At 38.0% G+C, this 144,179-nt stretch overlaps 2 protein-coding genes across 3 annotated transcripts in view; both read left to right on the top strand.

The window, feature by feature from the left end:
- The window catches only part of LOC103038449 (aromatase), a 25,975-nt gene extending 8,622 nt beyond the window's left edge, over positions 1 to 17,353 (top strand). The window contains exons 2-9 of the mRNA XM_022687021.2: positions 604 to 754; positions 1,804 to 1,958; positions 3,311 to 3,487; positions 5,323 to 5,437; positions 6,378 to 6,489; positions 8,971 to 9,133; positions 12,416 to 12,657; positions 16,466 to 17,353. Of these exons, the coding sequence (XP_022542742.2) occupies positions 604 to 754; positions 1,804 to 1,958; positions 3,311 to 3,487; positions 5,323 to 5,437; positions 6,378 to 6,489; positions 8,971 to 9,133; positions 12,416 to 12,657; positions 16,466 to 16,735 (1,385 nt within the window). The 3' untranslated portion in view covers positions 16,736 to 17,353. The remainder of the gene's footprint in view (positions 1 to 603; positions 755 to 1,803; positions 1,959 to 3,310; positions 3,488 to 5,322; positions 5,438 to 6,377; positions 6,490 to 8,970; positions 9,134 to 12,415; positions 12,658 to 16,465) is intronic.
- Positions 17,354 to 39,386: 22,033 nt separating this feature from the next.
- On the top strand, positions 39,387 to 133,512 carry tnfaip8l3 (tumor necrosis factor, alpha-induced protein 8-like 3). Of its 2 annotated transcripts, none has more exons than XM_022687000.2 (2): positions 39,387 to 39,510; positions 128,146 to 133,512. In XM_022687000.2, the coding sequence occupies exon 2, from the start codon at positions 128,208 to 128,210 to the stop codon at positions 128,706 to 128,708; it is 501 nt and encodes a 166-aa protein (XP_022542721.1). In that variant the 5' UTR covers positions 39,387 to 39,510; positions 128,146 to 128,207; the 3' UTR covers positions 128,709 to 133,512. The 2 variants fall into 2 exon arrangements, with proteins under 2 accessions (XP_022542721.1, XP_022542720.1); XM_022686999.2 differs by lacking the exon at positions 39,387 to 39,510 and adding an exon at positions 50,452 to 50,836.
- Positions 133,513 to 144,179: the final 10,667 nt, after the last annotated feature.

Raw genomic sequence — 144,179 nt, 5'->3', positions numbered from 1 at the left:
TAATTTGTACATTTGTAAATGATTTATTCACTAATTATTAGGCTTTGTTCTGTGTAAGTGTTATTAGTGCTTAATTCTGGGTCTATTATATGGAAATGATTAATAATGACTGTATTAGTTCTTACAGTGCATACTAAAAATGATACATTACATCTACCAGAAAATAAAACTGCTCGAATTCAATAGAGAATACATGTGTAAAAATATGTTTTCTGTTATTTTATTAGAGCAATTGCATTTTAACATTTAACTTCTGTACATGGGAAGTCAAAAACACAGTTCTTAGTCTTAGTGGTACACTTCTTGGTGTATTAGTGACTTATTATGCTCTTATGCACTATTTGTCAAGCAACAGGTCATTGTCCTTTCTACATATGTGTTATAATCCATTTATAACCTAATAAGTAACCATTAATAAACCAATTGTAAACCATTTATAAACCCTTTATAAAGGTAGTCTTATTTTAAAGTGGTACCAATAAGGTCTTACCGCTGCAGAATGTTATCTATTCTCACTCGTAGTGTTTTGACTGGTTGTTAAGTAACTTGTGTTTCAGCAAAACATTGTTTTGGTGTGTGTGTGTGTGTGTGTGTGTGTGTTAGGTCCTTCTTTCTGTCTGGGGGTGGGTCCTCTGCTCACATACGGTCGGTTTATCTGGACTGGGCTTGGCACAGCCAGCAACTACTACAATCAGAAATATGGAGACATAGTGAGAGTGTGGATCAGCGGACAGGAGACCGTCATCCTCAGCAGGTAGGAAACACTCACTCAATCATCACACATTTATACAACATATTTAATACCTAGATATATATATATGATGGGAAGTTTGGGGTGAGGTGAGGTTAATGATGATCACCCAAGAACCGGATCTTCTGAAAGCTCCTGTCACTGAATGCAATCAAATTCTGAAATACTTGTTTTATTATTATTGATTTCTGAAGAAACACTTAATGAGTAAGTGTGCTCATAGTCTTTTGTCCATTTAGTTTATTGTTTCTTTATCTTTATGTTTATAAACCATGAGTAAGGATTTGCCCCTCTGTAGTAGCAGTAGTAGTAGTATTAGTAGTGTCAGTAGTAGTAGTAGGAGTAATAGTAGTTATAGTAATAGTAGCAGTAGTGATGTAGTAGAGGCAATAGTAGTGGCAGTAGTAGTGATATAGTAGTGATGTAGTAAAGACAGTATTAGTGATATAGAAGTGGCAGTAGTAGTGATATAGTAGTGGCAGTATTAGTGATATAGTAGTGGCAGTAGTAGTGGCAGTAGTAGTGATGTAGTAGTGGCAGTAGTGGTGATATAGCAGTGATGTAGTAGTGGCAGTAGTAGTGATATAGTAGTGGCAGTAGTAGTGATATAGTAGTGGCAGTATTAGTGATATAGTAGTGGCAGTATTAGTGATATAGTAGTGGCAGTAGTAGTGATGTAGTAAAGAGAGTAGTAGTGATATAGTAGTGATGTAGTAGTGGCAGTAGTGGTGATATAGCAGTGATGTAGTAATGGCAGTAGTAGTGATGTAGTAGTGGCAGTATTAGTGATATAGTAGTGGCAGTATTAGTGATATAGTAGTGGCAGTAGTAGTGGCAGTAGTGGTGATATAGCAGTGATGTAGTAATGGCAGTAGTAGTGATATAGTAGTGATATAGTAGTGATGTAGTAGTGGCAGTATTAGTGATATAGTAGTGGCAGTATTAGTGATATAGTAGTGGCAGTAGTAGTGATGTGGCAGTGGCAGTAGTAGTAGTGATATAGTAGTGATGTAATAGTGGACGTAGTATGATTGGTGTTGGATGTGTTTCAGGCCGTCAGCGGTGTACCACGTTCTGAAGAGCTCTCAGTATAACTCCCGTTTTGGCAGTACTCCTGGTCTGCAGTGTCTGGGGATGCATGAGCAGGGGATCATCTTTAACTCCAACGTCGCTGCCTGGAAGATCGTCCGCTCTTTCTTCGCCAAAGGTAAGAAACACCTCACCAACTTTATTTACAGTGATGGTGAGGAAAAACAGATTTACTACAACATAGAAAAGCCATTTTACTTACAGTATAGAACTATTAATAAACTACAGAATACGTTTTCCATAGGGACTACTTTTTGCTTTAAAATGTGTGTATCCCTCCACCGTTTTAATAGTATGTGATTAAAAATGTATCACTTTAATTATTCAATTGAATGGCCAAAATATGGTAAAAAAATAGGAAAAACTTTAGGCACTTTTCAGATTTTCTATTTTATTTTTTTATTTTCAGACACATAAAATTAACTATTTATATGGATGGATTGTTTTGGCAGCTCTACATTTTGCTATAATGTGTTTACAATCATCATATAAAATTATAAACTGCTCCCTATCGCTGGTTAGATTTTATTGTGATCTGAAGCTGTAATGGTCTTTTCTTTCTCCAAAGGACTGGAAACTTTATAAAAATAAAAACTACCACTTTTTTTCATTTATTTTGCAGTAGAGAAGCTGTTTCTGCATGTTCTAGTCCTGATGGAAAGAGAATTGTGCGCTGTTTCTTTAAAAGTGCTCCCCCGTCTTTAGAAAAATCTCTTGTTCTCTCTGAGTCTCGAGTAACAAGCCCCACCCCTCCTTTCAGCTCACAGAACTTGGCACCTGATTGGCTGAGAGGGCTCATTTACATATCATCGTGTCCAGTAGGCTTTGCCCTCTCAGAAGATATGGCGGAAGCTTTAACATTTATATATATTTTTTAATTTATTTTATGCACTGGTTGGATATAAACGAGGATTACTGGCGACTGGATTGATGGATTTTCATAAGTTCATAAGGTGTGGGGTAGGAGCTGGAGGGGGTTGGGTGTGTGTCACGAGTGTCCTCAGATAACCCCGCAGAACGAAAAACGCAAATATGAAAATTATGAGTCATAATTTTTATAAACAAGGCATATTTCGCCCTAAATGTTTATTTTCTGAAAGGAGATACAGCTAATTCGGCTAGATAACTAAAAAACAGAGATTCTAAGCTTTAAAATATCATATTGGGTGTCTATATTAAACCTATAATTATTCATAAACATAGCCAGATATTAAATATCATATTTTTCTGGCCCGCTGGCTAATTTCTTGAGCTAAAGTCACATCATCATAATGTATTGTAGGAGGGGGCACTCTAGCAGTCGTGCAATCACTTTTGCCGCTTCTTTTGTCACTTTTTATAGGGCACTGTTTCAACCATTGGGGCATGAGTCTTAAAATGATGGAAATATTTTACTTTCTTTATTATGTTTTGTGGACCTGACCTGTGTGTGTAAATAAATGTGTGTGTGTGTGTGTGTGTGTGTGTTAGCGCTGACTGGTCCAGGGCTGCAGAGGACGATGGAGATTTGCATCGCCTCCACAAACTCACACCTGGACGACCTGCCTCATCACACAGACGCACAGGGGCAGGTAGACGTCCTGAATTTTCTGCGCTGCATCGTGGTGGACATCTCCAACAGACTGTTCCTGGATGTTCCTTTTGATGGTCAGCAGCACCCTCACACACATTCAGTACATTCAGCACATGCTACGTTTTGTACGGTGGCCGAGAAAGCCCAGCGCAGTGCAAATTGAAAAGCGCTGCAAAAGCACAAAACACATCCATCAAAATTACAACACAGGCGCAGCAAATAGAAAAACGCGCTGCAAATACAACCACAACACAACGGAAGTGAGTCACAACACAACGGAATTTTCCCGGGGGACCTTAAAAGATGCTGTACCAGCTGTATACAAAGGACAATAAGTGGCAAACAAGCTTCTGAAAAGTAAGTTATGTTTATTAAAAGTTCTGCTTCACAAAACGCCTTGTTTGCCACTTATTGTCCTTTGTACACATAGTGAAGTCCGAGACGTTACTGAAGACGCAGTTTAGCTGGTACAGTATCTTTTAAGGTCCCCCGGGAAAATTCCGTTGTGTTGTGACTCACTTCCGTTGTGTTGTGGTTCTATTTGCAGCGTGTTTTTCTATTTGCAGCGCGTTTTTCTAGTTGCAGCGCGTTTTTCTATTTGCTGCGCCTGTGTTGTAATTTTGATGGATGTGTTTTGTGCTTTTGCAGCGCTTTTCAATTTGCACTGCGTTGGGCTTTCTCGGCCACCGTAGTTTTGCCCTGTTTAATTAATTAATCTTAATTATCACATCCATCCATTTTTGCTACACTGTAACCAAATGCTGTATGTTTAGTGCAAAAAAATATATATAAAGTAAATAACAGTTAACATCTGTTTATTTATACATTTTATAACTTTTGAGGGGAAAAAAAACAGGTGATTAATTTAAAAAAGGTTTCCCAAAAATGTACTACTTTATTGTGAGACTAGGCACCATGCAGAAACACATACTAGTACATCTCAAATATATATATATATATATATAGAATATCATTGAAATGTTACTTTGTTTCAGTAATTTATTTGAAAATTTGGAACTCATTTATTATTTACAGTCATGTGAAAAAATAGGAAACCGAAAGCCTGTATATTTCTTAACATATTTGGACATTGTATATTTAAGATCAAAAACCCAAAAATCTGTGTCTCCGAAAGTTAGAATATTATATAAGACCAATTAGGGCTTTTGTCAGTGTGGGCAGTGTACCAAGTTCTGCTGGAAAATGAAATCTGCATCCCCATAAAAAGTTGTTTTCAGTAGAGTGAAGCATGAAGTGCTGTAAGATTTTGTGGGAAAACAAAACTGTACTGACTTTAGACTTGATAATAAAACACAGTGGATCAACACCAGCAGATGATCAGCATGTCTCTCCAAACCATCACTGATTGGTGGAAACTTCACACTAGACCTCGAGCAGTTTGGACTGTGTGTCTCTCCACTCTTCCTCCAGACGCTGCTCCCCTGATTTACAAATGAAATGTGAAATTTACTGATGATCAGTGATGGTTTGGAGAGACATGTATTTTTCACTTAAAAACATCCAGTAGAAGGAAAAAAGGACAAAATACAGACCCTTTATTTGGCTTTGTACATTTGTTTTGTCTATTATCTTTGAGCTTTTATACTGGATATTGCCAATGCTCTTCTTTTCTCATTTATTGGATTTGTCATGTTTCTCTACCTTCCGGTTTTACTATTGTCTTTTTTGTCCTCTTCTTTCGCTTCCTCAATAAAGTATATAAAAAAGTAGATAACATATTTGAAAAAAAAAAAACATATATAGTACAACAACTCTTAATATGTGCTAAATAAATTAGAGTATATACTGTGTATGTCATATACTGCTTTTTTCCGTATAGGGGAGCCCACATCTTCATAGAAACCCTACTGTCTCCATGAAATAATGTGTGTTTCTTTATCTCTTACAGAGCAGCAGTTGTTGTCCAAGATTCACAAGTACTTTGACACTTGGCAGACCGTTCTAATCAAACCAGATATTTACTTCAAACTGAAGTGGCTGCACGAGAAACACAAAGCTGCTGCGTGAGTGACCTTCACCTCTCACGCCTCCTTATCACTGAAGAGCTGCAATCTAAACAGTGTTAAAATATTCAAAATATACTGTTATATACCCATACAATCCTGATGTGGAAACTGAGCTTATTTACATTACATTTTTACATATTATATTATTGTTAATAAAGCTTTATAACTTGGCATATAACAGTTAACCTCTATTATCTATATAAAATAAGATAAGATAAGATAATCCTTTATTAATTCCACAATGGGGAAAATTACAATTTTACAGCAGTACAGAGGAAAGGACAGAGAAACAGGTCAGGAAACTACCTGATTACTACCTGAAAGATACTTAAAAAATTATATATAATAAAGAAAAAAAAAAAAATATATATATATATATATATATATATATATATATATATATATATATATATATATACATCTAGTGCATAGAGATATGATTATGGTAGGGTGTGACCAGTATTATTGCACAAAGAGTAACAGTGAATAAATATCAAATAAATAGTAGATAAAAAAAGGTGAGAACAATATTGCACATTAAACATATTGCACAAATGGTGATAAGGGGATCACAGTACATAGTACCGAGTAGTGAGATGAATATTGCACACGGTAAGCATAACAGCTATAATGAGTAGTATGTAAGTTTGTATGAAGTTCTGAGATAGTAATAGCTGAATAGCTGAGATAGCAAACTATCCCAGTTTAGCCCATAGTGTGATCTTTTAAATGACATGATCTTCTGAATCTACTTGAAATGAGCCGAGACACAATTAAACCTGATCCGAAAGATTAAATCTGCATAGACAGTTCATTTGGTTTGGCTGTTATATAATCGAGTTTTGCTCTTTTTCATAAGGGTCTTTTGGTGTTTTAAATATTCTGTGTATGTAATAAAGTATAAAATGTGTGTGTGTGTGTGTGTGTGTGTGTGCAGTCAAGAACTGCAGGATGCCATTGAGGAGCTGATAGAGAAGAAACGGACTCAATTATCTCAGGCTGACAAACTAGACCACCTTAACTTTACTGCCGAGCTCATATTTGCACAGGTAAACTCTCTCACACACACACACACACACACACACACACGCAAACAAATTCACACGTATTTTATACTTTAATTGTTTCTATATACAATACACTAGTGCAACACAGAGTGACCTACTGGGGTTGAACAATGAAACTGAAACACCTGGTTTTAGAGCACAATAATTTATTGTGGTGACGGACAGTTCTGGTGGAAACAGGAGAGTTGAGGTGCACATTGAATTCTGCTGTGATTTGATCAGACGTGGTTTTATGTTTTTTGGATACAATCCGGGTTAGCACCCGAACATCCCTTTCAGACAGCTTCCTCTTACAGCGTCCACAGTTAATCCTGTTGGATGTGGTTGGTCCTTCTTGGTGGTATGCTGACATTACCCTGGATACCGTGGCTCTTGATGCATCACAAAGACTTGCTGTCTTGGTCACAGATGTGACCACAGTTGGTGCACGTCCAGCAAGACGTGCACCAACTGTGCACAAAACTGTGCTCTTACCCTGCTAATTGAACCTTCACACTCTGCTCTTACTGGTGCAATGTGCAATTAATGAAGATTGGCCACCAGGCTGCTCCAGTTTAGCCATGAAACCTCCCACACTAAAATGACAGGTGCTTCAGTTTCATTGTCCAACCCCTGTATATTAAGTGTTTATTTATTTTATTGTGGATGATTTTGGCTTACAGCCAACAAAAACCCAAAAATCATTGTCTCTGAAAATTAGGAAATTCTATAAGACCAATCTGTATTTTTGTGCCAAGTCCTGCTGAAAAATGAAAGAGAGACATGTCATCTGCTGGTGTTGATCCACTGTGTTTTATTATCAAGTCTAAAGTCAGTGCAGTTTTTTCCTGGAAAATCTTACAGCACTTCATGCTTCCCTCTGCTACTGACAACTTTTATAGGAATGCAGATTTCATTTTCCAGCAGGACTTGGCACACTGGCCACACTGATACCAAAAGTACCAACTGGTCTTATATAATATTCTAATTTTCTGAGACACTGATTTTGGGGTTTTCATTGGCTGTAAGCCATAATAATTTTTTTGAACTGAATAGCTGACATAAAGTACCTTTTTAATGATATTATTTAGATGCACTAGTACAGTATGACATCAACAGGAAACAAAATATTTAACAACCCAAATGTCACAGCATTTCTTTTATTTTCTGCTTAAACTGAATTTCTCTATTTTTTATAGAATCAATGTGTGAGAGAAACCAGTCTGTTAAGTTTGCGTTATATGTTTTGTCAAATAAAACTCTAGTTTTCAAGCCATTTTTAAATTTTTGACGTTTTCTTTAAAATGTTATTTTTAAATATCGTCTCGTCTCGTTCTCGTGAACCCAGTAACTTTTTAGAAAGTTATTTAAATTACTATGTTGGTAAAATGTTTTAAAAAATATATTTAGGTATTACGCTAATATAACAGTTATTTGAAAATGTCAAAGCTCTGAAATTATATGTATTATATTTAATTATGATTATATAATTATAATATAATATAATTATTGGATACAGTGTTAAATAACACATTTATATATATATATCATTTATATGTAAAGCTTCTCACAACTGCTTCTCAGAAGGACTTTTATCTGTGTGTTTTTTATTCCTCATACTGTATTTCCTGTTTCACTACAGAACACCTGCTTTTATTTCCCTCACGCTCATATTCTAATCCCATGCAGAATTCTGCAGCTCCCTCAGGGTTTTCTGTCCTTATTTCACGGCTAGCGCGGACGCTATAAACTAGAACTAATGCAACGGACCGTGAGGTGCCACATGCTACCAATGTTGTGCCGAATCCGACTCCCCGTAGAATCCAGCTCCGCTTCACACGCAGAATCGGCACAACACCACCCGCTGTAAAACTGCTGCAGTGGAAACAGAGCTTACATATCAATTAACAAACACGAACATGAAGGGTGTGCTATCTGTAATTTCAATTGGTTTTAGTTAGTTTTATAAACACACAGTACAGTTACAGTTAGTAACGTTTTTTTTCTCTTTTAATTACCCTTTTTATTAGTTTCAGTTAACAAAAATATTTTTTTACTTTTAGTTTAAGTTATTTCGTTCTTTTTTGTTAACGATAATACTTGGTTACTTAGCTACATTGTGATTATCACATTAGAGCTTTATATAAAATAAAAAATATAATTAAAAAACAGATGCCTACTATCTATTTTTTGGAGCCCGACCTGATCCCGGCCTGAGGAATGTGTATTGGGAAATCTCGGATGGCGTCGGGTTCGGGCAGAGAATCTAAGCTCTAATTTGTCGTCTTTGGAGCCCAGGCCAGCTCGGGGCCCTAGGCAATTGATTGATTGGTTTGATTAATAGTGTGTGTAATTGTCAGGGGTGTCCCATAGTACAGATTTATAGTAATGCACATAGTCTGTGAGTTAAATAGTAAAGACTGAGTATCTACACCGCATGTAGACATATGTGTGTGTTGTGTGTGTGTGTGTGTGTGTGTGTAGAGTCACGGTGAGCTGACGGCGGGTAACGTTAGGCAGTGTGTGTTGGAGATGGTGATCGCTGCTCCGGACACGCTCTCCATCACCCTGTTCTTCATGCTGGTGCTGCTGAAGCAGAATCCAGAGGTAGAGCAGAAGATTCTCAAGGAGATCCAAACTGTTATGGGTACGAACACACACACACACACACACACACACACACTCTCCCACACACACACACATACTTACACACACACTTTTTTGAAGTGCATACTAAAATGTAAATAAAATAATGAAGGTAAGAAATGTAAAATGCTATTATTATTATAATTATTATATATATATATATATATATTTTTTTTTTTTTTTTTTTTTTTTTTTTTACCTTTTTTTATGATTGTTGTTGTTCATTATTTTGTTCATTATTTTGTGTGTGATTGTACGACCATTGGGCTTTATCTACTGCTTATTATTATTATTATTATTATTACTATTATTATTATTATTATTATTATTATTATTATTATTATTATTATTATTATTATTATTATTATTACTACTATTGTCTAGTTGGCATTAGCTCTGCTGTTGCCTTACTATTATCACTTATTATTTATTTATTACTAATATATATTTTTTTCCCTTCCTTTTCTGGGTGTGTTTGCTGAGAGGAGGGTGGGTCAGAATACCTGTTTTTGATTTGATTGTAAAACAAAAATGCTACCAAATAAACTATATACATATATATATATATATATATATATATATATATATATATATATATATATATATATATATATATACAGTTGTGGTCAAAAGTTTACATACACTTGTAAAAAAAACATAATGTTATGGCTGTCTTGAGTTTTCAATAAGTTCTACAACTCTTATTTTTCTGTGATAGAGTGATCGGAACACATACATGTTTGTCACAAAAAACAGTCATAAAATTTGGTTCTTTCATAAATTTATTATGGGTCTGCTGAAAATGTCACCAAATCTGCTGGGTCAAAAATATACATACAGCAACATTAGTATTTGGTTACATGTCCCTTGGCCATTTTCACGGCAACTAGGCGCTTTTGGTAGCCATCCACAAGCTCCTGGCAAGCTTCAGGTCGAATGTTTGACCACTCTTCTTGACAGAATTGGTGCAGTTCAGCTAAATGTGATGGTTTTCTTGCATGAACCCGTTTCTTTAGCACTGTCCACATGTTCTCAATGGGGTTTAAGTCAGGACTTTGGGAAGGCCATTCTAAAACCTTAATTCTAGCCTGGTTTAGCCATTCCTTTACCACTTTTGATGTGTGTTTTGGGTCATTGTCTTGTTGGAACACCCAACTGCGCCCAAGACCCAACCTTCGGGCTGATGGTTTTAAGTTTTCCTGCAGAATTTGGAGGTAATCCTCCTTCTTCATTATCCCATTTACTTTCTGCAAAGAACCAGTTCCACTGGCAGCAAAACATCCCCAGAGCATAATACTACCACCACCATGCTTGACAGTAGGCATGGTGTTCCTGGGATTAAAGGCCTCACCTTTTCTCCTCCAAACATATTGCTGGGTGTTGTGGCCAAACAGCTCAATTTTTGTTTCGTCTGACCAGAGAACTTTCCTCCAGAAGGTTTTATCTTTGTCCATGTGATCAGCAGCAAACTTCAGCCGAGTCTTAAGGTGCCTTTTCTGGAGCAAGGGCTTCTTTCTTGCACGGCAGCCTCTCAGTCCATGGCGATGTAAAACACGCTTGACTGTGGAGACTGACACCTGTGTTCCATCAGCTTCCAAATCCTTGCAGACCTGCTTCTTGGTGATTCTTGGTTGACTCTTGACCATCCTGACCAATCTCCTCTCGGCAGCATGTGATAGCTTGCGTTTTCTTCCTGATCGTGGCAGTGACACAACTGTTCCATGCACTTTATACTTGCGTATAATTGTCTGCACAGTTGCTCTTGGGACCTGTAGCTGCTTTGAAATGGCTCCAAGTGACTTCCCTGACTTGTTCAAGTCAATAATTCGCTTTTTCAGATCCACACTGAGTTCCTTTGACTTTCCCATTGTAGCTTTTGTAGCTGAGTCTAATCACTGGGTCAAATGAGCCCTATTTAAATGGGCTCATGAGAAGTCAACAGCTGTAGTCAATCAGAATCACTTACAAGAAGTGAAGAGGCCATGACATGAAGCTAATTTGATTGACACAACTCGCTACATCACCAAAATTGACAAATTTTGTTGCTGTATGTATATTTTTGACCCAGCAGATTTGGTGACATTTTCAGCAGACCCATAATAAATTTATGAAAGAACCAAATTTTATGACTGTTTTTTGTGACAAACATGTATGTGTTCCGATCACTCTATCACAGAAAAATAAGAGTTGTAGAACTTATTGAAAACTCAAGACAGCCATAACATTATGTTTTTTTACAAGTGTATGTAAACTTTTGACCACAACTGTATATATATAAATAAAGAAATGTAAAATGCAATTATATTTATATTAGTGGTGCCAATTAAAATACTAGTATATATTTGTATGTTTGAGGGAAGATAAAGCCAACGTGGGGTGCTGAAATAAAGAATGCATGATGAGAAATTGGATAGAGGAAACTTTTTTTTTTTTTTAAACTTTATTTAAAATAAAATCTCAGCTTGGTTGTAAGGATTTTTAAATTAGAACTTTTAACTTTCTAACTTTTAAAAGAAATTTTACTGAGTATAAAAGGGTGCTTTCACAACTGTAGTTCCTTTTATGTTTTCCAGATTAGTTGATGAGTTCTTGACTTGGAGCGAATTCACCATCTGCAGAAGCAAATAAAAAAGAAATAAATATAGTGAGAAGACTCTGTGTTCCAGTTCTTATATCTGTGCAGTATTAATCTGCTTTAACACAGAAAGCTGAAAATTTGCCTTTACGCTTTTAATCACTGTTTTCAATGGGATGTGCAGCGCAGATGTGAGCAGTGAACGCAGCACATGCTGCATGTGTAAACAGCATGGAGCAGCAGCAGAGACAGTGTTGATTTATAGCAGTATATGATCTGGCTAATGTATCAGATTAAACTGCGTCTTTAATTGAGCAGTTTATCTTAATTAAAAAAAGAAGTATATGTGATAGCTGGGTCGGATCGAGACCAGATCACATTCTCACCAAAAGCGAAACGCTCTAGAAAAAATAATCTGCGTATTGGGCAGGGGTGGGGCAGATTACGAGGAAGTTGGGATCAAACTTGGTAGCGTAATTCATTGCGTTTAATGCTTTAACGTTGACAACCCTACCTAAAAGTTAAATATCTTCAAATTAACTTGTTTTAAGGTCCCTGTGTTTATAAAGAAAATGACGTCTTTTTTTTAACTTCACCCGTCAGTGGTGTTAATGTTAACAGCTAAATGCTAACAGCTAAACAGGCTAATTGTACTCTTTTAAAATGTAATTTTTAGCATTAGTTTCATCTTGTGTCCTTTTTTTGTAGGTGGTAAAAAGCTGGAGAACTCTGATCTCCCTCAGCTCTGTGTCCTCGAGAGCTTCATTAACGAGTCCATGCGGTTCCACCCTGTCGTGGACTTCACCATGCGCCGAGCCCTGGACGATGACGTCATCGAGGGCTACAAGGTGTCCAAGGGGACGAACATCATCCTGAACGTGGGCCGCATGCACAGATCATCGTTCTTCAGCAGCCCAGACCAGTTTAACCTGAGCAACTTCGACAAAATGGTACGCGCCCAAACACACTCCTTATTCTCAGAAACTCTGATTACCCTCCTTTCTCCCGTCATGTATTAAAACATCCAGGAACAACAAGAAAGCTATTGCAGCTAACAGACAAAAAAAAAAAGATCATTTACCCTTGCTTCCAGAATGATTGCATTCTTCGACAAGTGATGCCAGAATGTTAGGCCTATTCCTTCATTCATTCTTCATCCTCTAACGACTTGGTTTACTCTGGATCCTCAAGTATCTTGGAAAGCTCTAGAAGAACAACTCATTTTCCCATTAAGATTACAGGATCTTTATTACTCTACAGCAGGTGTCACTAATAGGAGGACCGCTGTCCGGGTCCGTACAAAGATGTTGTCCAATCCGGACCAAAACTGATAAACTACTGAGAAGGATTTAATTTTGATCGTGTTCATTTAAAGTGGTGGAACGTTTATTTATGGTTCTTTATGGTTTACGTGCTTTACAGCGCAGCAAACTTACAGACCAATCACGTGTGCTGTAAGATTAACAAACGCTCTCCTCGGCCAATCAGATCTGTGCAGATGCGAGAGGGCGGAGCCACACAGGCGAAGCAGGCGGTGAGAAGTGGGAGAATAAAGCGAGAAAAGCTAATACAGATGGTGCGCACCAGAAAAAACATTAAAACACTACAGTTATAAAACATATTAACAGTAATGTAACCGAGCGGAGTTACTTGGAGGAATTAAAGAGAAACAACCGAGAAAAGAGTCCAAAATATTCCACTTTACTCCACCTGATCAGAAAAAAAACTCCTACCCCCAAAACAACCCTACCTCAAAACTACGGCAACCCCCAGAGGACAAAAAGCATTGGCAACTCCCCCATCAGTTTTACCCACAACATAATAAAGTATGCTACAGTAATAATATTAAATTTAAAAAGCTGCATTTCTCCATATATTGTACGATTTATCATTAAATCATAAATTATTAAGGGTGTTTCCAGTTATTTTATGATAGGTTGATAATGTAATTATTGTGACAGGTATATTTAAAACAATATTGTTGAAATATACTAGTATGTGTAATTTGTTTTGTCTTTCAGTTGTTGATTAAATAAAACACTAACAGAACTACTAGAGGCTTCTTTAGTAAACAGAATAAAACACTGAATTATAACTGAATTAAAAATGGTGAAGGTCTGGACATTAGCCTGATGAAATTTTCTCTAACTGGACCGAACTGAATTCTAATTAAATACCCCTGATCTTTCCCCAGGTGTCTGCTTCCTATGTGTAAAAATAATCCCCTTATGTCTATGTTTATTCGTTGGTCTTTGCACATTCCTTCGTTGTTTGTCTTTGCACGTAATCTTGTTTATAGCCCTAGTTTATTGCGCCTCGTTTATCTCTGTTTATCTCTGTTTATTTCTTGTTTATTCCCTGATTTATTCCTTGGTTTATTTCCCTAGTCTTGTTTGGTTATTATTTGTCTAGTTAGTTCCTTGTTGGTTTCCCTGTTTGTTTATGTTTGCTTATTTTCTTGACTGCTCCATGTTTGTTTGTTTGTTTAATTGTTATTTAATAAATATTGTCTGTCTTACCCGCTTTTAATTTTTGGTTTTATATTTTCATGTCTGCACTGATGTTTTAAAAATTGTATGGTTCTAAAAAATTGCCTTAAAGGCATTTAAAAGTCATGAAAATATCATGGAAATTTTCTGGTCAAACAGTGTATGAACCCTGCTCTAACATTCCTATCAAGCTTAGAAAATCCAAGTTTGGCTCACTTATAACCTATTAACTCTCAGTTTGGCACATTGTTGAAAAATTAAGCAAAACTTCAACTTCAAACTACTCAGTTCTAGTTGGCCCTTTTTCATTCCATCCTGGCAACAAAAAGGAATTCATACATACATGTTGGACGAGATTTTTAGTAACTCAGACCTTCGCACCTTCCAGGATTTACAACCTACCTACAACTCCCATTTTCTTTATCTTCGTCTCCGTTCTTCCAATGCGCGCCTATGGCGTTCTATGGAATAGCTCTATACCCAAACATCACTTACATTAATTGCTTTCCAATAACTCAAAGAACACAAGGATTTGTTTCCATGGTTTATATTATGCTACTCTTTCAACATTATGCTTCCTAAAGCGCTAAAGGTGATCTGCGATAAAGAACTGAAAATCTCCTACAACCCAATAAACTGGAAGACTGTATGGAAGAACACAACATTTGCATCTCAAATCCCTAACCATCAGATTATTCACTTTAATTTCACTCACAGGTTTTATTAAACTCCATACAGGCGATTTCTTATGCATCTTTCCTCCACTCCTTTTTTTGTAAATTTTGGTCTGGGGGATAAAGTTGGTACATTTCTGCATACGTCCTGGGAATGCCCTAGTGTGTCTAGTTTTTGGACTTAGGTATTACAGAGTATCAGATATTCTTAAAAAAGATGTCCCCTGTTCATCTCGAGCTGTTCTTTTAAATGATAATTTTGAAATAATTTAATTTCACAAATTTACGAAATAAGAGGTGAATTTGTTTGGCTGGCCTTACTGCTGCTACAAAAAAAAATCCTTGCAGCCTCCCATCTCTCTAAGCTGGCGTCAACGGATACCAGTGGCGTGCAGGTATAGTGGGTCCCCCTTCTGCAACACCCATCACCCCCAACCCCCACCCCCCCTCCAACCGCCGACCTACACATAGATTTATATTAGAACTACATATTCTCTGTCTCGACTTAGTTTTATTAGCTTAATGCACATTAACAGCCCAAAAATACAGCTACAAACTACAAAATCAATGCTTCTTTTTCCTACAAGAACAGCCGGCCAAAACATTAAGTACACACAAAAACTCACCAGTCAGGCGGTCTATTATTGTGAATTAGTTGCACATTGAAGGACAGCCTTTAAAAAGGCTTTTTAATATAATACAACACAATATCTGTCTGATTTACAGTCGCAATTCCATGATAGTTTGCTAACTACTGAATTAATCCAGCATGAGCTCCGTTGTACAATAAGCAACATGTAACATCTTCACCACAGCGCTTGTCATGGCTCCGCCCCCGTTGTGAAAATCATGAATCTGATTGGTTAGATTGTCCTGTGACTTTGCTAATAGACTCATTACTACACCCTTCTCAAAATCAGGAGAAGGGTCACGCAGACACGAGCAGGGGCAGATGCAATTTTAAGAAGCAGCTTTGATTGGTTAAAACAGCTGTCAGTCAGATAAGAGTCCTGTAGCAACTGAAAAACACAGACTAATGCTTTGAAATATTTGCTGTTTTTTATTTTATTTTAGTTAATTTATAAAACATATGCTTATTGTTTACAACAACTATAATATATATGTCCTGATTTAAATATGATGTAATTGTTTACATTCACTTTTTGTCACCCCTTCTCTGAAGGGTTAGAAGGGCCTCCCTGCACACCACTGATGGATACTAACAGTTGTGGACATTGTTTATTTGGAACTCTGAACCAGCAGGATACATGGTGCATGGTGCATTATGGCTTTTAGAAAATGTGTTTTGGGTTTTAGTGCACTGGAGGACTCTGTGGGCGTGGCCTAAGCTTTTGTTCTTAATGGGGTTTTTTTTCTCCTTACATTACTTTTACTTTTATACTTTAAGTAGTTTTGAAAGCAGTACTTTTAGTCTCTTACTTAAAGAGTAAAAAGCTTCAAAAAGATTCTTCAACTTCTACAGAAGTATTTTAAACACTAGTATCTATACTTCTACCTACAGAGCAATGAATTTCAATACTTTTCACACCTTTCTGTGCATTAATATAAAAAATTCTCACTCTTATTTTTTCCAGGTGCCAAACCGCTTCTTCCAGCCGTTCGGTTCGGGTCCTCGCTCCTGCGTGGGGAAACATATCGCCATGGTGATGATGAAGTCCATCCTGGTGGCTCTGCTCTCCCGGTACTCGGTGTGTCCCAAGCTAGACTGCACCGTGGACAGCATCTCCCAAACCAACAACCTCTCACAGCAGCCCGTAGAGGACGAACACACACTCAGCGTCCGCTTCATCCCCCGCAGCACACACACACACACGCTGCAGGAGGTTCCCGGAACACACTCGTAACTCCCCCGGTGGAGGTAATGCTGGATTAATCTGTTTATCTGCTGCGCTTCTTTAGTGTTGCACTGGACCTGAATATGAAATAGAAAATATTAAATTATCATCCATAATAGACTCGTTTATGTGGATTCTCCCTTGTAAAAAGGAAGTATACTTAAGAGCATTAAAAGTATGTTCAGATTAAGTAAAGATTACTAAAAGTGCATTTTTAATTTACTATACTTAAAAAAAAAATACACATTGAATATACTTTCTCTGTATTTCCATACAATTTATTTTTAATCAATATGCTTTAAATTAAATGTTGTTTGGATACAATATATACAGTCATATGAAAAAGTTTGGGCACCCCTATTAATCTTAATCATTTTTAGTTGTAAATATTTGGGTGTTTGCAACAGCCATTTCAGTTTGATATATCTAATAACTGATGGACACAGTAATATTTCAGGATTGAAATGAGGTTTATTGTACTAACAGAAAATGTGCAATATGCATTAAACCAAAATTTGACCGGTGCAAAAGTATGGGCACCCTTATCATTTTATTGATTTGAATACTCCTAACTACTTTTTACTGACTTACTGAAGCACAAAATTGGTCTGGTAACCTCATTGAGCTTTAAACTTCATCAGCTAGGTATGTCCAATCATGAGAAAAGGCATTTAAGGTGGCCAATTGCAAGTTGTTCTCCTATTTGAATCTCCTCTGAAGAGTGGCATCATCAAAACAACTCTCAAATGATCTAAAAACAAAGATTGTTCAACATAGTTGTTCAGGGGAAGGAGACAAAAAGTTGTCTCAGAGATTTAACCTGTCAGTTTCCACTGTGAGGAACATAGTAAGGAAATGGAAGAGCACAGGGACAGTTCTTGTTAAGCCCAGAAGTGGCAGGCCAAGAAAAATATCAGAAAGGCAGAGAAGAAGAATGGTGAGAACAGTCAAGGACAATCCACAGACCACCTCCAAAGAGCTGCAGCATCATCTTGCTGCAGATGGTGTCACTGTGCATCGGTCAACAATACAGCGCACTTTGCACAAGGAGAAGCTGTATGCGAGAGTGATGCCAAAGAAGTCATTTCTGCAAGCACGCCACAAACAGAGTCGCCTGAGGTATGCTTTTGCAATCTTTGTTTTTAGATCATTTGAGAGTTGTTTTGATGATGCCACTCTTCAGAGGAGATTCAAATAGGAGAACAACTTGCAATTGGCCACCTTAAATACCTTTTCTCATGATTGGATACACCTGAATATGAAGTTCAAAGCTTGAAAATTTGACTTTGAATGTAGTAAAACAGGATAAACAATTTAAAGAGTTTCAACCTTTGTTGAATAGCACGCCACCGCTCTCCCAAAGCTTTCTGAGATCCAGTAATTTTGTACTTTTTGTCCAGCACTCTGTACAACCACCACTTCTGGGCCAATAAATAGCTTTTTCCACCGTTATCCAGCTCAGAGTAGCTCCACACCTCCTTGCTAGAATCCAGAGAGCTCTGACATTTAAAACGAGGCATTAATAACTTATAAAAAAGTGCACAAGAAGCTCATTAAAAACCTCTGTTTATATTGTCCTGCTGCAGAACCCATAACTAAGGGTTCCACAGGGTTCCACAGGCTTCCAATGCAATGGAAATAAAAATATATATGACATATTGTAGTTAATTGGATTTATTTGCTATATACATTGTATAGTAGAATATTAGAGTCTTCTATTCTGTGCATTGCAGACAGAAAACAGCATTCTTATATCACTGGAGATAATTCAGGTCTGAAAGGGTTAAGTATACTTGACCTATATATACATATATGTGTTTCTCATTATTTCCATTACTGGATATATTCTGTAGCTCTGTTAGTGTTGTATATTTATGCCCTGCTTATTATTATTATTATTATTATTAAATTGATGTACTCTTATGTTTGATCTGTCTTGGACTTTGATTATGTAAAATAAAGATTAATCACCACAGTAAAAATGTAGTAGAGTGGTTTTTGCATTAAAAGAGAAATGTTGAACAAACCAGAATATGTTTTATACTTTAGATTCTTCTATATTAGAATCACATTTATCTTTTAAGAACAGATCTGCAGACTCTTGGTATTCATTTTAATCTCAGTGTCTTCATGAGGGAGAGTCACCTGGAATAGTTTTCTCAGAGTTCCTGGAGGTGCTGAACAATAGTTACTGCTTTTCCTTCACGCTGTGAAGCTCCAGCTCATCTCAATTAAATCACCTCAAATCACTATCTCAGTTCATCAGCTTTAGATCAGGAGATTAATGTGGATGGATGAATAACACCATATATATATATATATATATATATATATATATATATATATATATATATATATATATATATTTACTACATAACTATATGTGTCCCTTATTTATATAAGAATCAAAAGTATAAAACATATTCTGGTTTGTTTAACACTTTTTAATAGAATATATAGAATAGTATATAGTAATAGTATATGTATATATATATATATATGCTTTGTTTACTCACTCAAAAAAGAGAATAATAACCCAATAAAACAGGGATCATAGCACAGTATGCTGCTCTGCAACTAGTTATCAGCAGAGGGCGCTATTGCCCAAATGATGTTCTGATGAAAACGTATCAGACGTGGGCTTCAGAAAAACTTAACCCTTTCCTGCTTTAGTAAATTAGCTTTAATTACAGAAAAAAACTCTGAAAGTCCTCTAATTGGTCTGATGTGTTACAGACTGAATCACCCTTTAACCTCATTTATCAGATATCTCTTCATGCCATGTAATTTCCTTACTTTTATTCACAATCACTTTTTCTTTTTTAAACTTAATATGAGGATAATACAGTTTAGCATGGAATGAATGAAATTGCATAGGATACTTAAAATTAAAAAATAAATAAACTGATTCTCTGTTCACGGGTTGTTTATTGTATTTACAGATCAGTTAAATGTTTAAATATTTCCTCTCCTGTATTAATACGAACACAGAAATTAAATTAAATGAGTAAACACACTTTTTAAATGTGATGTTTATCAGTAAATATAAATCAATGCACTCTAATTGTACTAGTAAGCGTTTAGTTAGTGTAGCAGATGTTCGTGATTCTCACAAACAATGATGTCGACTCCCTGATGCTCTCAAATCATCATAAGCAATATCCTAGAAATCAGGAAGTTAATAATAATATCAGGCATGTTTAACCACTTTTTGGGAATGATTAAGTGAGAGGCAGAGTGAGTGTGTAAAACATCCTGATTGGAGGCCTTTCAATAAGCATTCAAAAACAGGAACTATAACGGCAGTACCTGTGAGATAGGGCAATCTCTTTGTGAACAAGTTTACAGTTACAATAAAACACAAGAAAAGCATGACATAAGTTAAAATATATAGATACATGTAAAAATACATGGTAAAAAAGTCATATTTATTATTTACGTGTTTACAAATAACAAAATGTCTAACATGACACAATGAGCTTTTATTTTTTATTTTTTAACCGTCACATTTTAGGTGAGTGGAGGTAAGGCTGCTGCATAAATATTAGTGGTTTCAATCCATTCAAAAATTTAATCCGATTAATCACAAAAAAACATTCTGTGATTAACTGCGATTAATCGCATTTTTTTTCTTCAGACGCAAGTTTCTATAGTGGATATATAAATGTAACTAAAAGAATTAAGAGAGAGAGAGAGAGAGAGAGAGAGAGAGAGAGAGAGAGATCACCATATACGGAAGAGGTTGTGGAGGAAGTTACTTTGAGGGAGGGGCATTCCACGGCTGGGTAAGCACAAGAGTTCTGAGGCAAAGCTCCTAATTTGGAATACTCTTAAATGTATTTATTATATTATTTGAAATGCTCAGGTCATGTAACTCTTCTTTTTCTATTATTAATTTTATTCCAAATTTTTCACATTTTCTTCCCAATTTAGCACAGTCAATTACCCAACACACTCACTAGAACTCCTCCTATCATTAGTGATGCCCCAACACACCAGGAGGGTGAAAACTAGCACATGCTTCCTCTGATACATGTGAAGTCAGCCACCGCTTCTTTTTGAGCTGCTGCTGATGCAGCATTGCCGAGTAGCATCACAGTGTGCTCGGAGGAAAGCGCAGCGACTGATACATCAGCTCACAGACGCCCTGTGCTGTGGACATCACCCTAGGAGTGATGTGGAGAGAGAGCGCCATCTACCCACCTGGAGGGAGCAGGGTCAATTATGCTCCCTCTGAGCGCAGGCAGCTTGATGGCAAAGCTGCATGAGCGGGGGTTCAAACCTGCGACCTCCTGCTCATAGTGGTCCTTTTTTCTTTTTATATATATATATATATATAGTCATAGTGGAAGTTACTTTGAGGGAGGGGCATTCCAATCCTAATTTGGCATTCTCTTAAATGTATTTATTATATTATTTGAAATGCTCAGGTCGTGTAACTCTCCAGTGATGGACATTAAAGGGTTTACTTTGTTTAACACTGAGAACTTTAACAGACTTTTCCTGTTGAAGATTCCACAGTTGCCCCCTGGATGTTTCTGTATCTGTCTGTGTGTGTGTGTGTGTGTGTGTGTGTGTGTGTGTGTGTGTGTGTGTGTGTGTGTGTGTGTGTGTGTGTGTGTCTGTGTGTGTGTCCTAGTGTGTGTCCTAGTAGGGGAGTTCTGCATCTGTGTGTGCTGTGTCCAGACGTACCTCAGGGTCTAAATCTAAAGTATGTGAGAGGAAACACAATCCTGATCTAAAAAAGGTTCTTTGTACAGATTATATTTTCAACATAAAACGGTTAATGCTATACTTTTCTTATTGGTTTTATGACAAAATTAAAGAAACCTCTGCAAATACACTTAAATCACACATAAACATCAAACCGGTCATGCTTGATGATGTCACAGGCAGTATAACAAACAAGAGGAAGATGGATGATCACAAGCCATCAAACCAAACTGAACTGCTTGTATTTTTGCACCAGGAGTAAAGCAGAATAAAGTTATCCAAAAGCAGTGTGTAAGACTGGTGGAGAGCCAAAAAAAACTGTGATTAAAATTTTATTTTATATATATATATTTTTTATTATGTGAGGTCTGATGTGAGGTCTTTATTTGACCATTTCTCATTTTCTGCAAATTATTTGGAATTTAAAAGAAATGTTCATAGTTCTTAGAATAAAACAACAATGTTCATTTTACACAAACACATGTATATACAGAGCTGTATATACATACAGAGCTCTGGACAAATAATAGACCACTTCAAAATGATGATTTCCTTTGATTTTACCAAATTAAAAACCTCTGGAATATAATCAAGAGGAAGATGGATGATCATGAGCAAGATCAAACCAAACTGAACTGCTTGAATTTTTTTGCACCAGGAGTAAAGCAGCATAAAGTTACCCAAAAGCAGTGTGTAAGACTGGTGGAGGAGATCATGATGCCAAGATGCATGACAACTGTGATTAAAAACCAGGATTATTCCACCAAATATTGATTTCTGAACTTTATGAATATTATCTTTTTTTCTTTGCATTATTTGAGGTTAATTTGACCATTTTTTTTATTTTCTGCAAATAAATACTATAAATGACGATATTTTTATTTAGAATTTGGGAGAAATGTTGTCTGTAGTTTATAGAATAAAAACAATGTTCATTTTGCACAAACATATATCTAAAAATGATAAAATAAGAGAAAGTGATCATTGTTAAGGGGATATACATAAACATAAACAAGCTTCATGTAACTGAAGGGGTCTTCTCCAATTTAAGAGGTCTTCCTAGATGCTCTACTTTCTGCGATGGTTCTTTAAACTTTAAACAGGTTCTTTTATGGGATGGTATTGTACAGATGTACCTCCATTGTAATGTAAATGATCTATACCATTTGCAATGCTTTTAAGAACCTTTAGAGGATGTAAGGGTTGGTTAAAAACATTTTTATTCACCTTTTGTTTAGATTAAATGTTTAAAGAGGATTTATTTAAAATGTTTTTTTTACAGAATTGAGGGAATAAACTCTTTTTGGTATGTGTAGTGATTAATCTGATGGTTCTTTAAAGGAATGTAACTGTAGAGATGTTCGGTAATGTTTCAGTGGATGGTTCTAAGACTGTATATTTTGTAGAGATGATGAACTGTAGAATTGAGAATGGTGTTCTCTGAGCTGCTGCTCTGGATGTTTGGAGTTCTCCGCTCTGTAAGAAACGTCATACATATGGCTCCAGTGCTCCTTCAGGGTTTGTGTGTTTGTGCATCTTCCGTATGCCTGCTGTGTGACACACACACACACACACACATTCTCACAAACATGCCGCTTACTTAGACGCAGGAAGGTTCCTGCAGTCATGAGCAGATGCTCGTGTTTTTAACTTTTCTGTCTCCTCAGGGTAAAAGCCCCCATGGCCCACTTTCAAACTCCTCCTGCTTCTTCTGAGTTCACAACAATCCACCCCCCCCCCCCCCCCAGTAGTGTTATCTATCTATCTATCTATCTATCTATCTATCTATCTATCTATCTATCTATCTATCTATCTATCTATCTATCTATCTATCTATCTATCTATCTAGTATGTGAATCCTTTGGGATTACTTGGGTTTCTGCATAAATTGGTCATTAAATGTGTTCTGATCTTCATCTAAGTCACCACAATAGACACACACTGTCTGCTTAAACTAAAACCACACAAAAATATATATTAATAACTGGTTGATCCTCCTTTAGCAGCAAAAACCTCAACCAAACGTTTCCTGTAGCTGCAGATCAGACCTGAACAACAGTCAGGAGGAATTCTGGATCATTCATCTTCACTAAACTGTTTCAGGTCAGCTATAATATTATGGGATATCTGGTGTGAATCTCTCTCTTGAGGTCATGATGCCACAGCATCTCAATTGGGTTCAGGAGGTCAGGACTCTCCAGAAGACTCAGTATTTTCTTCTGTTGAAGTCGTTCGGTTGTTGATTTACTTCTATGTTTTGGGTCGTTGTTCTGTTGCATCACCCATCGTCTGTTGAGCTTCAGTTGGTGGACAGATGGTCTTAAGTTCTTCTGCTAAATGTTTTGGTAAACCTGGGGATTCATTTTTCCATTGATGACTGCGATACGTCCAGACCCTGAGGCAGCAAAGCAGCCCCGAACCATGATGCTCCCTCCACCATGTTTCACAGTTGGGATGAGGTTTTGATGATGGTGTGCTGTGCCTTTTTTCTCCACACATAGCGTTGTGTGTGTTCCTTCCAAACAACTCAATTTTGGTTTCATCTGTCCACAGTATATTTAACCAGTAATATATATGGAACATTCAGGTGCTCTTTTTTTTTTTTTTGCAAACTTCAAACGTGCAGCAATGTTTTTTGGACAGCAGTGGCTTCCTCCGTGGTGTCCTCCCATGAACTCCATTCTTGTTTAATGTTTTTCTTATTGTAGATTTGTCTACAAAAATGTTAACATGTGCCAGAGATTTCTGTAAGTCTTCAGCTGACACTCTAGGATTCTTCCTCACCTCATTGATCATTCTGCGCTGTGCTCTTACAGTCATCCTTACAGGACTTTACCACGCCTAGAGAGAGCAGCAACAGTGCTGAACTTTCTCCATTTGTAGAGCGTCTGTCTTACCGTGGACACATGAACATGAATCAAGACTTTTAGAGATACTTTTTTTTTTTTAACTCTTTCCAGCTTCATGCAAGTCAACAATTCTTGAACATAGGTCTTCTGAGAGCTTGATCCTTTGTGTGAGACATGATTCACATCAAGCAATGCTTCTTAAGAACTGCAAACTCAAAACTGGTGTGTGTTTTCCTATCTCATCACATTCTGGCCCTAATTATCTATCTATCTATCTATCTATCTATCCATCCATCCATCCATCCATCCATCCATCCATCCATCCATCCATCCATCCATCCATCCATCCATCCATCTAGTCTTTTGGGGTTTGAGTCTACCAGCTCAAGCTCAGTCAGTTTGGATGGAGAGCGTCTGTAAACAGCAATTTTCATGTTTTACAGAAGCTCAATGAGATTTAGGTCAGAACTGTGACTGGATCATTCTAACACATAAATATTCTTTGACCTTAACTACTCCACTGTAGCTCTGGCTGTATGTTTAGGGTCATTGTCTTGCTGGAAGGTGAATCTCCTTTCCAGTCTCTAGTCTTTTGTTGCCATCAAATGGTTTTCCTCTAGGATTGGTAGGATTGTATTTATCTCCATCCATCTTCCCATCAACTCTGACCAGATTCCCTGTCCCTGCTGAAGAAAAGCATCTCCACAGCTTGATGCTGCCACCACCATGTTTGACAGTGGGGATGGTGTGTTCAGCATGATGAGCAGTGTTACTTTTCTGCCACATACTGTATAGAATTTTTTGCATTTAGGCCAAAATGTATAACTTCCGATGTCATCTGACCACAGAACCTTCTTCCACATGTTTACTGTGTTCCTACATGGCTTGTGGCTATGAACTGCATTCAGCACTTCTTATTCCTTTCTGTTAACAATGGTTTTCTTCTTGCTGCTCTTCCATAAAGACCAGATTTGCAAGTTTAAATTTATTAGAAGAGGTAGCTACAAATATTTGGACAAGTATTGTTTATATCCATCCATCCATCCATCTATTTATGTATGTATGTATGACCCCCTTCTCTCCCACCACCCTCCCCCCCCCCCCTCTCTCTCTGCAGTGTTATCCGTCTGTTGGTTCAGGTGTCAGCGTGAAGTGTTGATTGAAGAGAATAATGGGAACAAACCATGTCGTTCTCTCACACACACACACACACACACACACTCTCTCCTCCATTAATAAACACTCCAAGCAATGAACACACACATATGTGAAAGCAGTACAGTTTATAAGGCTGTTTTCATGAACATTATAAAATCTAAACCAGCGCCACACATCGTTAATATGGCTGTGGATGGTGTAGTATAGCACTCACCAGCCACTTTATTAGGTACACCTGTCCAACTGCTCAGTAACGCAAATATCAAATCAGCCAATCACATAAATGCAGCAAATCAATGCATTTAAGCATGTAAACATAGCGCAGTTCAAACTCATCAGAGCATCAGAACCTGAGTATTGTTACTGATCATGTTCATCTCTTTATGATCACAGTGTAGCTGAGTATTGTTACTGATCATGTTCATCTCTTTATGATCACAGTGTAGCTGAGTATTGTTACTGATCATGTTCATCTCTTTATGATCACAGTGTAGCTGAGTATTGTTACTGATCATGTTCATCTCTTTATGATCACAGTGTAGCTGAGTATTGTTACTGATCATGTTCATCTCTTTATGATCACAGTGTAGCTGAGTATTGTTACTGATCATGTTCATCTCTTTATGATCACAGTGTAGCTGTATCTTCTGCTGCTACTTCCAGCAGGATAATGCTCCATGTTATAAAGCGTGAATCATCTCAGACTGGTTTCTTCAACACCACAATGAGAGAGTTCTGTACTGTACTGGAATCTCCTCCACAGTCTCCAGATCTCAGTCCAGTAGAGCAGCTTTGGGATGTGGTGGAACGGGAGATTCTCATCATGGATGTGCAGCTGATAAATCTGCAGTAACTGTGTGATGCTCTCATGCTAATATGGAGCAGAATCTCTGAGGAATGTTTACAGTAGCTTGTTGAATCTGTGCTATGAAGGATTAAGGCAGTTCTGAAGGTAAAAGTGGTCCAACCCGGTACTAGAAAGGTGTACCTAATGAAGTGGCCAGTGAGTGTATATGTTTATATATATATATATATATATACATATATATATGTATATATATATAGATACACTCTCTCATTAGTAATAGATATTTAATATTACTGTAGGTATTAGTATGACAGTATGATGCTGCGTCAGTGAGGAGCTTTAGCGTCATTGTAACAGACAGGATGTGCTCCTGTGTTTGATCTTGTGTTTGCGCCTCAGTCTAACACTCACACACACACACACACACACACACACGAAGAGGAAATGAATATGACCTTCAGTCTCCACAGCTGTGTTTGAGAATAAACACGCACCTAAACAATAGATCACACAAATAAACACAAAACATCTGAAATAAATATATTACATCAAACACACACAAACACACACACACACAAACACACACACACACACTTTCAGGTGCAAAAAAAAGCCCCAAGCAACAACATTCCACAGGAATGTGTAATTTCTCCTATTATATTTTATGTTGTTCATTTTTACAACATTTAAATGTGTTCTTTGTTCTTTATACTGTAGTAAAAGTATCTCAAAATATGGAGATTCGTCATCAGGTTTTTCTTTTGACACTGAGGGTCCTATTTTAGCAATCTATAGGCGTGCCGTTAATCGTGCACCATGCAGCTTGATGTAGGCTGTGTCGATGTGTCTTTGCTATTGTAACGACAGGAAAAGTACACCTCACAAGTATACAATAGACCCAACAATAAAGGCTTAATGTTCCTACAACCGTTCAACAAAGATCACTCATTTTGTATGTCTACAGTTCACCAGAGCAGCCAAAACATTAAGTACACACAAAAACTTACGGTAACACTTCCTATGAAGCCTGTATTCATAATGCATTATGAGTGTATTTATAATGCATTATATGACATACATAATGCCTTATAATGACTGTAATAAGCTTGTATAATAACTCATAAGCGCTCACAATGACATTCATAACACATTATAAGCTACAAGTATAAGGATTTATAAAGCCAGGGTTTATAATGCCTTATAATGTCTGTTCATAAGAACGTTGAACATACTAATGTTGTAATGCACTATAACACATATATGGTATATTCTAGTATCACAAGTTATAATGCATTATAATGTGCATCTTTAATTTTTAAATTAAAGTACATAACACATTATAAAGCATTATATACAGTCATTACCGGCTTTAAGTGAAGTGAGTTTTTTATATGCCTTTTACATGTAAATTTTACTATGCCTTAATGTAATGCCTCATAGAGCATTATAATGCTCTTTACTGGCTTTAAGTGAAGTGAGAAACGCACATAGATTCACAGAATGGATTCACAAACAAGACATACAACTCATTCAAAAACAAACGATTCAAAAACATAATTTATTGTAGTTAAGCAATTGCAACGTATTTTGTAAAAGATTAAGCAAGGATTTCCTCATATATTTATCAAGATCAAATCACACTGTACATAGTTGTACACAGAACAATTGTGTTTCTATTTCTCTCAATACATTTCAGTACGGTCAATGTGTGAGAATGCAAGTATCAGTACAGTTAAATTGCGGGAGAACTGTTCACAGCTTTTTCGAGAACTTTCTGATGTCATGCAGAAGTCGTCCAAGGATCCCGTACCTGTGCTTACTACCAAGCCAGTGGGAGCACTGTACTGATACTTGCATTCTCACACATTGACTGTACTGAAATGTATTGAGAGAAATAGAAACACAATTGTTCTGTGTACAACTATGTACAGTGTGATTTGATCTTGATAAATATATGAGGAAATCCTTGCTTAATCTTTTACAAAATACGTTGCAATTGCTTAACTACAATAAATGATGTTTTTGAATCGTTTGTTTTTGAATGAGTTGTATGTCTTGTTTGTGAATCCATTCTGTGAATCTATGTGCGTTTCTCACTTCACTTAAAGCCAGTAAAGAGCACTTATAATGCTTTGAAAGTTTTTTTTTTAATTCAAGCGAATATTCTTTAAGTATAATAGCATTACCAAAACACACTTCACTTAAAGCCAGTAAAGAGCACTAATAATGCTTTGTAAGGGATTTTTTTTTGTATTCAAGCGAATATTCCTTTAGTATAACAGCATTACCAAAACACACTTCACTTAAAGCCAGTAAAGAGCATTATAATGCTCTATGAGGCATTACATTAAGGCATAGTAAAATTTACATGTAAAAGGCATATAAAAAACTCACTTCACTTAAAGCCTGTAATGACTGTATATAATGCTTTATAATGTGTTATGTACTTTAATTTAAAAATTAAAGATGCACATTATAATGCATTATAACTTGTAATACTAGAAAATACCATATATGTGTTATAGTGCATTACAACATTAGTATGTTCAACGTTCTTATGAACAGACATTATAAGGCATTATAAACCCTGGCTTTATAAATCCTTATACTTGTAGCTTATAATGTGTTATGAATGTCATTGTAAGCGCTTATGAGTTATTATACAAGCTTATTACAGTCATTATAAGGCATTATGTATGTCATATAACGCATTATAAATACACTCATAATGCATTATGAATACAGGCTTCATAGGAAGTGTTACCAAACTTACCAGTCAGGTGGCCTTTTATTGTGATTTAGTTTCACATTGAAGGACAGCCTTTAAAAAGTAATATGACACAATATCTGTCTCATTTGCAGCCGCAATTCCATGATAGTTAGCTAACTACTGAATTAATCCAGCATGAGCTCCGTTTTACACTAAGCAACGCGTCACACCTTCATCACAGCGCTGAGAAGGGGTTACACAGCCATGGCCCCGCCCCCGTAGTGAAAATCATTAATCTGATTGGTTAGACTTGCTTCGACTTTGCTAACAGACTCATTACTACACCCTTCTCAAAATCAGCAGAAGGGTCACGCAGTCATGTGGGGGCAGAAGCCATTTTAAAAAGCTCTGATTGGTTAAAACCGCTGTCAGTCAGATAAGAGTCCTGTAGCAACTAAAAAAACACAGACTAATGCTTTAAATTAGTTCCTGTTTTTAATTTTAGTTAATTTATAAAATAAATTCTTACACTTACAATAGCTATGATATATATTTCCTGATTAAAATTTATGTAATTATTTACATGCATTTATTGTCACCCCTTCTCTGAAGGGTAAGAAGGGCCTCACTGCTCACCACTGATGTGTAATAATTATTTAAGTTAATCCTGGGTGTATATATTTTGGCATAACGTTTGGCATAATCAGTTGTCATTTTGACATGTCCTTTAAGAGCTAGGCGTACTGGATTGCATCCAGTCACTGGAGCACCTGTGTTTTCTGTTGCCAAGATAGCAATACACCAGAAATGTACCACAGCACGCCCATCAGCGTAGATATATTCACAAGCACTGAAGCTATTTAAACAATGCTGGGGTGCTGGGGTGTAAGATAGCCAAGAACATTACAATGTACGTTGAGCAGGGTGTAAGGTACACACAGATACATATGGTGCAGATTTAAAGTGAAGTTAAAGAAAACAGTACCCTGTTTTTCCCAGACAGAGATTAACCCTAGTCTAGGACTTTACATCATTTTAATTATGATAATGCATTAAAAGAAAAGTAGCAAGGACTGTGTTTAATTCTTGTCAAGCAAAGCTGTTAAAATCCACAGTAAATCCATGTAGATTGTATGCAATGCAATTTAGAATTCTAAGTCAGATATATATATTTAAATACTGTGTTTTTATGCCATTTAAATGCCATGCTAATGCCACCATACTTCTGGTCCAGTAAGTATAAAGCGGTCATGTACCTGTCTGCATTCACACCAGTGATGTTGCTGCTATCTATCCTGTATTATATGTTTTATACACAATGTTTCCATGTACAAATTTATATTGGAATTTAAGATAAAGTAATTGTTTTTATTCCTTCAATGTGGTTTTATTTTATTTAAATTTAGAAAAATTAAGATGTAATCATTCAGCAGTAAACACATTCACATACTTCATTATAACATAAAACACAACTATAGCATCTCTACTTTTAGCTGCTCTCATTCCTTACATTTCTGTACTTGAACTAAAACTGGCTCCCCTTTTTATAGCCTTCAGGCATTTTACAGCTCAGTAAGCTAGAAACACACACACACACACACACACACACACACTCCCACAGCTCTAAACACCTGATGCTTCAGTATAATTAGAGAAAACCAGGAGAAAAGCACCTCTACTGAAAAGTCACACTTCTGGAGGCAGGATGTTTCCAGGAGGTGAGAGCAACAATACAGTATTGTATGTTATCATGACTGTGTTATTGTCTATTATTGTGTAACCCCTTGTGATGATGTCAGGGCCCTGAATACATCACCACCAACTCCAGAGTCATTTTATCTGCAAAGACATTTTTACACAGACACAGTACTTACCTGGATCCTGTGGAAATGGTGGTGCGCGAGCCACCCGGGTCCTTAAGGTCTGGGTAGAGACCAAGGGGTGTCCTGGGGCAGGGGAGCCTGGGGGTACCTGTGAAAAAGAGAACAGAGAAAATAATACATTAACATTTTAAAATTATCATCAATACTTACCTGGACGTCCAAATGTTTACATGCATGTCATTCTGTTTGTAAATATGTTAATATTGTACATATACAATCATGTATAGTTGTCTTACCCACCTGCCCTCAAGTTAATTACTTGTTGGTTTAGCCGGGGATGGGCTAAAGGTATTTAAAGGCAGGCGGGTACACTATTGGGGGGCTGGTTGAGCGTGGCTGGTATGCCGACGGGAGTTTATTGTGCTGAGTATTAGCATTTGTGGTGGTAGCTGCCAATCCACCGTTAACTCCTACCAGTGTAGCGTGTAAATAGTTTGTATATATATTGTACATTTCGTTTTGTTTTCATTTTTGTTTTTGGGTTCGGATGCTTAATTTGTCACAATAAACACTTCAAAAGGGATTCTTACCTGGTTCCAGGCTGTTTTTGCATCTCTGCCTCACCTCTCTCCGGTAACCTCCTGACCACTTGTCCTCACACTCCCACACCCCTTAACCCCTTTATTTTTTCTTCATTTTTCTGCCTGACATTACACCACTAAATCTTGAGGATTTCTATTCAAGCCAAGCTTTGATGTTTGATGAGGAACATTACTGAAAATCATAATTGTTATTGTAATAGAAACTATAGAAATATAGCCAAGTAAATCTGCAACTGTCAAAATAAACTGAATAAAAAAAAAATTGTCTCTTTCCTGAACTGAAAATTTGAAATCAAACAGTTCATCTCCTCCAAACCTCTAGTTTTGTTACAGTTGTATAGTTTTTTTTTGTCTGTTTTCAGTCATGCAGAATTTGGGTTGATTACTGTTATTGATCTGGAATTATTAAATTAAGTGGAGTAGAGAGAAATTAGGCAGCTTCTCCAAGTGTCCTGTAGGAGATTTCAGACCCTCAAATCTTCAGAATGTAAATAAATGTGTAACGGGTAGGGAGCAGTAGCTCTCCAGGCCAGATGAGTGGAAAACAAAACCCGAAAAACGGGTGGAGACCCGAGAAGAGGCAGAAAAAAAAATCACGCCGAGCCCTAGAACAGGTGGAGACCCGAGAAAGGGTGCGAAAGAAATCGCGTCAAGCATGAGAACAGGTGGAGACCCAAGAAAAGAGCGGAAAAGGAATCGCGCCGAGCATGAGAACAGGTGGAGACCTGAGAAGAGGCGGAAAAGACATCACACTGAGCACGAGAACGGGTGGAGACCTGAGAAGAGGCAAAAAAAAAAAATCAGAGATCCGGCGCAGAGGAACTGTATTTTTTTTTTTTTAATTAAGTATTGAACATCGAACAGTCAAAATATGCACAGATCCTACATACAACTTTTATACATATACAGCTTTGAAAAAATATATAAGAGACCACTTAAAAAATGATGAGTTTCTTTGATTTTACCAAATTAAAAACCTCTGGAATATAATCAAGAGGAAGATGGATGATCACAACCCATCAAACCACCAAGCTGAACTGCTTGAATTTTTGCACCAGGAGTAAAGCAGCATAAAGTTTCCCAAAAGCAGTGTGTAAGACTGGTGGAGGAGAACATACCAATATGCAAGAAAACTGTGATTAAAAACCAGGGTTATTCCAACAAATATTGATTTATGAAATCTTAAAACTTTATGAGTATAAACTTGTTTTCTTTTCATTATTTGAGGTCTGAAAGCTCTGCATCTTTGTTTTTGTTTGTTTGTTTTTTTCAGCCATTTCTCATTTTCTCCAAATGCTCTAAATGACAATATTTTTATTTGGGATTTGGGAGAAATGTTGTCTGTAGTTTATAAAATAAAACACCAATGTTCATTTTACTCAAACTTAAGCCTATAAATAGCAAAATCAAAGAAACTGATTCAGAAACTGAAGTGCTCTCTTAGTTATTTCCGGAGCTGTACTTCCAAAAAACAACAGGTCTTCTCTGAAGGCCCTCAGGACTCTGAGGGATCCCCACTGCTGTGTATGAGCTGAAGTGTTATGTGTCATGTATGGCCTGCATGATTGAATTTGCTGAAGCACGGCTGCAGTCTGTTTCTGTGATAACCTTTACAGGGCAGCGTCACCAGATACAGCAATAAAGGTTAAGCACACTACAGGAATAATGATGTTTCAGAGAGAGGGCCACTGATGGAAGACTAGAGGACTGCTTACAAACCGTGCATCAACAGACGAGCCACAGTCTCTTTCACTACATTCACACAACAGGTAAATGTGGGCCAAATCTGATATTCTACTTCTTACAGCCTCGTTACTCCTGTTTCATTTCAGCTGGTTTTCATTCCAGCTTCTCCTCCTTCAATAAAACCCCTATCCAGATAAATCTCTCCATCCAGATAGAGTGAATCTGATTGTGATTGGATGTAGAGAAGTATAAACATTTACCATTCTGACTCCCTATTGGTTTATACAGTAATCCATCACACCTGCACACGCCTCCCCTCCCCCACCCACACACACACACAAACACACTCCAGTAAGAACATATCAGACGTATGTAGTCTAGTATGAAGATGATCCGTGCAGAGACTCAAGAGAACTCCAGATAAACTCCAGCCCAACTAAACTTCTTTAATATATTTACTATATTCTACTAAAATACATTCAATTACAATCAGCATATATGCAGCTGAACCAGGGAACAGCCTAGTGCATCCCACATTATACTATCAACATTAACATTTTAATAATAGAACATTATAGTCATTATGACTTTTAGTAAAATATGATTTTGGGGAGGTTGGGGTAGTGCACTATAGGACTCTAAGCTTTAGTTCTTAATGACATTATTTCCTCTTACATTACTTTTACTTTTATACTGTAGGTAGTTTTGAAAGCAGTACTTTTATATTTGTACTTAAAGAGTGAAAAGCTTGAGTTGGTACTTCAACTTCTACAGAAATATTTTATCAAACCCTATTATCTATACTTCTACCTACAGAGTTATAAATGGAGATAGGCAAGAGGTGGCAGTGGAGAACTCTGGATGATCAAGATGTTGTAGGTCTGTGTGTTTATGAGCATGGAGCAATTGCTGTGTGTGTGTGTGTGTGTGTGTGTGTGTGTGTGTGTGTGTGTGTGTGTGTGTGTGTGTGTGTGTGTGCGTTAACACAGAGCCACACAGGAGCCCAGCATCATCACTGAAATGTGTATCTAGGGAATAATGGAATTAAAATAACATTTTGCACTGTCTGAGCTCTCACACTCTCTCTCTCCCCCACACACATGCACACACGCACACACACACACAGACACACACACACACAGACACACACACACAGACATCTGAGCAACAATGGTCTATTTAATTTTCATGTCCTCCTCACTGAAGAATCAAAAATAGAAAATTGGTGTCAATATTAACCTCACAACACACACACACACACACATACAAATCCAAACATACAAACACACGCACATATACACACACACCTTTTTTGCATTAATGTGCCGATTTATAGTCTCTGAAGCAGCTTGGAAGATTTTAGTTTTTGGTTACCATGGAAATCGGAACCATCAGAGCTCTATAATGATAATCCCTGACTGTGTGTTTGTGTTAAATGTGTGTGTTGTGTGTGTGTCCTCCTCTCTGCAGCATCAAAAAATAGAAAATGAGTGTCAGTATGCACCTCACTTCACAACACATACACATGCATGGAGTACACACGTATTCATTAATATTCATGTTTTTCATACAGTTTGAATTGTTTCAATAATTAGTGCTCGGGTAGCACGGTGGCTTAGTGGTTAGAACACTCACCTCCCAGCAGTGGGGTCTTGGGTTCAAGTCCCTGTCTGGGTGGAGTTTCCATGTTCTTCCTGTGTTTGTGTGGGTTTACTTTATTTTAAGCTGGTGTGTATGTGTAAAGTGTGTGGTATGTATGTAAGTTTGTGTGTGTGTAAATGTATGTAAAACTGTGTGCCCACATATGGATTGGCACTCTGTTTTGGGTAAATGCTGTAGTGTTTGATGCAGTCCTCCAGGTGGACGGTTGTTTCTGGTTGAGAGTATGCTGCACGCTATTGGCTGTTGTTTCTCACTGGTGTGTGGATGAGAGCTGAGTATGAATGGCTGTGTGTAAAACGTGTACATTTTAAAGTGTCCTTGTGTTTCTAGAAAGGCGCTATATAAGTTCAACTTCATTCATTCATTCATTAACAAATACCTACACCGAAATAAAGCTACGATCATTTCCCATGACTTTTGCCATGTCCCATGGAAGCTAAAAAGAACAGTGCACTGACCTTTGGGATATGTGGGCGTGTTCTCCGGCATTGATTGGATTCAATTTTGGTAAATGGGAAGGCCACTGAAAGACACTGAATGTTGCATGATGTATTATGAAGCTAGAAGTAGCCCTTTTTTAGCAATCTATAGGCAAACTGTTAATCGTGCATTACTGATCTTGATTTAGGGAGTGTTTGGTGTGTCTTTGGTATCGTGAGGATGCAAAAAAAATACGCCTTGTGTGGCTCGGAATGTGCAAAAGGCATGTACTAATTCTCTTAAACAATTATGGGCGGGTTTTTTATTCTGATGGGAGATATGAACATACCCTGAAGCTGCTGGGCTGTATTTGCATAATATTATGCTGCTACTTCATTGGCTAATCAGACAATTACATGATTACGTAGGCACAGGTGTTCTTAAGTTTCAGTTAATTCAGTTAATAGTACACGAAAATCCCAAATGTCATTGGACTACAGTGTGTGAATGTAAAATGTATTGATCATGAAGTGTTACCTCAAAAATGACTTTGGAATGCCAACACCTATATACTGTAAGTTGTGAGGGGATATCTTGTGAGTGAAACCGAACAGCATGGCCAGCATACTCATGACAAGGCAATGTTAATTATGGGAGTTGGAGTGAGGTCTGATAGTGGGTGCCAGATGGATGGGACTTCCTGTTACTGAAGCTGTGCAAGCATCTAACAATCCTCAGTGTCCACAGTGTCCCATGTGTTCCAGGGATACGTCATAGAAAGCATTACCACCCACAGTGGACAGCAGCACAGTTGTTAGTAATACAGTAATTGTGATCGGCTGTGTCTGGCTAGAATTCATTTAGGATGTGATAAAACTGAAGATTTGCACCATGAAAGTGCTTCTGATAAATCTGTAGAGATGCAGTCATGAAGGCCATGGACCAAATATTTAAAGCAATGTTTTGATTTTGGACCTTTAAGCAATGAGAATTGAGTAATCAATGTATTAATGCAGTTTTTGCTCAATGAGTGAACGTGTGAAGAATTCATCTGTAACTGAATTGCTTCACTGAACTGAAGAATCAGTTGCATATTTGTACAGAAAGGCCTAATAAAAGTCGAAATATTTGCAATAAATACATTTTTGAACTTCAAAGCCTATAAAATGTTGAGAATGTGTTTGCTTTTACTTTTGAGTACATGGCCTTGAAGAATGCTATGAAGTTGTGCTGCAAACATTTAAAAGGCAGACCGCTGCTTGATTTCTAGTTACAAATGGGCACTAAACCCTCTGACTGTAGCCGACTCCATCTTCAACAAAAAAAAAAAAATAAAATAAATGCAACACAATGGGAAGTGTAGTTTGGTAGGGCCACTGGGTGATGTATGGGTTTAGGCGGTGGGGCAGGAGGAAGAACTGGGTTTCTGATCAGGAAGCATTTCTTACCAGAGAAACGAATGTGAGCAGCTGGCTCAAACGGCCAGAGAGCTAAAAGTGAGGGGTCAGAATAGTGGAGGTGTAGATTCTTTTAAAAACTAAAAGCACGACAGAGAACAAAGGAGCACATGGGGTATTTATACACAGGCACAGACAAGGGGCACCTGTGGAAGTAACGAGGGGGCGGGGTTACAAATGAGACAAGACGGATTACAGATGACAGGGCGGGGCTAAGGTGGACACAAGTCCAAACACAAAACAGAGCCATGTGAAGCACATGGAGCACATGGGGAGGAAAACAAAACAAGAGAACAGAGGAGAGGAACAGGAAGAACCAAATAAAGGAAAACATAAGACAGACACAGGCTAAGGTGTGACAAGAGGATTTCATTTAATATGTACTGACTTCTGAATAGATTTCTTTCTAGGTTTTTTTAAGGTTTAAAGTAACCCTCTGACAAAATCGGGTCAGAATCAGAATCGGGCTAAATTCGTGTAGTCTGATCCAGGCATTAAAGTTAAGCCTTTGAATCGTTCACTGTGAGTAATAATTTGAGTACAGTTAACATTTTTATTGATTTAGAGTATTATTTTAGAGTGTTATCATTAAGACTGACATTTATTGTTTTTATTCTTACTTAAATTTAAGTTTAACATCTTAACTGGCCATTGGTTGCAAGCAAGCTGAAACCATTATGGCACAATTATATAATTATAATTATATATATATATATATATATATATATATATATATATATATATATATATATATATATATATTTTTTTTTTTTCCATTCATTACAGTTCCTCAGAATAGAGCACTGGACTTTTCTTTAAGTGTGACCTGTTACAGTTCAGTTCACTGCAGTTTTAGGGGATTTTTTTATTCTGCACTTTGTGAATCACAGCCAGTAATGAGATCAGACTACAGAGATCCAGTTTAAGATGAACCTGCAGAATTCCTTCTGACACTGGAGAAGTCCAAAGAGCATTAGGTTTAAACAGTTCTCCAGAAAACCAGGACAGATGCATTTATATAATGTTGTAAGGTATAATATTTCAAATTGTCTTTAAAAATCTTCTCATTTTCTGTTTCCAGAGAACAGAGCCGCTAATAAGACACATTCCTCACAGGCTCAGACACCCCTCTCTGTAAGACTACGACTGGTTCAACAGTCTGGTACTGTGTTGTGAATACAATCTCAATTTTTATTTAGAACTTCCTGCAGTGTATGATGGAAATTCTAGTAATGCACAGTCCACTTGTTTACCTAGTATATACACTACTAAAAATATACAATAAAACGTATTAATCAGAGTATAGCATCAACTAATGCCAGTTTCATGTTACACGATTTTTGCAACGTTTTTTAGTCGCCAACAGTTTTCCGTTGATTGCCGACAAAAAATATGATTGGAGGCAAATTGGGGATCTCTTAGCGCTCGTACAGTTGTGTGTGTTATGGCAGATACAAATAAAATTTTTTACTTACAAAATATTAACAAATAGCACTTGAGGGAATAGTCAGAACGTTCAGGGTTAATGCAAGTATACAGCAGCAACAGAGATACCATAAACAGGAATCTGTCCAAATGTTATATGCGAGCAGGCAATAATAGAGCGTAGGCAAAATCAAGGTCGGAAAACAAAACAAGATTGTAAAACAAGGGTAAAAACAGGAAACGGGATAAATGCATCATACGTGTGAAACCAAAAATACTCAGCAAAACGTGTGTGGAGTGAGGGTGTATATAAGGGATGTGACCAGGTGTAATCAATACTCTGGTGATTGTCTTCCTGGAGGTGCCATGTGCAATGACCTGTGATTATTTATGAGAGTGATGTCACTGTGTGGTGCATTCTGGGTATCGTAGTCTACAGAACTACTGAAAGACTGAGCGAATAGAAAAAAGGAAAAAAAAAACTACGGGTCCAAATCGTATCTTTTGCACAAGCCAGTTATAGAGAGTCTGAGCACTTTCTGTTTTCCCTGTTATATCACAGTTAAACTTTGGAGGGACGATGACCCAAAGCACACCAGCAAGTCCACCTCTAATTGGCTCAAAAAAAATAAAATAAAACTACATTTAGGTTTTGGAGTGGTCTAGTCAAAGTTTGCACAGGCAGTTCATGCTTGAAAAGCAAGTTGAAGAGGTTGAGTACATGGAGAATAGCCCTATTTAGTAATTACGTAAATAAGTAATGAAGATCAGCCAATCTGAATCAATTAAAAAAACTGTTAAACTATCCTGAAATGCAGTAAAAAAAAAACATCAAAAATGTTATGATGAAACTGGCTCTCATCAGGACCGCCCCTGGAAAGGAAGAGCAGTAGTTTCCTCTGTTGGACAGGATAAGTTGGATAAGAGCCACCTATATTTTGATTTATTTAACTTGTACTTTTAAGTTACTCCATTGTTCTTAGAGTGTTTTATCAAATTCTGAATGACTTCAGTGTTCATTTATGACAGCAGTCCCATTTTTTTTGTAGTTGCAATTCCTACCCTGACCCTTGGGGGCAGTACTGTCCCCCCCCCCCCCCCCCCCCCCCCCCCCCCCCCCCCCCCCCCCCAGATTACAAGCCATGCAACAATGGAAGCCATGTGGAACAATGGAGGTTCAGAGGAAGCTGTTGGTTCTTTCCTCTGACTAATGAACCTTTGTTTGAGGAATTTAAAGTTCAAAGCTCAATGTAAATGGTTTAATTATAATATATATATATATATATATTTCTCTTCTTTGCACTCTCTCAATTAACTCGTAAGGACTTCTATGGACAAATCTTGGAACCATCTGCAACATTTTCACTGAAGCTTCCTCACGGCCAAAGCAAAGTTGGATTATTTCTTTGCTGTTTTACCACATTTTTCCAGGATTTCTATGGACTTCTAAGGACTATTTCAGCCAGACCTGGTAAGAATGAGCCAATTCGTTTTTTTTTTTTTTTTTTGTTTTTTTGGAAGATTTGTTTGAAAGAATTTAAAGGACTGGAGAAACTTATTTCTTTGGGTGTGTTTTGCGCATTTATCAATCAGTTAATGCGAGTTGTAGATATTTATTTTTTTATTTCTGTACTTTTTATATCTGGTGAATTTGGGGTTTAGTAAAACCTTTATCTGCTCTTATTTAATGGTATTTTTCTCATTTCTGAAATTTCTAAAAAAAAAAAAAAGTTTTATTAAATCATAACCGTGTAGGATTTCTTTGTTTTAATGAGAAGTAGAATGACAGTGTTACAATAAAATTTGAGCATCATTACAATGAATAAACTGGGTATTCTTCGAACAAGAGAATTAAGTATTGTTTTAGAACAGGGGTATTTAATTAGAATTCAGTTTGGTCCAGTTAGAGAAAATTTCATCAGGCTGAGGTCCGGACCGTCGCCAATGTTAACTTGTGTTATAATTCAGTGTTTTATTCTGTTTACTGAAGAAGCCTATAGTAGTTCTGTCAGTGTTTTATTTGATCAACAACTGAAAGACAAAACAAATTACACATACTAGTATATTTCAACAATATGTTTTGTTTTAAGTAGGCCTGTCACAATAATTACATTATTAAAATATCATACAATAAATGGAAACACCCTCAATAATTTAACATATCGAGTCTATTAATGTGAATCTGTATGTTCACTTTGTTTCAAAATGCTATATTTATTCTATTTGATTTTATTTATATTATATTTAAGCCTGCCTGTCATAATAATAATAACTTGAATGATAAATTGTACAATATATGGAGAAATGTTGCTGAACTTGGCCAAAATATCAGTTTTTTTAAAACAACAGCAGTTTTATTTGATTTAATATTATTACTGTATCACACTTTATTATGTTGTGGGTAAAACTGATGTGGGGAGTTGCCAATGCTTTTTGTCCCCTGGGGGCTGCCTTAGTTTTGAGGTAGGGTTGTTTTGGGATTAAAGAGAGCGCCTGTGAGCGAGTTTTTTTTTTTTTTTTTTTTCTTGCTAAGGAGTTCTGATCAGGTGGAGTAAAGTGGAATATTTTGGACTTGTCTTGTCTCGGATGTTTCTCTTTAATTCCTCCAAGTAACACCACAAGGTTACATTACTGTTAATATGTTTTATAAATGTAGTATTTTATTTATTTTTCTGGTGCGCACCATCTGTATTCTCATCTTTTCTCGCTTTATTCTCCCACTTCTCACTGCCTGCTTCTCCTGTGTGGCTCCACCCTCTCGCATCTGCACAGATCTGATTGGTAGAGGAGAGCGCTTGGTGATCTTACAGAACACGTGATTGGTCTGTGAGTTTACTGCGCTGTAAAGTACGTAAACCATAAAGACAATAAAAGTTCTGCTGCTTTAATTGAACACGGTCAGAATTAAATCCTTCTCAGTAGTTTATTGGTTTGGGTCTGCATTGGACAATGTCTGGGTCCGGACTCGGACCGCGGTCCACCTATTAGTGACCTCTGTTTTAGAATAAAGGGAACGGTTTAAAAAGTAGGGTTGAGTATCATTTTTAGTAGATGGATTGAGCATATTGGTCAAGTTTTGGATTTAAAAATAAGGAAAATTTTCCGCCGCCCTCTTCGGGCCATCACACTAGCCCAGCCGAGGTTCAGTATCCCTTACATTTTAAGACAGGTTTACAAGAAATCTAACATAACCACCTGTGACCATTTACAAACTACAATTTGATTATCAGAATGTAATAGGTCTACGTTTGTTGACACTGAAATTATGTGGATATTCCTATATTCCTACTACTTATAATACAGCCTGAATAAAACCCATTTCTAGATATTTACATTAAATCTTTACTTTTTTGGTGTTACTGTGAACTACAAATATACAGAAGTCACGTTAGGTCAATGTTTCTACACCCTGTTCCTGAATATTCTACTGCATATTCTATAGCTGTCTCTGTTTGAAGACACTTAATAAAGTAAGTGGTGGTATGATGTGTCTAATACACTGCTGATATACATAATAATTGAGTATCCAAAGGGGGCTAAAGAATTTTAACAGGTAAACTCAGTAAAGGATAGTTAATTAGCTGATTAGTTGGATCCGCTGGAAAACACAATTTTGGGGCAGTGATCAGGGTTAAGAAACTGCTTTAAAATACAAACATAAAGTACTGTACTAAATTCTGGCCACCCACTACATTTTCTAGATAACTAGTTAGATAAATTAATTTTCGTTCATTATAGTAAGTCCTGCAATCCAAAATTAATAAACACAGTTTGAAAATGAAACAGTTATTGGCTGATCTGGTACATCAGGGCAGGCTGAACATTATATAGAGATTTTTCTCAAACCCTGACCATCTATCTATCTAATTCTAAAGGTAAGCTAACTGAATCACAAGCTGTATTTTATTAAACACACAGTGGGTTTGATCTGTGAGTTTTGATTCAGAGACGAGTATTTTTAACCAGCTATCAGAAACATATCATCACAGTTTACATGGTTAGCTTCGTTACCTTTCTTTTAGAAACATTGTAGTATATCCAGATTAGTTTTAACATCAGCTGCTCCGACTAGCTGCCTGAACACTGACCCTCCTCCGCGCTCCTCAAAACCAGCAAGCTGATTGGCTGTTTCTCCTGAAAGGCGGGACTTTCTTCTTGAACCGGCACCATGATTGGATAAGAAACACACAGCGGTCAGTCGCCTCAATAATAAAGTTTTTAAATTTTTAATATAATATGGGAAATTTACGGGAAAATACTAATACGGGAGGATGGTGGGAAAAAAGGAGTAAAATATGGTAGTTTCCCAGCCAAAACAGAAGACTTGACAGGTATGATTGAGTTTCCTAATCAGTAATGTTTTTTATAATAGAGGGCACAGTTTCAGAGCAGGGTTTGAGTAGTAATATGATTTTGGAGGAGGTTTCAGAGGAGGTATTGGTGTAGATTTATAATAACCGGGGTGAGCTGGTCTTTACTTCATGCTCAGCTCTTTCGGGCTTTGTGCTGCTTTCACTATTGTCTTCATAAAGACGAGCCAGACAGCAATTAACTTCCATTAAGGTTCTTTACCTTTGTTTTAATCTCCCCTTTTACTGTCTGCCTCTTACACACACTTAAAGACATGCATGCCCACACGCACACACACACTTGCACACACAGGCGCAGATGCTTTCTGCAGTCGATGAGGCATGCGCGCATTTGTGTGTCTGGAACAGACAGGATATGGTTTAATTGTGTATGATTGTATGCAACTGGTCTTAATTAAGGAATGGTTGCATGAGTCTTTTCCCCATCAGCCTCTGAGCTTCAGTCTGTGCCTGACAGCCTGTAATACTCAGCACCATCTTACTATTTTTCAGTTATGTTTTTTACACAAACATTTTAGAAAAATATATATATTTAGGTCCTGAGCACCATAGGTGTAAAGCCCTATTGTTCTTGGAATGTTCATTATTATTTATTATTAGTATCATTTTAGTTTTGTATTTTTCATGCCCATTTTTGAGGCATTTCCAATACTCGAAAACTCACTGAACTAGTGACTAGAACTAGTGTTCTGTATTGAGGACAAAAACACATATTTAAGATAGGACATTTATAAACTCTGATTTTGCTCAGTTGCTTCATATGAACCCATTCATGTTGAACTCACTTTAAGTGCGTGTTCTCCTTTCTGGAGATTCTCTGGCATGGCAGCACTAGTCCTTATGAGCGTTTATTTCTGGCATGTTCTCGTGATAAACGTGTCTTTGTAGAGCAGCCATTTGTAGAAGTCGCAATTACAGTCATGTAGTGTGAACCTGGTATAAATTCAACTTCTGGGATTAGTTTGGGAATTCCCAGGCATATTGCTAGAAAGTCATACAGATCTCCACAAACTCATAAAACGTCACAGGCCTATTTGACATAGGCTATTTGGCATAAGCACATTCGTGTTTCGTCAGCTCTCTAGCGCCACTATGAGTGAATGAGCTACTGAGCTCTGAGTATCCTCTTCTGAAGTCTCCGTTGCTCCACCAGCAGCTCGTGTTCAGTAAAACTGAGCTGGATCCTCTTTTAGAGGCTGTACGTGTGACATAAGTACGTAAAGACGTGTGACGTGACCAGAAGAATAAGAACTCCTGCGAAAAGAGACCAGACACCTCAGTTTTTAGAATGAATATATATTAGGCTTAGTAGGAATGGTTAATCCAGCACTCTGGTACCATTAAACACAATATTTTATCCATATTCTTCTCCAAACAGAAATGCTTCTGCTTTAAGCTTAGGTTGAAATTAGGGGTTAGGGTATTAGTTAGAGCTTTAGTTTGAGTTATGATTTAGGTCAGGGTTACGTTTGGTTTGGTTCCAGTTAAGTTTAGGTTTAGCTTTAGTTTTAGGGTTAGGGTTTTAGTTAGAGACTAGGCTGCCTCTTCATGTTCTCAAATAAAACTAGTGACATTTTTGCAGTAGTTTCTTGAAATTAATAATATATATTTTTTTTTATTTTTAAATGTTTTTTTTTTCATATTGCCAAGAATATTGTTATTGCAATAATAACCTGAAATACCCTGATGTATTAATTTAGGACCATATCGCCCACCTCTAACAGACAGAGGCGTGTAATGGCACAGGAGGTATTTCTGGGCTGCCATGCACGAACATTAGGAAAGCACTGAAGTGAAAGGAAAATCACAAACGACTTGTAATGTAATATTAGAGCGTAATATTCCAGATCTGTCTGCTGGAAATTAGATTTGACCTCAGTGGAATTTTCTGTGAAAACATAGTAAAGGATCTGTTTTCTTAAAACAAATGCATTTCTGTATAAAACTAAAACAACACTGAAGGAATATTAAATTAGGAAATCCACAAGGACTTGTTTTTTTTTTGTTTGTTGTAGCCAATAGGAAAGTAAGTAATTATTGTTCCAGGGTTATTTTAATATATATAGTCTTTGTTGTGCACATTATGATATAAATGTATTTTTGTTATTGTAAATTAAATAATTAGACATTAAACATGTCAAAAAGAATGAAAAGAACATTTATTGGTGTGAGTAGGGGGCTGGGTAGGCATGTACTTAGCATTTTGTTGCCATATGGCAACATCATGCACCAGTGCAGCTGCAGCCTGCAGTGCACACAGCGGGAGTAAGCTGGTATTCTGACCACAGGACAGTCTGACCACTTTCCTTGTCTATGTTTAAATACATCCCAGACATAAAAAAAACATACACACAGTCTCCTGACTTTAATATTACATGTGAATAAACAAGCTCTTCAGCAAGATGACCCAGGAAGCCTTTAAAATATAGACCTTATACACTAGATATTGAAAAAGGAAATTGTCAATACATGAATAAAACTGATTTAGACTGATATGAGCAATATTAATTGAGCTACAGATACAGACATAGGGCCCTATTTTAGTGATCTTTAGTGCACCAGTCAATTGTGCATCGTGCAGCTTTTGTATTGTAAGGGGGCAAAAACTTACAAAAAGCCTTGCACAGCTTGAAATGTGCAAAAGATATGTACTAATTTTCTTAATTAATCATGGGTGTGTTTTGGGCGTAACATAAAATAAACCAATCAGTGTGCCAGTTGTCATTCCCTTTAAGAACCAGATGAGCTCTGACTTTGGCGTGTTCGTATCGTAACAGCGCATTGCTTTTTCTTAGCACAGAATACTGACCTGCACATTCACACTGTGAAGATACACCAGCAGCAGCTCATTTAACCCTCTTGTTATGTTACGGGTCAAACTGACCTGTTTTAAAGTTTGAAAATCATGGAAAAATGGAAAGGAGAAGTGAGAGTTTTCCAAACAATAGCTTTTCCATTATAGAGAATAGAGAATTCCTACCTATATATTCAATATATTATGCATTGATTGATTGTTTTGCTCTGTTCTACTGTATAGTGTTGATGATGTTGATGGGGATGATGATGATGATGATGATGGTGATTATTTTAATATGTATTTTTGTATTTTGTTTTTTTAATGCAATGTAAAGCGTCTTTGAGTTTCCTGAAAAGCGCTATAAAAATAAATAAAAAAAATAAAATGTACTACCTATGGTGATCTGAGGTGGATTGAAGGTTATCCAAACAATGGCTGTTCTATTTGCACTGAACCAACAGAAAGGCTACTGTGGCAAGATATCTCAGAAATGTTTGATCCTTTGAACCCCAGCCAATTTTTGTGTTTTTTTTTCTCCATTTTTGCCAGTTCACATTTTACATGTTATAACTAAGTTTTGTTAGGAGAAAGCCACATGTTATTAGTTTTCTTTATTGCAGAAGACACTAAGCTGCTTAATAATGTCATCATTTGTGATGTAATTGCTTTCCGAATTTGTAAATCTTTGTGAAATTGATCATGTTTTGATCAACATTTTACCCAGAGCCAGTTTTTCAGTAATAGTTTTATTTTCAGTAATAGTTAGATTAGATTGTATATTAGTTAAAAGTATAAAGATTTTGATGATAGTTCATAATATGGCTTATTACTGTGACAGAATACTCGAGCAGCACCAGGCAGATTTATTTCTCTAGATATTTCCAACTCTAGGATGCAGATTGCTAAAACATTGGCAGTAATAGCAGGCTAAGAGTTTGAGTAATTTGTGCCAATCTTGACACTTCTGGGTTTATTGAAATGTTATTTGATTTATATCTCATATCAATATTTTACAAGCATTATATTATTTGTCACAGTGTATAAATCATGTTGATGGGTTGACACATTCCTGAATAATTAAACTGTACAGAAAAAATGTGTGATTTTTGATGCATTTGTGACTATGGGGTTCTAAGGGTTAATGATTTTTGCACGGGAAACTAGTCTAAAGCCTGGCAGGGGTTGTGGATAAAAAAAAAAAATAATTAAGTTGAGTAAATGCGAGAGCAGTTTGTGCTCTTGTTTTCTTTAATTTTTAGTGAACGATTTGCAAATCGTGCTCACAAATTCTTTAATTCGTGTTCACAATTGCTGTTATTTCTCTTTCTTTTTTTTTCCTCGAGCAAATGATTTAAAGAAACAGTGTACATTTGGTCTTATATATAGTCTTATAGCTGTATATTTATAAATAATATTTATTTACGTTCAATTTTTGTTAAAAATAAGAAACTAATAAACACTTTATTCCACCACTATGGCAAAATCTGCATGCTGTATTTAAGCATTAATACTGAGCAGGTTATAAATGTAGATAACTGATTATTATCACAGCAAAAAATAATAAAAAATAATTTGCTCGAATTACAGAAATCGTGAGCACGGATTAAATTGCAAATCGTTAACTCAAATTAAAGAAATTGTAAACACGAACTGCTATATCGATTTAATTTTTTATTTTTTAATATATTTTTTATGATTTAATTTTTTATCCACGGCCCAGTATTACATTGCACCCTTCACAATAGTCTTATTTTAGTTTACCTCACCTGCATTCAAAGAAAACTGTGCTCTACCTGTGATTACCTGTGGGAGGCGCCGTCTCACCCAGCGAGATCTTGTTTACCAAACACAGGCCATCTAGTCAAACCGAACAAGAGCTAGTTCAGCCAACAGAGCTGTTTTAGCCACATTAACGTCATTAATAGACCACAACGAGAGGTGATCGACCAAGTTCACGACCATCTGTAGCGTGAGATGTGATAGATGACCACACACACACACACACACTAACACGCACACTAACACACACACGCCCGCCAGACATACACAGCCATCTGCTCCCACAGTGACCCTGCTGCGAATCCTGCGAGCTAACAGACATTCAGACAGACGCACAGGAGGACAAGAGACAAAACAGATGAGAGAAAAAAAAAAACTGAACAAAAAAGAAAAGAAAAAGAAGAAAAAAAAAGAAAGTCCATCAACCTGCATATCACCGCTTTGATTGGATGTAAAGTTGTGTGATTTTGAGTTTTCCCAAGTACCGTATTTTTCACACTATAAGAAGCACCAGATTATAAGGCGCACTATCAATAAACTTCTATTTTCTGATCTGTTTTCATACATAAGGCTCACCGGATTATAAGGCACATTACGTGACACAAGTACACACGTGACACTGTGGCCCGACTGCAGAAATAGAAAAGTGTTCACTACTAGGCCTCACGGGAAGTCCCCATCACCAGGGGCGGATCTAGCCATTTTGGGGCCCTAGGCAAAATATAAACAAGGGGCCCTCATTCTTAAAACACACACGTAAACCAAATAACTAGAGATGGAATGATTGATCGGCAGTGTATCGGTATCGGCCGATTTTCAGCCAAAATATGGTATCGGCGATCGGCAGATATTCTTCTGATTTTAGCCGATCTGATTCAGGAGTTTTGGGTGAAGCAGTTTATCAGAGCTGAGTGTGGTGAAACTGGTGAAACCGGTGAAACTGCTCGCTTACCGGAAGCTGCAGTTCCTCATCCTACAGTTTTCTGTGTAGGAAATAAAGGTTTTAACCCCACTAACCAGATAATACAGCTCTCTACAGTTCATCTTTCAGCCCAAGCAGCTAACAGCAGCTAACAGCAGCCGTCACGAAGTCACTGCTCGGATTACATTATAAACAGGTCAGTTAGCGCGCTGCTAACCTCATGATGTTTATAACTACGGAGTTTAGTGGACACACTGTAACGGTCACTTTAAGTACCTTAGATGAGGCGCATGCGCACTAGAATTCTAATACTGTACGTACAGAGAGAGAGTTGAGATTTTTCTGCGCTAGAAATGCACACCCTCTCCGCTTTTAGACTCTTTGGCCCGTTTTTCTGCGCTAGAAATGCGCACCCTCTCCGCTTTTAGACTCCTTGGCCCGTTTGTCTGCGCTAGAAATGCACACCCTCTCCGCTTTTAGACTCTTTGGCCCGTTTTTCTGCGCTAGAAATGCACACCCTCTCCGCTTTTAGACTCTTTGGCCCGTTTTTCTGCGCTAGAACTGCACACTCTCTCCACCTTTAGACTCTTTTACCCCGTTTTTCTGCGCTAGAAATGCGCACTCTCTCCGCTTTTAGACTCTTTGGCCCGTTTTTCTGCGCTAGAAATGCGCACCCTCTCCACTTTTAGACTCATTGGCCTGATTTTCTGTGCTAGAAATGCGCACTCTCTCCGCTTTTAGACTCTGTGCCCCGTTTTTCTGCGCTAGAAATGCGCACCCTCTCCGCTTTTAGACTCTTTGCCCTGTTTTTCTGTGCTAGAAATGCGCACTCTCTCCGCTTTTAGACTCTGTGCCCCGTTTTTCTGCGCTAGAAATGCGCACTCTCTCCGCTTTTAGACTCTTTGGCCCGTTTTTCTGCGCTAGAAATGCGCACCCTCTCCGCTTTTAGACTCTTTGGCCCGTTTTTCTGCGCTAGAACTGCGCACTCTCTCCACCTTTAGACTCTTTTACCCCGTTTTTCTGCGCTAGAAATGCGCACCCTCTCCACTTTTAGACTCATTGGCCTGATTTTCTGTGCTAGAAATGCGCACTCTCTCCGCTTTTAGACTCTGTGCCCCGTTTTTCTGCGCTAGAAATGCGCACCCTCTCCGCTTTTAGACTCTTTGCCCTGTTTTTCTGTGCTAGAAATGCGCACTCTCTCCGCTTTTAGACTCTGTGCCCCGTTTTTCTGCGCTAGAAATGCGCACCCTCTCCGCTTTTAGACTCCTTTGCCACGTTTTTCTGTGCTAGAAATGCGCACTCTCTCCGCTTTTAGACTCTGTGCCCCGTTTTTCTGCGCTAGAAATGCGCACTCTCTCCGCTTTTAGACTCCTTTGCCACGTTTTTCTGCGCTAGAAATGAGCACCCTCTCCGCTTTTAGACTCTTTGCCCTGTTTTTCTGTGCTAGAAATGCGCACCCTCTCCGCTTTTAGACTCTTTGGCCCGTTTCTGACACCGAGCGTTCAAACTTTGAATCTCACATTATAAAAACCTGCTTAACAGTGGGCCTCACGGGCCGCTCCAAAACAGGAAATGGGCCGCAAATGGCTCGCAGGCCGTAGTTTGGACACCCCTGGTTTAGCAGAACCACTTTCATAACTCCGCTTCATTTTCACTGTGGCAGCTGTCACTCTAGTCGCGTACAGTTCCCGCTGTTTTGGTTTGAAGTCACGTCGTGTGGCACATTGCTACGTCATCATATTATGGACTAGTTCAATGCAAGCAACGGAGGGGGTATGAGTGTTTGGACAATTAGTATTTAGACATTAATTCGGTATTCTACTGATATTTCTGTTGTTTTTTTAATAGAAATGTTTTTTCTTTACTTTACATAAGTAACAAATTAACATTGTTTTTGGTGTATTTACTGTAGCTGGGATGGTCAGATTTGGGGGCACCTATGGAGGACAGATTTGGTCGAGGCCCTAGGCAAATGCTTAGGTTTGCCTAATTAAAGAACCGCCTCTGCCCATCACCCAATATCAGACCTCGCTCCAGCTGTTATTAAGGATTATTAACGCCGCCTTGACATTAACATTTCACAAGTTGACAAGAAAACACCTCAAAACTAAATGTACAACATTTACATTTCATAAACAACGTACATGCCGGTGTCCTTATGTATATATGTAGGCATCTATATAAATATATAATTAATAAAGATATATATATATATATATATAAATAATAAAGATATCTAGTGTAATATTTAGGGTATATGGGTATATATCTATATATAATTGTAATAATGTAAACAGAGAGTAATGCAGTGAGTAATGTTTTTTTTTTTGTCCTGGTAATGTTGAAACACACACACACACACACTCACACACACACACTCTCTCTCTCTCTCTCTCTCTCTGCTGGCTGGTTAAAAGACAAGTGCTTTTCCTCTCCTGGTGTTTTCTTAGGCACCAGGAACTCTGAGCCAATGAGAGAGAGAGACACACAAGGAAGAGAGGGAGGGGACGAGGGAGGGAGTGAAAAGCAGTGTGTGATAGAGAGAGAGAGAGGGAGAGTCAGTAAAGACAACGAAGCGGCAGTGAAAGAACAGGCAGTCTGACTGAGGAGGGGAAAAAAGAGGGAGCGTGAGAGAAAGAGAGAGAGAGAGGGAGGAAGAGAGAGAGAGCAAAGAAGTGAGCGCTCTCAGTGTCAGTTACATTCTAGCCACGGACAGCTGCCGTGTTGGAGCCAGAAGAGGAGAGGGAAAGAGAGAGAGAGAGTTCTCACAGCTGAGAGAGGAAGAGAAGAGAAGAGTAGAGAAAAGAGTAGAGAAAAGAGAAGAGAAGAGAAGAGAAGAGAAGAGAAGAGAAGAGAAGAGAGAGAAATCTTTTTGGGTGAAAAATGGATTCTGATTCCGGGGAGCTGAGTGAAGGAGAGCTGTCTCCAGGTAAAGACTCACATTTTCATTTTTCTGTTTATCTCCTCCTTCGCTCCTCTCCTCCTCCCGTCTCTGACCTCATGCTGGTCCAGTCTTTTTTACCGTGGGTTTTAAGAAGATGTGTGCATGTGTGAGAGAGAGAGAGAGAGAGAGAGATAGAAACAGAGAGAGAGAGAGAGAGAGAGAGAGAGCAAGAGAGCAAGAGAGCGAAAGATGGAATATAAATTAAATGCTCGAGTTTCTGCAGGTTTATGATTGGTTGTCTCATGCTGACTGAAGTGGGGAGAGGGAGAGAGGGGTGTAAAACTTATGATTATAATAACATGACTGAATAATGAAGAGAAAAGGAGAGGAGAGGGACAGAAAGAGAGGGGAAGGAGAAGTAAAAAGAGGTTTTGCAGGTTTATGAGCTGCTCTCCTTTCTGACTGTGGCAGAAAAAGAGAGAGAGAGAGAGTGATTAAATGACAACAATAATAACGCAACTTTTAAATGAGAGAAAAACAACAGAGAAAAAAAAAGAAGAGGGTAAAGGGAAAAGAGTGAAAAAGAAGTGTGAGTGGGTGACTGAGAGAGAGAGAGAGAGAGAGAAGGTGGAAAACTTCATATGATCACAATAATAACATTACTTTAAATAAGAGAGAGAGAGAAAGGAAGACACTAAAGGAAAAAAGAGAAAGAATGAGAAATACAGAAATATGAGAGAGGGAGAGTGTGTGTGTGTAAGAAACAGAAAGAGAGAGAGAGCGGAAGATGGAATTAAAATGAAAGGGCTAGAGGTTCTGCAGGTTTATGAGCAGCTCTTCTTTCTGACTGTGGCAGAGAGAGAGAAAGAGAGAGAGAGAGAAAGAGAGAGAGTGATTATATGACAACAATAATAACGCAACTTTAAAGGAGAGAAAAGCAAGAGAGAAAAAGAAAAGAAGAGGGTGAAGAGAAAAGAGTCAAAAAGGAGTGCGAGTGAGTGACTGAGAGAAAGAGAGTGTGGAAAACTTCATATGATCACAATAATAACTATTTTGAATGAAAGAGAGAAAGGTAGACAGAAAAAAGAGAAAGAATGAGAAATACAGAAATATGAGCGAGAGGGAGAGAGTGTGTGTGTGTAAGAAACAGAAAGAGAGAGAGAGGGAGAGCGGAAGATGGAATAAAAATGAAAGGCTAGATTCTGCAGGTTTATGAGCGGCTCTCCTTTCTGACAGACAGAGAGACGGACAGAAAGAGAGAGAGGAAGAGAGAGAGAGTGATTATATGACAACAATAATAACGCAACTGTAAAGGAGAGAAAAACGAGAGAGAAAAAGAAAGAAGAGGGTGAAAAGAAAAGTCAAAAAGGAGTGCGAGTGAGTGACTGAGAGAAAGAGAGGGTGGAAAACTTCATATGATCACAATAATAACTATTTTGAATGAAAGAGAGAAAGGTAGACAGAAAAAAGAGAAAGAATGAGAAATACAGAAATATGAGAGAGAGGTAGTGTGTGTGTGTGTGTGTGTGTGTGTGTGTGTGTGTGTGTAAGACAGAAAAAGAGAGAGAGAGAGCGGAAGATGGAATAAAAATGAAAGGCTAGAGGTTCTGCAGATTTATGAGCAGCTCTCCTTTCTGACAGACAGACAGACAGACAGACGGACAGAGAGAGACAGAGTGAGAGAGAGAGATGTTATATGACAAAAATAATAATGCAAATTTGAATGAGAGAAGGAGAAAAACAAGATAGGAAAGGAAAGAAAGAAGAGGATGTTGCACAAGACAGGGAAAAGAGAGAAAAAGGAGTGTGTGTGGGTGAGAAAAGGAAGAGAGAGAGGGTGGACAACTTCATTAAATCGCAATAATATTATTTTGAATGAATGAGAGAAAGGAAGACACTAAGGGAGAAAAAGAGAAAAAAAATGAGAGAGAGATTTTACCTACTGAAAAACAAGTATTCCCATTTTTGACAATTTTTTGTTTATTGGGTAATTCAAACATTTCTATAGGAATGGACCAAGAGAAATGATCCAAAATTACTGGAAATAAACTTTTTTTTTTTCTTTTACATTGACTTCCATTGAAGGGTAAGAAGACTATATCTCTCTCCTGTAAAACTGCTGTTTTGAAATGCATGTTTTTCATTGGACAGCGACAATATGTTGTATGAACATATTACTATACATATCTAGACACCAGCTAGGGAGTTTGAATGGATGTTTGTCTGTCCACTTTGTCCAGCTTTCCAGCATTAACAGCTTCTGTTGTTCTGGTATCAGTATCATCCTCACATCCTGGAACATCCTGTTTGCAAAGAAAACTCTAGCCAGACACAGCCGGTCTCGATCATTAACACCTACTGCTCTGTGCACTGTAGATGGTAATGTCTTCTAAGACATCCCATTCTATGATATATGTTTCAGAAATAGAAAAGTCTCATCCACCTGGTACTCACTTCTGAGCTTTCATGGGAATTCCAAAAATTCATGCTGCCTTGCCATGAGCACACTGGCCAGAGTTCAGCCTCACTTACAAGATCTTACCTCTCAACTTACATGTGTGGGTGTTTCCAAATCCTTTGTACTTCAGAGGGAACAAATCTAACCCTGTAAAGACCAATATTATACCTTTGAGGGTACAATTATGAAGAGTGTACCTTTGAGTACAAACAGGTACTTTTTAGAGTGATGTGTGGTGTGTGTGTGTGTATGTGTGTTCTAAAGTGGAATAATTAAGATTCACTTACTCATTTTTAACCCTAAAAAAAAAGAATTCCGTTAAAAGCATCCCAACAAACCACACACGCAGACACATATACAAACATTAGTGTGTGTAATGGTGTGTGTGTGATAACCAGTTGAACATGTTCCCTCTGATATTGTGTAGTGCCACCATACAGCATGCAACACACAACATCAACACTGCACAAGCTTCTAGCCCAAAATATGTGTTAGTAGTGTAGCAGCATTATAACATGGCGTGTAAAAATGAGTGATTATCATATTAGTATTAAAACATGCAGCCAAACAAAGAATCACATTAGTTGGCTCCTTATTTTTACAGTTTAAAAAAAACATCAATCAATCAATAAAACAATTCGTTTTGATATAATCAGACTAATCCCTAACGAAAATAAATAGTATCTGAAAAAAAGAAAAAAGAGCTTTGTAATTTATTTGTTTTCAAAATTAAAAATAAAAAGCATTTATATAGACTTCTAATTATGAACGGTGTTAGGTTTTAAAGGAGAAATCCAATATAAAATGGACTTGGGTTGTTAATTAGCCCACCATCGTTCACCCTTAGCATTCCTAAATACAGCGCTTTTAGCCGATGCTCCCAATAGGTTCACAATGCGTGTGATAGGGACAAATCAGTACCCATGCAAAGAAATCACTATTTTTACACCATTAACAACAAGCTCAAAGCATCTTCATACTTTATTGGTTGAATTCTGAGGCTCTCATATTTAAAAACAAGGCCCTGATTACTTTAAAAGTGCACAGATATTTTATTACAAACGTTGTCTGTCTGCCTGCCATGAACTCTAGTTCACTCACTAAAGACTCCACTTCCCAACATGCACCTGCGCCAAACCCCCTGGACATGCCTGATCATGTAAGGCTTTGTCGTTCTAACTCGCCGGCCTTCTAATCATTCACACCCGGTCCTCCTAGTATAAATAGCATCCTGTTTACCCTTCTAGTTGCTTGGTATTGAACTTAGTTTACTAGCTCTTCTACCCAGTGTTTCTGTTGTGTTTATCCATGTGTTTTCTTTTTCGACCTGTTGGTATGTTGCTTCCTCTGCTGCACTTTCGTTACTGACCATTCCTATAAGTTTAGGCTTATATTTAATCAATTGTGTGATTGGTATCCGTGTGTGTCTAGCCTGTGTTTGGCCACTCTGACAGTAGTAAAAGGGAGCAGATTACAAAATGAATCGTGAAAATGCTTGTGAAAATTCCAGTTGTTGCTGAAATTATCTCTTTAATATTCACGCATATCCACAGAATAATTTTTTTTATTATTATTTCCTCAATTCAAAGTTAACAGCTTAATCAAAAGCTCTCTAAACTCACTTCTGTATCAGTTAACTTGTAAGTTAAGACAGTTCAAAAGCATCATTGAATGAACTGCAGCTAAAATTACTCAAATATTATATGCAAGATGTCGTCCCTCCTCCATTTTTTACCGTTCACATCATCTTTTTAGGATCTAAAAATGCATTTTTCGTCAAATAAATTCCTCAAACAAAGGGAAGTTTCTGAAAATGCTGATTGATAAGATCAGATTTGAATTTATGATCCCCACACACTTAATAAGCAGCAGTTAGACTGTAGGGCCACCCTAGAGCTGTGAAATTACACTACAGTAGAAACACATTTCTGAGTAAATTTACCATTTTCTTTCACAGGTCGGAACACAGCAGTAACTATAACTGTGAACAGAATAATAAAAATCTAAAATCATAATAAAAAATTAAACTGGCTTTTAACCAGTTATATTGGTGGGCGACTCCACAGCTGTATATTTGGACTGCTGTAAGACACAGTTCTCAGTGAACTGACCTTTTTCCTTGGTTCTTGAACACAGAAATATACAGTAGCTGTGTGGTTTTATAGTTCTAGGGCGGCACTGCTGTCTAACTGCCTGCTTTGGGTATAAAACAGGAGATCTTAAAGTGTCAGTCTGTATTATTTGTTTCTAAACTGAAAGAAGAAGCATTTCTGAGTTGAGATATAGGGATAAAATATTCTATATTTAATGGTACCAGTGTTCTGAAATGACCATCTCTGCTAAGCCTAATAATATATTCATTCTAAAAACTGCGGTGTCGGGTTGCTTTTTGCGGGAGACGTCACACGTACAGCCTCTAAAAGAGGATCTGGCTCAGTTTTACTGAACGCGAGCGGCTGGTGGAGCAATGGAGACTTCAGAAGAGAAACTCAGACCTCAGTAGCTCATTCACTCATAGTAAAACAAAGAAACGAAGAAATGAAGTTTCTGACTGAGCTTACTTTCTCTGACTGAACATAAACTGGAATCGGAAAGGAGACCGCATCACACCCTCCCAGTTTAAAATGATTCTTCCGCATGCTCAGTGCAATTACCCATTCGCACCAGAGAGGACCCTCAATACCAAAACTTACAGACATCAGCTTTAAGCTTGAATCCCTTCATCTCCCTTCTTAATCATGAGTCTGAAAAAATAAGACGTTCCATCCTCTGATTGGGAGTTAAGAGTCCTAATAAATTTCAGAAACAATTCAATATGTATTGTTAACCTAGCTCGGATGCAAAAGTAATGAAATGTTATTTGGATTTGGTAGAACTTTTAATTGAAGTTGAGACAATGTTCTGATGGAGAGAAGTGTAAAGAGAGGTTTAGACCCCATTTAATGTGTGTGAATGAGTGTATAAGGGTGTGTGTGTGTGTGTGTGTGTGTGTGTGTGTGTGAATGCCAGCATCCTGGCAGTCTGGAATGGACAGCGCCAGACACACCGCAGCCGACACACACACACACACACACACTCGCACACTCTCTCAAACTCGCGCACTCTACTGTCTTTTATGTTTTCTTTTCCACAGACTGATCCAAAAACTACCAGCGACCCATTACTTCATTACTGCTCTCTTTCTTCTTCCTCCCTTTCTTTTCTATCTGTATCTCTGTCTTGCTGTTTTTCCCTCTCTTTGTTTGGGAGATTTTGGTGCGAAAGTTTCCAAAACTTTTTCAAAGAAATACAGTCAGAGAACCCACTGAACTACACACACACACACACACACACACACACACACACATACACACACACACACACACACACTCTCTCTCCTGTTTCTTGTTCTGTTTGAACACACAAATACTTTTCTACTTTTTAACGAAGCGTGATGATCAGGCGTGTGTGTGAGAGATATTTATCATTCCTCACCAGCGGCCAGAAATCTCTCACTTCAAAGTGGACTCACCCGTGGTTTGCTGGCATCTTTCTCTCCTTCTCTCTCTCTCTCTCTCTCTCTCTCTCTCTCACACACACACACACACACACACACACACACTTCCTCATTCGTTAAAAAGTGGAAAAGTGTGTGTATGTTCAAACGGAACAAAGAAGAGATGACAGGAATGTGTGTGTGTGTGTGTAGTTCTCTTTCTCATTCGTTCACTACCGAGAGAGAGAGAGAGAGACATATAGATTTGCTCCATAAAGCGATCAAAACATGTACACACACACACACACAAACACACACACACACACACACACACACACACTTCTTTGGTGGTTATCTATCCGAGGAAATGAACTGGAGGAGTGTAAACCATCAGCCCAGTTACATACCCACCCACTCACACACGCACACACGCACACACACACACGCACACACACGTACACACACACACACACACACACACACACACGTCGTGTGCTGCTCTTTTTTCAGCTGGTTCCAAATTCTCTAAGGTTTCAGTCACTGGTTAGTCAGCTCTTACAGGCAGCCTCTCATTACACACACACACACACACACACACACATTTACAACAGCAGAGAGAGACAGATAGAGACCTATACACTTCAATAGACATCCCACAAACGTGTTCTTTCATTAGGGAAGCAGTTGCACCACCAGAGCTGCAGATCTGGATGGACCTGTAAAAATCGTGGGTGGTCCAAACACAGCAGTAACCATAACTGTAAACAGAATAATAAAAAAATTCTGAATTCATCATAAAAATGAAACTGGCTTTATTTAATCCGTTTAGACTGGAGGGCCACTCCAGAGCTGCATAATTCTACTGCAGTAAAACACTGTTCTACCAGGAAGACGGGAGGCACTAGAGGCAAGTGTGACATGATGATAACAGATTTAATTTCAATAGTATTACATAGTCATTTGCGATAGAGCACTTGTACTTTTTACTATTTATATACATCCCTTATTGTCCCAAATATCTCTTTTTCTTACTAGTATCTCTCTCCCTCTCTCTTTCCATCTCTCTCATACTTTATTTCCATCTCTCTCTCTCTCTCTCTCTGCCAAAGGTAGAAAAAATTGAAAATACTCTGCACTGGAAAAGCAGAGTCAGAAGTTTTCCTCACACTGGTAGCAAAGACAGGATATGGGCTATAAACACGCCATGACTTCGCAACTGTGTGTGTGTGTGTGTGTGTGTGTGTGTGTGTTAGTTTCCTGTTCAGTCTTTTCTAAAGAGTAAAGGAGGAGAATCAGTAGTAATTGGGGCTGAGTGAGGGCAGCGTTTCTGCTGAGATATGGAAATATTTAAGGCCGCATTTTACAGGCAGTGTTCATAAACTCCACCATTCCCCCACCGTCTTACTTCCTTTCTTTCTTTCTCTCTCTCTCTCTCTCTCCCTCTCCCTCTCTTTCTCTCTTTTGAGTTATAACCACAGTTATTTCCCTCTCATTAGGCTGTGGGAGAGTAAGCGATGTCAGGCAGCAGAATGTGTGCAGTGCAATTGGGTACCACAGTACAGCTCATCTCTGTGAACATTTTTTAGCAGTGTGGAATTACAGCTAATTGCAGTGCATTGTTTCATATCGGGATGATACAGTTGCAAGAAAAAGTATGTAAACTCTTTGGGATTACTTGGATTTCTGCATAAATTGGTCATTAAATGTGTTCTGATCTTCATCTAAGTCACCACAATAGACAGAGTCTGCTTAAACTAAAACCTCACAAAAAATGATATGTTTGCATGATTTTATTGAACACATCATGTTAACATTCACAGTGCAGGGCTAAAAAAATGTTTGAACCCTTAGGCTAATTACTTTTCTAAGAGCTAATTGGAGCCAGGATGTGATGAGATTGAACACCAGTTTTGAGTTTGCTGTTCTTAAGAAGCATTGCTTGATGTGAATCATGCCTCGCACAAAAGATCAAGCTCTCAGAATACCTACGTTCAAGAATTGTTGACTTGCATGAAGCTGGAAAGGGTTACAAAAGTATCTCTAAAAGCCTTGATGTTCATGTCGCTCTCCAAATGGAGAAAGTTCAGCACTGTTGCTGCTCTCTCTAGGTGTGGTAAAGTCCTGTAAAGATGACTGTAAGAGCACAGCACAGAATGATCAATGAGGTGAGGAAGAATCCTAGAGTGTCAGCTGAAGACTTAGAGAAATCTCTGGCACATGCTCACATTTTTGTAGACAAATCTACAATAAGAAAAACATTAAACAAGAATGGAGTTCATGGGAGGACACCACAGAGGAAGCACATAAAAACATAGACGTAAATCAACAACCGAACGACTTCAACAGAAGAAAATACGTCTTCTGGAGAGTCCTGACCTCCTGAACCCAATTGGGATGCTGTGGCATCATGACCTCAAGAGAGAGATTCACACCAGATATCCCATAATATTATAGCTGAACTGAAACAGTTTAGTGAAGAGGAATGATCCAGAATTCCTCCTGACTGTTGTCAGGTCTGATCTGCGGCTACAGGAAACGATTGGTTAAGGTTTCTGCTGCTAAAGGAGGATCAACCAGTTATTAAATCCAAAGATTCACATACTTTTTCCCCTCACTGTGAATATTAAAATGTTTTCAATGTATTCAATAAAAGCATGCAAACATATAAATTTTTTGTGTGATATTAGTTTAAGTAGACTGAGTTTGTCTATTGTTGTGACTTAGATGAAGATCAGAACACATTTAAAGACCAATTTATACAGGAATCCAGGTAATCCCAAAGGGTTCACATAGTTTTTCCCGCAACTGTATGTTATTGTCTGTTTTGCGAGGGTTCTCCAGTCATAGAGTGCACGCTCTGTTGGGTTAAGGCCTGGTTTCTGACTCTGCCAGTCTAAAACCTTCTACGTTCTTCTCCTGAATAACTCGTTTGCTGTGTTGGCAGTGTGTTTGGGTTTTGGTATTCATGCATGATGAATGTCCTTCCTATTAGACTGGAGGTGTGTTAGACTTTAAATTCGTTCTACTGCCGCTAGGGCCAGGCAATATACCTCAGCACTTTTAAGCACTTTTATTTGCGCTTTATAACATGGAGCATTATCCTGCTGGAAGTAGCATCAGAAGATACAGCTACACTGTGATCATAAAGGGTCATGATGCTCAATTGGTACTAATGAGCTCAAAGTGTGGCAGGAAAATCACCCCCACACCATTTCAGCACCACCACCAGCCTGAACCATTTCTGTTGTTTGATTAAAAAAAGGCTCGTTTCCTCCCTTAGACAGCTCTCTGGTCTTAGTACTGGTTGTCCTTTTTTTTTTTTTGGCCCTGCTCACTCCGGGTGGGTAGATGGCGCTCTCTCCCCACTTTACTAATGGGTGATGTCCACAGCACAGTGCATCTGTGAGCTGATGTATCGGAACCGAGTCGCTGCGCTTTCCTCCAAGTGTTAGCACTGTGATGCTGCTCGGCAATGCTGCGTCAGCAGCAGCTTGAAAAGAAGCGGTGGCTGACTTCACATGTATCAGAGGAAGCATGTGTTAGTCTTCACCCTCCTGGTGTGTTGGGGCATCACTAGTGAGAGGGTGAGTCCTAATGAGTGGGTTGGCTAATTGACCGTGTAAATTGGGGAGAAAATGGGAAAAAATAAAAATAAAAGGAAAAAAAATACTGGTTTTCCTTAATAATAAATGCAGTTATGCAGCAGTTGTTGAATATGCAGGTGTAAATAATTTCATATCACATCGTCTGCAGACAACATTTTGTCATGTTTTTATTCTCAATCACGAGTTTGGAGGAAAAATTTAATTAAAAATATATATTTATGATATATTATAGTCCTTACGCTATATCAATGTATTAGCCAATGCCATAAACAAGTAAATTATCACTAATAATACCACTATTAATAACCATATAGCAATGTTACAACAGTCTCATAATCTGAAATAACAGGTGTATTGATTAGATTTAAGATGAACTATCTCTATTTCTATCATTTTCATCATGACTGTAGTATCAAATAATAAAAACACGATTTAATCTGTTACAAATACACACACACACACGCACACACACACGCACGCACGCACACACACAGTACAGCTCACACTTTCAGAACAAAGCACACACTTGTAACTGCCGTGTTCGGAGCTCTCAGCTTTGTTTGTGTTGTGCGTAATCGAGTACGTAACCGCATTATCCTGAGAGACCACCGCTGCCGGGACTATTGGGTCTCTGTAGTAATTTACACACACACACACACACACACACACACACACACACACACACACACACACACACACACACACACACACACACACACAGAGTTGTGCTCTCTCTTACAGGACAAACATAACAGTGGGCTATTGACGATGTTATTAGAACTTCAAAAACAGCTGAGCTACATCACACACACACTTACACACACACACACACACACACACACACACACACACACACACACACACACACACACACACTTTTATGACGATACACTTCTGCTTTTTTCAGGCCAGCGCTGATTTACAGCCAGTTTATAGAGGAGTTATAATTATGAAAGCATCCATTTAGAGCTGAGTTGCAGTCAATGAGTCACCACGGAGACCCACACACACACACACACACACACATTCACACACAGTGCAGAGTTATGGAAAAGCTGGCAGCGTTCACAGAGCTGAAGGCTCTTCTGGAGATGAAGGCACACACACTGAGACTGTGTGTGTGTGTGTGTGTGTGTGTGTGTGTGTGTGTGTGTGTGTGTGTTGCGAGTGTCACTGTGGCTTCCGCTTTTTTGTGATGCAACCTGTCAAGTAGACACTGTGTGTGTGTTTGTGTATGAGAGAGAGAGAGAATGAGAGAGAGAGAATGAGAGAGAGAGAATGAGAGAGAGAATATGAGAAAGAGAAAATAAGAGAATATGAGAGAGAGAGAAAGAAAATGAGAGAGAGAATTAAAGAGAGAAAGAATGAGAGAGAATATGAGAGAGAGAGTGAGAGAGAGAGAGAGAATGAGAGAGAGAATGAGAGAGAGAATGAGAGAGAGAATGAGAGAGAGAATGAGAGAGAGAATGAGAGAGAGAACGAGAGAGAGAGAATGAGAGAGAGAATATGAGAGAGAGAGAGAGAGAGAGAGAGAGAGAGAATGAGAGAGAGAATATGAGAGAGAGACAATAAGAGAATATGAGAGAGAGAGAATGAGAGAGAGAAAGAAAATGAGAGAGAGAATTAAAGAGAGAAAGAATGAGAGAGAGAGAATATGAGAGAGAGAATGAGAGAGAGAGAGAATGAGAGAGAGAATGAGAATGAGAGAGAGAGAATGAGAATGAGAGAGAGAGAATGAGAATGAGAGAGAGAGAGAATGAGGGAGAATGAGAGAATGAGGGAGAATGAGAGAATGAGAGAGAGAATGAGAGAGAGAATGAGAGAGAGAATGAGAGAGGGAGAATGAGAGAGAGAGAGAATAAGAGAAAGAGAATGAGAGAGAGAGAGATTGACCAAAAAGGAGTGTGAAAAAGAGTGAAAGAAATGGGTGAGAATGGGCAGGAGAGAAAGAGAAAGGGAGGAAAAAGAGGAAAAAGACAAAAATAGAGAGAAGGGTAGGTGGAAGTGATGGGGGAAGTGAGAGAGAGATAAAAGAGGACAAATATAGAGAAAGAAACACACAAAAAAAATAAAAAAATAAACAAAATAAACACAAAAAAGAGAGAGAAAAATAGATACAATAATATATATATATATATATATATATATATATATATATATATATATATATATATATATTATATAGAGAGAAACATAGAAAACACCAGAGAAAATGCTGAAAGAGAGAGAAAGAAGAAGGAGAAAAGGACAAAAAGAACAGATGAGAGGAACATAAGGTAAGAGGGAAGAACAGAAAAAGAGAGATTGAGAGGCAGAGAAGAGAAAGACGGCGACGAAAAGAAGAGGGAAAGAGAAATAAAAGATAGGATGGATGAGAGAGAGAGAGAGAGAGAGAGAGAGAGAGAAAAGGCTTGAGGTTGAGTGTGAGGCTGAAAATGAGAGAGAGAAAGAAAGAGACAGTAAGAGAGTGAGAGAGAGACTCTTTTCGCTGGAAGGCCGGTGGTTGGAGGAAGTGGGAGTGAAAGTTTGGCCTTTATTAAAATGAAGATGAAACCCATCTGCTTTGACTCACAGCTTCCTTATAGATGCTCTCACTAACATTCAACTCATTTTATCTGTTTATTTGACTGTCTGTTTAATGCAAGCTAAAGGTAAATGATTCTCTGTGGAGTCTAACCCTAAACCAACCCTAAAACCTTAACCTTAAACCCTAATATTACCCTCAACCTTAAATCTAACCCTAAACCTAACCTTTAAAGAGCCAGGTTAAGGTTAGGTCTAGGATTAGGTTTAGGCTTAGATTCAACAGTAGGGGTGTCACGATTCTCTAAATCCTTGATTCGATTCTTGATTTTCTTTTTTCTTTTTCTTTTTTCTTTACAGCAGAGAGGTCTATGCCAGTTTTAGATTAGTCTATGGTCAGTCATTGGTTTGATTCATCAAATTTACAATATCTTATTTTAAAAGGTGGGCTTGATATAAGTGATGCAAAGTGATACAAGTGATCTGTAATACACCACATTAGGCACTAATGGTCAAATTTTAATAATTTAATTAAGATATATATGCAACGCCATCTAGTGGCTTTTTTTGGTAGCAGCAGTGTGCATTATTAAAACAGCAATGTGCAACATAACAAAATAAATAATATAAAAATACAGGAACAGTCATGTACAAAATAATAGAACAATTAGAGCCTAAACAAACTGAACTCCATCCTACTATAACAGTTAAACATGAAAAATATGACTTTTTCTTTAATAAAGATATATTATTAACTTCATCTGAGAGAAAGATGCTCCTTAAGGTACCAAAACTATTAAGATATTTGAGGCTAGACAAAACAACTGTTATTTTTATATTTTCAAGTTTTTCTTTAAGAAGATGAGAATGTCCACATTCTCTGGAGAAAGGACTGCTCTTTGAGCTACAGTGTGCGGCGCCATTTGCGGGAGGGATCCCCGATCCTCTTTTTGACTTCGAGGCCCGATCATGACAATTTCAATCGATTTCGATGAAATACCGAAATCGTGACACTCCTATTTAACAGACAATCATTTTCTTTTAGCTTAGAGTTCAGTTTCATCTACAATGCAAATACTTTGTTCCCTTACTCAAGTAAAAAAAGCTGTTTTTCTATACTTTACTGGAGTAATTGCTATTTAAATGCCTTTTTACTTGGAGGAAAAGTATTAACATGTACTATTCCGACTCCCTATTGGTTTATCACACCTGCACACGCACCCCTCCACCCCCCCCCCCCCCCACCCACACACACTCCAGCTAGAACATAGTCCAACTAAGCTTCTTTAATATATTTACTTTATTCTACTAAAATACATTCATTTACAATCAGCATATATGCAGCTGAAACAGGGAGGGAGTATCTACCTTAACATTTTAATAATAGAACATTATAGACATTATGGAGGGGGGTAGTGCACTATAGGACTTATAGCTTTTGTGCTCAATGCTTAATTACTTTTACTTTTATACTTTAGGTAGTTTTGAAAGCAGTACTTTTACACTTTTACTTAAAGAGTAAAAAGCTTGAGTTGATGCTTCAACTTCTACAGAAGTATTTTATTAAACCCTAGTATCTATACTTCTACCTACAGAGTAATGAATTTCAATACTTTCAACATTGATCCACAACATTTGTGTGGATCTGAACACAGAACAGTGAGGGTGGCGCAACAGTCTAACTGCTGCTCAATGAATGAGATCATAAATACTATCTCCAGTAGGCAGTACTTTCCTAGTTATTTGTTCAGAATGGCCAGAACTTTTTATTATTTTATTCATGGCCGTTTTTTAAAAACGAAACTAACTTGGCTGCTTTGAGGTAGCAGGCGCGGCACGAGGTGGACATAATTACAGCACTGCGTTCTCACTTATATTCAGCACTTTATGTAATGGCAGCTCTATTTCAGGCTACAAGCTTTCCAGCACTTTCCCGGTGAGCAGGAGTGTAAAGTCAGAGGCTGAGAATCTTCTGGCTGTTAAATAAAAGCTGGTCTGATAGCTTTTACAGCGTCTGCTGACGGACTCTGATCTCACGCTCTCCACAGTGGAGCTCGCACACTCTCCAAAAGCTATAAAAACACTCCACCTGAAGTGAACTCCAGCGTTTTTACAGCTCCGGGCTGCAGACGGACAATACAGCACAATACAGCATGAACCTGACTGGTCAGAAAACATAGAAAACAGCAGAAAAAGCACATAAACACACTCTAAAACACACTGCATTCTGTGTTCTTTTATATACGAGTGTGTTAAAGAGCTGCTGTGCTCCACCTTACTCAACATCTAACCTAAAAGAGCTAATGCTCTGCAGCCTTCCTGCATTTTATTGATCCGCTGAGGTAGGGCTGGGCGATATGGGAAAAAAATCGTATCACACTCACACTTAAAGGCTTCTTTTTACTCATAAGTGACAGAATAAGGGAGTTATGGCTAAGCTTACTAGCAGCTCAGAGTCTTGTGGACAGACACTAGGATGTTCACATCTTGCCAGGTGGGTACAAGGTACTCAGACAGCTTTTAAATTAATTTAAAAAAGTCATTATACATCCACACAGGTCCCGAACCGCCCCACATGTTTTCCCCTTAAAACAAGTACAAGAGGACAAATATATAAACAAAAAATTATTTGTCTGTTTAAATTAAATTGCAATAGCACTTGGATTTTTAATAAAAATTATATGTTAAATCAAAGGATTATTCCCCTCACTGAATGCAGGCAACTACATAAAGCAAAATACAAGAGTATATCACATTGTTCATTTTGACAGGTGATTTTGATACAGTTTTAGTCTTAGTCTTTTGACTAAAATGTATAATGTATATACATTATGTAAATGCAGTGGCGTGCACAGACATTTGGGGGGGCAAGTGCTCAGGGGGGAAAAAGGGCACTTTTTAGCGCACGTGGAACACTTCATTATAAAAAACATGAATATCAACATGCCCACTTAATTTTACTGCCCCCCCCCCCCCCCCCCCCCAAGCAAATCAGTCCAGAACCGGGGCTGTATGTGGTCGTCCTCACGTTATCTATCACTGATTCAGGCTAGAGCAGCTAGTTTATCTGGTGACCAGTTGGCTAAAGATGCTTAGTAGTTTGGTGCTGTATGAGACATTTTACTGCACAACAAAATAATTTCACGTTGGGCTTAGAGGGCAAACGGTAGGATTTTACTTGATGTGTATGTTACCTGGCTGGTGGGACAGGGGGGAGAAGAAGCCTATCTGTTGGCGTGCGTACTTTGCTGAAGACTTGCTGAACTGAACCGCGCGGGGTCATGTGACAGAGGAAGAGAGAGGTCGGGTGTGTGTGAGCAGATTTCAGGGCATTCTGTTTTTACTCGTTTTTAATCGCTCAGGTTTTCAAAAGATCATTTCAAACCGGCCTCAGTAAAATCTTAATAATAATATTTAAAAAAATAAAACGAAGTTTCAAAAGGGCACTTTGGTTGATAAAGGGCAGAGTTGGTGGTGCTTTAGCACCACCTGATGTCTATGTCTGCACGCCTCTGTGTATATGTATAAATGTATAAACAGCTTCAGCACAGAATGTCCCATCTATCAGGCACCCATTATCAGGCCTCAAGTATGTGTGTGTATATATATATATATATATATATATATATATATACTTAATTTTACTTAAAACATATTAAGAAATGTCTAGGTATGCTGTAAATCTACAAACAGTATGTTTGTAATGTATTTACTTAAAATATAGTAAAAGTGCATTAAAATTATGCTTTCATCAACTATTTGAAGGTAAACTTTGATCATACTTTTAAAAAAGTACAATATAGTGTGTTCTAAATAAATAGACTACTATGACGTACACTTAGAGTTTAATGTAATTAAAAATGTTTTTTTCCTGTTACAGTAGTTCACATAAAGTACAATGTATCATGTTACTTTTTCAAAAGTAAATAAAATTACTGTATTGGTAAACTTTTATATATTTAGGTATTACATTAATATAACAGTTAAAATGTATTACAATGCTCTGTAATTATAATTAGGAAAATATAAATATTAGTAAATTATAGGATACGGTGTTAAATAACACATTTAAATGTCAAATAAAAAATAAAAAAGTAAATTTGTAACACGCTAAAAATTATACTACAATATATTAAAATATATTTTTTTAATATCCAATGAAGTATACTAGAGTTGTGCTATTTACGAAAGACAGGAACAAGAAGCATATTTGTACTGTAATTTAAATAGATATAGACATATATTTAACATCAATTCTTAGTACGTTTCTAATATACCTGGTGTATAATAATAGTGATACAGTTGTAATACTCATTAAATATATTATAATTTTACTGTAAGCATATTTAAAATATGGGGTTACATACATGATATGTACATGGAGTATATTTAAAATAGTTCCCTTGTAGTATAGTTAAGCCCAATTTAAGTAAGACTTTTGTACTATTTCCATGCAATTAAAGTATAATAAGTGCAGAAAAAAGCACTTATTATTTTTTTATTCTGTTATTATTTATTATTATTAATTTTAGCACTCTTTAAATATACTGATTAATAATAAAGTGACTACGAGAACTTTTAGTGCACTATAGCAAAATAATGCTTAGTATAATTTAATCTACTTTTTTTCACTAGGGTTATACTGGTGTGGGCATCCCAATCCTTCCCCTGAGCTAATAATTCATTAATGTTTAAACGACACAATCTGGCAACACATGATATTAATGTACGTTACTTTCCAATGAGTGAGAGAGGTTCAGTTTTCCATGATATGGGGTCTGTATTCTCAGCACGGAATGGGTTTTGGTCTCTGATAAGTGCTGTAATGTTGAGAAAATACAAATTTCTTTCTCATTGGGAGCAGACTAATGTGCTACAACCTTCTGATGTTTTTAGTTAGATAGTTTATATAATGATAAGAGGTGATTTTGTCCCTACAAAGATATATATATATACGTATCTCCCACACTGCAATCTGACTGGCTGTGTATCTTTTAATGTAATCTGCAGTTTATATTCATTACACTAACCTTCACCCAGAACCCAACTGTTGTATAACTCCGCCCTCCAGCTCGGTTTAACCACTTATCACTCAGTGAAGAAGGTCAGTGTGTTCAGAAGGAACACGACATGCTCCTTCAATCAGGCATTCTGCAGCAGGATCATTAGTTAGGATGATGGATGTCTACTCATCTCCTTAACTCAACTCCAATTGCAAAAGTACTGGATGGAGCTCCGTCATGCCGGAGAACAGAGTTCAGTTTATCTTTTGATTCAGTGTTTTATTTATTCCTACGCTGTTAATTAATACTTAAGTCATCCAGACCATGAAGGAACACATACACTCTAAAAAACAGAGGTACGATATGAGTACTTTTTTGTACTCAAAGGTACACTCTTTATAATTGTACCCTCAAAGGTACAATATTGGTCTTTACAGGGTCAGATTTGTTCCCTCTGAAGTACAAAGTCATTTCTAACAGCAATAAGTACAGATTTGTACCATTTAACCAGCCAAAAGGTACATTCCGAATTCTGCATCACTGTACTAATGAACAGTATATATTTAAATTGCACATTTTTTATTTGAAAGCCAGACAATTTTGTATCATCAAGTTTTTGAGCCATTTTTAGTTGATGACAATGTTTATAATCTTTATAATCTTTACTGGCACAAAAACCATGGGTACAAAAAAGGACTTTCACTGAAAGGTACTTTTTTGAACCTTAATATAAGGTACAGCCCCAGCGACAAGCTTTGTACTCTTTTAAGTACAAATCTGTACTTATATTTCTTAGAGTGTAAGGAATCATGTAGTAACTTAAAAAGTGTTAAACAAACCAAAAAATACTCTGTGAAGAAGCATTTAGGTGCTCTTATCTAATGTTCTGTTAACTTGTGGTTTCTGAGGCTGGTAACCTTGTCGAACTTATCCTGTGCAACAGAGGAAACTCTTCCTCTTCCTTTTCTTAGTGAGGTCCTGATGAGAGCCAGTTTCATCATAATAGTTCTTCAAATGTTTTGGATTGACTGACCTTCATTTCTTAAAGTATTTATTTCTTTACTTAGTTTATTAGTTCTTTAGGGGTACAATGATTAGTCGTTATAATTGACATTGTAAAATTTCATCATCAACTAATCGTTAATTATAACCATATAATGGTGGAAAAAGTACTGAATAATTGTAATTGTACCTTTACTTAAAAATACCCATCTAAAAATCTACTCGAGTAAAAGTAAAAAAGTACTCCATTTAAAATTTACTTTGATTAAAAGTTACATAGTTACTTTTATTTATTGTATGTAAAGAAAGTACAACACATCATCAATTAAATCTTTTGAATGAATTATTATTCTACATAAAAATTTGAACCTTTCACGCAGTATTTGTTCAAACAACCCCATAAAACATTTTTTCTTTACCGTAATAAACATTGCTAGGAAAAGTTCAGCTGTGTTGCTATGGAGAACAAAACTAAAAAAAAAAATCTAATTCAGACAATTAGTTTTTTTCCCCCCAGCATTTCATTTGTTACTCAGTAACAGGGAGTTTTCCAATGTAGTGAAGTAAATTACTTATCAAAAAATGAACTTGAGTAAAAGTAAAATTACCTATTTTAAAAACTACTTTAAAAATTACAAATGACTCATAATATCTACTCAATTACAGTAATGTGAGTAAATGTAATTCATTACTTTCCACCTCTGATTATAACGCATAGTACCGCATTACACAAAGTGCTGGGGACAAAAGTGCTGGGGGAAAAACAAATCTGTGTCTCCAAAAGTGCCCAAACACAACAGATTACATATTTTACTCACAAAATGTCAGGACTTTCCACGTTTAAACAACATCTAGACTTTTAAATGCCTTTTAAATCTCAGTTGTTCAACTGTTTCTATTGTTTTAAGAGATGGAGAACATGGCAGAAATAATCGCTGACTAATCGACTAATCGGAAAAATAATCATCAGATTAGTTGACTATGAAATCATAGTATAATCATTAGTTACAGCCCTATAGTTCTTGCCATAATATGGATTAGAACTCAAATACTCAAATAGGTCTATTCACTGTATACCTGTAACTCTACCTCTTCACTACTTTACAACTGATGCTCTCAAACACATTAAAAGGACAAAAAAAATGCTAACTGATTATGCTAACCATTGCTAGCATAGCAAAATGCTAACCATTCTAGGTTAAAATGTGCCAAAGCTGACTGTAATCTAAGCAAGAAACTAAAATATATATATACATATATAAAAAAAAAAATATATATATATATATATATATATATATATATATATATATATATATATATATATATATATAGAAGAAAACACATGACCAAATGACAAAGAAAACATATGGAATTATTTAGCTGACAAAAAAAGTTTTTTTTGTTAGCTAAATAATTCCATTTGTTTTCTTTGTCATTTGGATGACTTTAGTTTTAATCTACAATGCAGAACATATTTAAATAATGAAAAAAAAAAAAAGAAAACTGTATTTAAGGCGTGTCCATACTTTTGACTGGTACTGTATTTGAGTGTCTGCTTTCATTAGAAGGGGTGTCCACAAACATTTGGACACACACTGATGTTTCAAGACTTTTAAAAAAAAGAGTGTTAAATCTCTTCTTGGTGTTTTTCAACTCTTTCAAGTGAAAATCTGACCCAGTAACTGGAGCGAAACGTCAGAGAATGTTCATCACTACATGACTTTCTTCTCTCTCTCTCTCTCTCTCTCTTTCCCTTTCTCCTCTACTGTTCTTTCCCCTCCTCCTTCCCTCGCTGCTTAACTGGAAAAAGTGAAATGCGTACGCCTCTTCCAGCCAAATCTGAGTCAGGAATCTGTCAGCTGACCGCAAAACGTTTCAAACTGATTCCCCATCATTAGAGGCCTACAGCTCCTCTCAGAAATAAACGCTGGTAATGTGGAGCCCTGGACTCAAGCACACTTCATACAGTTTCCGATTATCCCTCACCCTCATTCTGGTGCTGAAATTGTAGGTTTCTTACAAATTTTACCTCAGAAATGCATCATAGTGTCTCTTTAAAGACAGATATAAAGGTAATTATAATTTATATAAACACTTTTCCCCTCATCCTAAATGTAGTTGATTAGCCAAGACATGTTTCTTACTATTTCTTCTTTTTCTCTCTTCATTTTTCCTAGTTTTGCTCTGGAGCTAGAAGGCTTGAAGCATAACCCTCACCAATTAGCATGGTGCTAACTGCATGTTTAAATCATCACACACTCTTCACAAACTCTGTGGAGCTACTTTGGAACTTCTGCTTTGGAGCTTCTAAGAGACTTGCTGATGTGGTCTTATATACAGAACAGAGCTGTGAGGTTAACATAGCCAATAATATAATGAAATCTTAACTAGCAACAACAGTTAGCCTGGTGCTAACTGTATGACATACTATAGCATGGAGCAGAGCTAATGCTACAGTTTATTTACCTGGATGCCAGTGCTGGGAATGGAGTTGTTCACTGTCCACTTAAATATTATGATAAAAAAATATTTAAATAAAAGCGTTGACCACAACTAGTTTGTCAATCATTAACTGATATAAATATGGTGAATCTAATGAAAACATGTCCCGCTTTTTATGTCCTAGGTATCACTGTAAGCATTATCTCGAGCTAGCATTGTTAGCATTGTCCCAGCTTAGCACTGTAAGCAATACCGGTTGATAATGAAGCATTATTCTGTGCATCCAGACAAAATGAAATAATTACATTTAGCAAGACCTTGAACTGATACAAATGGATAGATCGTATCGTATGCAATAATATCACCAACATTCTTAAATATTGTTATCGCAAAAATCGCAAAAAAGAGTTTTCTTCCGTTGTGAATATATGTAGTGTAATATTAGTATCATGAGATGTTGGGTCATTGACCTTGGTCACGATCTGGTGAAAATCTTAATTAGGGGTGAGCCATATGCAGGGGCGGATTTGGAAGTTCTGGGGCCCCAAGCAATGTTTTATTTTTTTTTTCCAGGGGCCCTGATCAAATGGATTCTTTTGTATAGCAAAATGCAGTATTGAATCTGACAACCTCACTGTCTCAGGTACCTCATCCTCGTCAGACGTTTCATTTCTTGCTGCTGCGAAAAAATTGGTGAGTTTTGTCACGCTTTTCAAGCTGGACTTCCTTTCCTTTTATTTTTTCTCTTTTGGGCTCCACTGGGATAAGACAGTTTCATGGTTGTGCCGAAGCTACCTCAGTCTACCTCGCCTAGCTTAACATGCATGTACAAAAAAGAAATAATGCGTTTCGTTTTACCAGTTTTTTTTTGCCAGCCTTTTGGCCCCTGATGCATTGGGCCCCAAGCAATTGCATGGTTTGCGTGGTGGTAAAACTCGCCCCTGGCCATATGATATCTTATGCAATATTATATCTTTTGCTTGGAATGCAATTTAAAATTACCATAATGCAGGTGCAGCAGTGACTGCGGTACGAAAGTAGGGAAAATATAGAAGTATATAGAGATTAGTATATAGTCTATACTAGGGGTGCAACGGTACAGTGTGGCCACGGTTCGGTTCGTATTGCGGTTCTTGGGCCACGGTATCGGTTCGGTTTCGATATACCAATATTAGAACTAAGATTTTCTGTCTGAACCCGACCCCACCACATTCGTGGACAGATTTTATCTGTCCAGTATCATTTATTTTACTATAATTCTGGATATATGGAGATATATGGATTGCATTATTATTATTAGTATCATGATATTCTGGATCATTGACTTCTGTTACAAATCTGATAAAATTCTTATATTTTTTTATATCTCACTTAGGGGTGTGCAGTATTATATTGTATGTAATAATAAAATATATATATATATATATATTTTATTTTTATTTTCTTGCAGTGTATAGTGTATTTTATTTATTTATTTATTTATTTTTTTGAGTGTTTGTCATATCACCAGAGCATCGTTATCGCGAAAATACCATGAAATATCGTGATATTATTTAAGAGCCATATCACCCACCCCTACTTTATAGTATCAGTTTTTAGTGTGCTATTGGGACGCAGCCTGTGTCTCTCATCTCATCTCTTCAACCTTCAGATACAGACAATTGTGTTTTAAAGCGAAAGAGTGGTCACATGACTCTGCACAAAGCAGAATTGTTTGAGTTCAAAGAGCTGTGTGTGTGTGTGTGTGTGTGTTTTATGTGTTTAGCATATGTGCTGTGATTGCAGGCTCAGCGTGGATGAAAGAGGCCAAAGCTTTTTTAGTTTATCATGTGGAGTCATCTCTCCCTCAGGGTCAAGAGAGAGAGAGAGAGAGAGAGAGAGAGAGAGAGAGAGAGAGAGAAAGAGAGACGGACAAAAGAGAAAGACTGTAAGAGTTTTAGAGACAGAGGGAGAGAGAGAGAAATTAGGAAAAAAGAAACAGAAAAGCAGGACGAAAGTAAGAGAATTAGAGAGCTAAAAAAGAAAAGAATGTGTGAGTGAGAAAAAGAGAGTTAGGGAAGGAGAAAGTGCCAGAGAGAGTCAGAGAGTATTGTGCAAAAGTCAAAGTATATTTGAGTTAAACTGTTTCTTGAGTCAACAATAGAATAAACACAATCAAATAAACAATAATTGTATGTACTGTGTGTAAGGTTTGGTACCCTGGATGGAATACCTAGTATTTTCAGTCTAGCTTCTGTTAGGGGTGGGAATTACAGGGCATCTCATTAAATTATATCACAATATGTTGCACACGATACTCGACACATCAAAAGACAAAGCTTTATGACACTTGTCTCTATGACATCTGTGTTACTGAAGAGGATTATTAACAGGACTTTATTCATGTATTTATTTGGTGTCAGTTTGATGGAATTTCAGTCTTAGGAAGTTTAGACTGCCTATATTTAAAATATATATCAATATACAGTATATCATACGATCAATCAGAATATCGAAATATTGTCCTACTCTTAGCTTCCATCCAATACCTTGTTTATCTAATCTCCCTTTTATTAAAGGAGAAATCTGATGTGAAATGGATTTGGGTTGTAGTAAAAAATCTGTGAACTTTTGTTAAACTTTTTGTTAGCCCATCTCCATTCACCCCAAGGATTCCACAATATAGCTCCCAGCAGGCTTAGAATGCTAGTGATGGGGGCATAGCATTTCTTATGCAAAGAAATCACTATTTTTACACCATTAGCAAGCTCAAGGTAGTTCAACACTTTACTGGTAGAATTCTGGAGCTCTTATATGAGAGCTTTAAAAGTGCCCAAATAGTTTATTAAAAACACTGTTTATATACACGGGTTGGACAGTGAATCTGAAACATCTGAAAATTTATTGTGGTGACGGACAGTTCTGGTGGAAACAGGAGAGTTGAGGTGCACATTGAATTCTGCCGTGATTTGATCAGCCGTGGTTTTATGTTTTTTGGATACAATCCGGGTTAGCACCCGAACATCCCTTTCAGACAGCTTCCTCTTACAGCGTCCACAGTTAATCCTGTTGGATGTGGTTGGTCCTTCTTGGTGGTATGCTGACATTACCCTGGATACCGTGGCTCTTGATGCATCACAAAGACTTGCTGTCTTGGTCACAGATGCTCCAGCAAGATGTGCACCAACAATTTGTCATCTTTTGAACTCTGGTATGTCACCCATAATATTGTGTGCATTGCAATATTTAGAGCAGAACTGTGCTCTTACCCTGCTAATTGAACCTTCACACTCTGCTCTTACTGGTGCAATGTGCAATTAATGAAGATTGAACACCAGGCTGCTCCAATTTAGCCATGAAACCTTCCGACCTAAAATGTTTTAGTTTCATTGTACAACCCCTGTAGGTAGTACCTTCAGATAGTTCTCTAGGCACCTCCATTTTTAATATGGTGTCAATATATTGTCTGACGAGCACAAATGAATAGGTAGGATAGAGGAACAGATTGCAAAATTCTGTAAAAATAAATGAATATAATAGAAATATTTTCAGCAACAGAGCGCCTGCATTGCCAAGATAGCAATGAACATCTCATGGTTTCCATTGCCAAGATAGCAATTTGCCAGAAATTTACCTGAACATACCTCACTTCTAGAACACCACGCCCAGATAGATAGATTTGTAAGCACCATTGCTATTTACACAACGAAGGCGCAGGGCACGATGAGCCAAAAAGTACAATCTTATTGAGATTCTTTATCTCTCTCTTTCTCTCTCCTCTGTATTAACATGCTGCTAAGTGCTAACGGCTAAAAAAGGGGACAGATAGCATCACTTAGTCCATCCCCAACCCCCCCAACCCACACACACACACACCCAAACACACACACTGTGGGTGGGCAAGGGAGAGAGAGAGAGAGGAAACGATGAGAAGAAAAGAATAAAACAGAAGCATAAATCTAAATGGTAGCCAACAGCAACAACATTTTTGCCAGTTTGAATTGGAAATGCTTAAAGCAGCTCTATCCCTCTCTCACTCTCTCTCTCTATCTAATCAAGGCCGTCCTGGTGTGCTTGCAGCTTTCATAACCTGCATTCTTAGCAAAGAGTGCGCTATAAAGCAATAAAAAGGGTTCCTTTATCGTCTATCAAAAGTGGAACCCATTATAGCATTGCACTATTTAGACACAGTGGGTTGGACAATGAAACTGAAACACCTGGTTTTAGACCACAATAATTGATTGTGGTGACGGACAGTTCTGGTGGAAACAGGAGAGTTGAGGTGAACATTGAATTCTGCGTGATTTGATCAGCCGTGGTTTTATGTTTTTTGGATACAATCCGGGTTAGCACCCGAACATCCCTTTCAGACAGCTTCCTCTTACAGCGTCCACAGTTAATCCTGTTGGATGTGGTTGGTCCTTCTTGGTGGTATGCTGACATTACCCTGGATACCGTGGCTCTTGATGCATCACAAAGACTTGCTGTCTTGACCACAGATGCTCCAGCAAGACGTGCACCAACAATTTGTCCTCTTTTAAACTCTGGTGTGTCACCCATAATGTTGTGTGCATTGCAATATTTAGAGTAAAACTGTGCTCTTACCCTGCTAATTGAACCTTCACACTCTGCTCTTACTGGTGCAATGTGCAATTAATGAAGATTAAACACCAGGCTGCTCCAATTTAACCATGAAATCTCCCACACTAAAATGACAGGTGTTTCAGTTCCATTGTCCAACCCCTGTAGATATGATTGGATTTTAGAGATTTTCCCTTTGTATTTAAGGAACCCAGTATCAAGAAATGTAAGGAAGGATCAGTACAGTGTATAAAATTACTAAAGCAACCAAATTTTCAAGCATTGGAGAGAGTTGTCTGGCCTACCTAGAAATCTACATGGGTTTCCTGATTGTATGACAAGTCATACTCTGCAAGTTGATTAGCAAATGTTTTGCACATATTAACAAAATATTCACTGGACTGAAAATACACACTCTGGAGTTGAAATCCCTGTGAAAGAAATATATACTTAATTGTACTTAAAACATATTAAGAAATGTCTAAGTATGCTGTGTATATACAGTGTATATATAACAGATTTATGTACTTACTTAAAATATATTAAAAGTACATTAATATTATGCTTTCATCAAATGATCAAATGTTTGAAAGTAAACTTTGATCATACTTTTTAAAAAGTATTTTTAATAAATAGATTACAATGAAGTACACTTTTAGTTTTATATAATTAATAAATATCCTTCTAAAACACTTATTTCCAAATATACTTCTGTACATTTTTAGCAAGTGTGTTAAAAACAGCTGTTACAGTACTTTACCTAAAGTACAATATATCATGTAACCTTTTAGAATGTAAATGAAGTTACTACATTGGTAAAATTATTTAATAATATATTTAGGCATCACATTGATATAACAGTTAACATGTATTTCAATGCTCTGTAATTATAATTAGAAAAAATATACATATAGGCAAATGATAGGACACCTGGATGTGTTAAACACATTTAAATGTCAAATGAAAAAATAAACATGCAAAATAGTAGTACAGTATAATAAATATATTTCTATACCCAACTAAGTACTCTAGAAGTGTGCTACTCACAAAAGACAGAAACAAGAAGCATATGTGTAATCTAATGTAAATATATTTACCATCAATTCTTAGTACATTTCTAATACACCCGGTATATATGGGTGATACAGTTGTAATACTTTTTAATATATTAAATGTATTATAATTTTACTGTAAGCATATTTAAAATATGGGGTTACATACATGAAGTTTAAATGTTTAAATGTTACTTATATAAAGTATATTTAAAATAGTTCCATTTTAGTACAGTTAAGTACAATTAGCACAATTTAAGTAGAACTTTTGTACTATTTCATGCAATTATACAAATACTATTATACGTATTTATTTATACTTATAATTATACTACTTTTTTTTCGCTAGGGGTTACTACTGAGATAGTAAATAGCTATGGCCGCCATAGTTCAGCTTACTTTAGCTGGCTATCTCTAATACTATCTGCAATAATAACCCAGCTGTTCCCGAACCAATGCTGCACTCGAATGCGGAAATTAATTCAAAATTCAAAAACCATTCCTTACTATGCTAGTGGTGGTGATGAAATGCTGCCCAGTTGTGTTTAGCCAACCTTACTGAGGCTCAGTGATTACCTGTTGAGGTGAAAAATATCTAATTCACATGTTTCCACGGCTGCAGCACACTGTTTGAATGCTGTTGTGTTCTATACCTGGTAACCTAAGGTGTGGAAATGGCAATGGGGGAATGGCTGTGGGTAGGTTTGGAGGTTAAAACCCACGTACCATACCATTCAAATAAGAAAATACTGGCTGAAGTTTACTTACAAGAGCTGTCAGTGCTTACCACAGGTCCGTTAAGCATCCAAGCAAGCTTTTTCTTCTCATGTTTCTATTTAAAACCATTGCTTTTACTGAAAAAGAAACCTTGAAGACTGCTTTTTTACTTTATTAAGGGTGCTGGACAGTTCAGTGTTAAATAGTGACCTTTGCAGCAGGTCGTTCTCTAGAGATACATACGACCTGCCTCAAGGTTTTTTGAGCTGTATTCCAGTTCTTGTTCTTGTGCTCTGCAGTAAGTACCCATGACCCCATTTCACTACTGTTTTTACCAGCTTCAGCACCAGCACCTGCTTAGAAACTTCAGCTCACCCTTTCATCGTGTGTCAAGGCATACATTACAAAACTTTCAACTCAAAGAGCAAGAAGTTGAGGACAGAATGAAGACTTTTATCTATTTTAGGGTGTTCATATACTGTGGTATACAGGTGTTTGCTGTGATTAGGATGTTTTGCCCTAAAGTGTTCCATTTACCTTGAACGCCAGATACTGGAGATGGGAATGACCCCGGATCCTAGTTGACGACATTCCAGTTAACCATTCAGACATTGGAGGACTCAAGAGGGAACCGCCTCCATTGGTGCCCCATTGTTGAAAAAGCAACACTAAAGACCCATTTAAACTGGGTAAAAAGAGACAAAGAGCCCTATTTGCTGCCCTTCTTGTTGGAAAAAAATGATTAAGTGCCCGCTAGGGTGCCCCTTCTTGCAATAAATGATGATAATGTGCCCTCTAGATCAATACATTTTGAAGATATGCTCTGATTAGTTCCATACAGTTCTGTGAAAGGTATTTGTCCCCTACAGTTTCCTTATTTTTGTCCTTTTAGCTTGTTTGTCATACTTAATTTTTTCTTTTTTCAGATAAAAAAAAACATTTTAATAACCTAAGTATATAAAAAGCTGTTTTAAATGATAATTTCATTCATTAGGGGGAAATAGAATATGCAATCAACTGCAATCAAGCTTTGCGATAAATTGGCAATGCTTTTTTCCCATTTCTGTGGAGGAATTTTGCTCCACTCTTCTTTACAGAATTGTTTTAAGTCAGACATATTGGAGGATTTTCCAGCATGAACAGCCTGTTTAAGATCAGCCACTTTTTTTAGCCATTCAATTACACAGTAATTATATCAGACAGAAACATGCCCTGATCTCTTTTACTCCAGAAGACATAAGACTGCTCAAATATATAATCATTTAAAATGTAAAAGGAAGCAGAATTGTTATATTTTTTCCTGGAACTGATCATGTTTTAGTCAAAATTTTACCAAGCGCCTTTTTATTGCTTATTTTTGAATGTATAGACTTTAAATATATTCACACCTAAAATATATTTTCAAAAATGGTTAGACTATAGTGTTTGAGTTGAAAGCATAAGAATATTGATGATTATAGTTTATTACATAATTTATAAATTATTACTTTGATAAAATACATGGAGAAACAGCATCAGGTGGATTTATTTATCTTGATAATCAATAATCACACCTCTAGGATACATGTAGATACTAAAAACCTGACACTCAGAGCAGACTATACCTTTCAGTATTTTCAGTATCAGGACACACAGAGAAAACTATATACAAAAATATCAACTTTTTAGTCTAAATAAATAAAAATGATTAGCGCAAAATAACTACTTAGTAAAAATGTGCAGGTAAAATAAAAACTATATAAAGTAGTGCGCACACCATACCTAGCTTTAGTTAGAGTAAAGCAGCAGGTAGTTTCACACTTATTTTCTGTGGACACTTTTGAGTCTTTATTTACTGATATTATTTGGTTTGAAACATCATATAAATATGTTTGAAGCACTAGAGGTAAATAATATTGGTTGGGGAAAATGAGCAAATTGCACTTTTTTGATGTTGTGGTAAAAGTCCCTTTTTTCACCACTTTTTTACTCAGAGACCCGAGAGTGAATAGAGTAAATACAGCTGATTCTGTGTTTAGAGCAAATAGATAGTTATAATGGAAGAATAAAACAAGGAACTTTGAAGGAGATCTTATTTTTTAGATGTTTCCCAGTGGATTTCCTGCAGATGCTTTTTTATGCTATTTTAAGAAAGAGTAAGTTCCGCCCTTTCTAACCATATATGGTTTATGTTTATGTGTGAAGGGATTCCTGAGTAATTAAGCTGAGAACACAAGGTTCGATTTTGGACGTAAAATCCGTCAGTCGGGTTCTAAGGGTTAATCATGGGTGTGTTTTGGACGTAACATGCGGTAAACCAATCACCGTGTCATTGCCTTGCCATTCACTTTAGGAGCCATTGTGTGCTTTGACTTTGATGGATTGCTATTTCGGAGGCGCAGCTACCTGATTGTGTCCAACGCTTCTTAGCAAGAGAGACTGACCTACTGATTCAGGCTAATTCATTCTGTTTATTGTTGATGGCCGACACTAAGGGTTTGTGCACTGCTGAGTGTTTCTGTGTCAATGTCTAGGTTCTAATCAGACAGCAGCGCACCTGTGTTTTACGTTGCCAAGATAGCAATACACTGGAAATGTGCCTGAACACACTTCTCACAATTTCAAGATCACCACACGCATCAGCACAGATAGTCATAAGCACCGTTGCTATTTAATCGGTGTAGTTGAAAGGCGTAAAAATTGTCTGTTGCTGGGGTGTAAGACAGCAATGACCACTGCAATGCACCTTATACAAGGTCAGAGTCACGTGTGTGTAAAAGTGGTTGGGAGTTAAATATCTGAAAACAATCTTAATTTTTAAATTAATTCAATAAGCCCATTTAATGTCTAGTAGTTCTGTCAGTAATCCTGGAAAACATCTGAGCAATAATGTGATGCATGAATGACCTGCTTTTCCAGGTTATTTGGTCTCTCATACATAAACATAATTTAACTTTCCAGTAAAGGGATTTTGTTCTTAAGAGGGGGTTTCTTACACAGTTTTCCCCTATAGTGTATAGAATACAGAATATATAGTGTGCAAATTGACATAGTTTTTCCTCTAAGGTCTCAGAGGCTCTCTCTCTTTCTCTCTCTCGTTATTTCTGAGAGTGAATCTTTTCTCTCCTGTCAAAACCTCAGGGCATTGTGAGCACTCTGAGTGAACAGTGAATGAATCCTCAGTGTAGGTTTAGCCAGCGAGACACTGGGCACTGCCTGATACTGCACAGTGGACACACACACACACACACACAAAAATCCTAATTTAAATACACACACACATTTCACCGAAAATTTGCTTATGTAAACCTGCACTTGTTTGCAAGGTTGACGGACAGAAAGAACAAATGAACAGAGATGGAAGAGACTAAGAATAAGCGTTCTAAAAATGTGGGAACACCCTTGGAAAACCTTTGTATTTTTACCAGTGGTGTGCAGTAACCCTTCAGAGAAGGGGTGACAATAAATGCATGTAAATAATTACATAATTTTTAATCAGGAAATATATATTATAGCTATTGTAAGTGTAAGATTTTATTTTATAAATTAACTATAATAAAAAAAACAGCAACTAATTTAAATGCAAATACATGGTGGACAGTGCTAAGCTACTTAGGTGAAGCTGGAAGCTAAATAGCTCAAAATTGATAACTTTTTAGGTAAAATGTACCTAAACCAGTACTTATTTTTCAAGTCATATTTATGCAAAATGTGTCATTCATGCAAAAGTTTTACTTAAAAGTGCCCCAACACACTTAAACAAAATAAAGAGTAGAACTGTTGTATGAGTTGTATGCCCACAGAAACAAGTGCTTATATGTATTTCCTTTTAGAACATATTTTGGCAAATACAAATTAAATAATTGTACTTTATAAGCTTTACAAGCTTAGATATCCAATTTTTTTTTTAACAGTGCGGTTAACAGCAGCGGTAGCCATTGTTAGCAGCAGTGCTAGCCATCCTATTGACTCCCATCAGGAACCCTATGTGTTCCAGTAAGCCAGGGCGATATCAGCTTGATTTTCATCCTACATAGCTTGTTTTAACATGGTAAAAATGCAGACTACTGTCCGATATACTCACCTCTGAACAAACCCAGTACCTGGCTTAGTCTGAGAATAAACATTTTCCCCTTCCTTCATGCAGAATTCTTTCAGCTGTGTGATGCTGGAGCATTAATTTTTCTTAAGCACCCTTTCATATGATACAGTATTTATAGTGGATCTATGATGGAGAACTTGCCAATCCCTCCTGTAGCAAAGCAGTAGGTACAGTAGGTACTGTAATGTTCTTGTGCTAAAATGCTTTCCAAGCAAAAATCACTTGGGCCAATTCTTTGTCAAATAATAAAGTAATTTAATTTACTTTCTAAAAAGTTACATGATACATTGCACTTTAAGTGAAGTACAGTAAAATTTGTTTTTTTTAACACACTTTGCTAAAAATGTACAAAAAATGAGTTATTTTGGAAATGAGTATTTTAGATGTATAATGAATTACATTAAACTAAAAGTGTACTTCATAGTCGTCTATTTAAAATGTTTAAAATACACTATATTGTACTTTTTAAAAAGTATGATCAAGTAATGAAGTGTACTTTCAAACATTTGATGAAAGCATAATATTAATGTGCTTTTAATGTAATTTAATTAAGGACATAAAATCTGTTAATATATACACAGCATACTTACACATTTTTTAATATGTTTTAAGCACAAATAAGTATATATTCTCAGTATAAATATAAACAGCTGTTCTGTGAAGGCCTCAGTGGTTTGTGAGCCACACTGTCTGTGAGAAATGTTCTGATAACATTGTGAACCATTATTATTTCACACTTTTTAAATTTTTTTTATAGAACATTTATTTCTCTAATTTTTACATGCCAACCTATAAAAAACGTAGCGAAACGTTCTTACAATGTTCTCAGTTAGCTGAAAGACACCTTTCCTCCATCTCTCCTCCTTACACACACAGCTCGATGAATTTTTTACAACATCGACTACTGGTCCGACACTACCTGCGAGAATGTGATGAAGAAGAAAAAAGAGAGAGAAACTGTAAGACATGATAAAAGATGTGAAGGGGGAATAAAATGACAGGATCTGATTTCCCTTGACGCGTTAACAGATCAATGCCAGGTCGTGTGTGTGTGTGTGTGTGTTTGTGTGTGTGGGGGAGTGTGATAGATTTAGGCCACTTGTTGATGGAGAAGCAGTCTGACAGTGAACCCTCCCACTGTCAGGAAAACACAGCAAACTCCCATCTCTCTTTTTCGCTCTCTCTTTAAACAGAGATTTTATTATCAAAGGAAGCCACTGGTTTGGTTTTGTTTTGTGGAGACGGCAGTTCTGCACTGAAGCCGTCTGGGTTCCTGCTGATCTGCCCTTTTCAGACAGAATCAGGGACTATATGTCCAAAAATATCCAGACATCTGCTCACACAACCACTCAGCTCCACCCTCAAGGACACTAATATGGAGCTAGTATCTATCTACCCTATAGTCTTTTGGAATAGCTGGCTTTGCGTTAGATGCTGGAGCCAGGGCCATCTCTGGAGATTTATAAATGTATAAATAGGAGGCCTAATGGGGTTTTTACACCTGTAGTTGTGAAAGTTTCTCTGGTCTGAATCAGTTGATGAGTTTATTAGTGTTTATTTGGTGCGTTTCTCCCTCTGTTTGATTTGGTTTCACACAGGCATAAACATAAACGCACCTAAATGCGCACCAATAAACCATGCGAGCAGGCTGTGTCCTCTGATTGGTCCGAGCTGTCTGGCGTGGGAGTAAATATGTAAATATACAAAAATAAGTACATATAGCGAGAAGATTCTGTCTGTGTTCCAGCACGAATATCTGAGCTTTAACACTGAAAACGCTGAAATGCTGCGCTTTTTAAAGGACATGCAGCACAGGTGTAAACATAGTAAACCAAATCAGGCGGCTGTGAGCAGTGAAGGCAGCATAGTCTGCATGTGTAAACAGCATGGACACAGTGTTTATTCATAGCTGTGGTGATGAACGTTATCTGGCTAATATATCAGATTAAACTGCCCCAATCAGCAGTTTAGATCAATTAAACGGACTATATTTAATATCTGGGTCGGATCACGTTCTCACCAAAGCGACGTGGGCTTCGCTTTAGAGTTCGTTTGGGGCCGTTGGGGCTCCTCTAGCTGGTCTCAGTCCGGTTCTTTTGATCCGCACCCGAGTGTAATTACTGTTTTTTTTTACACCTGCTCAATCGAAACTGCACGAAAGTTACAAACAGACCAGAGTTCGTTTTAACCGGACCAAATAGTGCTGGTGTGAAAACGCCCTAAGAGATAAGAGGGGTACTTGCTGGGTAATGAACATGAACTAGTAAACAGTTACCAATTCACTGGAAGAGTAACCCCTAGTAAAAAAAGTAGATTAAACAGACGACACTAAGCATTATTATGCTATAGTGCACTAAAGTGTTCTTGCAGCCACATTATTAATAATCAGTATATTTAAAGAGTGCTAAAATGGAACAACTTTTTTTGTACTTATTATACTTTAATTAAAAATATAAAAACATGATAAAGTAGCTCACTGGCAGGCAGTGGTGTTATCCACTGCGCCACACACACCAAACACTATGTAACATAACAGTGCAGCCTTGCACCTGCACCTGCATTGTTAAATTACCTGCTCTTGCACCTTCACAGCGTAAACCAGCAGGTCAATGTACTCTTCTGAGAGGTGCAGAAATGCTACACCGTTTAAATAGCAATCTACTAAAGTCAGAGTAAGAGAATTAGCACATTAATTAAGAGAATTAGTACATGCAAGTCAAGACAAAAACACAACTTTACAGAGTTGAACACTGTTGTGATCTATACTTTTACTGGTTCTGTTCCTGAACCAGTCACTGACCTGTTTATTCACTTAGTGCCAGAACTAAAATTCAATAGTTTGGTCTATTAAATGGAGTTAAAAGCTGTAGCCTTAAAATCCTGAGGCGATCACGTACACACACACACACACACACACACACACACAAACACACACATTAAATGGGTCAGTGAGTGTGTGGAATGTGGAATAGTGAGTGTGTACTCTGACCTGCTCTCCAACTCCTTATCCTTCAGTAATGAAATTACGCCAACATTTCTCAGAGATGATAAATCAGGTTAATCTTTAGCACCTGAGCTTCTTCAGCTTCAGCTGGATAAAAAAAACACATAGAAAGAGAGAGAGAGAGAGAGATAGAGATAGATAGAATGAAAGAGAGAGAGAGAGAGAGAGAGAGAGAGCGAGAGAGAGAGTTTATTTAGGGTTATTTCAGTAATAAACACACCAAAACCACTCTACTATACTGACACATGGTTCTAATACAGAGATTATTATATAGATCCTATATCTTCAATATAATCTACACAAATATCCAGTCAATTACAACGGTAATTAATGTATAATTAACCCTAGTGAATTGTTTGTGTATGTGAACAGTTTAATTATATGTTCACTGATACATTGTTTTTTTTATTATTAATTAATTAATGCTTTGGCAACATTGTAATTTAATATGGTCATGCCAATAAAGCTTTGTTGAATTAAATTGAGAGATGGAGAGCGAGACAGAGGAGAGATAGACAGACAGAGAGAGAGAGATAAGAGATAGATGAGAGAGAAAGAGAGAGAGAGACAAAAAGAGAGAAGAGAGGTAGACCGAGAAGAGAGAGAAAAAAGAGAGAAGGCAGAGAGACAGTATGAGGATACAGTGAGAGGAAGAGAAAGAGAGAGAGAGAGGGACACTGAAAGAAAGAGGCAGAGACAGTAAGAAAGAGACATACAGTGAGATAGTAATAGAAGGATAGGCAGCGAAAGAGGCAGAGAGAAAGACGGAGACAAAGAGAGTGAGGGACAGTAAGAGAATGAGAGACAGTGAGGTAGTAAGAGAAGGATAGTGAAAAAGGCAGAGAGAGGGAAAGAGACAGGAAGAAGGAGAGATGGAAAGAAAAAGACATTGAGAGAAGAAGACAGAGAGACAGTAACAGAAGGAGAAACAGTGAGATAGAAAGAGAAGGATAGACAGTGAAACAGGCAGAGAGAGACAGACAGACAGACAGACAGACAGACAGACAGAAGGAGGCAGGGAGACAGTAAAAGAAGGATATACAGTGTGATAGTAAAAGAAGGATAGACGGAGAGAGACAGACTGGAAGTGGCAGAGAGATAGTAAGAGAATAATAGAGAGAGACAGAGAGAGAAAGAGGCACAGTGAGATAGTAAGAGAAGGAGAGACAGAGAGAGACAGAACAAGCGAGAAAAGGAGAGTGAGAGAGACAGTAAGAATAGGAGAAACTTTGAGATAGTAGGAGAGAGACAAAAAGAAGGAGAGACATTAAAAGAAGGAGAAATGGGGAGATAGTAAGAGAAGGAAAATGAATGAGAGAAAGACAGAGAGAATGAGGCAGGGAGACATTAAGAGAAAGTTAAATAGTAAGATAGTAAGAAAAGGAGAAGGAAAGAGATAGTAGGAGGGAGAGAGAAAGAAGGAGAGACAGACAATAAGAGCAGAAGAAATGGTGAGATAGTAAGAGAAGGAGAAGGAAAGATATAGTAGGAGAGAGAGAGAAAGATGGAGAGACAGAGAGACAATAAGAGAAAGAGAAATAGGAAGATAGTAAGAGAAGGAGAAGGAAAGAGATAGTAGGAGAGAGACAGAAAGAAAGAGAGACAGAGACATTAAGAGAAGGAGAAATGGTGAGATAGTAAGAGAAGGAGAAGGAGAGAGATAGAAGGAGAGAGATATTATGAGAGAGACAGAAAGAAGGAGAGACAGTAAGAGAAGGAGAAATGGTGAGATAGTAAGAGAAGAAAAGAGAGAGATAGTAGGAGAGAGACAGAAAGAAGGAGAGACAATAAGAGAAGGAGAGAGAGATAGTAGGAGAGAGACAGAAAGAAGGAGAAATGGGGAGATAGTAAGAGAAGAAAAGAGAGAGAGAAAGAACAAGAGAGTAAGAGGGGAAAAATAAGATATATTTCAGCAGCTGCCATTTATTTGCTTTTTTCTGAGTTTTATTAATTTAATACAGTACAAATGTGATTAATTATTAAAGCAGTTTCACACCACAGCTCTGCAGCAGATCACACATCACTCTGTCTCTTCTCTCAGCAAGCGAAACAGTACAGTTCATACACAGCTGTTCAAAAGTTATTCTTATTGTTATTCTTTAAAATTATATAAAATTATTGCATGTATGATTAAACGTTAAATGAAAAGAAGCTACACATTAAGTCATATTTTTCATGCGTTATTCATTATTTAAAATATATTTTTGGTCACTATCGTTTATAGTGGTTCAGCATTTTTTATATTGGATTCCTGAAACCCTTATTCTAGATGTAAGTTTAATTAGAACTTTATTTTGGATATGTTTATTTTATTTAAACTATATTCTGTGTATAACTGTGTATTACTTTTAAAATGTTTGTAATACAGTAAGAATACATTTTATCATTTGTAAAACTTCATTTGGCATATTAAAATTTTTGTTTATTACTTTTAATAAAGTTGAATTATGGGATATCATTACAGGGTTATTTTGTTGATTGTATTAGAACTACATTTTAAAAGTACATTTTACTAGGGCTATATTCTAGATGTTAAAGGAGAAATCCGATGTGAAATGGATTTGGTTTACAGTGAAACATGATGATGAGTAAGAACTTTTGTTGAATGTTCCACCTCCGTTAACCTCCAGCATTCTGAAATACAGAGCTTTTAGCAGATGCTTCCAACAGGCTTACAATGTTAGTGATAGGGGCATAGTTTTACCCAGGCAAAGAAATCACTATTTTTAGTGATTGAGATGGAATGACAGTATAAATAGAACATGTATAACGGTAGTGCAAATATGGTACATAGCTTAAGGCTGGTAAAGTGAATGAGTGTGTTAAGTTCTTAAAAGTCACAGTAGTGGGGAATTAAAGTAGTAGCAGTAATGCAGGTATTGGATGTAATAAACAAATATAAACCTATAAACTACATCAGCTTTTTCAGACATTTTTCTCATTTTAAGTATATTTAAGTTATAAGGGTATATCCAGTGTAAATATACAAAAATTACAAAATGGGTTATTTCCAAGAAAAGGACTCAAACGAGCGGGAAAATGCATAGGCATAGTAAATTGGGCCAAATTTTGCTCAGGTATGGACTTTTAATTTTTCACCAAAATATGTAAGCATGCGGAATGTCGTTTTGGTGTAAATTTTAACCATTCATGAAACCCTGTTTTTTTCAAAAACAATTAATCAAACGTGTGGGAAAATGCATGGGCATGGTAAATGTGACCAAATTTTGCTCAGATATGCAAGAAAATACACTTTTCATTTTTTGCCAAAATCGCCAAAATACGTAAGGTTGAGGTATGTCATTTTGGTGTAAATTTCAACCATTCATGAAACCTTGTTTTTTCCATAAATATTACTCAAACGTGTGGGAAAATACATGGGCATTGTAAATGTGACCAAATTATGCTCAGATATGCAAGACAATGCACTTTTAATTTTTTTGCCAAAATCGACAAAATCACCAAAATACGCAAGGATGTTGTTTTGGTATAAATTTTGACCATTCATGAAACCTTGTTTTTTCCACAAAAAATGTCTCAAACGAGTTGGAAAATGCATGGATATGGTAAATTGGACCAAATTTTGCTCAGATATGCGACAAAATGCACTTTTCTTTCTTTTTTTTTATATAACTAAAACTGTGCAATCAGATATATGTGGCATCAACCTCCTTTTTTTTTTACTTTTTGGCATAGTACAATTGAATTTGGCAGTTGTTCTTTGCAGTGTTTCAAATATTGTCTTAGAGTGTTTTTTTTTTTTTTTTTTTTTACACTTCCCCTGTAAAGTTTTCATTCTTCAGACAATACAGATCAAACCACATCTGAAGCTTTAAATGAGATTTTCCTCTTGGTACCATCATTTGCAGTGTGGTTTCTGGACTTCAGCATGAAAAGTGAATCAGTCTGCAGTCTCTTCTGCTGTCCAGGGAAACAGTCGGTCTCAGGCCATTGGCAGGTTTACGTCATTCAGAGTCAGGACTGTCTATTTGATCTGACACAGCAGAACCACGTCCAAACTCTTCCCAACGGAGCTGTAAATCTGAAAGACAGCATCCTTATTGATGTATCATTCTAATAGTGAGACTGTGTATGTGCTTTACATGTGTGTAGTGATGAACTAATCTGCAGTGGTACAGTATAGCAGTGTTAAAAATGTATCAGTGGTACAAAGCAAAGAGCACTTCCACATAAACATCATTTCAATGCCTAAGAGAAAGTGTGTGTGTGTGTGTGTGTTTGCGGTAATAATGTTTGGCCATATAAACATTAAAGCACGTCACCAAGTCAATACAGGCTTAAGGGTTATTTTAATGACTTTACACACACACACACACACACACACAGAGAGTGATAGAGGCTGCATCCAGTGTGTAGTAGCCACACTTAGAATGACCTTCGCTCTGGCTCTCAAACGACTGTAAGCCCTCCATGATATGTTTGGGTTTTTTCCGCTTTGTGTGGGTGTATCAATCAGTAGAACCACGCCACAAGAGCAGGAAGCCTCTCAAACACACACACACACAAGCAGACAAAAGCCAAAGTCGCCCACTGCTGACAGCCCTTCACGCAAACTTGACTCTCCAGAGAAACGCTGTTGATCCAGACGGAGACATCTCAAGGCCGGAGCGTCTGTTAGCATCTGTTAATACAACACACCTGCTATTCAGACCCACTCAAGGCCATACAAGCCTGTTAGACTCGAGGCAGGATGATAAAAAAGCAAAGTAACGAACCTGCAGGACGATCTCGCTGGTCAATCTCGCTTTTTTCTTTTTTTACGTATTTTTTTCTTTTCATTTTTTTTCTTTCCTAGTTTTGAAATGCTGTTTAAAGTGAATGGAAGGCCTCTTTCTGAGATTCATGTTAGAGCTCAATATTACAACCCACCCTCTCCACCAATCAGGATGCACCTTTTATCACAACCAGAGACTGTAAAAAAAGATGGACGCCGTGTCGCTATTCCTATTCATTCAGTGAAAATGAAGCCAAAATCTTCCGCCATGTTGGCGATCCTGAAACCCGAGTCTGTAGAGCGCAGTAGAGACCAGAGGAGGGAGAAAGACTGTGGAGAGACAGCCTACTCATTTAAATAACCCCGCCCCTGAGGGCTGTCTCCACAGAGCTCACACAGTCTATGGTCCCGCCCATACAGTCATTGGTCCCACCCCGGCTAGGTGTAACCCAGCCCTTTTACAATAACCACACCTTTTTTAACTGAGCTGAATAACGTTTTTAAAAAACGAATTCTGTGGAGATATAAAAATTGAACAATATAAGCAGAGGTTACACTAGCTGCTGCATTTAAATAAAGGAGGTAGAATTACAGTATATTGGAAAAAAAATGTGATTGAAAGTTGTCTGTTTTGCCATTGAAACCTATAAGGATGGGTGGGGTTACACAGGTTTCTGCAACCGAATAGTAGGGGGCGCCTTTACTTTTGAGAGACGATGCTCTGTCCAGCTATACACAGGCTATGGTCACAACCAACAAGAGCCTATCCAAACCATTCACACTCAAACAGGGGTCTTGACATCGGTCAAACCTTTCACGGTAAAGAATACTTGAGCTCGCTTACGTTTTATTGTAACCTCAAGCATACGTGATATAAAGCTCTTAGCCATTATTGGTCTAAACATCTACAATACTTTACTTCAGCCTCTCTCACGCATACTTGATCTGAACCTGTTTCGACCATAATTAATCTCAACATTATCAATACTTTATTTCAACCTTCAAACTCCACATCAAACCTGTCCTTAACTCCTCTTCCTCTTCCAAGCTTCACCTTAAACCTTGCTCACACTTTACCCCTTCTTCCTTATCGAAGTTGTAACGTCATTAGGGGTGTCACGATTTCGATATTTCATCAAAATCGATCAAAATTATGTCATGGTCTTAGTGCTGGACGATATGGCCAAAATTTATATCACGATATATTCCATAATTTCGGTCGATACGATATAATTTCGATATCGACATAAATATTTTGAAGGCCTAAGAAAAACTTAAGTCTTTAAAGCCTCCTTTCAAAGAAAACTATATAATACTTTAGAAATAAAAAATGGTCAAAATAAACCAATGATCACTTTTAATCACTTATAGCAAAATAAAAACATGACATCTCTGTTAAACACAAGCCTATAACCTATATACAGTACAAGCCAAAGGTTTGGACACACCTTCTTATTCAATGCGTCATGAAATGAAAGAGTCATTAAAATAAAGAAAACGCATTGAATAAGAAGGAATGTCCAAACTTTTGGCCTGTACTGTACATATTACCAATATAAATAACTTTACATTTACAACAGAGGCAAAGCTTCTTATTCTTCCGTAAACAAATTTAACAGATCAAAACAAGTGCTTCAACCAGGATAAGGAAAAAAAGCCTTTATATACATAAAAGGAACATGATATCACAGTCAAATAAGCAAACCTATAGGCTTTTATAACTATAAATAACTTAGATATAACATAAACTACAAAAGTGTTTCAGCCAGAATAAAGATTTAGGAGATTCTAAAAGGAGATTTTAGATGCTGACCGGAGCGCGGCCGAGTTTCAGCGCGAGAGATTTTCAGCGCGAGAGATTTCAGCACGAGAGATTTTAAACGAGAGTTTCAGCGCGAGAGCTTTTAGATGCTGACCGGAGCGCGGCCGAGCTTCAGCGCGAGAGATTTCAGCGCGAGTTTCAGCGCGAGAGCTTTTAGATGCTGACCGGAGCGCGGCCGAGTTTCAGCGCGAGAGATTTTAGATGCTGACCGGACCGCGGCCGAGCTTCAGCGAGAGAGATTTCAGCGCGAGAGGTTTTAGATGCTGACCGGAGCGCGGCCGAGTTTTAGCGCGAGAGATTTTCAGCGCGAGAGATTCTAGATGCTGACCGGAGCGCGGCCGAGCTTCAGCGCGAGTTTCAGCGCGAGAGCTTTTAGATGCTGACCGGAGCGCGGCCGAGTTTCAGCGCGAGAGATTTTCAGCGCGAGTTTCAGCGCGAGAGATTTTAGGGGCCGAACGGAGCGCAGCTGAGCCGTGTTTCTGTAAATAATACATATCGATATGACACAAAAATGATATCACCGTTATTGAAACATTTCTTATCGCGATAAATACCGTTATCGAATTATTGTCCAGGCCTACATGGTCTCAAGCCTCGAAGTCAAAAAGAGGATTGACGACCCCCCCCCCAAATGGTGCAGCACGCTGTAGCTCAAAGAGCAGCTCTTTCTTCAGAGTGAAAAAACTTGAAAATATAAAAATAAGTTGTTTTGTCTAGCCTCAAATATGTTAATAGTTTTGGTACCTTAAGGAGCATCTTTCTCTCAGATAAAGTTAATAATATATCTTTATTAAAGAAAAAAACTTCTCATTCTCAGGCACCGAAAAAGCCTTAAAGTCTTATTTTTCATGTTTAACTGTTATAGTAGGATAGAGTTCAGTTTGTTAAGGCTCTAATTGTTCTATTATTTTGTACATGTCTATTCCTGTATTTTTGTATTATTTATTTTGTTATGCTATTTATTTTAAACATTGCAGTTTTAATAGTGCACACTGCTACTACTAAAAAAAGCCACTAGATGGCATTACATATACATCTTAATTAAATTATTTAAATTTGACCATTAGTGCCTAATGCGGTGCATTACAGATCACTTGTATCACTTCGCATCACTTATATCAAGCCCACCTTTTGAAATAAGATAATAAAAGTAAATTTGATGAATCAAACCAATGACTGGCCATAGACTAATCTAAAAATGGCATAGGCCTCTCTGCTGTAAAGAAAAAAAAGAAAAAAGAAAATCGAGAATCGAATCGAATCGTGACCCTAAAATCGGAAATAAAATCGAATCAAGGATTTAGACAATAGTGACACCCCTAAACGTCACACAAACTCAATCGCAAACTTACCATATTTGACACCAATTGTGCTCATATTTTACCTCAACCTCTTGCACACTTGATCTCATACATACATCATTCATTCTTCAGCTAAGTCTTGCCTATAGGTGCCGGGGTTGAGCTTTTGTTTACATTCCTCTCCTGTTTCTCTGTCGTGCTCGGCATGACTTTCGTTTACGCCTTTTTTTTTTTGTTTTTCAGCCCGTTCCTGAGCTCTGTATATCCTTATAACAATGTTTTTCCCGGCTGTGTTCCGATTCACTAGCTGGGGTTGTGTATTGGACCACGACCCTGACAAAACGGGTTCAATCCCACGTAAAAAACGGTGTGATTATTTATTTATTTTTTCTTTCTTCTTGGGTTTATCTGCTTTGAGACTGTTCTGCAATTGGGTTCAACAACCCTCTGGGCTGGAGAGCTACTAGTCCCATTATACCTCATTTTACAAAACATAATTTTTTTTGTGGCCCACCACATAATGGTTTGGTAAATATCTGGCCCACGGCCAAACTTAATTGCCGACTCCTGCTCTAGGTGATCTCATCCTCACCAACACTTTATCTCAACCCTTGCTCACACTTTAAGTCAGGGGTCCTGACATGATACCAAGGGGGTTCCAGGGGTGATGCTATTTTTGGCTGTTTTTGCTCTTTCTTTTTTTCCTTAACTTTTCTCACACTCTACCTACTCTAATTTTGCCCGTACCTCACTGTATCTCAGCCTCAAGTGTACTTTACCTCAACCTAAAACATACAGTACCAGTCAAAAGTTTGGACACACCATCTCATTCACTCTTTGTTTTTCCCTACAATGTAAATGAATACTGACATCATCCAGACTATGAGGGAACACATAAGGAATCGTGTAGTAACTTAAAATTATTAAACAAACCAAACTATACTCTGTGAAGAAGCTTTTAACATTGAGGCTGGTAACTTATCCAGTGCAACAGAGACAACTCTTGCTTTTCCATTGCCGGGGCCTCATCATAGCTTTTCTGATGGTCTTTGCGACTGTACTTGAGGATTTTTTTTACATAGTTGAGTATTTCTTGGCGTAGTATGGATTAGAACATTACTCAAATAGAGTTATTATTCACTGTATACCTGTAACTCTACCTCTTCACTACTTTACAACTGATGCTCTCAAACATATTAAGGGTGCTTTCACACCTGCCTCGTTTGGTCCAAACCAAAGTAGCAGGTGTGAAACGGGCCGTGAACCACGTTCCGGACCAAAGGACCAGATTTTGGTCCAACCAAGAGAGGTGGTCTCGGTCCGGATCTTCTGAACCATGGTTTGGTTCTCCTGCAGTGTGAAAGCGCTTTCCTGGATGGTTCAAACTTTCCGACCAATTACAGGAAGCTGAGCAGGCGTTCCTCAACAACGGCAGCAGAAGAAGAAAAATAACCAGGTGTGAAAGCACCCTTAGAGACAAGAAATTCAAGTAATTAACTCTTGACAAGCTCAACACAGCTGTTAACTGAAAGCCTGAATTCCAGGTGACTCTACTACTCTTTTGCACTGGTACTGTACTGTACTTCACCTCAGCTTCAGCCTTAACTTTAATACGTCTAATAAGTCTTTAGCAGTGTTTCGATGAAGCAATGATTAAATTAACATAAGTTTGGTCAGTGTTCTGTCTTTCAGTCTGTCGCCAAGTTACATCAAAGGCCAACTAAAGGTTTAATACAGTGGAAGGTTTTCTGGCAACATTTGAAGCAAAAGAAAAACTTGAGTGGACAAAGCACAGACATGTCAACTCAAACCAGCCTCGTGATTTAAAAAAGAGCAAAATTACCGTGCCCACAAAAAGGTATAAACCAGAGCGCTGGCTTTGACTCGCGCGCAGCGGCATTATGATTACAGAGGAAAGCTCGTATCATCTGGACGTGCTGTATGAACAGCTGCTAACTAGCGTGTTCACCAGAAGCAGGCAGATTATTTGTTGGCCGGTATAACTGAGTTATGTCTGATGACACTGGGACTCTGATGTGGGTGCGCATCTCTTTAATCGCTGACAGACGTACATGTTTTCCACATTAGCAATAGCGGTTAGCAATAAATTAATGCAGACACAGTCACTAACGCAGCACTGCCAGACGCCCCCCCACAATGTTGTGTGTCTGTTGAATGCAGGGTTGCCAGGTCCAACAAAAATATCCAGCCCAAAGTCATTCTAAAACCCGCCTTTCTGAAGCTTAAACTAGCCCGGATTATCTCTGTCACATGTTTAAAGCAAAGGGCAAAACAACTATGAGTGTACGACTTAGTATTTTGTTTATAAGTCTTTTATTAAATTCTTTATTAGTATTGAAATATTAGTGTTTATTAGTGATTTTATGACAGTTTTATATTACACATTTTATAGTAACATAATTAGCAAACAACATTACTTTTTTTACTTTTGCCCCTACTCTCTTCTCTCATTACAATTTTTTATTTAAGGTTACGTTATGATTTCTCTCTCTCTCTCGCTACACCAAAACACTAACTTGAAAATGCAAATACCATTGTGAACATATTGTGGCAAAATTAAAAACAAAATTAATTTTTCACAAAAATAAAATTTTATTAAATTAAAAAGGCTTTTTGTCATTTCATTTTCATTACCATATGAGTATTTTACAGTCTAATCTAAAATGAAAAAGCTAATTGTGAAAAGAAAAATAAAAGCTTTACTTTGGCCCTGACTTTTCGTGATTAACTGCATAATAAATGTCAACAATTAATTCAAAATGCAATGGTAACATTTTTTTTTATTAGTCATTATTGTTGACGTAACATCCAAGGGAACACCCACTTTTTTTTTTCTTTTTCTTTTTTGGAGGCTGCGGTAGTTTTTAAAAGTAGCCCAAAAATCGCACCCTACTATCCCTGAATTTTCACCTGCAACTGGATCCTCAAACAGGCCCAATATGGGGTGAAATCCGCAAACCTGGCAACTTTGGTTGAATGAGTGTCTGTAAATGTGGCTGTCTCAGTGTGTATTGGTGTATGTACGTCAGTCCTTTAGCTTAGCTCATACATTTTCCTCCGGTTGCATGTTATATTTGACATCACAAATCATCAGTCTTTTGTAAGTCTAGTGTTAGAATGGTTGTGTTATGCTCATCCTGCTTTTAATTATCTTATTTTTGGTGAAACATTTGCAGCAACAAGTGGAATTTAAGGCGAAAAACACCTTGTAGCTGAATGCATTCATTCATTTGAAGTGGTGTAGCTAAAAGCATTGTTTTTTCCAATACAATTTGCCGGACACCCTAAATGCAAGTAAACTAATGAAACAGCAAAGGGATTTTTTTATTATTATTATTATTTATTTCATTGTACTTGCAAGGTCCTCAGAAGTGTATTAATACAAGTGCACATACACAATACTCCATCCCCCAAAAATGCGCATCAGCAGCAGCACAACACATGATGGATCAGACCCTCCTGTCCACGAGCAAATTATGGTGCTTTAGTGTCCCATGGGTCATCGGCCTGGCCCTCAAGGGGACTGCAAAGTGGGAAACTGTGTATGTGTGTGTCCACTGATGCTCAGCTAATGGATAAATCCGTCAGCCGTGCTGGTCTGAGTCCAATATAAGCAATATGCTTTGGGAATCTTACCTAAACACACAATCTTCCCACAATCACTGAACTCCCAGATTCACTGCAAAACAAACAGGTAACCACTCAACACCAGTAATCAAACGCGAAGCCTGTGTTTGTAATAAGAGCTACGGACACTACAAAGCTGTTTACGACTGGTGGACAGATTTCTTTAATGGAATTATCTCTACAAAAATTACTAATTAAAGCTCAGTTTTATCTTTATTCCATGTTGTCAGTAAGCCAGGATATATTTTGTGTCTAAAGTTTGGTTCTTTAGTTACAACGTAGCTATGAGTGTAGTGTAGTTTACAGACAATGCTAACCATGCTAACCCTTACAGCTAGCATTACAAAACACTAACAAAACACTCTATACAGATACAGTCCAAATGTTCTTTGTTTAAGTTTGATATTTTAGCTGGTCACGATTAGCCCGAAAAAGCGAACAAACCAGTATGACCAAGCCTAACTACGCTGCTTAAACCAGCATGACCAGCATCACCAAGCTGGTCAACCAGTAAAACCACTGTAACCAACTACCTTGAACAAAATTAAATAGTGAAGGCAGGCAAGGGGTAAAGACAGGCAAAAAGGGTCATAAACAGGATATCCAAAATAAGAGGTGGGCTAGGCTAAAGGAGAAGTGAAAAACAGAAACAGGATTGGCAAAGATAAACAACAAGGACTAGGACAAGGCAAAAGAGTGGTCAAAAATACAAAAACTAAAAGAAAAGAGCGGCAAACAAAAAATACAAAAGAGATAGAAGACTTAGAAAGCAGGTTCAATACCGGGCAACAAGGAACAGAAGGAACTGAACAGCAACAAGAAACCGAACAGAAACAAGAGAGGGAGAGGGATTTATACTAACAGGACCAGGTGTTTGTAATTAGAAGCTCGGCAGGTTAGAACGCCGATGTGTCACATGATTAGCAGTATCTGGGAGGTCTAGTGTTGGTGCATGCTGGGATTTGGAGATTTTAGTTTGTGCAACAGAGTTCCTGGCAGGCAGACTAACAACAAAAGCAAACATTACATTCCGTCTACCCCACAAAACTAATAGTGTTATTGCTCTGAATTAGCCAATCCTAAAAGTCTCAGAGTCTTGTGTTATGCCCAGATCAGACTACACAATTTTAGCCCGATTTTGTTGACACCGACATATTGCGTGCGTCAGATCCGAATTTCAGTGTTGCGGGCAACAAAGGTCCGTGTAGTGTGACAGTCAAAGATCAGTAATTTGATGTGAGCGACGGAGTCGGAGCGTCCGACGGACAGACTAGCATGTTAGAATTTTTTGTATTTTATCGCCTAGTTTGACACATGCTGCTCCGCGACCTGTTCCCTGCCTCTGACCAATAGGAAGACAGAGCGTTCTGAGGTGCACAGATGTAAAAATGGTGAACAACAACAGCGTCCCGGACCACGCCGTTCAGCTGGAGCGGCTAACATGCTATCGGGCGGACCGCGCGCTAGCTGACGGAGGTAAGAGCCGCGGCGGCGGGCTCTGTGTTTACATCAGCGATGCTTGGTGTCGGAACGTTGTTGTGGTCTGTAAACACTGCTCACCGGTAGTGGAACTGATGATTATCAAATGCCGTCCGTTCTATCTACCGAGAGATTTCTCCGCCATGCTGATCGCTGCTGTTTACATCCCTCCGACCTCCAACAACAGCGTGAGGAGTGAAGCACTGAATGAACTGTACCAGTACATCAGTGAACAGCAGACAGCGCCCCCAGATGCTTTTCTCATTCTGGCTGGAGATTTCAACCATGCAGACCCAAAGAGTGTGTTTTCTGGACTTTTTAAACACATAGACTTTCCAACCAGGGGAAACAACATATTGGACCAGGTCTTTACTACACACAGAGCCTACCGAGCCTCCCCCCTCCCCCACCTGGGAGCCTCTGATCACCTCACCATTATGCTAATGCCAGCTTACAGACCACTGGTTAAAGTCACCAAACCAGTTCTTAAGCAGGTACGAGTATGGCCAGAGGGTTCCTCAGAGGCACTTCAGGACTGTTTCAGCACAACAGACTGGAATATGTTCAGAGAGGCTGCCACCCACAACAACTCCACAGACATTCAGGAGTACACAGAAACTGTCTCTGCCTACATCACCAAGTGCACTGATGATGTAACCGACCTCAAGACCGTCACTGTTCTGAGCGAATCAGAAACCATGGCTGACAGGAGAGGTCCACAAGCTCCTGAAGGCTAGAAATGCAGCCTTCAGAACAGGTGACCAGGCAGGCCTGAGGTCAGCCAGGGCCAACCTGTCCCGCGGGATCAGGAAAGCTAAGAGGCTGTACTCAAAGAAGATTTCTCAACACTTCAGTGACAGCAGAGACACACAGAACCTGTGGCAGGGTATCCAGTCTATCACAGGCTATAAACCACATCCACAGACCTGCGACAGTGACACATCTCTGCTGAACGACCTGAATGGGTTCTTCGCAAGGTTCGAGCCACTCAACAACACACCCGCCCAGAAATCCATCCTTCCTCCTGGTGACCAGGTGCTGACGCTGTCCCCAGACAGTGTGAGGAAAGCATTCAGCAGGATCAATGCTCGGAAAGCTCCTGGGCCTGACAACATTCCTGGCCGTGTGCTGAGAGACTGTGCCTGGGAACTCGCAGAGGTTTATACTGACATTTATAACACCTCTCTGAGTCAGGCGGTGGTTCCCACATGCTTCAAAGCCACCACCATCATCCCTGTCCCAAAGAAGGCATCGCCATCCTGTTTCAATGACTATCGTCCAGTTGCACTCACCCCCATCCTCATGAAGTGCTTCGAACGACTAGTCATGCATCACATCAAGTCTTTGCTCCCCCCCTCCCTGGACCCCTACCAGTTTGCTTATCGGTCAAATCGCTCGACCGATGATGCCATCTCCTCTGTTCTCCACTCAGCCCTCACACACCTAGACAAGAAGAACACCTACGTCAGAATGCTGTTTGTTGACTTCAGCTCAGCATTCAACACAATCGTCCCCCAACAGCTCATACACAAACTGGACAGTCTGGGGCTGAGCACTTCACTGTGCAACTGGCTGTTAGACTTCCTGACTGGAAGACCACAGGCAGTGCGGGTTGGCAGCAGCACATCCAGCATCACCACACTGAACACAGGGGCTCCCCAAGGATGTGTGCTGAGCCCCCTTCTGTTCACTCTGCTGACCCACGATTGCACACCAGCACACACCTCCAACCTCTTCGTCAAGTTTGCGGATGACACGACGGTGGTGGGTCTCATCAGCAACAACGATGAGTCACACTACAGGAGCGAGGTGAGCCGCCTGGCCTCCTGGTGCAAACACAACAATCTCTCTCTGAACACAGAGAAGACCAAGGAGATTGTTGTGGACTTCAGGAGAACTCACACACTGCACACCCCTCTGTTCATCAAAGGAACTGCTGTGGAGAGGGTGAGCAGCACCAAGTTCCTGGGTGTGCACGTCACAGAGGACCTCTCCTAAAGCACCAACTCAGCGTCACTGGCCAGGAAGGCAAATCAGCATCTCTACTTTCTCCGCAAGCTGAGAAGAGCTGGAGCCCCCACCCCCATCATGACCACCTTCTACAGAGGGGCCATCAAGAGCATACTGACCAGCTGTTTCACTGTGTGGAACGGGGCCTGCACAGCATCCTGCCGCAGGACCCTCCAGCGCATCGTGAGAGCAGCTGAGAAGATTGTTGGCACCTCTCTCCCCTCCCTTCAGGACTTGTACAGCTCCCGCCTCACACGGAAAGCCCTCCGTCTGGCAGGAGATCCCTCTCACCCACTACACAGCTTCTTCAGCCTGCTGCCATCAGGGAGGAGACTGCGGAGTCTCGGGGCGAGGAACAGCAGACTGCGAGACAGCCCCATCCATCAGGCTGTGAGGATGCTGAACTCTCTTCCTGCTCTACCCCCATCCCAATCCTGCCCCCAGCACACACTCACTCAGCATCCTGACCCCCCCACTAATAAAGTACTGAAACTCTGCACTACAATGCACAAAGTACTGGTCCCTTCCAAACGGACTTGCACTACACAACACCTGCACTACTGATATACTTGCACTGTCAATACACACTTTAATTCCACTTAATTAAACTGTGAACTTTAAGGACTTACGCACCCATTCACTTTACCAGCCTTAAGCTATATACCATATACCGTATTTGCACTACTGTTATTTACTATTTTTACTGTCATTCCATCTCAATCACCATCAATATTGCACTATTGTCTTACGTATGTTTATTGTGTCTTGCTGTATTGAACATATAGTGTCTCCCACTCTTTTATATTATAATTATATATCTATTTTTACTTATTTACTTATATTTATATATCTATTCCTCCCCCACACCACTGCACCTTGTTTTTGTCTCATGTATGTCTATTTGTGTCCCTGCTGTATTGTACACATAGTGTCTCCCATTCTCCTTTATTATATCTATTATCTGTACTTGCTGTAAAATTGGGAAGGAGAGTAACGTAATTTCAATTCTCTGTATGTCCTGTACATATGCAGTATTGACAATAAAACTACTTGACTTGACTTGACTTGACTTAACTTGAAAAGAAAGCAGGACGGTGCTCCTGCAGTTCCCTGGGCCAGAGAAACCGAAGAATAATCTCAATCATCTACTAATCTACTGAGATATTCTGTTTACATTCACTGAAACCTTGGTAGCTACATCTTTACATGTTTTTTGTACTCCAGAGAGAACTTCAGGTATGGTAATGTCCATTTGGGTCACCCAAAAAATGAGCCCACAGTCGCTTTTCCCCCTTTTTTTAGTTTCTTCAGCACAAAAGCGCTTTCATCACGCAAAGGGCTTCTGTAGCCGTGATTGTCAGATTCTATCCTCTTCCCACCGCAGAAGATGATTGCTCGAGAAGTGCCTCGGTCAAAAGAAACTGCTGTGTTTTACTCCTAGTGTTAATCTCACGTAGTTGTAGAATGTGTAAAACTAACATGTCTTGTGGAGGAAGCAAAGTACCACCACTAACTGGATACCCCCCTAGAGATATCTTTCACCCCATACTGTGAGTTGCTATTAGCACAGCAATATGTTAAAAGCATACGATTCAGGCAACTTTCACCCCTGACTAAAAGAACAGTAGCATCAGACAGAGAGCTGAAGGAAAAAGCTGAAAATAAGTGAGATTTAGAAGTGTTTTTTAGTTCTGTTTACACTCTGAGCTTCACATTTCAGTGTTATAGCTAGAGGGATTGACTGAGACTGCGTCCGAAATCGCGTACTTCCATACTAAACAGTATGCAAAAGCAGTATGCGAGATCGGGTAGTGTGTCCGAATGCGCAGTAGGCGAGTTTGAGTACGCGAAAAGTTCCCGGATGACGTACTGCACCGGGAGACATTTTTAAGTATACAAGCCCAGCACACTTCACCCGCTAATATTTCCCACAATCCACCGGGAGCCGCGCTGAGCTGAGTGACCCGTCAGTGAGCGGCGGAGCGGCGGCGGAGAGGAGTGAGGAGAGAGAGAGAGTTTATGAGGTGAGGAGATTCAGATAAATAAACTGTTTTGGTTGTTTGTGATATCAGGCTGTAAATGAGAGATTTATGAGGGTTAGTTTAAGTTAAAGTAGCGAGTTATAGGGGTGTGGGTTTGTTATTAATGCTGTTGCAGACAGAATATCTTTATTTTCGTATCTGAACTGCTTTACTGAGCAGCGTTAGCCCTGTGCTACTGAGATCAGTTAGCTTAGCTAGAGTTATTAAACTTATCACAACTTTTTATTAATCTTCTGTTCTGCAGCACCAGCGTTTACTAACTCACTACAGCCCTGTATACTGCTGCAGTTCTGAGGAGCTGGGGCAGGTTTAACTTAATACTGATCAGTCTGTATAAACTCATCTGAGAAAACAGGCTGCTGATATCAGAGAGGCTTTTCAACAGACAGACAGACTGGTTGCCAAAAATCACATTAATAAATTATAACCCAAATCTGACCATTTTATTTAGTTTTATTAAATAGCTAGCTAACCAGCCAGGATGGTAAGACTTTTATGTTGTTCAGAATTTATATTATATTTGTTTAATGACCAAGCTAAACTGTTTTAATCTGTGTGTGTTTCAGATTCAACTATCCTTCCTACTCGAGAGGATGAAGATGAAGAGAGGGAGAAAAATGAACAACGAATAAAAAAAATAAAATAAAGCTACCTAAAAGACTTGTCATTCTTGTATTTTGTGGGAAATGTATTTGTGTAAATATGCAAGTGAGGGAAAAATTATATTAAATAAAATAACTAAAATATTTTTTTAATTTACATTTTATTGCCAAATATGATCCCCAGTTTTCCCGAAACTGACTGGTTCTAGCATATTTTATTTACATCAGTAATGCATATATGTTGCCTTTATGTTTAATGCAGTCAGTAAAAGATAATGTATAACAATAACGGTCATGTGTTTAAATATTTATGCTAGAAAAGGAAATTCTGAGGTGAAATGGAAAGGCAGGAATTAATTAACATTTTGGTATTTATCTTTGAAACTTTTTGATAATTGTTTTGTTGCATAAGCAAGTATTAATATACTTCATGAATATTAAACAGTCTGTTCATATTTATTATTAAATAGTTCATATTTGAGGAAATATTAATTTTAAGTTTTATTTACAGTCAGTGTTTATTAAATAGGACAGTTTGGGGGTTTATTTATTAATAAGAGCTGATTAATGAGGGGATTTTAATGAAATTAATTAGGGTAAAGCTCTGTAAAGTGTGCCGCTGGTTAGGAGGGGTGAGAGGTGAAAGGGCGTCAGAGGTAAGATGGTGGATGTAGTGCGTCCGAGGCTGCGTGCGTACTGCGGTCTGGCGTACTGAAAAAGCGTACTGCTTTGCTCGACAAGCAGTGCGTACTCACCCCAATCCAGTACGTACTGCTTAAGTACGCGATTTCGGACGCAGCCAGTGTTTTTACCATGGTGGATGCTGAAAAGAAAAGTATCTATATTTCATCTTAAGAGGTGGTGCACGGCCCATGAGCTACAGAAGCAATGCATGTCAGCGCATTACCAGGGTTGCCTTGAAAGGTTAATGAGGCATCTAGCCACGCCCTTGATCGCTATCAACGATTGGCCAATCGCACAATGATCACAATCTCTGTGTGAAATATTTTTAAATTATATATACCTTTTTTTAAACAAACAATAAGATAATATATACGAGAATAAATTGCAGCTTATGTTGAGTTAAGTGCATTACAGTAATGACATTCCCACTATAGTTAAAGAGCTCCCCGATACTGATCTATTCTGGGCAGGCTTTATTGGTTAAGAGGAAGCACACACAAACACACACACACACACACATTCTAAAAGTGTTCAATCTCACACTGTTGATTACATTAACACTGACGCTGGCAAAAGCCCTCAAGACCCACTTGCTTCACACTACTCAGGGAACACACACACACACAACAAAACCCCTAATGATGCACAACTGTGACACAAACACACATGGCCAATCACCTGACCCCCATACAACACACACACACACGCACACACGCTCCTCAGGACAAGAAATGTCATTTTTGCACCCAGGCCTGTCAGTAGTTTTGGTGGCAGTGTGTGTGAGGTGCGAGTGTGTGACCAGCGTGAAGTCGTCCACACAGACACTCTCTCTCTCTTTCTGATTCTGTCACTCTCACTTCTTTTCTCCATTATGATTGGCAGAAATGACATTTAGTGTTACCCATGCTGAGTATCAGTCCCTCAAGCCTCAGGGTCGCTCACAGCCCACAAATACCCTCAACATTAACTCAACCTATTCACTCTAAAAGCTAACCTTACACTCCAACTGCTAACTGCTAATAGTAAACTCTAACTGCTAACAATACACTCAAACTGCTAACCATTCACTCTAACTGCTAATAGTACACTTACATTGCTAACTGCTAACAATACACTCTAACTGCTAATAGTACACTTACACTACTAACTGTTAACAATACACTTTAACTGCTAATAGTACACTTACACTGCTAACAATACACACTAACTGCTAACAATACACCCCAGGTGATAACTGCTAACAGTACACTCAAACTGATAACTGCTAACAATAAACTCTAACTGCTCATAGTATACTCAAACTGCTAATAGTACACTTAAACTGCTAACTCTAAATGCTAATAGAATGCTGTAACTCCTAACAGTAACTGCTAATAAACTTTAAATACCAATGATGCATTAGCTGCTAATAGTATGTTTTAACTGCTAAATACTAAATATTGTCTAAGGAAATTCTGCTCTCCCAGTTCACATCAAAAGCAGCAAAAATACTAATGATCCACTGTCTGCTAACAGTATGCCTCATTACTAACACTCAAACTGCTAACTGCTAACAATCCACTCAATCTGCTAACTGCTCATAAAACACTCTAATGACTAACTGCTAATAGTACACTCAAACTGCTAAATGCTAACAATCCACTCAAACTGCTAACTGCTCATAGTACACTCTAATGACTAACTGCTAATAGTACACTCAAACTGCTAAATGCTAACAATCCACTCAAACTGCTAACTGCTCATAGTACACTCTAATGACTAACTGCTAATAGTACACTCAAACTGCTAAATGCTAACAATCCACTCAAACTGCTAACTGCTCATAGTACACTCTAATGACTAACTGCCAATAGTACACTCAAACTGCTAAATGCTAACAATCCACTCAAACTGCTAACTGCTCATAGTACACTCTAATGACTAACCGCTAATAGTACACTCAAACTGCTAAATGCTAACAATCCACTCAAACTGCTAACTGCTCATAGTACACTCTAATGACTAACTGCTAATAGTACATTCAAACTGCTAAATGCTAACAATCCACTCAAACTGCTAACTGCTCATAGTACACTCTAATGACTAACTGCTAATAGTACACTCAAACTGCTAAATGCTAACAATACTGTATCATAGTGCCAACACTGTACACCGCTTAGAGCAGGGGTCTCAAAGTACCGGCCAAAAAAGTACGCGGTTTCATACGGCCCCTCACGGGTTAACAAAATAAGCATACATCTGGCCCGCAATTCAATTTAATTATTTATGCTTTATTATGTTCGTTTTCATATTTTATCTTAACTTTTATTTTGGTGTGTGTGTGTGTGTGTGTGTTTTTTGTTTTTTTTTGCTCACGCTGCGTTGCCTGCTTTAATAGTCTTCAGTAGCCTTCAACAGTCTAACCTTGCAGCCGTGGTGTGTCCACTAAACTCCGTAGTTATAAACATCCTGAGGCTAGCAGCGCGCTAACTGACCTGTTAATAATGTAATCCGAGCAGTGACTCCGTGAAGGCTGCTCTAAACGGCTGCTGTTAGCTGCTTGGGCTGAAAGATGAAGTGTAGAGAGCTGTATTATCCGGTTAGTGGGGTTAAAACCTTTATTTCCTACACAGAATAACTTAAAAATTTTAAAAACGCTCCAGACTGGCTCAGCTGAGCCCTGTAGCCCGTGGCTGGGCTGTAGCTCTGACTAAGTAATGACCGCGGGCTTGTGCTTCTGCTGCAGCTCCCACTAGTGGTTGGATGAGGAACTGCTAAATCTGAGGAACTGCTAAATCTGTCACATGTTCTTAACAGCTCACAATTTTTGATTTTATATTTATTAAGCCTTATTTCAATATCAAACGTTTTGATCAACGTTAATATAACTTGTATTTTATGTCATTTCTATTCACTTGACTAGTTTGGTTCTTGATTGATGGAGTTTTTGGATTTCATAACATGACAAATTAAAAGGATTTATGTTAATAGAGCAACAAGCAAACATTTTTTCCATGCAACTGTAATATTTGATTGAATAAATAATATATTGAGAGTTATTTAACATTAAGGAGTAATTACATTCATTTTATATTACATCTGGTTACATTTTCTTATATTTATAAGTTACATCTGGCCCTCAGAGGACAACCAATATGCCAATGTGGCCCTCGGCCAAAATGAGTTTGACACCCCTGGCTTAGAGGCTTCATAATGCATTCTACAATATTGATATATGTACATGCATGTGTATGTTTTTAGTTAGCATCATAGTTGGCTACTTGGTGTACACAGAGTATGTAAAGCTCCATTACTGGCTAACTGCATTAGCATCAAAGCTCCGGTGTTACACTAAAGTAAACTTCAAACACCAAACATCTATTGGCTGACTGACTACATTCAGTTTGAGAAAAAAATGGAGTGATTTTATTTTCAGCTTGTGGAACTGAGTAGAAGTTGTTGGGTAACAATCACACCGTCTGACATCAGTTTTCCACAGTATGCTAAACACCTACACAAACACGTCCTGTTGTTAAGTGCAGGCTGGATGGGGACGCTGTGGCCTTTTCCTCTGATGAGTTTTCACAAAACTGGTAAATAATGAGTTGTGCACCACTGGTCTGTGTGATAGCTTCGTTATTTAGCTCCACTCTAAAATAGACACGACGTGAGTCATGGAGTGAGGTCAGCTGTCGAACACAAAGAGACGACACATATATCTGCAGTCCATTTGTTCTAAATCTGTCCTGATGCAAACCATTACACATACAGTAGCATGCCAAAGTTTGGACACCCCAGCCAGAAATTCAACAAAGCGTAGTTTTTTTTTTAAACTATTTATGAATAAGGCTGCACCCAATACATTGCATATTTATAAGAATGAAGATTTGCCTTTTTCTGTTTTAAAAAATATTTATATTTCCATCCACACAGAGACAAAAACAGTTGCATGAGCATGCTAGCTTTGTCGCCTGTAGTGAAAATAGTGAAAGTATAAAAAGGTAGCACCCAGCCACACAGCACCCCCAACCCCAGAATATTTATAATAGAAAAGTACAGAATAGAACATTTATTACAGAGCCCACTAATAATACAGTATATATATTTTTTTATCTTTACTTTACTTGTGCACAAAAGCGTAGCATTATAAAGGAGTTTCAATTTAGTTCTCCAGCACCGAGGCTGAAGCAGTATTAGCACTAGCCGCTAAATGCAGTGATAGCTCTGAATTTATAAAATAAGTCTATACATATACAATAACTATAATATATATTTCCTGATTACAAATTGTGTAAATATTTACATGCACTTATTGTCAGCCCTTCTCTGAAGGGTTAGAAGGGCCTCACTGCTCACCACTGGCGTTTACCATGTTAAAACCATGTTAAAGCTCCATGACACAAACTGCTACCTCATGGAACCGCTATCCTTCAAGGATATGTGATGTGTATTAATTGATACAGCTGTGTTGGATGTGAAATTGTGAAAATGGTTGTAAATCTTCAGGACAGGACAAGAAGCAGCTTATTAGAAAAAATAAGATCAGAGAATTGATGATCATAGATCATAAGATCATAGATCATAAGTCAGGAACAGGAATAGTGGAGGTCTTAGGCTGTTTTCACACCAGCACTATTTGATCTGGTTAAAAAAAACTCTGGTCTGTTTGTAACTTTAATGCGGTTCGATTGAGCAGGTGTAAAAACAGTCATCATACTCGGGTGCGGATCAAACGAACCGGCCCGAGACCAGCTAGAGGACTGGAGGTCCCAAATGAAGTCTGGAGCGGTTCACTTGTGGTGAGAACGTGATCTGGTCTCGATCCTACCCAGATATTAAATATAGTCAATTTATTTGAACTCAACTGCTGATAAGGTGCAGTTTAATCTAACATATTAGCCAGATAACGCTAATTACCACAGCTATGAACAAACACTGTGTCCATGCACGCGCTGCCTGTGCTACGTTCACTGCTCACAGCCGTGTGACTCGGTTTACTATGTGTACATTTGGGCTGCACATCTAAACACTGTGTTTTAAAGCACAGCGTTTCAGTGTTCAGTGTTAAAGCACATATATATGCGCTGAAACACACAATGTTCTCGCTATATTTACCTTTTTCATATATTTATATTTACTCAGAAGACACAGCCTGCCCGCGTGGTTTATTGGTGCGCATTTTTGTGCGTTTAGGTTTGTGCCTGTGTGAAACCAAACCAAACAGTGAGAGATATAATAAACAAGAATAAACAAACTCATCAACTGATTTGGACCAGATAAACAAACTACAGGTGTAGAAACGCCCTAAAAGGAAAAAAACTGTAAAAATAATCTTTTTATCGAATAAAAAAAAATAAAATCCTGTTCCTGTTGTCTTTATCAGAATCTTTCAAAGGCACATCTAAACAAGCTTGGGAAGATACTTTCATTTCAGTGGTAAAGAAAATTTTTAAATGTATTTAATGAAATATTAGATCATTTCCACAAAAAAATGTCCCATAGTCCGAGAAATAAAAATAAACTGATGAAAGAAAAAATGAAAGCATGATGGCTTTTAGAGAAGGGCAATGACCTTCCAAGCACCTCAAAACCCACAACAGACACAACCTCTGCAGTCTAAATATGAGAATACAAAAGTAATCTTGGTCTGAGGAGCCACTGTATGCGTATATGATCACTTCAGTTTCTACTATAAAAATTACTACAGACATAATATTATTACATAAATCTCATCATGATAAATGTGATAAGAGGAGCTTTAACTTTACAGAGATATCAGTTAGAGTCTGCGGTCTAAAGCCACAACCCGGCATGCTGTGAGACATTTACAGTAAACACAGGGAGAAAGCTGTAAACAGCCTGTTTACATAAACACAGAGACCAGTAAACAAAGCAGCTCACCCGCTGACTCCGGCAACACACACACACACACACACACACACACACACACACACACACACACACACACACACACACACACACACACACACACACACAGAACTCTATATATCTCTCTCTCATACACACACACACACACACACACAAACTCTATATATATCTCTCTCACACACACACACACACACTCTATATATCTCTCTCACACACACACACACACACACACACAAACTCTATATATCCACACAAACTCTATATATCCACACAAACTCTATATATCTCTCTCTCTCACACGCACGCACACACACACACACACAAACTCTATATATCTACACAAACTCTATATATCTCTCTCTCTCACAAACACACACACACAAATTCTATCTCTCTCTCTCTCACACACACACACACACAAATTCTATCTCTCTCTCTCTCTCTCTCTCTCTCTCACACACACAGAACTCTATATATCCATACAAACTCTATATCTCTCTCACACACACACATACACACACACAAAGAACTCTATATATCCACACAAACTCTAGATATCTCCCTCTCTCACAAACACACACACACACAAACTATATATATATACACATTTACTTACACTGAACTGCAGATAAAGATAAATAGGATGGCCTTGGAAGGGAGAGAAGCAGAGAAACAGACCGTTAGAAAGAGAAATAGATAAAGAGACAGAGACAGAAAGAGATAAAAAGACATATATATATATATATATATATATATATATATATATATATATATATATATTACATAACATATATGTGCATTAATTCATGCTCTTTTTCATATATTGTAATTTATTTATTATCCTTCACTTTTGTCACAATTTGATTATTATTTTTGTATTTGTTGAATTGTTTGCTTTGGCAACAGCTGTTATTTGCAATTCATGCCAATATAGCCATTTGAATTTGAATTTGAGAGACAGACAGAAACAGAGAGAGAGAGAGAGAAAGAAAAAAAGAAAGTGGGAGAAACAGAGAGAGAGAGGGGGAGAGACCAAAAAAGGCATGAAAGAGAGAGAGAGAGACGGGGAGAAAGGCAGATGGAGGAAAATGAAAAGAGAATATGTAAGAGATAAAAGTGCAGGAAGGAGAAAGATCATAAGAAAAATAAAGAGTAAGAGATGAAAATGCAGAGACAGAAAATATAAAAAAGAGAGAGGAAAAGAGATGAAGAAACAGGGGAACATAGGGAGAGAGAAAAACAGAGAGCAGAAAACAGCTAGGCAAAAAGTGGAAGAGAGGAAAAAGGAAGAAAAAGACAGAAAGGAAACGTATGAGAGAGACAAATAAAAAACAGAGACAAAAAACAGAAAAATAGAAGGAGGAGCAAAAGAGGAGAGAGAGAGTCAGAGAGAGAGAATAGGGAGAAAATAGAGGATAAGAAATGAAAAGAGAAAGGTGTAGGAGAAAAATATGAATAGATAAAAAGGAAAAAAGTATCTCCGACACCAATAATGCATTTCCAAACTACTGAAGAGAGTGAGAGAGAGAGAGAGAGAGAGAGAGAGAGAGAGAGATGAAGAGAGAGAGAGAGATGAAGGTCATAGAGAGAGAAACTGAGAAAGAGAATCACAGAGAGAGATAGGGAGGAAATAGAGGACAAGAAATGACAGTGAAATGAAAAGATAAAGAAGAAGTAGGAGAAAGATGGAGAGATGAAAAGAAAGAAACAAAGAAAGTAACAAAAAGAAAAAAGGAAATATTTTGTATATGTTTGTTATATGTTTTTTTTTCTGGCAAAAAGTATCTCTGACACCAATAAAGCATTGCTGAACTAAAGACGAGAGAGAGAGAGAGAGAGAGAGAGAGAGAGAGACAGAGAGAGTCTGTTTCTCATTGAAATCCAGATGATGAGGATCCACTGAAGTCAGGCCAAGCCTCCACACAGGAAACACGCTGCACATGATATTTAGATTATTATTATATTTAGATTATACCCACTCTGCATCTGTAACCATGTCAAAGAGTCATCAGACAGAATCACAAACAGAGGCCAGCCGACGAGGGTCTGTGTCTGTCTGACACACCACTCACATACACACCGCGCTATACACACACACACACACACACACGCTGCATACACACACTCACTGCTAGAGCTGCATTTAGCCCTGCGCTCGTCATCGCTCCAGAACACTGCTGCATGTGGGAAGCACAAAATTTGATTTAGTGAAAATCAGGTTTGAGTGTTTTTTTATAAACTGCACTTCCATCTATCTCTTTTTCTCTTTCTCCATCAGTTTAGTTCAGTTCACCCCTCAAACAGTTAACTTAATAAAGAAACAATCCAGCAGTATTACAGCATTATCATGACTTTCTACTGTAGAGTCTGCTGTATCATTATCATATGACACGTTACCATAGACCATCATTACTCTGAAATTAAAAAAAGAATATATAACTTGTGACACATGGTGAAATAACTGACCGTGGTAATCAGTCATATTATACACATGTCTGCTTAGTATTATATATATATATATATATATATATATATATATATATATATATATATATGCAGAATCAGTAAGTAACAACAATGAAATTCTGTGTCATATTTTCAGTAACCACTATGAATTATTTCAATACATATTTTGAATGGCTTAGTATCTGCTATGTATTATTTAGTATATGTTTTTAATTATTCATTGTATACTATATTGAGATATTCATTAACTATGACTATACTATTATTCAAAATGAACTATTAAGTACGATGTACTCAGTTTTTACTTTGAAAAATTTGATATTACTTGCAAATTTATTTATTATTGAGTATCTTATTCAAATGTATTTAAATGTTATATCCACTCGTAGGGCTTTATCTTACATAGTGTGCTCATTGCTATTTTACACCCTGCCCAAATTCTATTTTCACGACTTGCGCCTACAGCATATAAAAAGCTTAAATGGAGCTTACAAATATATCTACACTGATGGGTGTGGTAGTCTATATATAAGGTTTGTTCAAGTAAAATTCTGGCGTATTGCTATCTTGGCAATGAAAAACACAGGTGCAACACTGACTGATTAAAACCCTGACAACAGTCAACAGTCTGATGTTTATTGCCATCTTGGCAACAGAGGCATGTCGGACACACTCAACCTTACACACACAAGAACACACAGCAGCACAGAGCCAACTTTTATAGCAACAATAAACAATGTACAAGCTAAAACAAGTTTGTTGTTCCTGTAAATGACCAACTCACGCACCTTCACAGCGTGAACGAGCAGGTAATTTTACTTAGCTAGGAAGCGCGAAACTCCATTAAAATACCAATCCACCAATCCAAGTCAGAGCATTCCTGGCTCTGAAATCGAATGGCAAGTGATGCATTAATTGCTTAATTTCACTTTATGCCTAAAAACACACCCATGATTAATTAAGACAATTAGTACATGGCTTTTGCAAGTTTCAGATGCGCAAGGTGTACTTTTCCCATCGTTACGATAGCAAAGACATACTGACACACACTGAATTCGGCTATACAATGCACAATTGACAGCTCAACTATATATCGCAAAAATAGGGCCAGTATTGTTTAAATACCAATAATTATTCAGTAACTACTGTGAATTATGAATTATTTAAAAGGAACTATTAAGTATGATTTACTTTATTTGATATTTACTTGCAAATATTCTAATTCAAATTATTTATTACCCACTCTAAGAGCTCTATCTTCTATCTACATCCTGTGCAAAGAACTTCAACTTCAACATGATGCTCATTGATATCTTACACCCTGCAAACGGACGTTTTTCACGTCTTGTGTCCACGGCATTTAAATAGCAATGGAGCTTACAAATATATATATCTACGCTGATGGGTGTGTTGATCTGTAAGTGAGGTGTGTTCAGGTAACTTTCTGGTATATTGTTATCTTATCAATGGAAAACACGGGTGCAACACTGATTGATTATAACCCTGACAACAGTCAGCAGTCAACACAGGCAAGCCGCACACACTCGGCGTTACACACACAAGGATACACAGCGAGCAGACCCAACTTTTACATCAACAATAAAATAACATTGCTGTTCCCATAAATGACCAACTGCGCCGTTAAAATAGCAATCCGCCAAAGTCAGAGCATGCCTGGCTCTTAAAGGGAATGGCCAGTGATGTGCTGATTGGTTAATTTCACGTTACACCTAAAACACAGCCATGATTAATTAAGAGAATTTGTACATCTTTTGCGAGTTTCAAGCCGCGCAAGGTGTACTTTACCTGTCGTTACGATAGAAAAGACACACTGATGCACCGTAAATCAATCCTAGCGATGATGGCTTGACAGTTGACCAATCTAGCTCACCTATAGATTGCTAAAATGTTTCAATACTAATAATTTTTCGATAGCCACTATAATTTGTTCTTTATCTTATTTATTATCTACTATGAAATGTTTGTTGTTATGAATTATTCATTTGTGCTTACTGTTCCAAACATTATTCCACACATTAATTACACATTAATTTTATATCATCCTAAGATGTACACACAAACACACACACAACTCACAACTCACAACTCTTCTTATCCCGTTTTCACAGTTCTCCATCACTCTTTTTCACACCATCACATCACAGATTGACAGAGAGAGCAAGAGTCAAACAGAGAGAGAGAGAGAGTGAGAGTATATGACGGGTGGTGTAACGGCTTGACACTGGTTTGCCTGAGGGCAGTGTGTGTGTGTGTGTGTGTGTGTGTATTGGAATCGGCCTCACTGACTCATCGCACTTACATCATCAACCCAGACCAGAAAACAAAGAGCTTCAGACACATATCAATACCACAAATACCACACCCACACACACACACAGAAAAATGCAAAATAAGAAAAACACTAAACATTTTATGATATAATCATATTATAATAAACCAATAAACTGCATAAAACCTCACAACTGACATCCACTGACACACACACACACACACACACACACTCTCTCACACACACACACACACACATACACAAACACTCTCTCACACACACACACACACACACACACACACACACACACACACACACACACACACACACACACAGTCACACGCGGAAACTCCAACACAGAGACTCAGTGAACAGACTTTGCTCTGCATGCAAATCATATGCAAATCAGGACCAATCCTGGCATCAATTCCCAAAGCTGCCTTTGGATTACATGCAGATACAGAAGTGTAAGTGCACGTGTCCTGCAGAGTCAAACACCATCATACACACACACACCTTAAAGCATAGCATGCTAGTCCAGCAGGTGCTGAAACACACACACACACATGCGCACACACATACACACACACACACAAACTTGTTCTTTCACAGATCCAGGAAAAGAACATGCAGTGAACAATTTACCTAACAAATTATGCAGTGAATAATTTATTTGTAAGAAATAGTTCTGAATTATTTCTAGGGCAGGGCAGTGGTGCAGCAGGTAGCATCTTTGTGCCTGGGCATCAAACTGGTTCTGGCAACAATGAGTGCTGATTGGCTTGTTTTCTAATTGGCTGGCATTCTGGTAACTAAATGTTGGTTGTCTGGCATTCTGGCTGCTGAATGGGGATTAGCTGGTATGCCCTCTAACCAAGGGCTGAGTGGCTGGAATTCTGGCTACTGAGTTGTGATTGCTTGGAGTTCTGGCTACTCAGTGGGGATTGCATGGAATTCTGGTTCGTAAGAGCTGGCTGGCTGATCAGTTTCTTGGATTTTTGCATTTTTTGAAATCTCGAAAAATACATTACACAGCTAGAAAATATTGTTGGAATGAAATGTGTAAATGCAATGATTACAATATTGGGTCTAAATGATATGTTTATTGGGAAAACTGTACAAATGAGGCTTCAGTAGCCTGCTGTAATCCTCTAACCTGGATACTTGACACAGTTCACTGTACAGAGGCATACTTGTTCTGTAAGAACATCCTGAAGAAAGAGCTCTTCAAAAAGCACTTACTCTCCAAACACCTCTAACTAACTACCTTCTACTACCAGATCAGGAGAATCTCTCACTATCTTTAATAAACTCCTGAAGACAGAGCTCTTCAAAGAGCACGTACTCTCCTAACACCTCTAACTAAATACCTTCTACTACCAGATCAGGAGAATCTCTCTCTATCTTTAATAAACTCCTGAAGACAGAGCTCTTCAAAAAGCACTTACTCTCCAAACACCTCTAACTAACTACCTTCTACTACCAGATCAGGAGAATCTCTCACTATCTTTAATAAACTCCTGAAGACAGAGCTTTTCAAAGAGCACTTACTCTCCTAACACCTCTAACTAACTACCTTCTACTACCAGATCAGGAGAATCTCTCACTATCTTTAATAAACTCCTGAAGACAGAGCTCTTCAAAGAGCACTTACTCTCCTAACACCTCTAACTAACTACCTTCTACTACCAGATCAGGAGAATCTCTCACTATCTTTAATAAACTCCTGAAGACTGAGCTCTTCAAAGAGCACTTACTCTCCTAACACCTCTGACTAACTACCTTCTACTACCCCTAGCTAGCTACCCCTCCTCCTTTCCTCCTCTATTCCAATATTATCTTTCTGGCCTTCTTAAGGCCCTGCTAAAGGTTTTTATGTTTTGCCTTGGATTTTTATGGTGTTTATTTCTTATGTACCTCATTATTTGTAAGTTGCTTTCGATAAAAACGTCCACTAAATGCAATATAATTTCAAACAGAACTTGGAATTGCTGTTGCTTTGCAAAAGAAGATAAAAGGTAACTGGCTGACGGACATTTTAGATGTCAAAATATCTGTGTGCATTGGAGAAGCATTTCTAGCAGTCAGTGATCTCTTACCAAGAAGTAAACTACTGTATTTTTTGCACTATAAGATGCACTGAATTATAAGGCGCACAATCAGTGCACATCTCAAACATTTTCTTGTAAAGTCAAACGAATGCTGAGTGTTAATCTACACAGATTTCTCTCCTAATAACGGCTTATTTGTGTGAGTAAAGCTTAGATTAAAAAAATTTACTAAGGCTAGGGGCAGCAGCATTAGTATTAGCGGCTAACTGCTAGTGCTACCCACAGTTAACGGAAGTAAATGCTGCCCGGCAGCGCTACACTGAGGATCCCTGAGTGTTCCAGTAAGCATAGGGTGATATTAGCTTGCGGTTTGTCCCACGTAGCTTATTTTATCACGGTAAACATGCGGGCTACAGTCCGATATATTCACCTCTGAATGGTAAAAGAGCTAGGTTAGCAGCGTTAGCGGCTAAGGCTAATGTTGCTCCAGCAGTCCAAGCCATGGTTAACAGCAGGCTACAGGGTGATAATACTTGCCTCTGAATGGCGAAAGAGCTAACGATACAATTAGCAGCAAATGCTAATACTGCTCCAGAGAAATTTCACTGAAACTCCTGTTTAATGCTGTACTTCAGTGGAGTGGCTTTACTGCTTCTTACAACCTGACTGTTTAAACTCATACATAAGGTGCATTGGATTAAAGTTAGGTGCATTTTTGGTCAAATTAAAAGTTTTTAAGTGAGGCTAATAGTGCAAAAAATACGGTATCCTTACATATGTTCCTGATACAAGTTTTGCACAAATCCAGGTGCATTATTTTTGTCAGTGTAAAGCGTATAAAACAATGTGAAACATTTGTCTGCCACATTTTTCCCATTCTGATGGTTAAAATAAACCTGTCCTAAAGATGCTGGCTCGACCTGTCCACATGGCTGTATGCATTGCACTGCTGCAACAATGGTAGGCTGATTAGATAATTGCATGAAAGCGTGTGTGTGTAGGTGTTAATAATAAGGTATGGACAGCCACATTACTGCTCAAATGGAAAGTACAATATGTTCCCACCAGATGGGTCAATAAAGTCAAGCCAGGTCAACAGAAAATCATTATAGTATAGCGACTGAGATGTTTCCACTCTCAAAACTCCTCTACAGCACCTCCAGTCTGGATCAAATATCTGAAAAACCAGGCTGAGGTTACATCTCTGTGAGTGTGTATTAGTATGTATGGACATGTAGACGCCGTGTGGTTCTATGTTTGCAGCTCCTGAATCATAAAACACTTCACAGGAAGGTCACGTTTACATTGAGGGCAGGGTCGGAGGGTCAGCAGTTCCGGACCTTTTTACAATCACACACACACACACACACACACTTAAACCCCATTGGAAATTTTTTTCAGGAGAAATGAAGCAGATCTCTGTATTGTGTATAATATAAATAGTGGTGTGCAGTGAGGCCCTTCTATATATAGGTGACAATAGGTGCATGTAAATCATTACATAATATTTAATCAGGAAATATATATATATATTATAGTTATTGTGAACGATAAGCATATATTTAATAAATTAACTAAAATAAAAAAATAGCAACTAATTCAAAGCATTAGTCTGGGTTTTTTTAGTTGCTACGGGACTCTTATCTGACTGACAGCTGTTCTAACCAATCAAAACTCCTCCTCCGTGTCTGCGTGCCCCTTCTGCTGATTTTTTTGAAGGGTGTAGTAATGAGTAATGAGTCTGTTAGCAAAGTCATAGAACAATTTAACCAATCAGAATAATGATTTTCACTACGGGGGCGGGGCCATGGCTATCTAACCCCTTCTCAGAGCTGTGATGAAGGTGTTGCACATTGCTTAGTCATAAACGGAGCTCATGCTGGATTAATTCAATAGTTCATCATGGAATTGCGACTGTAAATAAGAAAGATTGTCGTGTTTAATTAAAAAGCCTTTTTAAAGGCTGTCCTTCAATGTGAAACTAATTCAAAAAAATATGTCGTCTAACTGAGTTTTTGTGTGTACTTAATAGGGGTGTCACGATTCTCTTAATCCTCGATTCGATTTTATTTCCGATTTTAGGGTCACGATTCGATTCAAAATTTTCTCTTTTTTTATTATTTTTTTACAGCAGAGAGGTCTATGCCAGTTTTAGATTAGTATATGGTCAGTCATTGATAGATACTTTATTGATCCCTGGGGGGAAATTCTTGGCATCCAGCAGCAGGTTACACAATACACAAAGTTAAAAAAGATAAAATATAAAATGTAAAGATACATATAAATACAATCAAATAAGAAATAGAATATACAGTGTAAATGTACAGTCTTCGTGTGTGTGTGTGTAATGGAGATGGAGAATGGAGGTAGTGCAGTTGAACACAATAGACAGTGAACACCAGTTGATGTGCATAATGTGAGGATAACTGATGTCAGCCAAACAGAAAGTGCAAATACAGTTATATAATAATTTAAATTAAATTAAGCAGTGCAAAAGATACGTAAACAGTGCAAAAGATACGTAAACAGTAGATGAATTAACTAGTGAATGAACTACTAGTGCAAAATATGGTAGAACTATAAAAAGTGTTCTAGGCATCAGCAAGTCTGAGAGTGTGTCCATAGCTGGGGGTGTGTCCATGGTGTGGCCAGAGTGGCCGGAATGAAAAAGTTTCACAGAGTCTTTAGTTTGCTGTGCTGAGAGGAGTTGAACAGTCTTATGGCCTGAGGAACAAAAGACTTTCGGAGTCTGTCTGTGGAGCAGGACTGGGACAGCAGTCTGCCGCTGAATGAGCTCCTCTGCCTGGTGATGGTGCTGTGCAGAGGGTGGTGAACATTGTCCATGATGTTCAGCAGCTTGCTGAGGGCTCTCCTCTCTGCCAGTGGTGTTAAGGACTCCAGCTCTAATCCCAGCACAGAACCAGCTTTCCTCACCAGCCTGTCCAGTCGTTCAGCATCCCTCTTGCTGATGCTGCCTCCCCAACACACAACAGTGTAAAAGAGGACGCTGGCTACCACAGACTGGTAGAACATCAGGAGGAGTTTCTGGCAGATGTTGAAAGCCCTGAGCCTTCTTAGGAAGTACAGTCTGCTCTGAGCCTTCCTGTAGAGGGAGTCAGTGTTCACTGACCAGTCCAGCCTGTCGTCCAGGTGCACACCAAGGTATTTGTAGGATTTGACCACCTCCACGTCGACCCCCTCGATGGAGATTGGCCGCTGAGCAGAGGGCCTGGACCTCCTGAAGTCTATGCACATCTCCTTGGTTTTGGAGATGTTCAGCTGCAGATGGTTCATCTTGCACCACATCACAAATTCCTCAACCAGGGTTCTGTACTCCCTCTCATCACCATTACGCACACATCACCATTACGCACACACATTGGTTTGATTCATCAAATTTACAATATCTTATTTTAAAAGGTGGACTTGATATAAGTGATGCAAAGTGATACAAGTGATCTGTAATACACCACATTAGGCATTAATGGTCAAATTTAAATAATTTAATAAAGATATATATGTAGTGCCACCTAGTGGCTTTTTTTGGTAGCAGCAGTGTGCACTATTAAAACAGCAATGTGCAACATAACAAAATAAATAATACAAAAATACAGGAACAGTCATGTAAAAAATAATAGAACAATTAGAGCCTTAATAAACTGAACTCTATCCTACTATAACAGTTAAACACGAAAAATAAGATTTGAACCCTGAGAATGAAAAAAAAAAGTTTTTTTTCTTTAATAAAGATATATTATCAACTTTATCTGAGAGAAAGATGCTCCTTAAGGTACCAAAACTATTAACATATTTGAGGCTAGACAAAACAACTTTTTTTTATATATATTTTCAGGTTTTTCTTTAAGAAGATGAGAATGTCCACATTCTCTGGAGAAAGAGCTGCTCTTTCAGCACTCACAATGTCCGCGGCATCGGCTACAGTGTGCTGCGCCATTTGCGCAGCTTAGAGGGAGGGATAGTCCATCCTCTTTTTGACTTCGATCCTCGAGACCATGACATAATTTCAATTGATTTCGATAAAATATCGAAATTGTGACACACCTAGTACTTGTTTTGGCTGCTCTGGCGTACTGTCGTCATACAAATGAGTGATCTTGGTTGAACAGCGGTACTTGCAGGAACATTAAGCACTGATTGTTGTGGCACTGATGATATTCTTGTAGTTTGTAGCTGTGTTTGTGGGCGGTTAATGTGTATTAAGTTCCTATAACAATATATATATATATATATATATATATATATATATATAAGTCAAGACAGAGAATATATGAATATGTAGTTATTGTAATATTCATCCAACGTGTATGTTGGCGAGGGTGTGGTGTTGCCGAAGGGGTACCCACTAGATTAACTGCACACCACTGATAAATACTTATAGAGAATTTGCAGTATGAATTAACCACAACTGAAAAAAGACATTAAATGACATTAAAGGTGGACACACCTGTACTTACTTACTGTACTTACAGTGCTCTCAACTTTTCCTCCGTTAGAGAACTTCCTAAACTTCAGGCAATGACTCAGTGGCAATTAATCTTATCCAAATGCATTTGTGAATATTATAAATAATGTATTATACTCCATTACAAATATAAATAATTCAAATTAGTTAAGCTTTACTTTGGAGGACACAGGTAGCCTGTCTCAATCTTGCTTAAGCTTCCCTCACAAAAACACACACACACACACACACACACTCTCTCTCTCTCTCTCTCATTGCTATCCTCATGAAGGTTTTCACCTGATTTATGCTTTATAGTTGCTGAATGCTCGACAATCCACCTCTCACTGAAGTTGCGGAAGTCTCCTTGATGGCTGCCAATTATGTACAATATCCCCTAAATCGATTTTTTTAGAGCAAGAGAGAGAGAGAAAGAGAGAGAGACTTTGGGATGTGATAAACCTAAACGTTTAATGTCTTTAACCCTTGCCTTACCAATCAAGTCTCTTTGTCGTCAATTTTCTGCTTGATATTAAACACCTATATCTTCAGGAGTTCATGTTGGACGAGAAACGATACTGAAAAGCTGTATTTCTTACTGTAATAGGAAATATGCTTAAACATTTAAATGCTTATATATTTAAATTTGACGTTAAAAGATGAATATAAGACAAGAGATTAACATTTCAGCTTTTATTTTCGCGTATCAACATCTGGATCTAAGACACAGTGTAGAAGATTCCGAACATTCTGTCTGAACCCACCCATTTTTATTGTGAGCAAAAGTATTGAACCTGTGCGTTTATTGAGACTGTGCGTTTATAGTTGGAGGATTAACCAACAAAAAAACAGAGAGCTGTGAGAGTCTATGGGTGAAAAACAAGCATCTGTGAAACTGAGAGAAGTAGAAAAATCAATCAGACCCATTAGAGCACAAATATATTGTTTATAGCCAGATCAACTGTTTGGAAAGTCCTGAAGAAGAAAGTCGTCACTGGTGTACTAAATATTAAGTATTGAACCTGTGCATTTATTGAGACTGTGCGTTTATAGTTAGAGAAGTAACCAACATAAAAATCAGAGAGCTGTGAGAGTCTATGGGTGAAAAACAAGCAGCTGTGAAGCTGAGAGAAGTAGAGAAATCAATCAGAACCATTGCAGAAATATTTCCCACAGCCAAATCAACAGGCAAGAAAGTCGTCACTGGTGTACTAAATACAGTGGTGTGCAGTGAGGCCCTTCTAACCCTTCAGAGAAGGGGTGACAATAAATGCATGTAAATAATGTCATTTTTAATGAGGAAATATATATTATAGCTATTGTAAGTGTAAGAATTTATTTTATAAATTAACAAAAAAAAAACAGCAACTGATTCAAAGCATTAGTCTGTGTTTTTCAGTTGCTACAGGGCTCTTATCTGACTGACAGCAGTTTTAACCAGTCAGAGCTTTTTAAAATGGCTTCTGCCCCCACATGACTGCGTGACCCTTCTGCTGATTTTAAGAAGGGTGTAGTAATCAATCTGTTAGCAAAGTTGAAGCAAGTCTAACCAATCAGATTCATGATTTTCACTACGGGGCGGGGCCATGGCTGTGTAACCCCTTCTCAGCGCTGTGTTGAAAGTGTTAGGCGTTGCTTAGTCATAAACGGAGCTCATGCTGGATTAATTCAATAGTTAGAGAACTATCACGGAATTGCGGCTGTAAATCAGACAGATATTGTGTCACATCATATTAAAAAGCCTTTTTTAAGGCTGCTCTTTAATGTGCAACTAAATCACAATAATAGGCCACCTGACTGGTGAGTTTTTATGTGTACCTAATGTTTTGGCTTCCCTGGTGTCCTGTACACATACAAATGAGTGATCTTTGTTGAACGGTTGTACTTGTAGGAAAATTAAGCATTGATTGTTGTGGTCTATTGTATACTTTTGTAGTTTGTAGCTGTTGTATTTGTGGGCTGTTAATGTGTATTAAGTTAATATAACTATAAGTCAAGAGAGAGAATATGTAGTTATTGTAATATTTATTTATGTGTTGGTCGGCTGGAAGGAGGGGTAATGGGGGGGGTGGTTGCAGAAGGGGTACCCACTATATTTGCTGCACGCCACTGACTAAATATAACAGATGATAAACAGGTAGACAATGGAAATCCACAGCAGTTGATTAGATTAGATTAAACAAAACAAAACAAAAAAATTAAAAAAAAGCGAATGAATTAGCTGGTATCCAGACATTAGTCTCATTGCTCCAGTGTTATTTTTGCCAGTGTGTGTCACTTTAATGACCTATCTTTAGGGACTAAATTAAGTCTCCCCCCCCCCCCCCTTTTAATGACTCTTCTTGTTTAATATTATGATAAAAAACTCCAACAGAAATTAATATGCCGTCGCAGCACGTCGGCTACACCGTTCATATCCGCTTACGCGTGTGTAAATGTCATTAGTGACATGTTCGCCTGAGTCAACATGATCAGCATCTGAACTTCAGACTGACGTGTGTAAAATAAATGTCTCCCATGTGGCAGAGTTCAATTTAGGCAGCAGACGCTGTAGGATCACGGCTGTTCGGCCCGACCCTCCCGACACTCGGATCAGTACCGCTTACAAGTGTAGGACTGAACAGGACTCGGACTGAACCGCACAAGGCTGGCCTTTTCCAACGATATATGAACACTCATGTCATTTGCACTTCGATTTCTGTCAGCGTGACTAATGAACGCTCAGTCTGTCCCTCAGAGCCTCCAGTTCCTTCACTCATCACTATTCTCCTGTGGAGAATTCATCACAGCCTGACTGTTAAAGTGATCAGATTTACCCAGTTTGTCTCTCTCACCCGGAATAATCTCACTTCCTAAGTGAGTATGACGCACTGTTATTTATAAACATGGAATAAAGTCTTGGCAGAGTTCAGGCTCCAAGATGGTTCGCTATAAGCTGACACATAGTTGAGAAGACATGTATAAAGAATTAGAGAGACTAGAGAGTATATCGGTATAACATAATGTAATATATCAGATAGTATTTAATATACAGGGTTTAGACAATGAAACTGAAACACCTGGTTTTAGACCACAATAATTGATTGTGGTGACGGACAGTTCTGGTGGAAACAGGAGAGTTGAGGTGCACATTGAATTCTGCCGTGATTTGATCAGCCGTGGTTTTATGTGTTTTGGACACAATCGGGGTTAGCACCCGAGCATCCCTTTCAGACAGTTTCCTCTTACAGCATCCACAGTTAATCCTGTTGGATGTGGTTGGTCCTTCTTGGTGGTATACTGACGTTACCCTGGATACTGTGGCTCTTGATGCATCACAAAGACTTGCTGTCTTGGTCACAGATGCTCCAGCAAGACGTGCACCAACAATTTGTCCTCTTTTGAACTCATAATTATGTCACCCATAATGTTGTGTGCATTGCAATATTTTGAGTAAAACTGTGCTCTTACCCTGCTAATTGAACCTTCACACTCTGCTCTTACTGCTGCAATGTGCAATTAATGAAGATTGACCACCAGGCTGCTCCAATTTAGCCATGAAACCTCCCACACTAAAATGACAGGTTTCATTGTCCAACCCCTGTATTAACCATATAAATAAGAATATATTGATTCTAAAATAGTCATTGAATTAAGCCACTATTGTATGTACAATAAGGTGTTGAACAACCTTTTTAAAATAAGTGAAAAGCAGGAAATGGGAAATTGATAAATGGTAAAAAGTATTACATTTAAATATTTAATCATAACTGCTGTAGACCATCACAGTTAGTTAATTCATTCAGGATTCATTCTGTCCACAATCCAATAAAATCAAATTAAACTACACTACATGTTTGCGCATATTCAATATTTCCCCAACCTTTTCTGGATTAAAGTTGGGTTTAAATTGCCAAAAAACTAAAGAACTGTGCTTAATCAGATCAAGTCTATGATATAAGGCTGCAAAAAAAAATAGTTCCATTTTGATTTCAAGTTGACCTTAAAACACATCAAAGCCCGAGACAGCCACAACAAAATGGGAGTGTTTTCTGCGCTCCGACCCTGCTACTTATTTTTCATGAGCTGAATGTTCATGAATCAGCCGCTCTGAGGCAGGAAAACCACTAAATGCACTTTAGAGTTTTCACCCCAGAGCTGGAGCGCTGGAAAGCTGGGCAAACTGATCCCAGATCTGCAGGCGTTTGGTTTCAAAGCTCTGCGGTGTGCTTATGTGCTGTGTAAGACGTACGGGTTTTATCTGTGTGTGTGTGGCGTGGTGGAGAAGGAGACATGCTAGGGCAGCAAGACAGTATGTGTTTTTTGTGTGCATGTTTTGCTACCTTTGTGAGGACCAGATGTCCTCACAACCATAGTGAAAAGTCATACTTTGTTGGTTTATGGGGACGTTTTCTTTTTTTTTTTTTTTACAAAATAATATACTTTAATTAGAAAAGGGTAAAATAACATACTTTTTGGTCTTTGAGTTTAGGGTAAGGGTTAGGATTAGATGTAGATATGTACTATAGATTAGCTACAGTTGGTATTAACATGTGGAAAAAAGGTCCTCACAAGAATAGCAAAACCAAGTGTGTGTGTGTGTGTGTGTGTGTTTGATTACAGTGGGTAAATTGGAAATGGATGGTATCTAAATAAAAACACACGCGAACCTACGCCTCCCACAGTTTTAGCGGCACAGCAAATGTACATAGCATTCTCCCAGCAAACACACTTAGACACACACACACACACTGTGTATTGGTGTGTGTGTGTGTGTGTTTGTTGGGGGGATTGGATGCATTTATCCCTCTGGGAGAGCCGTTAAATGTCCCCATAGCCGCTTACTGTTCAAAATGTGGATGTGATGGGTGGAGGGAGGCGGATATAATCCCACAATGATATAAATACAGACACATGCACACACACACATAGCTCATTCAAATACCACTCACAGTGGTAGCCCACATGGGACAGGTGCACAGGTGTCTTTATAGCTCTTATAATAACAGTGAAAATCATAAATCTGTCAGGAATCAATTGCTATTACGTAATGGACATGCATGCTATCTGCGAGTGTCTGAGAAATATATATATATATATATATATATATATATATATATTTATACAGTATTTCACTGTGTTGTTGGACGTGTAGGCGGTAGGAAACCTCTCCAAATGGTCCGTAGGTGTTTCTGTAATACAGCCTGTCTGTTTTCATTGCACTTTAAGGAATTTGAGAAGAAGCAGATCAGTTATGACCTCTCTAAGCTTCTCCAAACGAAAACAAATGCTCCCACAGCTGGAGGTGGACGCTAAACAGTTCCATTTACTCTGTAACAAGTGTGATGGACTTTTCTGAGTGGTTTAAATGCAGATGCTTTCACTTCCATTTCAAGTGTGCCATTGAGGAAATCGTTTTACTCGTTCCTTTTAAATCATGAATAATTATCTCCCGATTCATTTCTGGGTTTATTTTGTGTGACTGCAGTTGACAATTACATGTTTGCTCTTTATAAGTATATTTTTGTGGTTTGTAGTTGTATTTGTGGGCTGTTGATGTGTATTAAGTTCATGTAACTCAGTCAAGACAGAGAATATGTAGTTGTTGTAGTTCTTATCTATATGTTGATTGATGGGCGGCCGGGGGTGGTGGTGCTGTGTTGGGGGGGGGGGGGGGTGTTTTCAGAAGGGGTACCCACTATATTCACTGCACGCCACTGGTATATATTATATATCATGTGGAGCAGCATGTAATTGTGCTTGTACATTTCCAACAACACTGTTATCTATAAACATCTATAAACATGGACTACAGTACAGTATACTGAAGAAGCCTGATGTCTGGATGTTAGCTGGTGTATATAAGCTGTCTGTGATGTCTCTGTGTTAATCTCAGAGTTTACACTGTTTACACTGCTCACTGTGTATCAGACCAGCACTGTACGAACCGACGATTACAAAGCTCATCAGACTGAACACACTGTCCAAACCCACCAGCATTCCTCTCTCTCACACACACACACACACACTTCCTCTGGTTTCATCCTGCAGACTATGCTAATATTATTACAGTCATGTGGGCACTGTAGAAATCATCTCAGTAATGATGGAACAAGGGTTTGGAGCCGTTCTCACATTTACACAGACACACACACACACACACAAATGGCGCTGTAGGCATACATTCTGTGGTCTACAATAAAACCAAACCCAGAGTGCGTTAAAAAAAAGTATTTGTGTTTTTTATGTAAGCGGTTCCACCCTAATAACTTTACCACCCTGCCTTCTTTTCTATTTCTTTGTTTGCATTAACTTTTGGCTGAACGTTATTTATTTCGCTAAAGCGGATTCTGTGGAAACTTTGCCAATTTAATTTCCAGTCCGCAGCAAAACATCCACTTTCCATTCAGCTCAAGGAGATGTTCAGTGCATGTACACTGAACAGCGTCGAGAGGGGAAAAAAAAAAAAAGGGCGAAAGTATTTAATCATTTAAAGTGGGAGGATTCAATCATTTTAAGTGCAGTAGCTCATGCATACTTGGCCTGAGATCATCTGTGCTCAGAATTAGCTCTAAAGCCACTGGAAGTCGTCACGCGGAGACAGTCGCCATAAACAAACTTCTCTACTATTTAGTTCCAGATATATGGAGCTTGGCAGGAACACAGACTAGCGCTGGACGTTTGAAAATGATGAATGTGTGTGTGAGCAAACTTTATTGGCAAAGATAGTCCAGGAAAGTTCCTTCCTACTTAGGGATTTTATTTATTTATTTATTTTTATTTTTTTATTACAGGCAACTCAAAGATGAATGGATACATTTAAGAATATTAGATCTCAGCCCTGTGGCCAACTTTACTTCCGCAAATCAGAAAAAGTTGGAATAGAATAAAAAAGCACTCATTTAAAAAATGTAGTGTTTCTTACCACTTTCTTACTGGTCCATTTATTTAATTGCAGACAGCATGAACCCAATATATTTCATGTTTTTTCTTTTCTCAAATTAATTTAATTTATTAAATTTGTACATTCCCGCATTTTAGCCCTGCAACTCATTCAAAAAAAAAAAAGATGGGGACAATAAAGCTTTTTTGCACTTTGTGAGATTGCTATTCCGTCTTACATTACTTACTGTGATGAGTTGGAGGCAGGATGCAAATGCAAAAAAAAAAAAAGCTTGGAAACCAGCTTTATTTTTTATATAATTCAACTAATTAAAGTCATATGAAAACAAACAATGCAACAAAGACAATAAAAGTGCGGTTAGAAAACAAGAACTAACAAACACCAAAGTCGAACTCAATAATAAAAAAAAAAACATTAAAGAAAACAGTACCCTTCCAAAAGCATTTGAACAGTGAGGCTGATCCCTTTTGTTCTGCTGTAGACTGAAAACACTTTTGTTTGTCATTAAAAGATTAATATGAGAAAAAAGATCAATATTTCAGCTTTTATTTACTACTTTTGATGATTAAGCATAACCATCCCAGAATAAGCAATGCAAGCTCAAGCCATGACACTACCTCCACTGTGTTTCACAGATGAGCTGTTTATGTTTAAGATCATGAGCAGATCCTTTATTTTGCCAAACTTTAGTCTTTCCATCACATTACTTAAGGATTCACCTTTGTCTCTTCAGGCCATAATCAGTCCACAGGCTTCTCTCTGAACTTCTTGGTAAATTTAAGCCTGGTCTTCCTGGTATATTCTCCTCGTTAATAGTGGTTTTCATCTTCTGGTGAAGTCTCTGTACTTTTGTTCATGAACCATAGTGTTGAGAGAATTTTTGGGACGAAAAGACATTGGATTTAAACTGATATGTGAGCTATTCACAGCATTCGCACACAACATTCTGTACAACCGTAGCCAGAAATAACTAATTAGTGGGAAGGGTTTTAAAAGGTCAATATACCCAACAGTCTAACTGTTGTATTTTTTATTTATTTATATTTATTTACCTACTCATTTCCCTTTTTTCTGTTTCTCTTTCTGCAGGTCCAGAGACCTTCAACTCCAAGTCCTTGGCCCTCCAGGCTCAGAAAAAGATTTTGAGTAAGATGGCCACCATGGCAGTGGCCAACCTCCTGACGGATGACACCAGCAGCGGTATCCTGGACGAGCTGTACAAAGCCAGTCGCGAGTTCACCAAAAGCAAGAAGGAAGCACACAAGATCATCAAGGACGTCATCAAGATCGCTCTGAAGGTGGGCATCCTCTACCGGAACCATCAGTTTGGGCCTGAGGAGCTGGAGACCGTGGAGCGCTTCAAAAAGAAGATGAACCAGGCAGCCATGACGGTGGTCAGTTTCTACGAGGTTGAATACACCTTTGACCGCTCAATCCTGTCTGAGATGCTCCTTGAGTGCAGGGACCTCCTCCATGAGCTGGTGGAGAACCACCTGACAGCCCGATCCCACGGCCGCATCGACCACGTCTTCAACCACTTTGCAGATGTGGAGTTTCTCACTGAGCTCTACGGCACCGCCGAGGATTACAGACTCTCTCTGAGGAAGATTTGTGATGGCATAAACAAACTCCTGGACGAGGGTGTACTTTAGCCAGCATCTGTTCCTCTTCTTCACTTTCTCTCTTTTCTCTGCTTTGCTGTAAAAAAAAATGGACCAAGAAACATGACAGGAAGTGTCAAGAACCTTTTACCCTAGTGACTTTAAGGATGTTTTAAAGTGCAAACGGCTGTTAAAGCTAAAAAAAAAATCTGTGCCAACTGTTCCTTTACTTGGGAGGGTAATAGGTCTTTAGATTCAGTAGTGTCAGTAGGTCTGTCAACCCCTTATGGTCAGTGTTTTTTTTAGATTTTAGAGGATCATGTTTCCTTAAACCTCTTTGGTTTAAGTCCCTTAAAAAGAGTCAATGGTTCCTCAGACTCAGCAGATTCAATAGGGTCTATGATTCTTCAGATTGAATAGAGTCAACCATTCTCCAGATTTAAAAGAGTCAATGATTTTCCAGATTCAATAGATTCAATAGAGTCATAGATTCTCAAAATTCAACAGAGTCAATGATTCTCCAGATTCAAAAGAGTCAATGATTCTTCATATTCAAAAGGGCCAACAATTCTTCAGAATCAGTAGGGCCAACTATTCTTCAAATTCAGTAGGACCAACAATTCTTCAGATTCAGTAGGGCCAATGATTTTTCAGTGATTCTTCAGATTCAATAGAATTAATTGGGCCAAGATTCTTCAGATTCAGTAGGGCCAACGATTCTTCAGATTCAATAGAGTCCACCATTCTTCATATTTAAGAGTCAATGGTTCTCCAGATTCAACAGAGTCAAAGATTCTCCAAATTCAAAAAAAGTCAATGATTCTCCAGATTCAATAGAGTCAATGATTCTTCATATTCAAAAGGGCCAACGATTCTTCAGATTCAGTAGAGCCAATGATTTTTCAGTGGTTCTTCAGATTCAATAGAATTAATAATTTTCCAGATTTAATTGGGCCAATGATTCTTCAGATTCAGTTGGTCCAACACTTCTTCAGATTCAGTAGGGCCAATGATTCTTTAGATTTAGAGGGGCCAATGATTATTTAGATTCAGCAGTACCAGTGATTCTTTAGATTCAGTGGGGCCAACGATTCTTCAAATTCACTAGGGCCAATGATTCTTGAGATTAAGTAGGGCCAACGATTCTTCAAATTCAGTGGGGCCAGCGATTCTTCAGATTCAGTAGGCCCAAGGATTCTTCAGATTCAATAGGGCCAACGATTCTTTAGATTCAGTAGGCCCAATGATCCTTCAGATTCAGTAGGGCAAATTATTCTTCAGATTCAGTAGGGACTATTCTCAGACTCAGTAGGGGCTTCTCAGACTCTGGAGCAGACAATTACTTTTCCTTAGACCGAGTAGTGTCCGTAGTGCTTTAGACTCGAGAGGAAGCCATCAATCCTCAGTCTCATTAGGATCAATGGTTCTTTAGACTCAGCAGGTCTAATGGCTCCTGATACCTAGAAGCTTCATTGGCTGTGGTCCCATGTCTTGGCAAGTGAAATCATCCTAAATGTAGGGCTGCATATTTAATTGTATCGTCTGTCATTTTTATGATATTGGCTTTTTGCCATTTTTATCATTCTCTATATTTAGGGTGATTTAACTTACCGAAATATTTTTTGCAGCATTCTTTCTCTCTATCTTTCCCTCTCTTCTCTTCTCTCGCTTCTGGTACTGGACTGTACTTTTATTATTGTTATTATTATTATTATTCCTCTGTCCTGTCCTTTCCTTGAAGGAGAGATGGGATATCACAATGCCTTGATGTGGGTGTATACAAACCTCTGTGTGTGTGTGTGTGTGAGGTGTGTATGTGTGTGTAAGTTCGGAAAGAAGCCCACTGTTGTGATTACCTATTTTCATCATGTGCACTGTACAACATTGCCCCCTACCTATTCCTCAACAATGGCACAGCAATGCAAACATACGGCTGTATTGATGTAACACCCCAGATTGGCGCTGTGTGTGTGTGTGTATGTGTGTGTGTGGAAATACTGAAAAACTGAAAATAGACCTGTTTGAGAAGTCAATCCAGCATGAAGAAGAGTTTCACTGATCTGATTGTTCCAGTTGCTTTGAGAGTCCTTTGGAAATAAGGCCAGTACTTTCCCCAAGGCCAGGAAGCGCAAGCCAAAAAAAAAGTGGAGTGCACCATATAGGCTTTAAATATACACTCTACACTGCCCACTTTATTAGACACACCTCCCTTGAGTTCCACTCAGCGGACACTTTATTAGAAACACCTAACTTGTACGTCACCAGCTGGCCACTTTATTAGAAAGACCTACCTTAGAGCACCACAATATAGATGTTCAGGTACAGACTGTAGCCCAGCTGTTGCTGCATAGTTCCTAAGCTTTCCTTTATCTCATTCATTATTAAACCAAGACTAGGAGCCCTATTTTAGTGATCTATAGGCAAGTCGCCAACCATGCACCGCACAGCTTAATTTAGGGTGTGTCGATGTGTCTTTGCTATCATAACAATGGTAAAAGTATGCCTTGTGCAGCTGCAAAAGAGCAAAAGGCAGGTACTAATTCTTACTATTAGTCATGGGTGTGTTTTGGGCATAATGTGAAATAAACCAATCAGCTTGTCACTTGCAATTCTCTTTAAGAGCCAGGTGTGCTCTAACTTTGGCAGGTTGGTATTTTAAATGCACAGTGCTTCTGCGCTCATCAACAGAGGAAACTGACCTGCTCATTTGAAATGTGAAGTTGCGTGAGCAAGTCATTTATAGGAACAACAATATTATTTTATTCTGTATTGTGTTTATTGTTGATGTAAAAGTTGGGTCTGTGCACTGCAGCGCACCTGTGTTGTCAAGATAGCAATGACCGTCTGACTGTTGATTGTTGACTGTTGTCAGGGTTCTAATTAGTCAGTGGTGCACCTCTATTTTCCATTTCCAATATAGCAACAAGCCAGAAATTTACCTGAACACATTTCACTTCCAGACCATCACATCCATCAGTGTAGGTACAGCTCTGGAAAAAAAATAAATAAATAAGAGACCACATTTAAATGATGAGCTTCTTTGATTTTACCAAAGTGGATTCCTCTGTAATATAATCAAGAGGAAGATGGATGATCACAAGCCATCAAACCAAACTGAACTGCTTGAATTTTTGCACCAGGTGTAAAGGCATAAAGTTATCCAAAAGCAGTGTGTAAGACTGGTGGAGGAGAGCATGCCAAGTTGCATGAAAACTGATTTAAAACCAGGGTTATTCCACCAGATATTGTATGATTATAATAAATAATCTAAATGACAATTTTTTGTTGGAATTTGGGAGAAATGTTCGTAGTTTATAGAATAAAACAAAATGTTCTTTTACTCAAACATAAACCTAAAAATAGCAAAATCAGAGAAACTATTTCAGAAACTAAAGTGGTCTCTTTATTTTTTCCCGAGCTGTATATTCGTAAGCTCATTTGAGACATGCCTATTTTTTTTATAAAATATTAAAAAATAAAAATGACTTAATACCTAGAAAAAAGAATGATAGTAAACCTTTTTTTGTGCTACATATAAAATAAAAATCTACAAAAGGTTTCCTACACAATGTTAAGACCCCTTTAACAACAAAGTTATAGCACGGCCATGCTGAAATCTGACTGTTAGAGATGGTCCAATGGTTTTGTTAAAATAAAAACTGTACAATAGTACAGTTGCCTGCTAACGTCAGTATGTTAGCACTAAGCTAATGCTAGCACATATAAACATTTTTTTGTGTGTGTTTTAGATCATGAGTTTTATCTCAAGTTCGTAACAGACACTAGTTTATGTAACGCTAATGCTGTCAGTTAAGATCCAGAACTTCCAGAAGGACTACAATGGTGTTGTTTTTTGGATGAAACTGGTCACACCCACTTATATTGTGAAATCAAACTGCGATTGGTTAAAACAGAATAATGTTGTTGTTGATTCAGTAGCAGTGTATAAAGAGCCTGACCTCTTTCAATTTCTTCCATTATACCAACAATGACGAGAAATGGTAGAGGACATTCCTGAGCAGGTCCTTTTTTAATTTAATATTTTATAAAGTTAAAGAAAAAGTTAGATAAAAAATTATATTAAAAAAGTTTGGGAGCATTTTGAACAAACCATGAAATAGCATTATTTTGAGGTATTCTCCATTGATTGTGAATATGATTTCTGCCAAGAGTTGTTTGTCTTTTTGTACAGACAACTCTAACCAGACACCGCCAGTCTTGATCATTAACATCCACTGTGCTGCATACTGCGGGTGGTAATTCCAGGTTTACTTCTGACCTCACTCACAAGATAACACCTTGCAACTTGTGGGCATTTCCAAGCCATCCCTTGGAAAATGTAACGCACGATCTGTTTACATCTTGCTATTCCATGATTTTTGGCATGTGGGTGTACCTAGATACCAAGCCAGAATGCTTCTTTTATGGTTGAGTAAGCATCACGCTAAACTCTCTTTCTACTATTAACTATGCTTTTAAATCTTAAGCCCTATCTGGACCGGATTCATTTCTCAGGGGGGACGTCTGTGAAAAATATCTCGCACTTCTACTCTACTAGTGATAAAACTCCTGCATCCGGACTGCAATTAAAAAAACATGAGGATCAGTGACTTTTTTTTTTTTTTGGCGTTCAGTAGCTCCTCTATTTCCACTCGCTGTTGTGTTTTTACATGGATCTCCGTGGAAACGCGGATAGCTATTTAAAAATAAATAAATAAATGAAATAAAATAGCCATTTTATTAATAGTTCAGCAAAAACTGTAGATAATTCAGCCTGTAATTTTCTCAGAGTACTTCTGAGAAAAACACATATATGGTCGTTCTGGACTGGAATAAAATAACAGAGGACCCCCCCCCCCCCCCCCCCCCCTATAAAAAAAGAAAATGACCCTAGAACCCCCCGTGAAACTATTCCTGTCCGAATAGGGCTTAAAATGCTTTTTGGAAACTGGAACCAGGTTTATTCCACAACAAAAAATAAAAATAAAAAATGCTTCAAGCAAGGTGTTTCTGATAAAGTGGCCAGCAAGTGTACAGGCATATTAGTTTGTCTTATTAATCAAACACACTTAAAGCATTTACTTCCTAGAGATTTCACTTTCACACCAACACCATGTTCCTCTGCAGTGTGTGCACGTGTTAAGTGTGCATGTGTGTGTGTGTGTGTGTGTGAGTGTGTGTGTGTGACTTCACAAGCTCCAGTATCGTAAGCCCAGGGTGTACCTGCACTATCTTTAATTAAACATTCTTTTTGAACTTGTCTGAGTGTCCTTTGGTCATTTGAGATCGTTTGGATTCTGCTAATTAGCCACTTAGGTCAAGTACTGTGTCATGCAGAGTTAGCGCAGTAATGGCCAATGTAATTAGCCAGTGACTTTATGAGGTGCCCTCTTTGCGGGGCGCACATCTTTGTGACACATCGGATGAAGATCACAGTGTGAATCTGTGATCTATAATCATCTCTTAATCTCTTGATGATGCTTTCTGAGGCCGTTTCTTCCTGCAGCCATCAGACTGTGCAATTCCTAATGATTTAAGTTAATTATTCCCCATGAATAATTGATTATAGCTTGATATTTATTATATTCTTTATTTAACTGACTTATTTGCACATTTCTGTCACTATACCACTCTTTTATAATATAATACTCCACTGTAAGTTTGTAAATGTAACAATATATATATATATATATATATATATATATATATATATATATATATATATATATATATTGCATTTAGCACATTAAAGCTGTAAACTCTGGATATTTTCAATTGTAAAGATCTAACTTAGTGTGTTTTTACAGTCATTATCAATACAACATATTTAGATTTCATACAAACACTATGTAACACTATGTAATTCAGAGATTTACTCTGGAATGAACACATTACAAATATAGAGGAATGTTATTAATAGTCAGAGTCAGTAATTTTCACTATTTCCTACATTTCATAGAGTTTCCTTTGAGAGGGGGTTGTGCTGTCTGCAGTGCTGCCTGGTTGAGTTGAATTTATTTAAGTCTGTGTTTTTAACATTTGGAGATGGTTTTAATCATTTTAACATTTCAACACCTTATTTAAGTACTGTGTTTTTCGCACTGTAAGGCGCACCATCAATAAATGTCTATTTTCTGGTCTATTTTTATAAACAAGACATATTATATACAGATAATAAGGCGCATTTTATGGGACACTAGTAACTAGTAGTAAGAATAGGGGTGTCGCTATGTTTTCTTTCTACATTCAGCTAGGCAAAGTTAATAAACAAAACTGTAATTATTTAAAAAAAAAACAATAGATGATTCAGAAAAGTGAAATGAGCGCTGGATGTTAATCTACACAGATTTCTCTTCTAAAAACTGTTTATTTGGGTGAGTAAAGCTCTTTTATTTAGTTACAGTAAGCTTAGATTTACAGATTTCCACTATAGCTGGAGCATTAGCATTAGCAGCTAACTGCTAGCTGTTAGCGGCTAATGCTACCCGACAAAGCTACACTTGGGAACACTGAGTGTTCTGGTAAGTCAGGGCAATATTAGCTAGCGCCCGATCCCATGTAGCTTGTTTTAATAAGGTATATATGGTATATGCGCAGCCTACAGTTTGATATACTCACCTCTGAACAACGAAAGAGCTAGTGCTCAGCACTGTTACGCTAACGCAACGCTAACACTCTAGCAGTGCTATCCAGGGTTAGCAGCAGGGTACAGGCAGATAATACTCGCCGTGTTTAGCGCGGTTAGCAGCTAATTCTAATACTGTTAGAAAACTAAACTAAACTAAACTAAAACTCCTGTACAACGCTGTAATTAAGTGAAGTGGCTTTACTTCTTAAAACCTGACTTGTAGAATTTATACATAAGGCACACCAAATTAAAAGGCACACTGTCGATTTTTAAGAAAATTTTAAGTGCGCTTCAGCCTATAGTCCGATGGACCTCATTCTCTCACCTTAAGTCGTGACCAGACTTTTTTCTTTTTTTTTTAACATGCTGTCACCTTAGGGGCTCCGTAATATAGCAATTAATCTGGGAAAATATGATTTCTGTGTAGTCTGACGATAAAATCTTAAAACTTTTAGGGCCAAATGGCACAGTATTTAAATAATGGCTTTACACTATTTACCCCCCACTAACAGTATTGTGGCTGTAATTTTCCATTCTAATAAAAAAACCTTTCAGCTAGTTGTTGAAGTGTATCAGTGGAAATATGCGGCCCTTCAGTCAGAAGAGTATTTGTGAGAAATGGAATTATACCCTGGAACTATAGGTTCTGACCCAAGACTTCGAGAAAAAAAAAAAACAGCCTGAGGCCATTATCCCTCCTCCACCAAACTGTACTACTGGTTCTCCATATAGTGCCATATAATGAAGTCTATGGGGACTGCACAAATCAGTAATGAGTAAGGAACAAATAAACTGCTAAACTCCATCATTAGGGTGGTGTCCACGTGCCTTTGGCCATATATTATAAAACCAACAACTGTTAAATTGTGCATTCAGTGTATTTTATAGTTCAAATCAAATGGATTAGATTTGCATTCCTCATGCTTCGTGATGTGACAAATCATTTGATAAAAAGTTATAATCAAAATAAATCAACGTAGAGGTGCACTTGTAGAGTGTACAGTACCGGCCAAAAGTGTGGACACACCTTAAATTCAGTGTTTTTCTTATTTACATTTTTCTCCTGCATTGTAGATTAAAACTAAAATCATCAAAACCATAAAGAAAAACATATGGAATTATTTAGTAAACAACCCAGAATGCCTGCTTAGATAGAGACAGTTTTGCACATTTTGGCTGGATTTTCTCATGCAGCTTTATGAGGTAGAATCAACTTGAATTCAGGCTTTCAGTTAACAGCTGTGCTGAACTTGTCAAAAGTTAACTACTTTCATTTTTGTTCTTAATATATTTTCAAGCATCAGTTGTAAAGTAGTGAAGAGGTAGAGTTACAGGTATACAGTGAATAGCCCTATTTGAATAATGTTATAATTCACATTATGGCAAGAACTGCTCAACTAAGTAAATGTAAAAATGACTATGTAATGTAGGTCAGTAAAACCAAAATAATTCAAGAACTTTGAAAGTATCCTCAACTACGATCGCACAGACCATCAAAAAAGCAATATAAAGAAACTGGCTCTCATCAGGTCCGCCCCAGTAAAGGAAAATCAAGAGTTACCTCTGTTGCAAAGGAGGTCAAGAATAGAGAAGAGAGAGCGAACATAATTTTAGGTATCATTTATTTAAAAACAAACAGGATAAACAAAAGCAAAAAAGGAAAGCAAACACAAGTAAACTAACGTAGAGAACTATTAAACAAAACAAAGGAAAGAAAATAACAAAGACATGACTAAAAGCTAATCAAGACTGAAAGTTAAAACAATAAATAGAAGAAATGGGATAAATCTAGTGATGTCAAACTCGAAACGCGAAATCAAACTGAATCGATTCATTTGAATCACGGTGTTCCGAAACAATGTTTCAAAGTCCGTATCAAAAGAGGAAAGCCTTGTGACTGTTCCTAAAACGGGTTTCGTTACGTCACGCATTTTCGAATCATTACGAATCTTTTCGCACGTTTTATTCCGCACTGTTCTGAGATCAGAATGCTTGGTCTCATATCTGCCCAGATGAAAAGAAGACCCTGTGGATTACTGGCTCAGACACTCTGCTGTCTTTCCTCATTTGTTTCAATTAACAAAAAAATATCTCTCAGTTCCAGCAACCCAGCAGTCCAAGCACTGTGGAACAGATCCTGTTTATTAATAAAAAACAACTGAATACTTGTAATGTTAAATAAATAAAGTATTACACAAGCATTTCCCTACCTTGCAATGTAAAATGAATAATGTCAGCTATATAAATCCACCGACTAACAGTGTATCATAATGAAAAATACATCTTAATGACATCCTTAAAACAACCTTGTTCTCTGCAAAATGATATGTTTTCATGACTCAAATTTATTTAGGGACACAAATTTAAAAACACATCACTTCTGTTTCTGTTAAGAAGAAGTTGTTGATTTAGGCCCTGGTTGCCCACTAGATGTCACTATGGCGTGTGATGATTCAAACGTCTCACAAGATAGAATCATTTTCCGAATCAATTGGTTCTTTTGATTAGATCTCCCAAAAAAAGCCCCACTTTTGCCATCAAAAAGCCTAGATTTATTTACACAAACCTTACACAAGCACAGTCAGCATGCAAAAGACTCAACAAGGAGCAAAGAAACAAAGGGGCTTATATACACGCAGAGGGTAAGAAACACCTATGATTGGTAACGAGAAGGCGGGGTAACAAACGAGATGGATGGGAACACATATGACTAGGGCGGGGCTAGGATGGAGACAGGACAATAACAAAAAAGGGCCACGTGCTTACAGAGAACCTGGCTAGGAACGCAAGACAGGGGAACAAGAACAAAAAAAAAAACAGACATGACTAGTGTACCAGCCTCAGAAACCGCAAGAAACCCCAGATAATGGGCACCCAAATGCTTCTTCACAGAGTATTTTTGGTTTGTTTAACACTTATAAGTTACTACATGATTCCTCCATGTTCCTTCATAGTCTGGATGACTTCTGTATTTATTTCCCACCAAAAATGTTTTGACTGGTACTGTACCTTTTACTCACCTGTCCTTACGGTCCATTTTTGTAACCTAAGATACAAAAATAAATTATATTTGTGACATCAAGAAGAAAACAATGCATTTACATAGTAACCTGGTCACACACAAATTAAAAAAAAAAAATTGAGACATTTTGGAGATACAAATGTATAAACAGGGATATCCTGCATATCTACCTGTTGAGCCTTTTGTAGTTCCAGGGGTGCAACTACATACTTTTTGAGGTGTATGCAAACATACTATCGCCCCCCTCCCTCTATTTCTAGATGCAGAATATCAGTTATGTAAGAAAAAATACAGTGTTGGCAACCCCTGTTCTATAACTTATTAGTATTATGATTCACAATCTACTTACTTACTTGTTATGATCCGTTATATTGTAAATACAGCACCTGTCCTGCAGGCGTGCCATGACGAAAAAAAAAAACATGCCTGATTAGTGCTTGTTTCTGTTTTTTTTTTAATGTGTATTATCAGGGGCGTTGCCTGGGCATGTAAAAATTCGGGACTCAGCCCAGTTAATTATATTAGTTTATTAGCTGATCAGTTGGATCCGGTGGAAAACATACAATTTTAGGGCAGAGACCAGGATTAAGAAACTCATTTAGAACTAAATTCTGGATATCCACTACATCCAGCTTCTAGCTAACTGGTTAGCTAAATACATTTTCGTTAATTATAGCTTACAGTCATCCTGCAATCCTAAATTAGTAAAAACACAGTATTCATTTGAAAATGAAATAGATATTGGCTGATCAGGTACATTCTCAAACCTTGATCTATGTGTTTTGATTCAGAGACAAGTCTTTTTAACCAGCTATCAGAAACAATCTCATCACAGTTTACATGGTTATTTCAGTTACCTTTCTTTTAGGAAAATCTCCATATTTCCAGATATGTTTTAACATCAGCGCTGAAATCGGGTGCAAAAGTCCTCCCCAGTGAGGCAGTGGGGGGATGGGGCGGGGGCTTCCCTACTAGCCCACCGCGCTCCGCAACACCAGCAAGCTGATTGGCTGTTTCTCCTGAAAGGCGGAACTTTATACTTGAACTGGCTCCGTGATTCGCGTCAAGAAATTTTCCATTCACAGCGGACAGCGGCCTGTCTTCTCATTATTAATACAGCTGAGCTGAGCGAAATGATTTGGGGCTAAAGGAAGCCCAGGCCAGGCGACGCCCCTGTGTATTATCATACATGAACAAACAGCTCTTACAGAAAATGACAAATAGAAATTTCCGGCATCGATTTGGCGCCCCCTCTAGTGCAGCGCCCATATGCGGCGCATACGCTGCATACACCCTTTTTGCGCCACTACGTAGTTCTCTTTATATTCATGCTTATGCTGCGCCAATGTTATTAGATTAATGGTAAATAAAAGTTTATGACTTTAATGTTGCACAAAGTTTTTCTAGTAATTTCTAGTGGGAAGTTTTAAAATATGTTTTGTTCCTGGGTTAAGGTGACTTTCTATTTTTTAGCATGTAGGAGAAGAAGCCAGAATCAGTATCAGAATCATGGGCCAAAAAAACATAATGGTCACGGAAAATGCGCTCTCAATGAATTCGGCCATTAGCAATATTTTCCAATAATGCCAACGCTGCCATCTCCAACAACTCCAGCGCAACATTTCATGCATGTTTATATAATCTAGGCTAAGTGGAAACGTGGGGACGATTATGTCTGTAAGCCAATGAAATTGTCTGATTAATTTACTTTATTTTTCCCAATAATGGCTTACTACAATGTGTGCATAAAGGATATCTTAATAGTTGTAATTTCAATGCATCGCCTCTAGGTGTCGCCAAATGACAAAAACACAATATATACGCACAAAAAAACACGTGTACGCCTGAAACGAAAGTGCCGTGGGGGAACGCACTTTCTCATGTTTAAGTCAAATTTAGTACATCTGATTATGAGCGTGAAATATGGCGTACGCAATGTTTTTGTGCGTACGCACCTTTAGTACATGAGGCCCCGGGTGAGAACAAACCTAGCATCCACTGTTTTTGACAAAGCACCAAGAAGTGCTGGTAATTCTGACTTAACATATCAAACAGCGTTTTATTACAGGCTTTTTCCTGAGTAACAATATAGAGCAACCAATCAGAACAGAGGACAAAAACATCCTAATAGCAACAAAACAACAAAGATTGCCTAAATTGTATAACAGGCATAGAGAAAGGATTCGGAACATTCGGAACATAAGCCAATCAGAGTGTCATAAATGGAAATAAATAAAATGCAAGAAAATACATATAATACATTTAGGGAATAAAGAGTTCAGCCTTGTAATTTTTTTCTCATCAAATGAGTTTTACAAGAAAAAGGTACAAACCTTGATATGTCATTACTTTGGAACTGCTGGTGCATGAAATTGTTGAGGGATTATTCTCTGTCTGGGCGTGTGTTTAACAACCAAAACACAACACTGAAATACAGATTGGCAATTTTATGTCTTGCAGAGAGAAAAAAATAAGCGTGGGAGAAACTTTGAGCCTTGATGTCTTCAGATTGAAATACCTCAGACTTTTTATATCCTGGAATTTATTACTCATGCCACAGTACTTTAGCAAATATGAAGTTGGCATCTTGAGGCACATGCATTAAAGTTATTGAAAAGCTAAAAAAGCTTCTTGCACAAATTTAATCTCTCACTGATAAAAACACAAAACACAAACCTAAAATTTAGCACTTTGGGCCCTGTTTTAGCCATCTGTATTGCATCAGTCAATTGGCCTCTCTAATTCTCTTACTTAATAATGTGTGTTTTGAGCGTAAGGTGATCTGTGTTTCATTTGACACAGCTCCCCAAGCTACCACTGATTGTAGAAACTTCACACTAGACCTTAAGCAGTTTGCACTGTGTGTGTCTACACTCTTCCTCCAGACTCTGATCCCTTGATTTACAAATGAAATGTAAAATTTACTGATGATCAGTGATGGTTTCAGACATCCCAAGTTGCAAAAGTTGATTTCAGGGATTGTCTGTGTTTTGATTGTCTGTGGTTTGGAGAGACATGTCATCTGCTGGTGTTGATCCACTGTGTTTTATTATCAAGTCTAAAGTCGGTGCAGTTTTGTTTTCCCACAAAATCTTACAGCACTTCATGCTTCCCTCTGCTGCTGACAACTTTTATGAAGATGTGGATTTCATTTTCCAGCAGGACTTGGCACACTGCCCACCCCGCCAAAAGTACCACTTGTTCTTATATAATATTAAAATTTTCTGAGACACTGATTTTTGGGTTAGGAAAATAAATAAACACTTAAAATAGATCACCCTGTGTTTAATTCATAAATAGAATATGAGTTTCATATTCTTAACTGAATTTCTGAAATCAAGTAACCTTTCAATGGTATTTTTCCAATAATAACATAAAATATTAATACAACTAAAATACATCACAAAGTAAACTAAATTTAATTTGATTGGTTAAATCTATTCAAATATTTGTAGATTTTGTCAACTAAATCTAGATTAAAACTATAAAAACTAAGCGATTAAACTATAATAAACTATAATAAATTTTAGCAAAAAGACTAAGACTAAAATTTTTAGCTAGATGAATACTAAAATTATGGAAGCCTGAATATTGAGATTGCCCAAACTAAAAATTTAAACGTTCAGAACATCCTGAGAACCTTACAGATTGAACATTGTTCAATAATGTCAACTGTAACAATCAGAAACTTTCTACTAACTTTCTACTTGCTGTGTCAACAAATAAATAAATTGAAAATAAAGTCTGGAATATTATACTTCAAGTGAGTCCCCTGGAACACAAGTTGTAGTCTAATGTAGAGAATAAACACTTTTATTTATTTATTTATTTCAGCTAATTACCCAACCCACTCATTAGGACGCCCCCTATCACTAGTGATGCCCCAACACACCAGGAGGATGAAGACTAACACATGCTTCCTCCAATACATGTGAAGTCAGTCACTGCCTCTTTTCCAACTGCTGCTGATGCAACATTGCCGAGCAGCATCACAGTTCTAATGCTCGGAGAAAAGCGCAGTGACTCGGTTCTCATACATCAGCTCACAGATTCCCTGTGCTGATCGACATCACCCTAGGAGTGATTAGGGGAAAGTGCACCATCTACCCACCCAGAAGGAGCAATGCCAATTGTGCTCTCTCAGGGATCCGGCAGCTGATGGCAAGCTGCATAAACAGGATTCGAACCAGGGATCTCCTGACCATGGTGGCAACGCTTTAGACTGCTGGACCCAGGTTGTGTTGTATCTGCTGGATAAAGAATGATGAGGGTCGCAGCTGACCACTAACTTCACAGAATAATGATGAGAGCAGCTGAAGAGGACTAAAATTAGCAGTGCTGTCAGACAGAGAGAGAGTGAGAGATTGGGGACTGAAATGGTAAAGAGTGACTAAAGAGTGCTGGAGGACCACACACAGACACACACACACACACACACAGATGGGTACGGATGAGTAGTAAGAGTGCCTGAGGATCAGAGAAGAAATATTGAAGAAGGAACATACTCTCACATTTGGTCTCTGTGCAAGGTGTGTCGTGATGTTCATTGCAGTCTATTTTTACAACTTGTGTCTCCACACTTTTTTTATCATTTTATTTAAGATTTTTTTTCCATTTTTTCACCCAATTTGGCTAGCCAATTGTCCCACCCTTTAGCCTCCTCCTTTTTTCGAGCTGCTGCTAATGCATCATTGCCTGAGCGGCTAGCGCAATTGGAGGAAAGCACAGCGGCTGGGTTCCGATACATCAGCTCACAGACGCCTCGTGCCGCCCGGCACCACTTTTGAGATTGATGGGTAGAGAGTGCCATCTACCCACCCGGAGGGAGCAAGGCCAATTGTGCTCCCTCTGGGTACGAGTACGAACCGCCAACCTCCCACATGCCCACTCGGCGCCCGTGTCTACACCTTTAAAATATAATCAATGCTTGTAAATATATGGGCACTGATGGGCGTGGTGGTCTTGAAATTAAATGTGTTAAGGTGCATTTCTGGTGTATTGCTATCTTTGTAACTGACTAAAAAGAACCCTAATAACAGTCAACTATCAGATGTTCATTGCTATCTTGGCAACACAGGTGTGTTGTGCGCTAAACGCGCATACACCCCAACTTGTTACACACTCAATGACACATATGTTAGAAACCAATACCTCATCCTCACTGGCAACTTTATTAACACCAACTTTGAACTTCCACTCACGGGCCACTTTATTAACCCCTACTTTACATACTCCGAGTGATCCAGCGGGCTAAGCACTGCCACCTTGATCGGGAAATCGCTGGTTCGAATTCTGTTCATGTAGCTTGCCATCAACAACAATGTTAGCATGTGCCAGAGATTTCTGTAAGTCTTTAGCTGAAACTCTACGATTCTTCCTCACCTCATTGATAATTCTGCGCTGTGCTCTTGCAGTCATCTTTACAGGACTTTACCACGCCTAGGGAGAGTAGCACCAGTGCTGAACTTTCTCCATTTGTAGACCATCTATGTTTCTTAAGCACAGCAAACATAAAACTGTGTTTTTTTATAGGACAGGGCAACTTTAACCAACACATCCAATCTACTCACATCCCGGCTCCAATTAGCTCTTAGAAAAGTCATTAGCCTGGGGGTTCACATACCCCCCCCTCACTGTGAATGTGAATGTGTTCAATAAAACCATGCAAAAATATCATTTTTTGTATGGTATTACTTTAAGCAGACTGTGTTTGTCTATTGTTGAGATCAGAACCTATTTAATGACCAATTTATGCAGAAATCCAAGTAATCCCAAAGAGTTCACATACTTTTTCTTGCAGCTGTACTTAAAGGAGAAATCTGATGTGAAATGGACTTGAGGTGTAGTGAAACATGAGTACAAACATTTGTTG

Source organism: Astyanax mexicanus, chromosome 9 (genome assembly GCF_023375975.1).
Source record: "Astyanax mexicanus isolate ESR-SI-001 chromosome 9, AstMex3_surface, whole genome shotgun sequence".
In the NCBI taxonomy this organism is placed as follows: Eukaryota; Metazoa; Chordata; class Actinopteri; order Characiformes; family Acestrorhamphidae; genus Astyanax; species Astyanax mexicanus.
The sequence above is the reverse complement of the archived record's forward strand: the minus strand, read 5'-3'. Positions and strand labels throughout refer to the sequence as shown.

What these genes read in the sequence shown, in the direction of transcription:
- tnfaip8l3 (XM_022686999.2), top strand. Translation starts at nt 50,791, where the DNA reads ATGGATTCTGATTCCGGGGAGCTGAGTGAAGGAGAGCTGTCTCCAG. An exon ending in TGAAGGAGAGCTGTCTCCAG is followed by an intron (nt 50,837 to 128,145) that starts GTAAAGACTCAC and finishes CTCTTTCTGCAG; the next exon opens with GTCCAGAGACCTTCAACTCC.